The following is a 132186-nucleotide window of genomic DNA, read 5'->3' as shown; positions in this document are numbered from 1 at the left end:
ACTCCATCCCTGTGCTCTGCCTCACCATCCCCACATTGTGCAATTCTCAAACACACAAAACAGTCGCAGGATTGCTTCCATTGTCTTCCAGTTTGGGAATTTCCCACAGAAACAGCAGTATACTGAAAGCGGTGCATAAAGCAATGGGAGATCTGGAGTTTGAATCTGCAATATTAAATATAAATGTGTCTTCCACCTCTTACTTTTTCCATGTTAATTTTGGTGGGAGATTTTATAAGCAATTATAAAGGTTTGAAAATGTGGGACAAAGGGCTTGGCCTTGTTCAGGGTTTTTTTTCAACACAGTAGATGATTCATATTTATAAAAATAAAACCAGAACAATTCAGATGTCCTTTCACTCATCAGGGCTCATTTCAAAGATCCTAATTAGAGCAAACCCAATATACATTGGCCAAGCCAGGCAGGGGGAAAGTTCTTCTAATGAAATCTCACAGTCACATCTGTGTTTTAGATGCATCCTTTGGACGTGCCACCACACATACATCCATGGAGGGTGGACAGCATAAAGCAGGGTCCCCATTTGCTGCTAATGAATACTGGCTGCAGCCTGCAGAGCTCTGATCTGATCTCACCCCACCATCCCCATGAGATCAGCATCTTTTATTGAGTACAATTGAGTGGTCCACATTTATAACACAAGTCTTAGAATCTCTGCTGTCTTTACGATGTGACTTTGAGATGTAGAAATAATCTAATGAACCCGAAGTTATGACTCAGACTTCTAATGAATCCTGGAATGATAAAATCTTCAGTGCAGTGTCGCTGTCGGGCTCACTGTTGGATGGCAGAAGGCACCAGCACCTTGCAGGTCCATGGATCTCTGTTACTGCTCTGTGACGCTATTTGTAAAGTGGCTGCAAGCCCTGCGCTGCTCCCAGCTCTCACGGGCAGAGAAATGATGAAAACGCTTTCTGTAAAAGCTGTCGCTGTAAACAAGCGAGCTGACCGGCCCGGTGGGGCTGGCGGGGTGCGGGATTCTCCGGGGAGCGCGGGGATGCTCCGCGCCGCTGGAAGCGCTCCCGGCCCCGCCGCGGCCCCGGCCCGGGGCAGCCGGGATAATTGCTCCTGAAATACACGTGCCGAGCGCGCAGGGCGACCCGCTGGACAAATAGGATTTTTGCTAAATTAGGACAATTGCCGAGCACGCTCCATCCTCTCGCCGGGGCTCTATACATAGATGAAAGGCACGCCCAGTTGTGCGATCTGTTGCAATGGCACACCTGGTGCTGTCTGCAAGTCTATTCACAACCGCCAGCAGGTGCGACGTGGCCTTTGTGGCCATAAAAGTCCGTCTGGGCCGCCCCTGCTGCGCTCGGGGCGCAGAGGCTGTCACACATTAATGCGCTTGTTTGAAGCTGCTGCGAGCCACCGCCCGGAGCTTGCAGAGGCTTCGGGAGGATCAGAGCGAAACCTGTGCGCACAGGATGGATTTGTGGCTCCTCTCTTGGTGGCTGTGCCGGGAGGGAGGTACCAGGCAGTGCTGCTGCCTGAGCAGGGACAGGGGACGAGAGCAACCTGGTGTCCCTGAGATGGGAGGTGTCCCTGCCCATGGCAGCGCGGTTGGAATCAGATGATCCTTAAGGTCTCTTCCAAGACAGTGATTCTGTGATACAGCAAGCTCCTGTTTCTGCAGCCCCAGGGATGCTGCCCGGTGGCTCTGGCATCAGATACCAATGATTTGCAATCGAGCCTCTTTGGGCTCAGCCTCTTAAAAAAGGGGTTTGCTTGCTTTGCTTTGGGATGCTACATCTACCACAGCACAGCATTAAGGTGGAACTCTGAGACCTCAGGCACAATCCAGACTTGACTTTCATTAAAGGAAGGATGCCGTGGACCTTGAAGTAGGTTTTCAGTGGGAGTTTTCATTCTCACTGGTCATGCGGGATCTAGCTTGATACAAGCAAAAAACGGGATGCTCAAATCCCACCCTGCTGCCAAAGGTACTTCTCAATTTGTCCAATCCTTCAGAGCTACTCTCACATTTTAATTGGCAATGCATTTTTACAAGGACTTAAATGCTCTCGAGATGAATCATGAGGGAAGAGAGGAAGAATTCATAGCAACTAAATGGCCCAGATTTGTGGCGCTTGGAGCTCTCTGGCCTGTCTCAGGACTGGCTTCAGTGCATTTCTCGTAATTGGAAATACAATCAGATCCATATTAAACCCTGCCAACCACGCACTGTATTGCTCTGCTGCTGAAGTGCTCAATATCCTGTACTGGCTTCAGTCTCTAATAAAACATTCAAAAGCAGTGACGTGCAAAGAAACCCCTTTTGGACCCTTGGTTATGAGGAAAATGGGCTGGGAATAGGCAATGTGAGAATGTCTGGCAGATGTCACCATTAACAGTGGCCCTCGTGCCCCAGCCTCGTTAACAGAAACATCCCTGGGCTCCTCCTGTGCCCACCTGTATGTCAGTTTTCAGGGTATTGGATTGATGGGTAGAGCATTCAACAGTGAGAAAAGCATGATTTGATCCTTTTATGACAACAAAATGTTGCTGTGTGTGGGAAGCTCATGGGGTTGAAGACACATATGTGAGAGGCTGACCCCTCCAAATGATGCTGTCCCAGTGTATGTCCATCACTGTGAACACAGCCTGGGTTTAACTCTGTTTCCTGGGACTCGTGGAGAGGGGCTTGGAAAAAAAAAAACAACAAAAAAGGTCAGTTTGTTAATTCCCTGAAGGAATTAAGCCCAGACAATAAGCCCAGAAGGACATCTCACCTGGCCCTAGGTGCCATGGAAACATCTGATGAGCCTTGCCCCAGTGCTTTGGGGTGTCTGGCACAGCACTGGCTCCAGCCCAGCCCTTTCCAAAGCCCTCAGCAGGTGATGTGGGGCACTGATGGTGCTGTGCTCTCTCTGTGGCACAGCCCAGCCACCACCTCCGAAGCCACCCCGGGAGCTGCAGGCAGGACCAGGGCCATGAGAATCGCTCTGCTCCAGCCTGCTGGTCCCCTCCAGCTCTTCTGGTTCTGGGGATGGGGACAGGCTGTGGCTCCAGGGTCACTAATTGGGTTTCCAACGTGTCTGGCCAGGGAGGAGGTTGGTGAATAAAAGGTGCCTCCATCTCCTGCCCAGCGTGTGGGTCCCTCCAGAGTCCTGCCCTGTTTGGTGGGAGGGGGTGTTGGGGGTAACACTTGCTCGTGCAGCAATCGCTAAAATAACTGTTCAAGGCACAATCACACTCTTGAGAGTGCTAGAAACAATTTAAGAAATGTTCTTGGGACGAGCGGCGGGCGCTGTGCAAACAGCTCGCCGGGGTTTGTGCGAGGGGCCCCGCAGGAATGCGCTGCACCGATAACCCACACGCTCCTTTTGTAACCTCCTGCCTTTGCTCCTTCAGGCTCCCCCCGCTCCCACCCTGGCGCTTGGAGGTTCTCCTTTTGCAATAAAATCAGGAAAACAAAACTGGAGTTATCACGAGTCCATGCCACACTTTCTTCAGCACCCCTTTTCTAGTCACTATGAAAGCAAGGGCTTTGGGAGGACTTCAGCACTCCCCGTGGGTCTCCCCAGAGGCAGAACTTGGGTTTTGCTGCTCCAGGATTCCCAGTTTCCAGTTTCAGCAGGCTCTCAGTGGGAGCTCGCTGGCCTGGCTGGGTTTGTGCCACAGCCCGAGTGCTGCTGACCCCGGCGCTGGCGCTGCAGCAGGGATGCAAAGGCTTGAGTTACAGCAATCCATCAGCTGCTCATCCACTTGCCAGCCCCACTGCTCTCCTGCTATCAATCATGTGGGAGCCCCAGCATGGGGTTGCAGCCCGGTTGCTCCTACTACGGCAGCTCAGCAGGGTGTCAGCAGCACAGGGGAGCCCCGAGCCTGCAGGGCTTGGATGCAGCCACAGACCTGGGACCTTCCACATCCACAACAAATCTCCTTGGTCTTTGGGACTGGCACCAGGATCTGTCCTGTCTCTTCCTATCATGGTTGGGGTAGCTGGTGGGGTGGCATCAGGGCAAAGCAGCCAAGGTTACATTCAAGGTTTATGCTTAGTCATGGAGGTGCTTCAGAAAACCCCATTTGCTGGAGTGAGCGACCTTTTGTCTGATATTTATGCAGTGTCTGTAAGGAGCAGGAAGAGGGGTTTGCAACAGGCTGCCAGGAAAAAACGGGAACAGAGTTAGGCTGGTGCAGGCTGTGTATGAAAATTGCACAGCCTCAGGCTGGCCTCCAAAGCAGCCACAACCCTTTACATCCCAGACCAGGTGATTTTGTAAGAGTGGAGACTGTCCCATCTGCAGTGGCAGCATCACGCAGCAGCATCATTTTGGGCTGCCCAGAGCTGGAGCAGGACATGGCCAAGCCAGGTACCAGGTTTGTATCCAATGTTTTCACTGCTGCATCCTCCCAGTCATGCTGCCAGCTTCATTTTTCCAAATGGCTTTGTTTTATCTCTAATGTCTTTGTGCAGGGTAATTTTTTACTGCTATTTTTTCTCTGTTTCATGGCTCTTCCACACAACCTGATCCCAGTCTCTCAGTCATAATCACACCAATATATCACCATAATCAGATCTGATTGCAGGGGCTCTCTGGGAGCCAAGGCACTGAGCAAAGGCTAACAGGCTTATTGATCACAGCAGAGTGACAGCTCTCTCTAGCACAGGATTTAGCTCCTAGGTGGACTCTAATATGTGCATTTGTTTTTTCTCACTGGCAAAAGCAACGTGTAAATATTCTGCTGTTAATGATACAGGTCTTTTCCTGGTTAATAAATGGGGAAACAAAAAGATTGAAGTGAATGTCTTGCCTTCTAAAGCCTCATGACTGATCCTAATGCCCTGTCCTTTTTCTATCAATCAAGGCTGATTGGCAAAGCTTTTTAATTCAAGTCTCTAAGCAGGATGATCAGCATTTACTTAGCTAGTGTTGATTTCCACTTGACCAGGCTGCTCTGGAGAAAGGTATCACCTTATAGTGCAAACCCTCTTACGTGGGATAAAGAAACTGAGAGCACCTCCATCCTCCCCATTAGCGATCCTCCCGAGCAGCTCTGGGCGTGGGGCAGGGGGTCCCCAGGAGCTGGGCAGGCTCCCACAAGGACTGTGGCTCCTAGGACAGAGCACAGGGCACCCCTGTGGCCAGCCCAGCTGTGCTGCTGGCTCGTGGCAGCCCAGCCCCAGCCCTCCCTCCCCAAACCTGGTTCCAGGCACGGTGCGTGGCCTGGGACCGAGTCCCAGAGCTGCTGCAGTGTAAAACAAACCTGGCAGCAGGAGCCTGCAGCCCCTGGCACAGCCCCCCTGGCTATTTTTAGCTGCTTTTCCAGAGAAAAAAGGCTTATGCAACCTGCCTGCAAGTGCAGGGGCTCTGGCTGCTGCTCACCACGGCACCTCCACCTCTTGGATGGGATAGCTGCTCCAGGATGAGTTTAACAATGCTACTGGAGAGGGCAAACCCCTGGAGCTGCAGCACAAGCATCCCACAGGGCTGGACCATGAGCTCTGCCACTTTCTCCCAGAGTTTCTTCTGTCACCTGTACCTGAGCACACACCCAAGGCTGCCTGGCAAGCAGAGAGGGGAGATGGAAACATGAAGTGCAACTAGGATTTAACAAAATGAGTCATTTTTGTGAAGTTGTTTGCTTACAAAACACATTTTTCTGTAAGGTCCTGTTTCTGGATGGGAGAGGGTCGGAACTGAGAGTGGTGGTTTGGCATTGCAGGGCTGGTGCTCCCAGGGCTGGTTTTGTCCCTCTGGCTTCATAAAGCACATCCAGGACCTGCATAGAGCACTGCAGAATTTACACAGAGCATTTACACTTGATGCAAAAAAGAGGAACTTTCTTTTCCTCAGGTACTATTTTTAGATCTTTCATGTGGAATAAGAGTTTGGGTTGTCTCTTCAAGAAAAGTAGAGACTTTTCTTGAGAAGCTGAGCCCCTTGGAGTAGGGGAGTCTGGAGCTAGGCAGGACCACTCTGAATGTTTCAGGAGGCTCAGGACCCATCTCCAGCCAAGACTTCCATGGCATGAAGAAGCCTTCATTGCTTGGGAAAAGCCCACAGGGCTGTTGGGGCAGTAGTCTGATGACTTTTAACGTGCCCTACTACTACAGCATTGCTCCAGCTGTAAATATCCATCCTATTGTAGTTCAAAACAAAAACAAAAATCTTGTCTGCAGGACAGCAATCAAAGGTAGTTTGGGTCATTTCATACCCCCTCTTGTTTTGCCAGCAAACAGCACACACTGCCATGAAACTCCAGACTGAGCCATAGGGGTGGCACAGGGGAGTTAACGGGAGCCATCTGTGCAGGTTAGGAACTGTTTCCTTCCCTTGAACCAGTTTTGGGCCAGCTGGGCCATTCTGAGGTGCAAGGAGGAATGCCACTCTTTGTGCCACCTGGAGATGTCAGATCCCATGCAGCAGCATCTGAAACAGAGCAGTTCAGCAGTCTTCCAGGGCATCATGCAGTGCTCAGCCCTCCCACCAGACATTTGCATGCAGATCATGGGTGCTCGAGATCAAATAAATTCTTCTAAAATTTCAGAAAAGTGAATGCCAGACAGTAAAAATATTAGACACTCGTTCTAAGCCTGTGTGTTCTTTGATATTCCACTGATACAAAACACATTATTAAGCATAGACAGAATGTTGCACTAATGCTACAAAACCAGCCTGAGTTGGAGTACTCAGAAAGCTGCTTATCTGCTCCTTTGGACTAAGAAGACTCAATGCTTTTCAGTTATTAAAAGGGCTGAATTATGTCTCAGTCTAAACTTGGAAGTCAGAGAAGCCACAGACCTCTCCAAGATCTCTGAAGGAAGTAAAGCCCTTTAAACCCCAGCTCAGCTTTTCAGAAAGAGCATTTGACTCCAGGAGGGATCCTTTGTTTGTTTGTTTGTTTGTTCGTTTGTTTGTTTGTTTGTTCGTTTGTTTGTTTGTTTGTTTGTCTCCAGCCAAGCTTATTCTCAAGCAATTTGCATTGACACCCTTTGTGAGCTTGGGCTTTTCCAGAGCTTCAAGGAAGGTCCCATTCCAAAGGATTGTGCCATCCCAGGTGAGAACAGATGGATGTGCAGGGAGGAGCTCAGTGCCAGCCCCATGCTTGCATCCATTTGACTCCCTCCCCTCATCAAGCCACCAAACAGCATGTTAAAAAGCACATTGCTTTCTCCAGAAAATTTGGAGACTGGCAGGCTCAGTCTCCAACCTAATGACCAACATCATGCAGCCCTGTAATCTTAGAGGTCCCTGCATCAAAGGCAGTCCTTCCACTGGCAAGCTGCAAAGGCTTTGTAAATCAAGCGTGTGTTTGTGGAACACCAGCCCTGGGTAACAGCCAAGGTCCTGAAGGTTAAGGGATGATATGGAAATACAGCAGACTCCAAGGATACTGGATATATTTTCTATTTTCAGATGTATGTGCCTGTCCTGGCATGTGTTTTTTGTCATGTGTACAGCATGAGCCCTGTATTTGACACTTTAAATTGAGGAACAAAGGACTGTAACTGTAGAGGGGACTAAATTGAATTGAATTAGTTTGTTTATCCTGCAAATCAACATCTGCTCAGACCTATTTCTTTCAACTCTGAAGTTGTCATAACGGAATATTTTGCCTTCTGCTCAGTCTAATTATAGATGCACAAGCCAAAAGCTCTTAGTTTTGCTCACAGCCATCAGTGGGAGCTTTTCTGCCACACAGCTAAATGAAGGCTCTTTCTCAGGAAGGTGTTTTCCCCTGTGAGTTGTGTGTTGGTACCCATCTAAGGGGCTGTTTTTGCACTTAACTCATTGAAAAGCTTCTTTTCAGCACTGATGAAAACCATTACAGAAGATCCCAAGGGGTCAGGTCTGCTCAAGCAGGGATGGGAGGGAAGTTCTCAGAGGCACACAGCTCTGTCATTGTCACTGCAGTGCACAGGAGATGGACTTGTGCCACAGCACAAACAGAGCACCCCCCACCACTGAAGGCCTCAGAAAGGATCAAACTCCATAAGTATCTGGCACAAAAACCTTTCCTCCATCCTCATATCACCATAGAATCCTAGAATGGTTTGTGTTGGAAGGGACCTTCATGATCATCCAGTTCCAACCCCCCTGCCATGGAGAGGGACACCTTCCACTAGATCAGGCTGCTCCCAGCCCTGTCCCACCTGGCCTTCAACAGTTACAGGAATGTGGCATCCATGGATTTCTTGGCAGCCTGTGCCCATGCCTCACCACTCTCACAGTGAAGAATCTGGCAGGGAGGCTCCTGCAAGGTGGAGGTGCCCAGGCTGGGGCAGCCATGGTGCTGTGAATGTCCCCAGCCCAGCACAGATGTGGCCACAGGTTCAGTGGCATCACCCTGAGGAGCCTCAGTCAGGGGCAGACTTGTCCCCACACCTTTGATGCATCAAGTGTGTGACCTTACCAGCCACGGTCTCACTTCTGATCACCTCAAACTGTATTTAACCTTTTTCTGCCACCTCCTAAAGAAGTCCAGGTGTCCCACACTGTAATAATAGAGAAGTGTGGTTTAATCTTTCAGATTTCATCAATTTTCTTATAAATATGAGGCATCCCCACTTCAAAAGGTCTCTGAAAGCAGAGGGGAATTTTCAGCTGCTCGCTGATGGAAATTACATGGTTTTATTTGCCAAATCAGGGCCAAACCAGGTTGGATGCAAATAAATACAGCTCTGTTGTTTCCAGAGAAGGATCTCTGTTGACTTACCCTACACAGGAAGATAGAATGACTTTTCTTTGCCTTGATTGTTTTGGCACAGCTTCAGGTGCAACAGCTTACTAAGAACTGTCAACACCAAAATCCACATCTGCTATTGAGTAAAATGAGCACTTGCTGCATTTTCAGGCCTTCTGATCACAGACTCTACCAGAAAAAGGGCATAGGGATAGAAATGTGAAGAGAAACCACTCTTCCCTCCCTCCAGAGCTGTACCTGTCTCTGAGCTCCTTACAGGACTTTGTCTGGTCAGGAAAAGGTCTCCAGCATCTGTCAGTGGCTGCTCCCAGTGCAGTCCTGCCCTGAGGCTCCTCAAGATGTTGTCTGCCTGCCTACTGCTGCTGCTGCTTATCAGCAGCCCTGGCTTGAGGCTACCCCAGCAGTGCATGGCCATTATTTCCTCTGTAGAATTGCAGAGGTGGGTAAAACAAGAAGCTTTTGCCAGTGTTTGATATTCCCAGTTGGAGATTGCAATGTAATTAGCTCCCCTATCTGAAGTCATCTTCAGCACAGCAACTGGGCTTCTTTAAGTAAAGCTCATTTAAGAAGAGCATCATTACCAGCACTGGGCCTCACACTTTTAGAGTTTTTCAAAGAGGCTTGAGGTGAAGATTTTCTGCCCTTAAATCAGAGATTTGAGTGCTTTTCTCTCTTTTAGAAATATGGCTTGGAAAGCACAGTTGCCAAAAGCAATCCCAGTGTAGGGTCTTTATTGGCTTACATAGAGGAGGGGTCAGGATGGATGTTTAACTCTCTCCATATGCCTACAGCACCTTCCTTACCTGCTGTCTCTGGATCCTCTATCAGAGTGGTTACCTCAGAGGTTTCATCCCTGGATGTGGTACATTGGACCAGAACTTATGGCAAAAGTTTGATACTGTCATTTAAATATAAAGAAAATATTAAATAAAAAGAAAAATCCCCTGAAAACCAGCCCACCCATTTATACTAGGTAGCCCAATTGCAGGTTCATCCTCCAGAATCCTTGGAAAGGCACAAGACCCTGAGAGCAAATGCAGAGATGGTCCAGATCCTGTAAAATGCAGAATAAGCAGCTGGAGGGCAGTTAGTGCTGGAGTTAGCAGTAGAGCAAATTCTGCCTGGTAAATGGGCACAAGAGACCCAGGACAAAGGGACGTGGCAAACCTCCTTGTTCTTCCAGACACTGGAAATGCCTTTCTCTGACCAGTGCCTGGGTGGTCTGTTCAGTTGGATTTTAAGTTCTAATGAACAAGGATAAAAGGTATGAAGTTGAGCAGGAATGTGCCTGGTGAAATCCTGGCCTATGCCAGAAAATCCACAAGTTTTTTTAGGGCCAGGATTTGACACTCTGCCAGCTGGCCTGTGTCTGTGCTCCTGTGTTAGGAGAGTGGCAGTGGCTGATGTAACTGCTGTGCCCCAAATATCTGCAGGACCTTCTCTGCAAGTGGCAAAGGCTTTCTCCAAGATGAAATCCTGGGGAAACAAAGGTAGCCCTGAATCAGTATCCTCTCCCAGAGGCTGAGCAGGAATTTGGAGCATTTGAATAGTCCATTCCCAAAGAATCTTTTCCAGGTCTGACTGTGATCCTGGTGCATGCTGAGACAGGACTATGTGAATTCGTAATCAGGGCTGTAGAGATGATTTAAGGCCCTATAATATGTATCTCACTATCACATCACAGTGCTTTGAATTGAGGAGCTCCAAGTATTGTATTTTCATGCATATAGCCTGCATCTCAGATAACTCACACCACTGTAAAATAACTGTCCTTTCAAGCAAGTCCTTAGCTAATCTGCAGCCTCAGATAACCCAGGGGTCATCCCAGAGTATCAGTTATGTGTGTGGAACCATGGGGACAGGGTGCCAAGTATCAGTCCCCTCTTTCCTCAGAGCCTCCACCATCCCTCCTGTTCCCACCTCCTTCCCACAAATGCCAGATCTTCTGCAGTCCCCATCTCCCTTCCCATGTGCAGCAGATGTGAGTTGGGACAATAATAATATTTGAGATGCCAACAGCATCTCAAGCTGCTCACAGCTACCTTCTGGTCCAGTTTTGTTTCTACATGTAACTGGTGCTGAGCATGGACCATTCCAGGGGCTCCAAGGGACAGTCAGTGTGGTGGAGCCAGCAACTGCCAGCAGTTCATATAGGGTGGAAAGATGGTTAAAGTCACAAGCTGGACCCTAAAACTGTGCTGAAAACCAAAATAAGTAATCGTTTCTCTATTGCTTGCGTTGCCTTCTCAGCGGTAACTCTGTCCAGATGATCTTCCTCAGTATTTACTTTCTTATTTCCATTCAGAGTGCAGACAGTAAAGCTTTCTTGATGCAAATTTCCACTCCAGCCTAAAGAAGGTTGGCAGAGAAACTGAGCATTTACAGGGATGCTTGCTGCAGCCGGAAGCCTAAAATTAGACTTCTAATGCCACTGCCAGCACCTGAGAGGTGACCTGGTTTTCAGAAGTCGGGGAAAATGTCAAAGCCTGGTCCATGTATGGCTCAATGCTCCATGACAGCAGCTGAGTCTGCAGCTGCTCCAGATCAGCTGCTGAAAGCCTGGTCTGTGGCTGCAGCACAGGAAACCCAACTGCCCTCTCCTTAGGGGACCTGCCTGCAGAGTTGTGTCATCTGTGGCAAATTTATTCACCCACCTCACCTCCTCCTTGCCTCTCACTCACAGAAATGTCTGATCATACCTTTTAAGTTCTGCTGTTGAACAATATGGCACATAGGTCTATTCTGCTGACAAGGTAGTGGCATCATGTATTTGCAAACATCAGCTCATGGGCATTTCCCATGCCCAGGCTATGGGGTCTATTTAAAACCGTAAAATACATATTCCAAATGAGTCAAAAGAATAGGTACCCTGCCCAGCAGCAGTGATGCTGCTGGGTAGGCACAAGGCCAGCCAGCTTTGGCGAGACAGTGACAAATAAAACTTCTTTTACAATGAAACCTGTGTGTGCCTCAACCCCCTTGCACGTGCTGCACCTTGGGGCCTGTGTTTATTTTTGACCAAGGTCATCACACGAATTATATCCTCATTGTAGTGTTTGTTGGAAAGGTCTTTGAAAGCAGATGGGATTGTGAAACACTCCTTTACTACACCTAATGCATTGCAAATAGCAGTGAAAAAACTGACAGCAGGCTGGAATGTTGAGAAAATTGCTTTGCTAAACTAAAGTGTTTAAAATAAACTTTAATGTTATTGATTTTAACCCATGTCGGGAAGCTGAAGCAAGAAACATTCTTTCTAGTGTAAATGAGTTCAGCTTCAAGTCTCTGTAAAATTGAAAAAAGCCACAACACAGGGAGTAAGAATTAATCTGTGAAAAACTGGAGATGTGTGAGCACGTCAGGAGAAAATAAACACAGGCTGGGCATCCCTTAACACTTGCTCTAGTTTTATTATTTTCTTTCACCAAGAAATATGAACATCCTGGCTAATGCTATGTGCTCCAGCTGGATGAGGGATGCAGGCAGCCAAAACCTACTATCCACTGTCCTTTGGGCAGGGAGAGCTCATGTAAAGCTTGTGCCAGGCAGAACCAAAGGGCCATTGCCTGTCCTGGAGTTGAACCAGGATCATTTCAGAAACATGTTTTAGGAGACAACTCATTTGGTTTCCATTACAAAGCCACCTCCATGTCTTTGGAGCTTCTGTAAGTGCCACAGGGAGGTGGTGTTCCATGCTCATCACTGAATCCAAGCTGGCACAGCCATGTTCATCACCAGGGAAGGGGAGTGGGGAAGGGGGGATGCTGAGATGACATGAAATTTTCTATTCACGCTGTGACATGAGAAAGCAGCACTTTCTGGGGCGATGCCCACAAACAGCTGCTAAACCTCTGGCCTTCATCTCCTCCCACCTCATCACCATCTCTCTGGGGATGTGGGAGTTGTCTTTGCACCACTGCAGAGAGGGAGGAACAGTGCCAGTCTCAGTGGGTGGCTGAGGTAAGGAAGTGTGGGGTGAGGGTTAGACTGAGCTGTGCCATGGGTTCCCCAGCCCGGGACAGCCCCAGGGCCCCCCAGCTTCTGCAGCAAACCCAGCGAGGAGGGGGCAGTGCAGGGGAGATTCAAATGGCCTCGGGGAGCAGCCAACGGGCAAATGGGCCAAAATGGACAAAAAATGGGCAAAAGGCTAATTTGCAAATGGCCAAGAAATGGACTGATGGGAAAATGGGCAAGAAGTGGACTGATGGGCAAACAGGTGTGGCAGGTGGCCCAGCAGCTTATCCTGCCCTTTGTCCAGCAGTTTGTAGGACAGTTTGCAGAGGAGATTCACAGTTCACCTGGTAGTTTGAGAAGGGCTCCTCTCTGACCCTCCCAGAGCAGCCAAGAGAGGCAGCAGCAAACAGACTTCTGGTCTGGAAGGATGAGCATGAAGAGCTGCTTTCAGCCCATCCCATTGGCATCCTCAGTGTTATCTAGCACAGGGCAGCTGCCCCAGGGATGCATGGCTGATGGCTGTGCCACACTGGGATGAGAAATGTGCCTGGTGGGCTAGGCTCACTGACCACCAGTCCTGCCAAGCAGAGTGGAGGAGCAGCCAGAGCCATCCCTGGGCACTGGGATACCTGCTGTGCCAGCTCTCTGTGTCCTCTGGATCATCCCTCTTGCCCCATCCTGGCACTGATGGAAGCTGCCAGGGCTTCTCCAGATGCGTCTCTTTCATATATAAGCAGCCAGTCACTTGCCTTCAAGGGTGAGAGTGGCACATATGACACTCTTCCAGGAGCTTTTCTACTTTTCAACCTTCCTCTAATCCCATACCCCCTTTCTGGCTGGGCAAGTTCCATTTCTGCTCAGGGCTTATGTTGTAGCCATCCACCTCCATTTGATGGTGACCCAAGCTAAAACAAAACCTTTAAAGAGCCAAAGAAACTCTATCAAAATGAGAGCTGGGTAATGCAGCCTCCTGTCTAGGCCATGTCGCAGAGCTGGGCTGGGAGTGAGGTCTTTGAGCTGACCTCGCATTTGAGACTTTAATGCCCCATCCTGCCTCGTGTCCCAGTCTCCTTGCAGAGGCCCTGAACTGAGAAGAGGGTCAGATTTGAAAAGGCTGCTTGCTTGCTCCTTTTTCCTGGAAATTTCCCAGCCAGCTGCTGCTGTGGCCTTGTCTTGTTTGGCTCACAAGGTCTGATAGGATCAGAGCCCAAGATAGTACCCAGATAGACCAAAATGACTGGTGTCACCTGCTGCTCACTTGTAGGAACAAACTCTCTAAGCCCTAAAGGTGACAGGTCTGGGAGGTCTTTTTTGGGGTCCCTCTGGCTGCAACACCCTTCTCTACAGAGAGGATGTTGCCAACACATCTTCTATGTCTCTTCTTTCAAAAGAGCAGAGAATAATCCTGCATTTATCTCCAGGCTTTAATAGACATTGTAATGCAAAGCAGCTGCTCAGCCCCTGAGGGATCCGTGCTTTCCTTTTGGCTCAGTCTCAGGATGTGAAAACAAGATAAAACCAAAATCTCCTGATGAAACATCCCTGCTGGACTGAGGAACTGGTGACCCATGATGGGAGTGCAGGACACCCAGCCCCAGCCCCATCTTGGGTTGGGCAGCACAGTGGTGTCATCCCCTGTTGTGACTTGATCTATCTCTGCCATAAGTCCACTTTCCTGCAGCAGCTGAAGCTTTGGTGCTTTGAGTTTTGCACATGCCAATACAACCATGCTGGGTATTAGATCCTACCTCAGGTCTGAGTTTTTAAAAATACATATCAGTGTGCATCATTTCTGAGAGACTGCATCAGCAAAGCCCCTGGTGTTGGATTACAGGGATATTTGAGGGGTTAATAATAACAATATCTCCAATAAACTTGTTTAGGATCATGACTAGTCTGTGGGTGGTCACTGCAGTCAGGGCCCCACGTGACAACATCCCCCCATCCTGTCCCAACCCAGAGTGTGCTTGTGGCTGTGGGACTACCTCCATTTGGAATCAAATTGCCAATTGTGGGCCAAAAATGGCAGAGCAGAGCATAAAAAGAGGGTGTGATTTGGCCCTGGAGATATATTTTTAGACTTTCTATTTTGGACTACTCATCTTTAGCATAACATCTGTTGGATGATTTTATAGCTGTGATTGTTTACTGGTGACCGGCTGCCACTGACACTGCAGGGATTTGATAATAGTAGTTTTTCTGTGTGTCTGTGGATATGTGTTACTAGAAGGCAGTGGGGACGGGTGAATGAGCTGTATTTAAACACCACAGCAAAGGGAATACATTTTTAAGTCAATAGTTTTCTTGCTACTTGTAGGATTGTCTTGTCTGCAAAAGACAAAAGAAGGGATCTTTATACTTATGTTTGCTGTTCAGAGATTACCTTGAATTTGACCCTTCTGCTCAGTTTACTTTGTTGAAGCTGCTGAAATTGTCATGTCCTAATGCCACAGAGTCAATTAATCCCAATTGCACAGTTGCAGCTTTGGCCAGGGACTCCATGGTTTCTGCACGGTCGGTTCCTGTGAAAGCCTTATCTGCCGGGCACATCAGAGAAAGGAGAGTGAGGGGGTTTTAAATTATAAAATTGTGGTTTATTACAACAAAAAGGAGAGATAGAGAAGGAGAAAGGAAGAGAGGGACAGGCAGTTGCCATGAGAGGAGAATCAATCCAGGCAGAATTTCCAGCAAGGCACATTTAGAGGCGGTGTGTAATTGAGATTACATTGATTTTCCTCCATTTACTGTAAGGTAACTGCGAGTGAAACTGTAACAGGAAACTTAGAAATGCTCTTCACAGAAGCTATATTTAGGCAGACACACTGACATGATACCACTGAATAAAATAAACATGCAGGAGACAACCAGTCCTGAGAGACTTTCAGCTCCATCGGCCTGACATGAGCAAGGGGAATGCATTATTCCCAAGCCATCTATGTGACCTTTACAGTAGGAACCTATAGAAGCCAGCAGGCTGCTGGGCACCTTGGGTAAACTGGGAGGCATTTCTTTTAAACACAAGGGGTTTTGCCCTTCCCTGCTAAAATAAAATGCCTGGTAGCTGGTTTGAGCACAGCTCCTCTGGCTGCTGCTCCCTTTTATAACGGGATAACTTATGACTTGTTGTCAACAGAAAGAGCAACAGTTTGTTTGCTGTGCAGGCTGGAAGAGATGAGTTTTCTCAGAAGTCTGGGTGATTTTTGGAATTAGGGGGCAGCTGCTTCTTTAAAGTCCCTGGCATGGTTGCCTGGGTGAAATTAAGCCGTGCGTGAGGTAGAGCTGCCTGATCTCACTGATGCTATCACAGTGCACACAAGGGCCTGATTTTTTGATGGGGCACCCAAAGCTTTATCCAATTGTCTATGCCGAATTCCCTATTGTTCCTTTACCCCTGGCAAGGGACACCATTTGCTAAAAGCATGGCTCCCAAAGTCCCAGGGAAAGAGAGCAACCCTGTGCCCCAAGAGCTCTGATGGATCTGAGATCCTGTTAGGGTCCAGATCAAGCATGGAAAAGTCACTTAACTCCCCTCTAAGAGGAAGGGATGATACTTTCCCTCCTCCCCATCTACACGTGACACATACTATGTAAATATTTAGTATTTGAGCGTACTAACGCTTGCTGGAGCAACACAAGTGAATATCAGATCTGCAAACATTAAATCCAGGAATGCAGCTGAGAATGCTGTTTATTTTTATCAGCTAAGTGCACACCTTCTCCCCTTGGCTGCAAAGATTGCTCTGTGATGGGAAGCGAAAGCATAAAATACCTGAAAAAATTTCAAGTTATTTCTCCTTGCACAGTTTCCACACTGAAGTTACCTTCCACATGCGTCTCAGCTAAATCAACTCTGAATCAATAGTCTGCTTCTGCATCTGGAGGAAAGGTGCAGCAGCAAATCCCACTGCTGATATGGCAGCCCAGTCTCTGTATCCTGCATGTCCACTTTGGCACCAGACCCCTGGCAAGGACATAGGGTGACTGATGCAATAAAGGTAGTGAAATTCAGCAGAAATTAAACCCTAAGGTAAAATGGGCAGAGTGCAAATAGGCTGAATTTCTGATTAGAATCCATTCAGCACAATAGGGCTAGTGGACTACACTAAGAACTTGAGCAATCCAGATTCTGGAACACTGTATTTTATTGAGAAAACAGGAAAGCAGGAATAAATACACTAACTCTCCCTACTGAGCATATCTCCACTTACTGCATAGGAACTACTTATCAGTTGGTGGGGGGAAAGTACAACTATCTACATATTAACTACTTAAACATGAACTACTTCTAATATACACCGAGTCCCTCATCAGGTGTGAGTCCCTACAAGCTCAGCTCTTCCTGTTGGGACTTGTCTCCAGGACTTTACCACAGCATTGTTTCCTTCATCTTTTTCAGTCTCATACACATTATTGCTGGAGGACCTGGCTCATGGCTCCTTTTTTGGAGGAGAAAGCACAGAACTGAGAGCAGGACCTCTGCAGCAGCAGCCCAGAGCAGCCATTGCTGCAAGGTAGCCCAGGGTGTGGGGACCTGCCCCTCTGCTCCAGGTCCCACAGCAGCTGAATCCTCTGCCACTCCTGGCACTTGGCACGCACTTCCATGTGCAGACACGTGTGGTAAGTACATTTTTCTCCCTTTCAAGATTTTTCATAGAGGTGCACAGAGAGAAATGAAAGAGAAAACAATTTCTATTTCTGCTCCTTGTTTTTCCTATGTGGAATGTGTTTAGAGAACTGTTTACCTAGAGTGAGTACTTTATTGGATTCTGGTGAGGATTGTTTGAGCCTGATGGCCAATCCAACCCACCTGTGTCTAGACTCTCGAGAGAGGATCATGAGTTGTGTTAGAGTTAGAGAAAGTAGTATGTAGTTTTAGTATCCTCCTTTTATATAGCATATTAATATATTTTAGCATAGTTATAATAAAGAAATAATTCAGCCTTCTGAATTGAGTCAGACATCGTCATTTTTTCCCATTGGGTTCACCTGCATTAACAATAGACACGTCTCCTTCTCCAGCCTTTCCCCAACCACCTGTGCATACTGGATAGGGCTGTGCACAAGCCAGACCAGATTATGACCACCATGGCCTACAGGACAAGGGACACAAGGGATGAGGAGGAGGAGAAGTGGGGATAGGAGCCTCAGGGAAGTGGGGGCAGGAAGGAGAGGGAGCCAGGCAGCTGGCAGGCACCAAAGCCCTTCCATAGCCACTGCCACAGCTGCTGCCACAGCCACTGTCACAGCCACTGCCACAGCCACAGCCACAGCTGCCATCCTGAGCTGTGCCCAAGAAGCTCCTGCAAGGTGCACTGGGAGGGGAAGCACTCTCCTGGATGCCCGAGTTTGTGCTCTGGCTCTCATCCAGCACAGCCTCCAGCCTGGTACAAGGGACATCATGGGCAGGCCAGCCCTGCCCTTCGTCCCACGCCAGCTCAGCCCCTCACCATGGCCTGGAGCACCCACAGCCCTGACACCCACCAAATGCAGACCCACCACACCACACTGGGCACCCAGGGCTTTCCTCTCAAAGCAGAGTGAAACCTTGTCAAATATAAAACTATATAATGTGCTGCAGGGATGCTTTGCTCCTTGACATCCCCTGCCATGGGATGGGATTGTTTCCCTTGGTGCTGATGTCTGTGCTTGGACCTTTGATACAAGGCCTGAAGTTTGATGTAAGGCCTCAAGTTTGTGACAAAGGCCCCAAGTTTTGGACAAGGGCCCCAAGTTTGATAAAAGGTGTGGTACAAGGGACACAATTTTGGTGCAAGGCCCCAGGTTTTGTACAAGCCTCAGGAGGAGGCAGGGACATCTCTGCCCCTCTCTGGGACAGCGGTGCTGGCTGCGCAGCACCAGACGTGCAATGCAAATGGAAGCCCCCGATGGGGAGCTCACAGACACTGGTGGCACCTGGAGCTCTTTAAACAGGAGGAAGGGTGTGCTCGGGTGGTAGCACCGCCAAGAGATGATGTGATGGGCACGATGCTGTGGGAGGGAATCAGAGCCTGCAGGAGGGGGAGACAGGCAGAAGGAGGTGCGGACACCACACAAGCCGTCGAGTGCCATCTGCTGCTGTCTGGAGATGATGTGAGCTCTGCGAAGGGCACGACACTTAGGGGTCTACCTAATATGGAAGAAAAAGCAGGAATGAGCTCAGTGGTGCTGCATCTGCTCTCCCAAGCTCAGGACGAGGAAGGAAGGGGTCTGGAAATTGTATAGATCCACCAGCTGGCTCAGCACAGTCTCAGTGCAGACAGGAACATCTTTCCCAGTGATATTTTTCTTGCCACCAGAGCTTAATAATGTTTTGAGGTTTTTTTGAGACAGGTGTCTGCTGCCCATTCTCTCCTCACTGCAGAGCCGTGTGGTGGCTTTTCTTGCTGCTGCCTGGCTGGTGGTTGTCTTGGCCCTCCCTGACACCCTGCAGGGCCTTTAGCAGTGCAGAGAATAGAGCATGGCTGGCAAATGGCTTGCAGGAGCACAGGGGGATCTTTATCTCCCCAGATAAGTGGATTATGCCATTTTGGTCCCCATGGAACAAACCCAGATCCATACAGAGTGATTCTGAAGCTGTTTCAGCAGGACAATTTCCCTGCTTGCACAATCCTTCTTTGCCTCCTCTGGATGGATGGAGCTGCTGCACCTGGATGTGACCTACGGGCCACCAAGGGAATCTCAATGGAAAAAAGGGTGTTCCACATACAGGTGCCTTCCCTCCTCCAGCAGCCCACAGCTCCCCAAACCATGTCTTGAATCATGGTAGGGTTTTGCCAGAAGACAGAGGAGACCTTCAGTAGCAGCCAAGCACTGTAAATCCTCTCACCCATGCCTGACTCAAGGAAATGCAACTCTTTACCTTGGCTTCCTTCCTGCTTGACCTTCCCATAAATGCAAAGTGAGGTCCAGTTCTGGTGTCCATGCCTTGACTAGAGGCATGGTGAGCTCTACCCACCATTGCTGGGTTACTTTACTCTCAGGCAATGCTTGAGCTGCAATTTTTGAACAAGTGCTCCAGTGATTTTTTCATTACAGCATTGTGTGAGTTGGCCCCTCCTGTCATTCCCTTAAGAAAGACTGACTCAGGAGGAGAGCAGGTTCATTTGTCAGTGGGGTAACAGCTGCAGTTAAACACAGTTCTCATTCCCACTGTGCAGCTGACCAGCTTGTTCACAGGCCTGACCTGATCACCCAGCCACAATGCCATGGCCCAGTCTGTGCAGTACTTAACACTGAAAATGATGATTTCTGAAATGTGGATGTATCAGAGAAATGATGAGACAGTTTCTGGATGGAAAAAAAATGATGAGACAATTTCTTTGATTTCTTATGCCAGAGCCCACCTTGTACACTGCAAACCCTTTTCTTCCTCATTAAGAGAGAAAGCAAACAGGAAAATTGGGGTTTTTTCCCACCTAGATAGATCTTTGGATGTTGTGAGCTACATCACAGTGTAATTTCCCTGACCCCACCAGCAGCAGGACAGGTCTGGGCAGAATCCTTCCCCAATGCTGGGGATGGGGGATACCAGGGGAGCAGTGCTGGGGTTTGGTATGGGGGATGGAGGGACCAGCACCTGCTGCCTCTGCCAGCAGCACCTGCTCACGTGTGAGTCAACTGTGCGGTGGGAGGCTCTTGAGAGAACATAAGAAGGAAAGCAGATATTTAAGAAATTAGTCACAAACATAATGGCTTAATCAAGAGCCTGTTGGAGGCATTTGGGTTCCATTTCACCAGAGGCTGCTCCAGCCACCTGGGCCAGGATGTGGGGATGAGGGGTCTTGTTCAACAGCGTGGCTGGTTCTTGACATTCCTACATCTCTCCACACTTCATCCTGTGCCAGCAGTGGGGAAAATCCCTCCTGACACATACCTGCCTGTACAACATGTCTGTGAGGCAGCCTAGGAAACTGATCCAGCTGGAAAATAACACAGGGAAGGAGAAAAAACCCCATATTTTCCCCACAACCAACTCTGATCTCTGACATTGTCTTCACCAGACCCCAGTACCCTTCCAGAAGCATGGCCAAGAGGATGGAGCAAGTTTCTGGGAGGGAGGAGTGAGAAGGGATTTTTTGGCTGAAACTCAGCATGGCCAGAGCTAATGAGCTCAGAGAGGCAGGTTGTCACACCATCCAGTACCAAGCTGATACCTGGGTCACCATGCTTACCCATGTGGGCATCACCTTGAGGCCTCCAAAGGCTCCAAAAGAGACAACACAGGGGTGGCCTCCCCTCCCTTGCACTGCCTGATGCTCCTTTAGCTGCTGCTGTTTGTCATAACAGCAGGTCATATTTGTATTTATAATGACAGCCTGGGTACCTTGACAAACCAAGGGAGCAGAGGGATGAGATGCTGAAAAGCATTTGATGTTCATGCTATTCATATTTGGCAACTTCAGTGCAAAATGAACATTAAAGGCAAACATTAAAGGCATGTACTGAACAGGGAAGGAAGAATTATTGCATGAACAAAGAAAATTCAGAGGGAATCATGTGAACATAAGAATTCAGAAGCTGAAAGGAGTTGGATTAATAGCTGTCTACTGCATTTCAAGTTCTGTCTGGAATATATTCTAGTAATAGACTGGAACAGAGGCACACTGCTCTTAGTTAATTTAGTCAAAACATTTCTGCTGAGACATTTTTGCTATAAGAAACTGGAAATTTTACTATAAAAAAGTGCTTCTATATTCTATAAGAGAAACTAGGTTTTTCTGAGGAAAGCCAAAATGTTTCACTGCAGCTAAAACTTCATTTTGTTCAAAAAATATCTCAGCGAGGAAAAGGGCAGGAAGAGATAAGGAGAGGATTTTCTTAGTCTGCTCTAGCCATTAACCACTTTGAGGCTTGATATCTTGATTTCATGACCTCTAATAAAAAGTTAAACTACAGGACGAGTCCCTGCATGATGGAATTATTTTTTTATGTCCCTATAAAATGCTTCAGAAGATGTTTGGCACCATGCAAGAAGTTCTGATAAGAGATCCTGTCAATAAATTCCCAGCTGCATTAAGATGTAAACAAAAAAGACAACTATTACAAAAAAAAAAAAAAAAAAAAAAAAAAGAAAAAAGTAACAATTTATGTTAAGAGCATTCAGAATAATAATAAAAAAAAGTAGTTGGTGTAAACAAAGTTAGAGGTTTGAATTAGATCTCTGGTTAGTCCAACTGCTGCAATCTGGCTCAGAAACTGAAGGCAGAATCTGTCTTTTTCAGTGTACACCTACCATTTGATTATCAGGTCTATGAAAATCTGCTATCAAACTTAAATTGAATTACTTCTCATCTCTTTCCTGAATGTGAACCCTTTGCACAAAGTAAGACTATGTGGCTACATTTTCCTTACAGTAAAACAAAGGGGAACAAGGAGGGGATAAAAGGCACCAGCAAAACCCACTCCTTCTGTTTAAAATTATAGATGTAAGCAAAGAGCCCAGGGACCAGCCCATATTAGGCAAAGTGCACTCTTTTCTTGTAAAAAGTTTGAAGAATTGAAGGTCTGCTCTCCCCACTTAGGACAGTCAGCGCGCTTGTGTAGTGGGAATGAAAACAAGAGGAGATGTGAGGATACGGGAGCGAAAGGAGGGGCTGGCAGCTCCCAGCTGCAGGCACTGAGGGGAGGATGGGGTATGAGGCCTGCACAGAAGGAAATCATGAAGCCACCTGGGCTCCAGCATGGCCCAACTGGGGTCAGCATCACTGCTGCACCCTCTCTGCCACCAAGGGGACCTTGTGGCCAAGGCACCTGCAAGGAGAGCCCCATCCCAGGGGCTTGCTCAGCTTGCCCACCTCTGAGCTGCTGGTGTCAGGGATAGGCCATGCTCAGCCCATGCCTGATGATGCTTTGATCAGACAGACTGCACTCCCAAAGCACTGTCAGACAAGCCCCAGTGAGAGCACTCTGCCTGTGATGACAAAATCAAAGCTTGTTTTAGCTCTGAGAGCCTCACTGTACAGCACAGCACTGGGTAACCTGTGAGGACACGGTGAGTAATCCAACCTGTCTGAAACACCGTGTAACGCTACACCTGGGTCAGGATCCCAGGTATGCTTTCTGCCAGCTCTGCAGCTGAAAATGTGCCTGCTGGTATCTGGTCTCTATCAAGCTTCAGGGATCAGATTGGTTTATGAACCTGCTTATATTAAGAGCAAACAATTTATCACTGCGGATTTTCCACGGAGTTGCCTCACTGTTCCTCTGGTTCCACAGCTACCTGCCCCCGAGAGCTCAAACCTCAACCCGCAGCTTCTGGGAGCTGTGCAGCATGGGGTGACTCTGTGGGTACCTATCCCTCCTTCTGCCCTCAAGGCACAACTCAGATCTGGCATTTTAAACCTTACTTTTTAATTTTTCTGTCATGCAAGGTGCTTTTGATGACAAACATCACACAAAGTTCTGGTGTATAATATGGGTGATAATGGTGCACTCTGTGCTTTACACTATTTCCTTCTTTGCCTGCCATGGATTTTGGTTTGGTTACACCATGATCAATAAGGTGTGTTTTGTTCCAGATAGACTCCACATACCATACCATATGTTTAAAATTGCTGCATCAACAAATCAAAGTAAACAACCTTCTCTCCCCTGTGAGATGATGAAAAACATAAATTATGTAGTCTTTAAACAAATGGTAAAGGGTTTCCTTATTAGGCTTCAGGGTCCTGTGTGTGTATATGCCCATTGTAAAATCCTTGTCATTCCTGGGTCTGTAGGTCTGTATAATGTTCCTCACAGGTTCAATTGAGTGGTCAGCATGCCAGGCTTGGACTGGGGGATTTGACATTGACACACACATCCATGCATATATATATATATTTACTTATATAAACTACAGTAAAAAAGTTAAAATCTCTGCTGTTTCTTTTGCAAAAAATTTTCTTGGTGGTGAAAGCTTGCCTTGCTTTCAGGAGAACTTTTTCTTCCATTTCCCTTCTCTAGCATTTTCTCCATTTCTTGGCTTGCATAGAATTATCTCTTACATTCAACATTTTGCTTTACCAGGTAAGAAAAACACATCATCCCTGGTTGGGGACACAATGCTGTCCTTCCAATCCATGTGAGATCTAGTCCATCTCCATGTCCCTCAGACAATGGACCCAGCCACATCCTCACCCACCTAGCCTGCCACCTTCTCCTGGCCACAGCCACCAAAGCACCTGGAAACCAGGATGGACCTTGGCTGAAAACTGAAAAAGGACACTGAAAACACTGAATAAAATTGTATCAGCAGCTTTGCTCAGTGTCACCATGGCCAGCTGGACTGTGGCAGACATCTGGGTGAGCTTCCCAGGGACAGTGGATGGGAAGAACCCTGAGGTGCTCTGCTCGTAGCCCCAGGTTGGCCATGGCTGTGACCATCACCTACCCAAGAACACCTGCAAGTTACAGCACCAGCCATTCTCTTCATAAATAATTTTGCTTAAGCAAATAGCACCAAGTTCATTTTACTTGTTATGGGAATTATCTTGAATAAGGCAAATATTGAGGTTATCAGAGCGATATGTCTTATCTAAGGCAAATGGCAATTTTTAGGGGGGGTCATCACTGTTGACTTATTAAACATGTTCCTGATGGGATGTCTGGCATGTACTTATCCATAGAAATGCCTCACTTTTTCTGAGTAGCCTTTGAGAACCAAAGCATGTCCTGGTCTCTTGCCCAGCTTCTATTTTCCATGCAATTACCTGTTATCTCAAAGCAAATGAGCAAGAGAGGAGGAGAACCAACAAGAACTCTCCAAACCGAGGTGCTGGACCACACCTGGGCTTCCAAGTATTGCAGCAACACAAATAAGAAGTTGTTGTAGCCAAAAGGACTTGATATCTCACCCTCCTGGCCATTCTCTATCTCCTTTCTACGGAAGCTTTCAGCCCACCATTCTGCTGTGTCTCATTTGAGATGTAGCTGACATTAGAGATAGAAAACCTTTCAAGTTATTTAACTGAGTCAATGAACAGCCATCCCAGGATCAAGCCATGAAACTGCAATCTGAGGATGATCTTTTTCTTTCCCTCTTACTTCTCATGGACTGGCAAGGAACAGTTTATATCTTTGAAACTATAAATAGACTGGAAAACCTAGTACTGCACAGGTAAATCAGCAGCATTAAGGATGTCTTCAGCTACATCAACACCTCAATTTTCATGACTTATTCAGACAAATTGCTTTTTGCAGTAGTTGAGCAGGTTTCCAGCATTGAGGAGCCCACCTGCATCTCCGTGAGAGACCTGGTGACATTAACTCTTTTGGAAAGCAGAAAAAATGAGAAACTAGGACATTAAGGTCAAAATTGCTACTTTCCAATTACTAAGAGTGCTCAGCCTGAGATATTTATGAATGTTCCATGTTTCATAGGACCAAGCAGACTTTGCAGTTTGAACATAAAGACTTTGCACTGCCTCTGAGCATTCAGACATCAGAATATCTGAAGTATCAATGCAGAGCTTGTGCCCTTACATCCCTGCTGAAGCACAGCCAAATCAGTGGATATCTCCCACCTCTCCCCTCACTTCCCACACCTGAGGTGCACCTGTACATGCCTGTTCAGCCAATCCACAAAAGGACAGGAGAGACAAGAGAGCAAAAAGCAAATGATCATTCCTGTCCAGGGGCTTCACCTTGGAAGGCACTCAGGTGCTATAAAGTGTGGTGGCAATGCATCACAGTAAAATAAATGAGTGTCTCATACTGTACACAAGAAAAAAAAAAAAAAAGAAAAAGAGGAATACACCAAAAAAAGTGCATGTGAATAGTTTGCCACATACTTTGTGCAGCTTGCATGAGGGAGGTGCAGGGAAGAGATGATTTCCCCAGCCTGGTGTAGGAACACCCTCCTCAGACCATCTGTTCTCCCTCATCTAACCCACCACCTGCTTCCTTCAGCAGTCACTGAAAGAGCCCCCCTAAGCCCTGTGTGCTCCCCGTGAGCCCCCAGCCCCTCCTGGAGTGCAAAGACTGAGCTGGAGGGAAGTGGCACACAGCACATGAACAGTGCCCACCTCCTCTTACAGCTGGATTCACCTTGTGTCCAGGAGGAAAACAGAGGGAAGTCACCTCTGTCACTGCCACTGAGCAGGGTTTGCCCCTTGCCAAGCCCCCTGTTTGGCTGCCCATCCCCAGGCTGTGGGAGAAACCAGGGACACCAAGTTGTTACCATGCCATAGGAGTATTGGCCATGTGGGAGACATCCCAGCTCCTGAATACAGCCTTGGCCAGATGGAACAGGGGCTTGGTGAAAACAAGTCTTTGAGTTTAGTTAAGGAGATTGTTTTCAATTAAAAATGTATTTTCTAAAGTGATGAGTAATTTGAAGTTGATTTTTGGCTTTGATGTCTCAGCACATACTGCAGTTTACTTCTTTTAATTCCCTGCTCTTTAAGCACATCAAGGTAAGACTATCCACAATTTCTTCCCTGATTTTGGCACTATCAGTCTTTCCTGATGCCACATTATTTTTATCTGATTACTGCAAATCAGATATCCCATGGCAAGGGGGTGGAATAGGATGAACTTTAAGGTCCCTTTCAACAAAAATAATTCTGTTATTCTATGATTCTAATTGTGTTTGTCCCCCTGGAGTATCAGTCCTCACATCCTCACCCTTGGCTTTGAAGCAGAAAGGTTAATTATCTGGAAAAGTGAGAAAAACTTATTTACTGTGAAAAAACAAACAAAGAAACAAAGCAGCTCATGCAAGGAAAGCTAGACATAAGCATTTAAAAATCCTAAATACCTGACATTTTACCTGAGTTGAGATTTTTCTGTCTTGGCTAATTCAATGCAGTTTAACATAACGTTAGGGACCTGACTCCTGTTCCTTTTATCTCACTGAAAAAAAAAAAAAAAAAAAAAAAAAAGAATAAATCCATTCTATTCTGAGGAACGAAAGCATTTTTAAAGGGGCTGGAGGTCACCAGTAGGCGTATCAAATCCAGGCAAATTTACATGGTGTAGGAGTCCCCAGCTTTTGAGCCACAGTGTAGCTATTAAGTGAAGGATCAGGGGTTCATTATATTAATCTGGCACTCGGTACAAGGCAGCAGGTGACTGGGGAGCACGTTTCAAGCAATCACTGTGAGTCAGATTTAACTCAGCTTTCTTCCAGGGCTGCTCACCATTATCTCCCACAGAGACCTTTTTAGGCATCAGGGTCAGGGGAACATGCACCAAAACACTTCCCATAAATAGAAGGATGGAGAGTGAGATGGAGCAGGAGATCGATGCCTGCACACCCACATCCAGCAGGAGCAGGCTGGGCTCTGCAGGAGGATGCCCCTCCATGGACCAGCTGGGCTTCAAAGCCCCATTTCAGCATCTCCTACCCAGGGTGGGAACTGCTGCCCCTCCCTGTCCTCCCATGACTGCTCCTGCTGGAACAGGATCAAGAAGTAGATGCTGTTTACATCTCCACTTCCTCACTCTAAATCTCAGGAGGGTTATGGGGTATATTTTGCTTTCTTGTGCTGTGTTCCTGAGGTGCATCCTACATTTCCTGCTCTTACTTTTGCCTGTGCATGGACTGGATGTGTGGATACTGCCTCAGCTTTACCCCAGCTAAGCTTTTGTATCTGGACTCTACTGTTTATTGCTTAATACATTCCCATATAGTAATTCGCATGCTGAACACAAGGAAGAAAATAAGTGGAAGGGCACTTAAAGTAGATTTAAAGACTTATTACAGCAACCAGCAGTTTTTGCCAGATACTATATAGTCAAAGCACTGAAAAGGATTTTGAAACCTACCATAACCACAGATTTCAGGTTGATTTTTCTGTTATTTCTGTATTCACCATTTTAGCTCAAAATAGTGCTTTTCAGCATGTAGGCCTGTACTAATGCTACTTTGCACATGACCCCAAGCACAAGTGCACAGTTCTCCAGTGGAGATGTGAATTTGCAGTGCTGGAGGCTGGGGGAAATGCTCTCCTGAACGCTCAGGAAGGAGGAGCAGCACCCATGACCCAGCAGTCTGCCACAGAGAAGAGCTGCTAATGGCATTTCTTATCTCTTGGAAAAGCTGCTGCTGATTGTAATTTCCATTTCCACCCATTCCCACCTCCTATTAGGCCATTTTGTCTCCTGCAGCAAAGCAGAATAATACATATCTGTGATACTGGAACACAGCACCTCAGTGGCCAGCAAAGCAAGCCCTGCAGTGCAACTTACTTAGAAAGCTATTGCCATGATTTTGAGATTTTCTGGTACTTTCTTTGCTTCTTCCTCACTCATCCTTCTTCATCACTCTGTTTTTTGCTACCAGGACTGCTGTCATAATTTCTGGTTTCCACCACAGGCAGAGGCACCTGAAGTGACCAGCTCTACCTTGTGTGTGTCTCAGCCTGAGCCAACACCTGCACAGCTTTTGGAGTAGCAACCTGCTCCATCAGGTCACAGTGCTTCCTCCACAGTCATGGGAGGACTTGGAAATAGTGTAACTATTGCTGTGTCCAGTGTTCAGATCTGGGAACAGTCCCAAATCAGGCACAGTACCTCTCCAAAGTGCTTTCTGAGCCATCCCAGCTTGCAGACCCTGCCTTCCCAGGAGGTCCCCAGAGGAAAGCCAAAGGTTTGCATTGCTTGTGCTACAGATCCATGCCTATGTTATTTGGTGGTTAAACCAGATGTGGCAGCTCAGTGGATGGATGGAGTGGTGGGAGCATTAGGGAGAAGCCTTTGGGGTAATGATGACTCTATGGTCACACTTGTCACTTCTGCAGCTCTGGGTGAGCCACAGCTGTGAATCTTGCCATGTGCCATGTTTTCTTTCTCTCCCCCAAGGTGTGTGCAAAAGACAGCTCTCCTGGTGCAGCAGCACTGCTCCTTGCTCTCTTTTCCTGGGGGAGAAGGCTGGCAGATGGGGGTTGGCTGCGGAGCCAGGCTTGGAGCCCCTCAGAGGGCACTGGAGTTTAGATGTCTGTTCCTTCAGCCTGTAGTGAAGGCAGAGCCTGTTTGCAAATCTGGATTTCAGCAGGGCTCAAAAAGTAAAGACATCCTGTCGTTTAAATAGGGCATGTCTGACTTAAATGTTCTCTCAGAAAGGAGTTTAGCTTTTCATCCTTCCTCCATGAGCCAGAAGGCAAGGATCAGTCCCCTCCATTTTCCCTCTATTGTGCAGCCCCCTCTGAAATATCATCAGGCCCTCAGGGATGTTTATTTACACTGGTGACAGCCACATCTTGAACTCCTCACAAAAATAAATTTGCTATGAGTATTATGAGTTAGTTGGGGAATTATTTTCTTTATAGCCCAAAGCCCCACCTCTTTGGTGTCTGCATTGGTTTGATTATGACTGGAAGTCCTAATGTCAAACCTGGGCTTTGAATAGGATCCCATGAAGCATTTGCTTCATTCAGACCCCGAATGTGATGGCAAGTGCCCAACAAGTGAGTCAGTGAGGTTCTGTGAATCTGTTTATCAGACAGCAACAATCATTTGTGGAAATGTCTTTGGTAGCAACAGAAGAGTCTATTTGATGGTAGCACTGACTAATGTAAATGAGGATTAATTAATGTTTTCCTGCAGTGATGTTGGCACTGATAGTGCCTTATTCACGTAATTTAATTTCTATTGACAGGCTGCTAATGGAAATGGATAGCAATGGTTGTCTCTTCCATCAGGCATGCTCTGCCACAAAAATAATTCTCCAAACTGGCAGTTGGACTCATTCATTGCTGAAAATGTGAGGCAGTAAAAGAGGATGATTCAGGAATGTCAAACAAAGCAACTTTCTGTCTAATTCACAGCAGTCATCTCCCAGGTATTTGAACCAGGATAAATTTGGGGGTTCAGGTCTGGTTTGGGCTTAGCTGCCTGTGAAGCCCGGCTTCAATTTAGCCCCAAAACATGGACATGCAGCTTCACAGTGGGAAAGAGCATATTCCAAGTGCGCAGGTGGATGTGCCCACAGTCCCACAGCTCAGGGCACAGGAGAGGAGAGGCTCAGCTCCCAGCACAGGGGCCAGGGAGGAAGGGTCTAGCAGGGTTAATGTGCACCAAGTTGGGTCATCCCCTCCCCCTGGAGAAATCCAAAGCAGTCCCGACAGTGAACAGGGCCCCAGGAAAGCCACTGGTTTTATTCTAAGACAATAACCAGAAACAACTGCTGGTGTTTGGGGATGGTTTGAGTTCAGCAGAAGACTCAGGCTGAGACACCCCTATGGATTGAGAAAAACATTCTTCTGGTTTCCTTCCAGGTTCAATTCCACTATGTCCTCAATTGCTCCCCTCAGTGTTTGAAAGTGCAGTTGAAGAATTGCTGCTCATGAGAAATCATAAATGTTGGAGAGCAGAAAGAAATATTCCAGTGGAAAAATATCTTCCCTCCTAGCTGAGTAAGTAATGTACAAAATCTAATTGTCCTGGGTTAAACCATGACACATAATTTTTTTTTCTCATTTTTATTTAATAACTTTGCACACTGCTTATTTGTTGAACAAAGATATCATTTCCAAGTCTCCTTTTGCCCATGGGATGAACTTCTAAGGGACTGCAATTTCCCCCTGTATTGAGGAAGGTCCACACAACGATGACTGAAAGGTCTCCTGGGAAACTGGGAAATTACCCTTCCATCAGGCCTGACACATGCCATCACCCCTCTCCTTGCAGAACTGAATGGCAGGGAACCATCTTTCAATGCCTCTGTATCTTCAAGCCCCACCAAATGTCTGTCACAGAAGAAATTTTAGCTGTTGAAAGTCTTCCTATGATCACCCTGAAATATTCATGACCACATTTTGCCATACTCTTGCTTACATCACAATCAGTAGAAAAATACTTGGAAATGTGCAATGTGCCTGTTCATAATAAGTGGTAGGGCTGGAAGAAGAGCAGCACAGAGCAACCTGCCATGAGCAGCCTGGAAAGCAGGCACAGCAGCCCCAGGAAGAGCCCCGTGGCCAGCAGCTGCCCCACAATTCTGCCTGTCCCCACATGCAAGGGCCTGCAGCTCTCCCTCTGATCTGATCACCCATTTGCCTGCTCACCATCAGCATTTGCTTAATCCTCATGCCTTCACTGCACTCCATCCTCGTCCTTTCAAAGCAGAGCCATAACCTCTCCCCTCCGGGCATGCTGCTGCTGCTGTCCCCATTCTCTGTCCAAACTGGAGGCTTTAGTTTGATGCCTCTGCTGTGGTCTCATTGCAGCAGGAGTGAGGAGAGTCTGGCACCTTGGAAAATGAGATCTATGCCAGCTCAAATCAAGCATCCAGGGAATACTGAAGCTGTGAGGGGCTGTGATGCCCGAGTGAATCGCAGTGGTACCCTCTACATCAAAGTCTGGGGCTGGGTGAGACCAGCAGAGCTCAGAGCTGTGCCCTGGGGGGTGGCAACAAAGTTGTGGTGGCCCAGCCTGCACGAACCTTCCCAATGCCCTGGTGCTGAAGGCATTGCTGCAGTACAATTTATTTCCCACTGCTTTTTGGGATCTCTCCTTGCTGCTTTGGACAGGGAGGAGCCAGCTGTGGGGATCAGACTCCTTGGCTGCCACTGTGGCACACTCAGATGAGGAGCCAAACTCACTAAGAGTCCCCAGGAGGCCATCCACACCAGGCTGGGATGCAGTGGTGCTCCCCATCCCCTCTCCCACTGATGCCAAAACAAAGATAACTGTGTCAGGAGGTGGGGAGAGGAAACAACTCCCCAGCCCCATGCTTGAGGCACCCCAAAGCAAAGCCCTCTGCATTTAAAACCGAACAGATGTGGAAAGATTTGGGGAAGAGGGACAAGAGCCGTTAAGCAAGGCCAGGGTTGTATGGAAGTATAGTGACCCTCATCAGACAAACTCACATGGTTAGAGAAAACAGGCAAGTTTAGAGTTTTAAAATCCCTTCTTTGGGTTTGGAAAAGAAGGAGCAGTTCCAGTCTAGGTATATCTCAGCACAACTTCTGGAGTTTAATTTTGTTAATTACTCAAGGTAAGTAAAATTTAGGGTTAGCACCTGCACAGAAGGGAGGACTGTTTACAAGGTGATAAGATTAAGGGGAAAAACAGGCAAAAATTACTGCCTAAGGAAGGGAGAAAGGTTAGTTCAAGGTATGACCTGAGGAAAAGTGTTAATAACAGCATGCAGAATCCTCGGCCCTTTGCAGCCAGCAGAGCTATGGAGGCTGGCTCCCAGGCTCACCTTTGTCTCAGAGGTATTTCTCCCCTTTGCCCTCTCTTCCTACAAGCCCCTGCCTGCACAGAGTCCTGAGCATGCCAGTGGTGACCGGACACCTATTGTGCTCCCTAAGGGGCAGAGGGGATGGTGTTTGGACCTGTCCCTCTTCTGAAATGCTCTAATTAGGTGACTGCAGAAAGTGACTTCAGTCCACCTCCTGCTCCCTCCCCGCCTGGGGCAGGGCCCTGAGCAGCAGTCCTGGCCCCTTTTACAGGGAATGCCAAATGAGGAGTGCACACTAGGACTTCTCTTTCCTCTTCCAGCATCCAGCAGCTGCTGCCTGGACTGGGCTCCTCACTGCCAGCAACATCCCAAACCTCAGTGGTGCTCTGGCAGCAGGCACGGGAAACAACAATTCTATCCAGATTGGAGGCACGCAGGGGGTGTAGAAGAGTGGCCAATGCATTCATGTGCTGGACAGAACCTTCAGCTGTGTGCCATGGGATGCTGGATGCTCCATGTGCAATGCTCCCATTCCATGCTCTGGCCATGCCTGCATGTGCTCCTTCTTCATGGCTTTGGCTTTGCTGGGAACCCATTAGTTTATTTTACAGGGCTGCCTGAAAACGGGGGCAGCACCCACAGGACACCACAGCTTGGAGATCTTGTGCTGAGGCTGAGCATTAGCCTGCTCCTGGCTGAGCCGTTCTGGTGCCCAGCAGCACCCCTGTAAAGGTGCTGAAAGCCATCACCCCAACAGAGGCACTGCTCTGGAGGCCAGGCAGCTCTGTGGTGGGCAGAAGATGTTCAGCTGCTGTGTTTCTTCTTATTTGTATCACCAGTATCCTTTGCTGAAGAGCTGACAGCAGCTCTGCAGTAGGTGATGTCCCATTGGGTTGCCCAGAGGCTGGCAGATGCCACATTCCTGGAACTGAAAGGGCTGCACGGACAAGGGGATATGTTTTCTGAAAGTCACTCTTGCACTATTAGGTGGTTCTACATTTTGACAACCATCTTAAAAACCACTCCCAGACATTTGATCCCTGAGAGGCTGAGCACTGAGCTTCAATCTGCAGGTTTTAGGATTTTCTGCTGGGGTACCAATAATTTATTCCCCTGCCCATGTGTTTGCTGCTTGGTGAGTCCATGTACTGACCCCTGTGAACGATCATTTAGCTCATCTGTCAAGGGGATGTGACTCAAGACTCGCTTTTTGCTGGATCCATCGAGAGCACGTAGCAGTGTCTGACAAGCACGCTTGCTGATCTTCTGATAATAACACCATGTCACCCTGCATCTCCAACACTGCCATCCCACACGGGTTTTCTGTATCTGTTTCACTTAGAGAGCACAGTCATTATGTGTGCCACACGTGAAGTTACAACGGCAGCCCAGCATTGTTCAGCTGGCGGTGCTTCAGCTCTGGTTGTAGTCTACTCTGGCTGCCAAAGAGGTAAACAAACAGCCTATTTAATGAGCACCAAATTCTGTCAATGCTGGTAGTTGCTATGGTGAGAATTCCCAGCGCGACGCTGCAGCCCTTGGTCTCTCCAGGCAGAAAAACGTGGGCGTTTCGATTCACAACACTGTTTACCAAGGTAGGTCTGAAATGCACAGAAGGGCAGGGGCGGAGGCTGCTGGCACTGGGAGCCTGCTAAGGAAACTACCAGAAACAAACACTCATGGATGGGAAGATTTAGGAATAATCAGAAAACCAGCTCAGGTCAGCAGCACCGGATTCAGCGCTGGCTGAGCTGCTCAGTTGCTGTTGCATTGGTATTTTTCAGGGCAACCCGGAGCATGCGGAGATCCAGAGCACAAAATCCCTGGCCACAGCAGTCAGCAAAGGCACCAACCAGCAGCTGCGGATGGAGAAATATCTGTGCTTTCAGCCCTCGGGGAAGGCTGTGCAGAAGAGATGAGAAGGCTGATAGCACTTTGCTTGATCTGCCTGCTGCATCCTCGCTGCTCCAGGAAGATTGCAGGCTCCAGGGCTGTCAAGCCGTCAACTTTCACTTGGTTTGACAACAAACTCACTTCACATACATGGTTACACTTAAAGAAAATAAGAGGAAGAAAAAAAGAAAGCTGTTGGAGCAAGCAATGCCCACAGATGCTTCCTAGAAGTAGAACGTTATTTTGCGATCTGGCACCAACATTTTAGCAGCCTATAAAAGGTAAAGTTGGTACTACAGCCAGCCATTTGTACTGTACAAATAAGAGCTGTGAATATATTCTGGAAGTAATGTCAAAGAGGACCAGATGGGAAATGAGCAGCATTCATTCTAATTTAACAAAGACAGCTAACCCAGAATATGCATTAACATGTAGCATTTTTCATCTGCCTCCATTCAGAACAGATTCTCAATATCATTTCCAAGGAAAGGAAATTGAAGGAATACTTACTCCTTGGTGAATTACTGTTCTCTCATAACTGGAGAAGTTTGGCATCCGAAGCTAGGTGTAATGTGTTTTCCCTGGAAATGTATGCAAAGACACAATACACCCACAACCCCCTGCATTCGGGCGTGCAGCCAGCTCTGTGTGTTTTGGTCCATGCTGGATGGATCCAGGGTTTCAGAAGCCTTGGGCACATTGCTGGCCTGCAGAGAGAGGTTTCACAAGGCAGGGCAGGGAGGAGAGGCTGTGCCAGGTGTATGGAGGGTCTGATGCCACAGCTGGAGGGTCTCTCTCCAGCCCAGGTCATTCTGCACATTTCAGTGACAGCAGGTCTGATTCCTCATTTCTTTGCATAAGGACAAATGGCTTGTGGGTGACATATGCTTTAGACACATGCTTTGAGGACTGAACCCAGATTCAAAGGCTAACAAATCCTAGATATAGATTTTAAAAATGCAAGCTCATTTTTGACTCTTCCAGGATGCATTGAGTAGGGTGAGCCTGTTTGAGGGGAGGGATCCCAGGGTACAACATGTTGAAGCTTTCCTTCATGTGTTTAGGAGAACCTCTGATCCTATTTTTAAACAAAGCACTATTTCCATCCCCTCTTTTTTTTTCTTCCTTAAATATTTAGAAGGGACTAACCACAGAAAACAAGCCACATCCTGAACTTATTTTTTCCAGCATAAATTCAATCTTTTTATTCAGAATTGTTCATTACTGGAACCTCTCTCAACTTCCAAGTTCCTTTGTGTAACATTTTTCTTTTTGAAGTCCGGAATTGCCACAGTTCCCCCAAGCCCCCCATCCTGACACATCACAAAGCCAAAGTTCTATGCCATTCCACTCAGAGGAGCTCTGCATTTAAAACATGCCATTAATTTACAATGAACAAATAGGTATCAGCTCTGTTCCACAGCACTCTTCCCTTGCCTGGCAGAAATACATAGACACAACCCATGCTGGCTCCTGGAGCTTTCTGCTTCTCAGCAGTGTGATCTCAATATTTTTGGCATACCCTGGGCCACATTCTGCCCCATGAGCAGCCTGTCCTGATCCAATCCTGGGAAGCCCTGCTGCAGAGCCTCTCTTTTGATAAAAGCAAGCAGAATGAAAGGCTGAAAACCAGCTGAGGTCAGACCAGATCACCACCAAGTTCCTGTCTGACCTTGAAAACCTGATAAAAATGCACAGCTCTGGCTGCAAGTTGACACTGTACACAAAATGCTTTTTGTATGGCTGCAGTACTTGGTTTAATGCATCCCTTCATTCCCTCAGCTTTCTCTACACAGAATTCCATTTGGAGAGACTACATGTAATTCCTGGCCAGTGATCTGCATCTGCACAAATCCTCTTCCTGTCTCTCTCAGTAATACTTATAGTATGCCCATTTGCTATGCAAAGAAGCCACTTTCAGAAGCAGAATAGGATCTCCAACTTCCCAGGCTAAGGTTTGCCCCTCAATCCCAGGGACACTTATGCTGGCTTTGCTTGGTGGCAGACCTTGTGCGCCACAGACAGACCAAATCCAGCAGCAGTCCCTGGCTAAGGTGTGCAGCCAGGACCACGTCATCCCCACAGAATCACCCCAATCTCTGCTCCTGCAGCTCTGGGATGCTGCCCCTGCAGCCCCTGGTACGGGGCCACTACACTGCCACGTGTGTGCTGTGCAGTTTGCTGGCAACAACACAGCAGAGGCTGCTGGAAGTGGTGGCAGCCTGTTTCACTCCCTGCTTCATCACTGCCTGTGTGCTGGGCAGGTGCAAACTTGGTTATGGGTGAGGGAAGCGAGGCTCAGGCTTTGAGGCTCACTTGTTCATAGCTCTGAGAGTTTTATGAGACTGCTGCCGTGTGAGTATTCCAGGGATTGTCACCACCAGGAGCAAATACTGCTGGAAACAAAATCTTAACCTGTAATTATATACAGTGCAGTGCACCAAATCCTCTACAGATCACAACCTTTATTTCCTATGCTTTCAGCCTCTGAAAAGCTAAGGTGCAGGTTGTTCCCTGTTCATTAGGACTGGAATAATGGCTTACAATGGCTCCTGAAATCCCTGGCTAGGGCAAGGGAAGCAGCATGAATTTTATAGGCAAGAAAGACTAATAATCTTTCTCCCTTCCTCTAAAATCCTCCCTCCCCCCTACTCTCCCGGAACAAACACACTTTTTAAAAGGCTTTTAAATAATCTCATGTTCCTTAACAAAATTACAGCAGCAGTTTCCTCCTTTAATAGCACTCTTCTTCTTAGTAATCTTGTTTTAGCTACAGTTTTTGATGGAGAGTGCTGGTAGATTAATCATCTCTCACCCCTCTTGGTTATTTTGCCTGGCTTCAGGAAGAAGGAATTCTGTTTTGGAGCAAAGTTTCCTGTTCAGAAGAGGAAGCTCCATTTATGTGTGCTTTTAACTAGGAGTGATAAAAAATTTTATTTGAATGGTTAATTGGGGCATAAATAGATGAATTGTGAATAGCAATCTGATCCATCCCAGTGGATGAATTGAGCTGTCTTCTGCAAGCTTGAGGTCTGCTCCTGCACATCACCTTATAGAAAGTGCTGGAAGACACTGGCTGAAGGGAACAGACTGACTGAGATCCCAGTGTAAATGCAGACAAGGGCACAAAGTATTTTAGTTTAAGAGCTATGATAAGAACAATCACTTCTTTGACAATCTCAGTCATAAGAGAAGTTTTAAAAATAAGCCTTTTATAAAGTTTATTCTGCAAAACATAAATTGCTGGAGGTGTCAGTGAGAGAAAGAGGATTGCATGAACATGTAATCAGATCAAATTGCACATTTAAGAGCAATTCAGATAAATTCATTAATAACTGGAAAAAATGTTAATAATGGTGTTGATAAGAAAGCTATTGTCATTTTTCCCCTTTCTTTAAATCAGTGTCACTGTGTAAGTGCACTAACAGATCTTTGCATTTTGTGCCTCTCTGCTGCTGAGGCTGGACTGGCAGGATGCTCACACTGGGACACCCCCAGGTCATGTTCAGCAGTGCCAGGTACAGATCTGCATTTCCTTAGGTCTGACTGCTTTACCACAAATTGTCTTACAGCTGTCTCTACATGACAGAGGATGCTAACAAAAAGTGATTCCTCCTCCTCCAGTGCTGGGTAGGTTTTCCAGGTCATCAGAAATAATGAACATTATCAGCTGCTGGGAAAGAGCCTAATATCACTGAGGACTGCATGAACCCTGCTCTACTGACAGTGAGTAGGATGCTTTCAAAGAAGATGGAATCATAATTTTAAATAACTCAAACCATAATCTCCATCTTACTCACATTTAGGTTTAACAAGGTGTGAGCTGGTCAAACCCAGCCACATGGCTAATGTGGAGAAAGGAATACCTTTGTATGAAGAGAAAATTACTATCATATCTCTGTAAATATACCACAGTACTTTGCATCATAGCAATTTATTGCATAGACAGCTGTCTGCTTTCCTCCCTACTCACTAAATATGTGCTTTTCACAGACACAAACATTTTATTGTATCTTCCTGAATTCTGCCACCACCTCTTAGCAGGAAAACATCACCTTCTGGTCAGTGAGAGCTTCTGCTGTGACAAGTGGTCCAGACACAGCAGAGGGATGTCAGACCTCCCTTGTCCCACAACAGGTCATCAAAGATGCCAGTGGCTTAGTCTAAATCTGGATTAGGTTTCAATTAGATAAACTGCTAACTGCATCTTGGGTAATTTCCTGTGATCTTTCCATGGGAATCAGAGATCTGATGTGTTGAGAGTTGTCTAGACCCAGCACATCAGAGTGGTTTTCTTAGCACTGGTCAGGCTAATTCATGGATTAAAGGAGGAAGGGAAAATTCCTTCCATGAATAAAGCACTAGCTATTTTGGTCACGAGTGGCATCAGCTACTTAGAACTCTATTCCTGGAAATGAATGCATGACTGTGCAGGTGGTTTTGGCTTGCTTGAACCTGGATGGATGTTCCAAGAAAAAGAGTTGGTGATCAGAGCTAGCATGGAATGCAAGACAGGAAGAGCATCTCTGTGCCCTGACCTGCTGGATTAATGAAACCAGGATCCACAAGGACTGATGTCAGAAGTGAGCAGGTAAATACAAGCATCAAGTGCTTGGGCAGAGCCATTATAAATGGGGGAAAATACCATTACTCATTAGAATATCACTGGAGGGCTGCTGAAGAGGATAAGGGATCACCTGATGGAATCATACAAACAGCATAAGGAATAAATAAAAAGAGATTAAAATCTTGATACATAATCAAAATGAGGACTATGTTTGACCAAAGAGAGGAACCACTTATATCACGCAAGAGGAATGCAGCTTGGGTGAAAATGACCATGAAACAACATAGTTCACAAGCTATAGGAAAGGAAAAAAGGAAAACAGCAAAATAAATACAATGGACTTCCAGAAACCATATTTCAAAAACCTCACAGTACTGATAATAAGTCTCAGAGAAAAGAGAATTCAGGAAAGTTTGCAGAACCTTAAAGAAACAATGGTAAGGGCATCAATTCAAACAATCCCAGCAGAGCAGGGAAAGCAGCTTTTGTAAGACATAAACTATTTTCTTAAAACATGACCACTTCATTGACCTGCAAAGAAAAAAATGGTTTATTCAGAAAATGGAAAAGAGATTCACTGGCATGGGAATGTAAATGTATAGGCTGAAAATCTAGGGATCAAACAAGAAAAATCAAGATGGAAATATAAATACAACCAACATGTTTGAGAGCACATCAAGAAAATATAAAATACATTATCAGGGACATAAAGGCCTTCTATCAGAAGAACTATCAACAGGGAAGAAAAGCACCCGCCTTCTTCACCATAGCTTTCAGTAAAAAGACCACTTGTACCCAAACGTTTTGCACAGATGGTGCCATGGATGACAGGAGATCCTCTCAGTCTAGAAGAATGAAAGAATAAGCAAAGAATACTTGCCTTGATTACATATAATGTGCTTAGACTGCTTGTTAAATCTATCTCACGGCTCTTAACAGCTCTCTGGGATCCCACAGAGAACCAACAAGGTGTCAGAATACCGCAGAAGTGAGACATAATTCCTTTTTGGAAGATGAGCTTAAGAATATGGCCCAAGCTAACACCATGGGAATTTCCAAATAAAATTGGAATAAAGAAATGTTCTTTAAACATACTGAAAATAATAAGGAATTGAGTAATGGCTAACACAAGTTCATTAGATCACGTAGGTATTTTTCCTGAAAAGATGCTCAATGGATGGCAAACCAAATCAAAGTCAATAACACTGTGCTGTTCCAAGAAAAACAAAAAACAACAACAACAACAACAAAAAAATAAAATTAAAAAAAAAAAAACAGAAGGAAAAAATTATTTAAGCAAGCATCATGTGGTGTGTACAGACAGGAGTGATTTCTGCCTGGTCTGTAATGTGTTCATCTCATCTCATCCAGTGCTGCAAAGATCTCACTGGAAATCTGTGTCCAGTCTGGGGCACTGCATTTTAAGTTAATGGAGGAACCAGGACAGAGATATGACAATAGCACCACACAAATAATGAAGGGTCTAGAAAATATGGTCAACAATCATGTAAAACTCAAAAAATATTTTTTTTGTAGAAAAGGGAGAGGCACAACACTAGTCTTCAAATACATAAAGGATAGCTTCAGAGAGGAAGGGAATTTGCTGAGCTCCACATCCATTGAAAAATGGTCAAGTGGGATCAAAAGGTAGTAATGCAGAAGCATGTATTGTCTGATATTTATCCATTAGAACAGGCTATTACAACTAAGAAATTTCTATCTGAGGATGTATTTTAATCACTTGTAATGCAAGAAAGAGGCACTGTTTTTCCTTCCTTGTGGAATGGGATAAGCTAGACAATCTCTGGATATCCCTTCTGACCTTGCTCTCTGTGATTCATGCACTAGGGAAGCCATGGGCAGGTGTTTCTTTGAGGATGAACCTGAGGAGCAAAGGCTGGGGGTGGGTAGCAGACACAGCACACAGCATGGCTCAGCCAGGGCTTCTCTGATGGGATGTTTTCTGAAAACCCACAATGAAGATAAACCACTAGGAGAGCAAGAACTTCACTTTTTAGGGAGTGGATTGTTTCTCAGAAGTGAGCTGAGCTGGTTTTCTAACTTTTTTTTCCCCCAAATTACCAGTTAACACCTCCACCCTCACCCCAGGTGTTCCCATTTTAAGCAGGGCTCACACACATGTGGTAATGAGTTGGGAGTAACTCTCAAAGTCTGTGTTCAGTGGTTCTCCTTTACTTTATCAATGTTGCTGGCCTTCAATACCCAGAGCTGCACAAACTGTGTCCAACTGTCTTCTTGGGCCAGACTCAGCATATGCTTCTGCTGGCAGAAGACCAGGCCCCAAAAGCAGAAAGCATGCCAGGCTGCAAAGTTAAAACGATAGGAAATCACCTCTTTTCTGCTCTAAAGCCCATGGAGACCAGTGCCAGATCAGAGCTGGGCAGCCACTGAAATAGAAAAGGGTGCTGCCAAGATGTCAGCTCCTTTCCTGGCACAACTTCCATCAGGCATAACTTTACTTTCCTACTAGTAGTCAAGAAGGAAGACAAATATAAGCACTACCTTATGCCTTCTCCACCTGGTCTTCTCCTGGGCTCTACAGGCAGCTCAATCCTAACTAGAGAAACCACTCCCAGGGCTTATACTGGATAATATTTAAAATCAACATATTTGCAGTTTAGATCTGGTTTGTTTCCATGAAGAACAAGCACATGCATGTACACCCTTATTAATGACATTACACAAGACAAACCCAACAGGAGTCTTCAGTCAAAGTCAAGGGACAAGATGTGCCTTTGTCTGCCAAACCCAGAGCAAAACTCAAAATACCTTGCTCCAGTCAAGATACACAAAGAAGAGAAAAATAAAATTCTTCTCTGCTAGTTACCCTCTACCTCTGCCCCTTAGCAGTATTCTCCATCCACATCCTTAACCCTGACACACAAGGCTTCACTTGGAAATGGAAGGAGAGGAATTAATTCTTCACAGCTGGTTCTGTCCTGCAATGCCTTGATCTCAAGGACAGGCAGCTGTAGTTTTTCTGGCCACAAAGGGAGGGTTAACTCCTACCCTGCCAATTTTCAGATGGATAGCATCCAAAGTGATCTTCTTGCCTTTAACTTTCCCAAGTGGAGACATTCTGGCCTGGGTAAGCGAGATGTATATCCATGTCCATATGCATACAGATAAAAGGCATTCCTATACCTCTAAGGCACATGGATAAACCCCACCACTTCCTAGCTGCTGAGATCCTCCAGGGATATTTTATGCAAAAGATTTAATGAGCATACTTCCAAAGGATATACATGCAGGCATAACTTTAGCAAAAGTGCACATCTAGAGCACAAAAGCTAAAATCCTGGCCCAGAGGGCTGGGAAGGAGGGGGTGTGGGATGCTGGGACTCCACCCTGCCCAGGGCTGCTGGTGAGTGCATCCCTCCCCTGCCAGAGGGACCAATGTTCTCCGTCCTGTCCCCTGTGCAGGATGAGTAACTGCTGGCTACATGCTCAAACTCCAGTTAAAGTCAAGCATGAGTTTTCTCAGCCTTATTTCCACCCTTCTGTCATGCACAGCCCCTGGTTCCCACTTGCTACCATCATCAGGAGTTGCCAGAGAAAGAAGGAGCAGCAGCAGGAGGAAGCAAGGGAGCAGCAATGGGAGGATATTTATGTTTTTTTAATCTGGATATTGGCGGCCCTTATTTTGGTGAGGAGGGAGCAAAAGCACAGCACTTCAAAGCTTGTGCTCAGCGTAGGGAAATTTATATCAACTCCCTCTGAGCTGTAGGCAGGTGCCTGCATGCATGGGGCTGCACGGACAGCCCCGTGACCCAGCACAAAGGCACAGGGACCTTTCTCTGGGGAAGGTGAGGGGACAATGACTGCGCAGAGGGGAAGGAAAGGCCTTGGCCTCACCCACTGGAAAAAGGATGGCTGCTGGCACAGGGTGCCAGATGCAGGACGGCCGAGGGAGCGGGCGGGTTGGGTGACAGCAGGCTGGGCTGCAGGTGTGTGTGTAAGAGGAGACACTTGCTTACACTTGGCAGCCTGGAGCAGGCCCGGGAGCGTGCAGCTGATTGGGAATGAGTTATGGAGGCAGCCGCCTGCTCCGAGCGGGGGAAGCCGCTCCTGGAGCTGTCCTGCAGCAGGGGCCCAGAGCCTGGGAAATCTGGAGGAAAAGGGAAAATCCTGCCACTGCACTCCTGGGTGCAGGAGTTTGGTGGCTGTTGGAAGTGACCAAGGCACTCAAAGGCTGCACAGGGCATTTTGCTTTTCATCTCACTGAACTTCATCTCTCTCCGAAAGCTACAAGGAGGCAGCCCTGGTGGGAAGGGAGGGACAGTTCCAGAGGCTGGACTGCCCTCCTCCAGGGCTGGTCACACACGGGTCATCTGATGTATATTCTTCAAGCTGCAAGGGATGTCCCCTCCTAATCGTGCTCAGCATTCACCTCCAGATCTGGCCACTAGGCTTTTTTAAAAGCTCAAAGTTCATTTGCTAAGAAATGTTCTTGTTGCATTACCTGAAAGCCATCACTGTCTGTGCGTAACTGTAATGAAACAGCTTTCCATACCTGAAGGAGAATAGGGAGCACTCAAAAAATAATAACCACAGCAAGAGAACTAAGGAGTTCAGGCTGAAAATGGGGCTGCTGAGATGAATAAAATGAACATTTCCCCAAGCAGAGAGAATGGCCGGAAATAGCTGCACCTTCCCTCTCTGCTCGTGTGAAGTCAGATTACAGTGAGAAAAGGCATTTTAAAATGGCACCAGAGTTTCTGAGTACTGTGGAATATATACAAAGGCAAAACCAAAGCAAAAAAAGAGCACACAGTGTGCTCAAGGTAACAAAGAAATTCTGTGATACAGCAGGTAAGCGAGCTAGGCTCTGTAGAGACTGAGCATATGCTGTAACTACTGGATCATCTTTCTTCTGTATTACATTTGCTTAGCTTGGTGATAAAAATATAAGTCTTCCTCCACAGGCATATTGACCACATAGTGCTGAAGGTAGATTGTGAGGTTTTATGCTTGTTTATCATGATACATGCAAACAAAATACCTGTCTTGCAAAATATTTTGGCTGCCATCCACCACAAAATAATCTTTGGGCAGAAAGCTCGTCTAAGAAACTCTTTCCTTTCAGCCACCAGAAAGAGTAATTAAAAGCTAAAAAGCATTTGTCTGTCCATTTGGAAGTCAGGGAGCAGCTCAGCTGGGCAAAGAACATGGGCTTGGTGGAGTTTCTGATTAACAAAATGTAGCAACTTTAATATGAGACTTCAACCCAGCGTAACAGCCTTCCCCTCAGCTCTCCCCACTTTCCCCCTGCTGCCTTCTAAAGGTGGTTATCCCAGAGGTTATCTTAACCAAAAAAATGCTTGAATGCAGCTATCTTGGGAGGCACAGTTTCAAAGAGAGGACACATAAAATAATTAAAAGCAATATTCACCTCTCCACTTCAGAGAGCTCCTGTTTGAGCTCCAGAGGGATGAGAGGGAAAGTAAGGGATGCTTCCTAGAGAGCAAGTAAGGTGAACCAGGACAGAAGAGGGGTAGGCTCAGGACAGTGGGGAAGCTAGGAAACTGGAGCAGATTGTGGCAAGTGGGAGACGTGGTGGGGAAGGAGAAGCAGGTCTGTAGGTGGGGAAGCAGGAAAGCGAGGGGAGCGGGGCGGACAAGAGGATTTTGGAGAGCGGCTAGCCAGCTGGCACACACATAGCAGCTGCTGCTGTGTCAGCCGAGGAGAGTAGCTGCAGCTGCACGCTGGCCATGAATAGCAGAGGAGCAGCGTGCCGGCTGGCTGCTGGAGGGACGGGGGCAGCGAGGCGCTGAAAAGGCAGGGGGAGGCTCTCTGAAAGCTTTTCTGCACAGGGGAACCTGACAGCCCTTTGATTTCTGAGCTGTTTGTTCTCCAATTGTCCACTCCAGCGGATGATCAGTAAGAAAGAGTTAAACGAGGAGAGGGGGGAGGGAGAGAAACAGTAGGAAAACTTAGGTCCTAAAGGCAGATCTAGGCTTTGATACTGTCTCCATAGCATGCAGTTGTCTGTATGTATAGCTTTCATAGTTGTCAGCGGGGATCAAAATCACAGAGTGCTTAAACTAAAGGAGAAACCTCCGCGCAGTTACCCTCATATTTGCTTGAGCCACCACTGGAGGAGGACATGATCCACCACTTGGCCATCTGTTCTGTGTGCCGCACATGTCACTCTACAAGCCCTCCTGTGTGAGCTCCTACTGTGGGTTCACACACGCTTTGTGCCTCCCCGTGAGGGTGGGTGCGCACACCCCACAGCCACGCGTGGTTCTACACAGCTGCGGGTGCGTGCACCCCACACACTCCTCTGGGGCCACGGGTGTCCCCAGCCTCAGTGCTCCTCTGGAACCACGGTGTATCCACCCCACACACTCTCCACAGCTGTGGCTACGCACACCATGCATGTTCTTTCACTATCACGGGTGATCCTATACTCTGTTCTCCTCCATGGCTGCATCTGCACATACCATGCACCTACATGACTGGAGGCACAGCCAACCATTGCCGTCATCCCTGACTGAGTGTACATTGTTCCTCCGCAGCTGTAGGTGATCCCCTGAGCACTCCTCCACAGCTGTAGGTGATCCCCCCTGAGCACTCCTCCACACCTGTAGGTGATCTCCCCTGAGCACTCCTCCACACCTGTAGGTGATCTCCCCTGAGCACTCCTCCACACCTGTAGGTGATCTCCCCTGAGCACTCCTCCACACCTGTAGGTGATGCCACCCTGAGCACTCCCGCACAGCTATAGGCAATTCCCCCCTAAACTCTCCTGCACAGGAGTACCAATTCCTGCATTATTGAGGTACTCCCACCCTAAGCATTCCCTGGCTGCCTGTGCCCTTCCGTGCCTGTCTGCACACTCCCTGGGCAGTTCCACACGAGCCTGGGCGTACACATCTCCTGCTCCCTCACAAGCAGAGGTGCACCCACCCTACGCCCTCCTCCTCCTCCTCCTCCACGGCCGCACACACCCGTGGCTATTCCTCCAACACCGTGGGCCGGGTGTCCAGCCCACACCCACCAACACGCGGGTGCCCGCATCTCTCATCCCCCGCCACCACCTGGCGGACCCCGCCGCGGTCAGCGCAGGGCGGAGCGAGAGCCGCCCGCCGCCCTTTAAGAGCCGCGGCGGGAGCGGCGCTGGCCCCACCCGCCGGCCGCGGGGCCGGGCCGTCCCCCTCATTAATATGAAGGCGGCGGCCGCGGCGGCGAATGGGTAATGAAGCTGTCACTCCGGCACCTACTTGTTGGGTGTCCGCGGAGCCGAGGCGCACAGAGGGCGAGCGGAGCCCGCGGGAGGGGAGCGGCGGCGGAGCGCTCCGGGCGGCCCCGCCGGCAGCCCATGCCCTGCGCCCCCCGGCGCGCTGCGGGCGGCTCCCCCGCCGCCCATGCCGCGAGCGGCCGCCGGTCCGTGGCCGGTGGGCTCGGCGGGCTCCTCTGAGGCGGCGGCGCGGAGCAGCAGCGGGAGCAGGAGGCATGCGGGGCGCCGGCTGGCCGAGCCGGGTCCCCCGCGCCGCCGCGCTCGGCCTGGCGCTGCTCCTCGCCTCCTGCGTGCAGGTAGGGACGGGGCGCGGGGGGCTGCGCTCCGGCCGCGGGGCGCCGCGGCTGCCTTCTCCCTGCTCCCGCTGCACCTTCCTCATTTCTTACTTGTATTTATAGCGCTGCGTACGTATGTGTATATATGTGTACGCGTATGTGTATTGCCGCGGCGGGGTTAAACCTGCAGCCGGTGAAAGTTGGCGTGGGGAGCCGGGGACCCGCAGCACCGCGCCGCTGGCGCTGCCCCCGGCCGCGGTAGTAACGAGGCTGTCTCCCCTTCGGTTTTTATTTTTAGGTGTCCCGGTCCACGGGCTATTTCGAGCTGCAGCTTAACTCGGTGCGGAATGTAAACGGCGAGTTGTTCAATGGGGAATGCTGCGATGGCATGAAAAGCCCCGAGAACCTGGACTGCTCCCGGGACGAGTGCGACACTTACGTGAAAGTCTGCCTCAAGGAATATCAGGCCAAGATCACCCCGGTCGGACCCTGCAACTACGGATTCGGATCTACCCCCGTTCTCGGTGGAAATATTTTCTATTTGAACAGCAACAAATACTCCCACCAAGGCAGAACTCCCGAGACGGGCAGGATTGTTATTCCCTTCCAGTTCGCGTGGCCGGTAGGTTTTTAATCGCGCTCTCGTTATCACCCCTTTTTTTTTTGTGTGGCGTTCCCCCCGCGCCGGCTCCCGTCGGTGCCGCTCCCGCTCCCCCGTTATTGAGCGGGGCCAGCTGCCGGGCGCTGCCTTGGGCGCGGCCGCCGCTTTCCGGGGCTGCGGGGCACGGCCGGCGGCTCGGGGAGCGCGGGTGGCTGCGCGGCGCGGGCCACCGCAGGCGGTGGGTGCTGCGGGAGCTCTGGGCTGTCTCCGGGTGGTGCCGGGGCCGCGAGAGGCTGAAGGCAGGAGAGAAAAAAAAAAAATAATCGCAATAACGGGGAGAACCTCCCCGCGCCCGCCCGCGCAGCGGAGCCCGACGGCGCGGCCGCGGTTCGGCGGGCTGTGCGCGGGGCCGCGCCCGGCAGGGGGCGCTGGCGGCGGGCGCAGCGCGCGGGCCGGGGCGCGTGCCGCGGCGGGGGCGGGGCGGGGCGCGCGCCGGGGGGTCCCGGCACCTGCGCGGGGCGGGGCGGCCGCGCCCGGGCCGGGCCCGCGGTGCGCCCGGGGCCGCCGAGCCCCGCGGGCCCCGCCGCTCCCAGCCCGGCCCCGCGGGCCCCGGCACCGCCCGCCTGCCGCGGGTCGCTGTGCCCGCCCTCGCGGGACCCCGCGGTCCGCCCCCGCCGTGCCCGGCCTTCCGCTCCGCCGCTCGGGCGGCCGGCGTTTCGCCCCCGCGGTGCGCGGCTGCCTCAGGCCCCGCCGCAGAGCGGTGCGGGCTGGAAGCGGCCTCGGGGCCCGGCTCGGTCAGCCCCGCTGCCCTGCGCCCGGGGTGCTCGGAGCCCCGTCCAGCCTGGCTTTGCACGCCCCCGGGGATGGGGCACCCGCGGGGGCCGCGGGCCAGCGCTCGTCCTTGCCCTTGGAGCCGGGATGCATCTCCTGCTTTTGGGGCTGCGGAGGGAGGAGGGAGGGAAGGCTGGGCTCCCTGCCCGGCTGCAGGCAGGTAGGATCCTGCAGGGAGTTTCACAGCTGTTGCCCTCAGCCCTTCCAAGTGGGCCACGGGGTGGAAGCTGGCAAGTTGCGAGGTGCTGAGGAATGGGGATGGTGCCGTGCCCCGGCTCGGTGGGGAGATGCGTATCGGAAGCCTCGGTACCTGCGGATTGCATTTGGCACCTGGTGACTAACAGATGAAATGGCCCTTGCTGACCTCTCAAACCGCAGCTCGTGGGTTCTCAGTTACTTGGAGAATGCCTGCTAGGAATGGTTAGGGACAAAAATGCTTCATTTGCATTTTTTCAAGCTAAAGGAAGCCAGTCTACATAAATCACTTCACTTTCTGTGCTACTAGAGACCCTCCACCCTCTGATGCTCATGTCCTGCAAATTTAGGACTGACTGAGTTTGCTGCAGTTAAATGTTTAATAATAAAAAAGGTGCCACTGATAAATTTTTCCATGCAGAGGCACTTAAGTTCTGGTTGCCAGGTTGGGGTGTTTTCATGGCCTTTGTTGGTCCTGTGCCCTCTTGAACTTGGAAATGTTCCTGTTAATGGGTATAGTCGATACCATAAACCTAGAGTATTTAGAACTGTGTTCTTAAGTTATAAGATCAAAGAGAAAATCCAGATTCTTTCTCCTCTTTATTGGCCATTTAATACAGACTTGATGAAATCGTAAACTCTTCAGTAGGAGATTTCAGTAACGTTAGCACCTCAAACTTTGTATGTTATCTGCATGAGGAAGTAAAGGCAATTTAACTCATGCTTTTATTTTGCCAGTTTCTAGTATTGCTACTTGAAACACAAGGAGAGTTTGATAATCCTTGCACTGCAGGTCCCTAAGCCCAGCCTTCTTTGAATTTTTCTCAGTTGGAATAAGCACATTCTTACCTTGCAGCTGCCGGATATTGTTCTGTGCTCACCCAGTCTTAAGTAAGGCCTGCTTGACCTGCCTCTTGCAGGTGAATGAATGCAGTGTCTCCAGCCTACATTGCCCTGTCTGCTGCTGTTTCTTGTACCTTTGGCTGCAGCATTTTGAGGGAATTGAAATACTCGTTGTATTTATTTTTTTCACCATTTTTTTCCCCTGCAGCTGTTGCAAAGCGGGCTGTAATTTATTTAAACAGTGCCACAATGCAGTCTAGTGGGTGGTTAGCTCATTTTTGGATGGTTTATTGAATACTCTTCCAGCCCACCCTGGGTGCTAAAAATAAGCTGTGGAGTATTTTTGCTTATAACAGGCTGTGGATACACCTATGGAAAGAAGTTCCTCCTGTATGTTGTAGTTAGATCTTGAACTCTGTGTGTTCAGTTTGTTGATGGGGAGCACAGCATCCTCGTCAGAGCTGTGTAGACTTTGCAAGAAGAGGCTTAATTGTAGTGCCAGTTTATCACAAGGGGTTTTTGAAGTAGATTGAATACCTGGGTTATGTTTCAACTCCCTGGGGTAATTTCAAAATTATTCTCAAATAATATTCTTTCTTGATTCAAGTTTCCAAATGAAAAAAACAACAGTATGGGCATAGTCTTTTCCTATGACATTTATTTTTGCTGTACAACAGTAATGAAGTTACAACAGTTAATGAAGTTTATATGATGGGAAGGAGCAAGAGTAAAGAGCATTGGAAATTGCGTCCTTCAGTTATGAAACAAATTTGCTTTAGTGTTGGTAGTGAGCAAAGGATTTATTTCAGTAGTTCTAGCTTGAATTTTTAAGCTCCATGCTAATCATGAGTGTATGCAGAGTTCTTGGTGAACCTCACCTGAATGGTAACTCACTTAGACCCTAATGCAGTAATGTATAAATTGCTCAGAGTAGGGGAGAGTTTCTTGAAATCTATGTGATACTACAGTGTGTCCCAAGCTATCAGTAGCTTTAAAGCAAGTAATTTCTTGAAAAGTGATTTGCTTTGTTTTACTGATTTTTCCTTTTTAATTTTATGAGGTACAATTTTTCAGTTTGGACAACTCTCTCTTCTGTAAAGCTGCAGTACCAGAGTTCAGAGACTTCCAGTGTTAGAAACAGTGTCAGTTATCCAGCTTATTCCTATTTCCTGTCCTTTTTTTTATATCATTAGTCTGATCTCTGATTTGCAAGAGGGAGCTTGGGATACTGCCAGAAAGTTTTTAAAATTGCTACCTTGGGATACATCATCCACAGAAATCTGGCAGTGGGAGAGGCTGAGGAACAGCTAGAACAATACAGCTGTCTTCTTCACCCACCTTCCTCACATTTTTTTCTTTGCCTCCTGCTGTAAAACTTGAAGCTTAATGCTTGTTTGAGATTGTTAACAAACAAATGATGCAATTAAAATTTATGTGCAACTTTAAAACAAAGAAGACAGAAGAATTCAAGTAGCTTTGAAGTTGATTCTGATCAGTTACAGTTTAGGCTTGTTAGTCTTGAGGTTTTTTTTTTTTTTTCCCCTAGCACAGGGCTGTTTGTTCAGACACTGAAGCTTCACAAATACCTGGCACATTCATATTTATCAGTAGCCATTGGCAAAATCTTAGATTTGGGGTTAATTGAAGGTTGCTTCTGAAGATGGTGTTGTAAAGTTAGTTGTTCCATGGGATGGGTTATGTGGAACCATTTCTTGTACTCCTTTGCAAGATGGCATGAAATGGAGTTGTGTGTGGTTTTTCCCTCCACCCTGTTCTTTCCCTCAGGGAGCTCAGAGTTTTTCCTGTACTGTAAATGTTGGTATGGCATCCATTACTTCAGTTAATTAGTCATATAGAGGAATTGTTCTGACTAGTTGTGGATGCTGAAATCATGTATTACAGTATGCATCATTGGCTCCTCTAGGCCCCTCTGTTTTTGAGATCCTGCTGTGACTGACAGCACACCCATGGGTACTGTATACTCTGAACTCCCCAGGTGAACTTCAGTGTTCAGGGTCTTGGAGATAAGCAGAAATAAGCATTTTCACCTCTACTTTTCCTTGGTGCTTAGCTAGGACTCTGTAACCAATTTGAAGAAGAGGTGGTAGAGGTTCAGGCAGCTCTTGCAAATTGCTTGGATAAAGGGTGCCTTCCCTTTCCCAATTGCAAATTAGGAAACTAATTGATTTTTTAAAAACTTTAATTTTAAGGCACTATCTTGATGTTTTTTCCTATTTAGAGTGTGATTGTAGCACCTTTCTGTAACCTTCTGAAGTAATGCTAACTCTCAGGTAGATAAAAAATGTCAATAATTTTAATGTCCGGGCTGTGTGTCAGTTTCGTATGTGTGCAGTCCACATGTGGATCTCATCCAAATACCTGGAGGGGTTCAGTGTTGATCTGAAACATCCACAGGAGTGTGAGCCATCAAATATGTAAAGCTTGGCTGCAGCAGTAAATGTTAAATTTCTTAGAAAGCAACCTGTCCCCTCCCCTGCCAAAACCTGATCAGGAATACTTGACCTTGCAGCTTTTATTGCTTAATGGGTACAGCACTTTCACATGTCTGGCTAACTATAGGACTCTGCATCAAGCTCTCCCAGTGCTTTTAATTTGAGAGATGAAGGTGGTTAGGGCCCTGCAAGACATCTAGCCTTCAAGCTCATTATCTGGGATACTTGGTGCCTCTGGGGAACTAGATAGCCTGGCTGTAGGAAATGCTATTGTCTATTTTTGTTTGGCTGGTAGACCCACAGTTGGTCTACCTCCTGTCTCAGCACAGCCATCACTGCTCTCTGATCAGGATCTCGAGGCTTTGTAATGAAAATATCCTGGATTAGATTACTCTCTGCTCCCTGATAGAGTAAACATGCATCCTGTCATCTTGGATGACAACCCATGGGGACAGATATGCTTAAATTAGGCGGGTTAAAGTTAGGCCATTTAGCACTGGGAAAAGAGCTTGTGCATGGCTCTACCAGAGGAACAGTAGGTATGTTTTTTCTTATGAAAAAGATTACAATCAGGGGAGAGAACACAGCAAGTTTTACCTGTAATTAGTTGTTCTTTGCTCCATTGAAACTCCTTCTTAAGGAAAGTGCTTGCAAAAGCACAGTTCCAAGCAAGACCCGAGGGCAGGGAATAAGAAGTGAGAGAAGACCTTATGCCAAAATGCAAAATTCACCTGGTCGTGACAGGCTGTGATGTACATGCATTGCGCCTTGTTAGCTCAGGAACTCAGCATGATAAAAATAATGTAGTTGATAGCTGTGTATTGATAAATGTTTAATGTCTTATTTACCAGGAGCCTTTTTTCCCCAGGTGGAAGGCTTTGCTGACTCTACTTGACTTTCCCTCCCCAAACTTAGTGCATGCATACTACCTCTGCCTGGTGGCCTTGTCAGCAGACTCTGGGACTCCCGTGGAGCTGCTATGCCAAAATGTTTCATTTTTTGCCAAAGCACCTGCAGTCTTTGTGCGCATAAGGTCTTCCCCTTGCTTGTTGCAAATCATGAACAAATGCACTGTGAATTGGAAGACGTGGATCCATGTTTCCTCACTTTTAGGGAGGTAGATAATGGAATGTATATGCTTTCACCTGCTCAGTACTGCATTTGCCTTGAAGCCTTTTTGATCAGAGACAAAAGGTTGAGGAAATGGATTATTATAAAAATGATATCCCTTTGCTTTCAAGTGACACAAATGCAAAAGGTAGCTTTCAGGCTTTGTTCTGCTCTTTCTTATAAGAAGATAATGGGATGATGTTTTAGAGAGTGACTTCAGCAATGCTGGGAAGTGACAACTCCAGTTGATTTCAATAGCAGCTGCAGGTGTCACCTCTAAAAAAGAACCAAGGCCTTAATGGTGACCACTTCAGAACCACTCTTTGAAAAAGGGATTTATTATTGGCATGCTGTGTGTGCCAGCAACTATTTGCAGCTTGCCCAGAATAGAAAGTCTAAAGACTTAAGTTTCATGTAACTATAGGAAATCTGTCTTCTAATTTTAAGCAGAAGTGCTCTTTGCGCTCTTAATCTTTCATGCATTCATGTCACTAAATCTAGAATTTCTTATGTCTTTGAAATAAATATGCCTCAAAGGACAGCATTCTGCTAACTCTTTAAAATTTATACCTTGAAGTTCTTGGGGTTTTTTGAATGTCACAGAGATGGTCAGATAGTAAAGAACATTTCTATTTATACTCTTTGAAAGTTTCCTTAAATAAACATGTGTGCTTATTTATTGGAAACACTGAGGCTGAAGTCAAAACTTGCAGACGAAGTCCCTCACCTCCCAGCCACTGACAGTGTGCTTGTACACCTCTTGTCAGCTTTCTAATCTTTGTTCCAGAAGGTGCTCCAGCCAGCCTATCTGTGAAATGCTACACTCCCAGCCACACAGCTGGTGTGGGCATTAAATCTTTGACTGAAAATGGAATAGGTATTAAAGTAGCCAGGATTACTCTTACACGAGAGGATGTGAGGTAGAAGCAGGGCATGTTTGATTCACTGCAGTGCAGTAGAGGCTTTGTAGCAGTGTCTCTGGGCTGTTTAAAGATGTTCCAAATGCTGTTTTGTCAATTAAAAAAAGGTTGCATAGGAAAGGTGTGCTGGAGACATGACCACTTGTAGCTTTAATCTTTTAAACAGTCAGGCTTGAATGTAGTTGGGGTGAAATTGTAATTGGCCTGTGTTGTATCAGACTTGTGATACCTGGCCTAATTAGACTGTGTTCCCGCTATATTTTAGGTGGCTTAAGTGCTCCTGTGAGGCTCAAGTGTGAGTGTAGATGTTGAGGAGATTGGCGTGGCAGAAGCTGCCTTCTGTGTTTGAGGCTACTGCTTGTATTTCTTGTGCAAATGCAGCTTTGGGAACTATTGCAGGTTTACTCTTTTTCAGTACAAAAGCTGCAAAAAATTAAGCGTTTGTCAAGCAATTAATAATGTGGAACTACTACATTTTTTGGATTTAGAAAATATTGGAAATAGTCTTGTGAATTTTTAGTATATTTGTTAATACGTATTTTTGTCACAAAGCTTTTACTGTATGAAAGGAGATTTGAGACAGACGTGTAAGGTAAATTGTGGTTTTATTTTTTAACTTTGAAAATTACTTTTGTCCCCTGTGGGCTAGTGGCTGCTCTGTTGAGCAATGCCATCGAGTCACTTCATGTAGGTGAGATGAATGGAATTCCTCCTTTTTTGTGTAGTCTGACTCTTTTGCTTGTTTTTTCTCTAGGTGTTGCTTTGTGTTGGCTGTGAAATACATGCTATGAGTGTACTTAAAAACCACCCTAAGTTCATAAAGCAGCTATGATCACATTGTATACTTAGTCATCTGCAGGAGCTCTAAGTTACTGTGTGCCAGCAAGCTTCCCTCCCTGCTCTTCTGAAAACAGGCCCAGTGTTTTGTCAACTCTGTGTGGGTCCTGCTTGTGTTGCCTGCTCTGTTTCAGAGCTGTTCAACCTGAAGAGGAGACATCATCAGAAAGTGACCCTACCTTTTCTGCCAGCACACACATTTGCTTTCCCTTGTTTTCCTCTCCAGTTCTAGCTGCAAGAATTCTCTGATCTGGAAAGAGCTTGAGAGCATCAGTTGGGAAGGAGAGTAGCTGCTTCAAGGAGTGAGGAGTGCGGGTATACTGGCAGTGCTTCTGACTCGTTGCTGCTTATCCATTTATTTACCTGAAGGAGAATTGCTGCTGTTCCTTGGCAGTAATTCCACCATTCCCTCCCCATCCTGCACCGTGATAAAACTCTGATGGGCTTTTTGCTAGAAATCTGCTCTGGCTGTGGTTAGTGGCTGTCTAAAAGGGGTCAGTCTCTGGTCAGAGGTGACTGCTGGCAGTCGTGTGCTGTAGCCATCCAGTGCTTTGGAGCTGTTCAGCTCTCACAGGAGCAGGAGGTGGAGGTGTAGCGTGCCCCTGCTCCCAGGGCTGGGCATGAACCAGTGTGGGTAGGTGAGAGCATCTCTGCCTGTTCATGTTGGGCTCCACTGACCTTCTGCCTCCCGTGGGGTGGGGGGGTGCCCTGAGAGCTGCTCCTTCCCCTCTGTGCACCTGGGGGAGACCTGTTGGGAGGAATAGAGCTGAGGAGAGCAGTGGGATGGCTCTGGAGTAGATCACCTCGAGTCAGGGAGGGGTGGCCATCCCTGATGTAAGCAGTCTTTTGGTGCCTTTGCTTACTGAACAGCAAAAAATACCCTGTATAAACGATTGAGTGCTGTCTTTAGCAGTCTGCCATGTGCCCATTGATGCTACAGACAAGCTAGACTAGGACTGAACAGATTAATTTATTTTTTGATTACTCCAGTGCTTTTGCTTTTTTTTAATTTTTTCTGATCTGATGGCCAGACTCTGCTCAAAGATAGTTAATTTTAGAAGTCCAGTGTGTGCAACATAGTAGGCACATTTCGGCATCACCAAAGATTGAAATACCATTCAGCTCTGAGAGAAATGCTTGCTAGCTACCTGAAATGTCTCTACCACTGCTTTTGCTAGAAACAATTTTTCTTGTATTTATATTTGGGGAATTATTTACAGTTATAAAATCTTGTTTAAGAGTTATATCTTATGTTGATTTGTTAAACCATTCCTCAGGGTTTTCTTCATAGTTGTAACCAGCCTTTAATTTGTATATAAAAGAAAAAAATAAAATATGTATTTTATTATTACTGTTTCAGCTGCTAAATAAAATGTAAAAAGCATATTTAACATGAGAATCTTATAACAAGAACACTGAACTGAATCATGTAGTAAGCCTAGATTTTATCTCTGGTTGCAATGACTGTTTGCTCCTCAATAGAAAGCTGCATTAGATGGAAGGGACAAGGCATTTCAAGGCTAAATGACAATCTTAGTCTTACTTGATTAGAGCTTGCAGAGGTTGCTAAGAAACAGCCTAATAGTCCTTGAGTAACCAATTACATGCCCCTGGGACAGATGCACAGGTGCTCATTCTCTGAAGTTTTTTTGGTTTTTTTTTTGGTTTTTTTTTGGTTGGGTTTATTTTTTAAATCTGAGATAAGGCTGGAGTATTAGTACACAAACTGCAATCTGTTTACATCCTGCTTTGGGCTTGAAAGTCCTTATATATCTCTTGCTCTTAGCAGGATGTGTTCTGGTGGGCTTTGTTTAGTATGCTACAATTTTATTATTATAATATTTAAATTATTGTTGCAGCGCCTCTTCTAGTTCCACATAGTCCACTGTGTCTCTAGTCTCTCCAATACTTTCTAGTACTGTGAACCTACCATCTTAAATAACTTTAAGCATATAAGATTCAAACTGGATAAATTTTATGTTTTCAGACTCTTAGGGAATCTTAATACTGATATAGTATCCTTTGGTAGGTAGAAAAATATCCTTACCCCTTCATGGAACTTGGAGAGAATTAGTTTGTGAGCTAAGAGTTAACTAAAGCATCAAATAGGGTTCTTTCCTTTTCTCTTGCTTTTTTTTTTCCCCCTGAATATATATGGTTCTGCTTATAGCATTGCAAAGTTCAACAATCTACTTTGTAAAGACAGAATCTACACTTTTAGTGTAATAGGTCCTGGATTCCAGCTGGAGAACATGAGATCTTATTAGGGAACTTGTTCATACTTGGAAGACTTGATTGACATATGCTTTAAGCAGTAAGTTGAGAAATATTTAAATAGCTTAATTATTGATCTTCAGTTAATCTACTGAAGTAGAAGTTTTTTAGGGTGTGCAATTTTTGGGTACTGTTTAGTGTTCTTCCAACTGACAGGGCAATTTTAACAGCACTTTAACAGCACTGTGCTACTGCTTAATAGTTTTAGTTGCTGTTCCTTTTTTATTTTTTTAATAGTGGTGATTTTGATAGTTCTGACTACAATGGCATGATTTTTCCTTGTATCACAACATGGAATTTCTACTGTAACTGGCTAGATGTAATCAGTAAAGTCTAAAAGTCAGACCATGCTTACTTAGACTTTTAAGGACAGATATATCCACATGCTGCCCCTCAGTAATGACTGTTTTTTGCACCCCACAATGATCCGATAGCACCCCTGTGTTGGTTGTAAGCTGTTGTTTAAACAATATGTTTATATATAGGCCCAGAATATTTTAGTGTTGTGTTTGGCTGCTACCTTTGTAGAAGAGAGTATTTTTCCATGATTCATCCACATGTACTGGTGCTTTCTCCTATCATAAAGTGAGGAAGGGAAGGAAGTAGGGAAAACGAAATGCTTGGACTTGCACAAACGTGTAAGGTGTTGGCTGTCAGATATTTGGTGCTCCTGCAGTGTCTTCTGATGTTTGCTGTTCAGCTGTGATAACTTCAGGGCTGTGTGGAGACTACCAAGCTATAAACCACACATCTCTTGTTCTGGAAGAGATGAAGGTAAAGTGGTTGCCCAAACCCAGCTGGTGGCAGTTCTTCAGAGGTTAATTTCCAGAATCCAGATTCCCTTTATCTAACACTGAGTGTCCTGGACTTGGACTGAGGGCTGTCAGAATGTTAATTGTCACAGGGCTCAGGCAGAAGTACAAACTGTTGTGTATCACCAGAGCTTCTCAAGCTGCTCATATCTACTCCCAGATCACTGCAAATGTAAGGTAAACAAAATAAGCTTTGACTGACAGGAAAGATAGTCTTGGCTTGTGGCAGCTTGCTGTCAGTGATAATTTGTTTGTCCCTAAGCCATTAGGATGGATTTTAAAGATTTGGTACTCTGTGAATCTTCAGCTTGCCAAGTTATCTGGAGAAAGTTGGAACAGTAAGAAGTCAGTGGCAAATGAAGTGCTGAAACTGTAAAGTAGTCACTGGGACATATTTTTGATTTATGGCTCCAGCTTTGGACTTAAAAAATTACTCTGGCTTTTTTTAATGTTGGCCTACTTTCCATGGCTTTGTTGTGTTCTTTATTGATACTCATGCTTATGAGGAAAGCTATAACATTGTAACCCACCAGAGGAGTAACTAGGGGTCAGTAATGAAATAAATTTGAAGACTTGCTGACATAATCTTCCTTTCATAGCTTATAGATCCATGGTAGTGGGATGAGAAGGGGGAAAAAAGAGAAGCATTCTGAATTTACATGCTTAGAGTAAACTTGCAGGGCATGTGCTTACTTTCACAGGCTGCTTCATGTACTTTGCTACTGTTGTTACAAAGCTTTCCTTCCAAAGGTGTGTCCATTTGTGGTTTTTGTCTGACTTGTAATAACATAAAGCTGTATCAGGTCCCCTCCAGTTTACATGAATCTGAAAGAGATGATTGGATGTTGAAGTTTTGATGCTGCTTTGTTGGGATTGATTGTGTCTTGGTTGTTGTATATTCAAATAGCTTGGGATAGTGGGCTATATGTGCTATTTTATCCTGTGTTTCTTTGCTGCTGTAAGCAATTAATTTTTAATAGCAAATAAAACCAGTGTAGTGGTTGATGGTGCAAATGTGATAAAGATTTACTGTAGCCACAAAGCACTGTTCAGAAGAGTTGGTCCTGCTGCTGGGATATGATCAAAGCATTTGTTTCAGGGATGTGTTTATAAATTTAGTTTTTTCACAGCTGAACTCTGGCTCTACCATGTCTGTTTAACTGTGTGCATAATCCCTGTTTAATCCTTTATTCAAGTTCCTTGTGTGTGTTGATCTACATGAAGGAACTTGCACCCACTCTTAGAGTGGTGACTCTTATTTTTCTGCTCAACTTACTCCTGTAAATTTGCAGAGAACTAAAGTAAGGTGTTTTATTTCTGTTTGCTTCCCTGCCAGCCTCTTTAGCATGTGCAGAAGTTTAAAACTGAGCTGCTGGGGGCTGAAATGAAGGACAGCTTAGGTGTGCATTGTCCCTTTCTTTTGGATTAATGACACTTCTGTTACTAGTCATGAGCAGTTCTACACTTTAAGTCTCCTGTGGAAATGTGAAGTTCAAATTAATTGAAACTGTTGTGTGATTCAATGTAGCAATAAAGCAGAGACAGAAACACAATATTTGTTTCTTATCCTGTGGTGATACCTGTGTTCAGAACCAAAGCCATGGGATGAAAAGAATGGATTTTGTTTAGAGTTGCATGAGTTTGAGCCATCAGCTGCTGCCATTGCTGTGGGCTAGTGGAGTCTTTGCTTCATGTCCCCTTTCAGCTGTGGCTGCTGCTGCCCAAGGAGCTGTAGAGGTGACTCAGTTGGGTAGGACTGATGAGGGAATTGAGGAGGACTTAGAAAAACAGTGCCACAATCTCTGCTCCCTTAGGAACAGGGGTTGAATGTGGGCCTCTCCTCTTCCAAAGGCAGTCTAGAGCTCATTAGCTGGAATTGTGGGCATTTGCTTTTGCAAAAACAAAGGGAAAGATTGCAGTGCTATCAACAGCTAACGTTATGCAAAAGGGTTAAAACACTAATCTGTATTACTGGGGTCTTTGCATACATAGAACTTGGGGGCATATCTGGTTTTTTATATATTTGCTTACCTTCTTAGTATGCATATTTCCAATACAAAAGAGAGTGCATGCAGGTGTTCTGTGTTTAGAACAATAATTAAAGTATGTTATTACATAGTTAGTTTAATTCCCTCTTGACTTCAAGTTGAAATTATAATGATGCATGGCTTCAAGTGCCCAGAGGACACTAATATCCATGCCACATGGAGTGCAGAGGGGAGGGGAAGAGCAGTATTAATTACTAGTTCATCTTTGAATTCTAAATATTAGCATAAAACAAGTCTTGCACTAACCGTTAATGGGTCTTCATGGTTGTTACATACACTTCAAAAGAGACAATCTAGCTACACTTTCATTAATGCAACAATAAAGTGTGTGTATAATGGGCTTAATTTATCTTGGACTTCTTCCAAAACTTTAGGAAAAGAGTAGGACGTGGATACTTGGTTAATATCAAGTTTGTCTGAAACAGTTCAAAGGTGGTAGCAAGGCTGAAAGTTTCTGCTTAAATCTAATAGAGTGATGTTCAGATGGTCCCGAAGTGTCTGCCTGGTACTGTACTTGTACATGTCTATTTATCTAAAAGTCTTTTTTTCCTCTGTTCCCTAATTTCATCAATACTTTCCTCTGTTCTTTGCTATTGGATTAACTGGGTGGATTTTTGGAAACTCCAGAAACTGCCAGCTCCAGACGTTGTGGAAAGGACTGGAGTTTATTAGCTCTGAAGTCATGAAAGTATCTTAAGATGTAGCTGGATTATTTTCTGTAACATAATGATTGGGGAAAATGTGTGTTGACATTTAATCCTATGATCCTCTATCTAAACCAGTGGATTCTGATTTTTTCTTTTGTCCACTATAACTGGATGCTAACAAAGAAACATCTACTGGAATTGCTACTCTGATATTGTATATAATTTCTGATTTAATTTCATTTCTAATATCAACAATCAACACCTTTTGTTCTCCCTGAATAGGATGGAAGGCTGTTATTTAAGGTTCAAGCATGTTTTCAGAATTTATGTACGTGGGGTTAATTTCATTGTCCTTTCGGCTGCTTTAGCTCTAGAACTCTCAAAGAGGAAAGTGTAGCTCGGAGATGTTAACTCGGCTCTCCTGTTTGAGAGAGAGGAAGAATACAAACCATGAAACTTTTTTGACAGTTATCAGGTAGGCTACTAGGATGTTGTCTCTTCCTTTTATATGGTTGTAATGTTCTATACCAAATCCTATTGCTCTGGTTGGTAGCTGTTATACTTAAAATAGTGTGTTGGCAATTGGCTGGTTTCTCTACATATTCTTCTACACGTTAGAAGAAATTATCTTGCTAATGCTATTTTATATTCCAGTATGCTTTCAAGAAACCTCACTGGGACAGGCACAGTAGCTCCCATATCAAAAGACACCCAAATATGTGTTAACCCAAATATTTCTTAACTTTTAATCAGACTACACAAAGGTTTAGTGTATATAGATAGATTATCTTGGGTAAATTAGCAGAGGGGAGCTGTGCCTGTAGGAAGGATGACTAATGGTTCTTCTGTAACTGTTCTGTGCTCATCACTAGCTCTTATCAACTACTTGAAACAAAGCAAAGTGATGAGCAGGCTGGTTTAAGACTCTTTTCAGGTGGATTTTACCTTGTGTACATGTCCTTTTTCTCTATGGTGTCGATTTTTCTTTCACAGTGGTCATGTATAAACAACATTGCTTGTTAAGCTGCTGGGACAAGCTCTCCTTTTTTAAGGCTGTTTTCCACATGCCTAAAGCTTTTTATGGGATGTTTGGCATCCCATAACATCCCAAGCTGAGGATCAGCTCCAAGGTGCTTTTGCCATGTTTTTTGTTGCAGGTTGGAATAGAATTGGTGAGCTGGGTTTCCTTTAGCTGGAAGAAAAGCAGTTTCACAGAGTTGTCAAAGGCTATTGAGTTTCTGCAAGTCTTTTCTCAGGACTTATTGGAAACCTGCAAGAGAAGGTCTTATGTGCTTACTGACAAAAACTTTAAATGCATTTTTTTCCTTACTGGAGAGTGTGAAAAAATTCAAATGAAAAACCAGCAGTTGGTTTACCTCTGTATAGGTATGGCTCCAGAAGGCCTGTGATGTCTTAATTCCTGCTTCTCTAGTCCTGCTTGTTTTGGTCTAAAATGTGTTTCCTGAGGTCACTAAGGATTCTGATCAATGCACAAATTCCCAATCTGTGTTGTTGAGGCCTAGGCTGAGCCTGTAGCAGCCATCAGGCACAATGATACTGAGGCACATCCAAATGGCTGAAAGGATGTATCTACTGTTTCCATTTATCAGGAGTACTCCAGGGGTCCATGCAGGGTATCTAGGAGCATCTTTTGGAAATCTAGCTATTAACCTGGTTTGCTCTGAAGAGACTGGTTCTTCCAGTAGCTTGTGTCTGGGATCTCGTGTAATAACAAGGATTCTAGATGTGATTTTAAGTTGTGTTTTATGGAGAGTAGTGTTGCATTTGTGGTGGTTCAGTCAAGTAGGGGAAGTCCTGTAGCAAGTCTGTGAGTGTTTTTTTGCTTTTTATTCCCTTTCATCTTTTAAGTCCTAACATTTTTTTAGCTGTTATTTCCAGACTGTCACAGATGCTCTTGCCTTCACAGCTTCTGTGCCAGTCATGCTAAACTAATCTTTGCCTTTCCTATTCTATTCTTCCCCTAATTCCCCCTGGAGAATAAAGATGATGTTTTGAAAGCTGTTTTGTTTCTTAGACTGGCTCCTGAGTGGCTGAGAGACCCAGATTTTAATGGGGGATGTATTTCTTGCTTACTCTTCAGCTGGTATGGAATGACATGAGTGGCTGGTATGACACTTGGCTTGGTGACACACGTAGATGGTGCAGAATCACTTTCCTTAGTGGAGGAAGGTTAATTAGGAATAGCACTAGCCTTCATCTGTGCCACATGGAAGCCAGTAGGGGTTGGTTTTGACTAGTGTAAATAGAATAGCTAAAGTTTGGAGATGAATTGTGAAATTATTTCAGGGTTTTTTTTTGTGTAAACCTTGGTATACTAATCTTCTCCAAAACAAGTAGTGTTTTTTCTTATAGTTAAACCAGGATTTTTGTCACAAATGTGCTGTTAAATTTTTGTGTGAAAAATTGCTATGAAATCATTAAGCTTTGTATTTCACTTGACACTTGTCAATCTTCTTCTAGTGAAATAAGTGCTTGCTGTATTTGAGCATCTCTGCTGTCTTGCCTTGAATGACAGTATGTTCTGTTTTGTGTCACCTGACTTAATCACTATTAAAAGGCTGTCTGGATTACCTTTTCCTCAGGGGAACTTGCAGAAACTTACAGTCCTCTCTCTAAACCTTTATTCTAAACAATAAAATTTCCCAGTTAGCAGATTTAGCTCAACATTACTTTTTTTGTCTGAATATCATTTGTTGCATTCACTGCAACAAGTACCTGACTGAATAGCATGCATGGGTTGGTGATTTCTGCATTTGTTCTTTTCATGTGACATTTCAGTGTTGCAGAAAGGAGAATCTTGATTAGATTTTTCAATTGTCTTCTTCTGTCATGGTTTTCAAAGAGGAGTTCCGAGATAAAATTACGAATCTGATTTAGCATTGTGCTTTGTTTCTCCTGGCTTCCTTTTGTTCCTCAAACACTGCTTGGTCACAGTTTTCATTTTCCTGGAATAGATGGTAATGGCTCATGCAGGTGTGCAAGATTCCACAGTGTAATTGTCTTATTAATTTCAGCACTGTCTTGTTTTAATAACAGCTATCAGAAAAAGTTAAATACTTGCTTCAGAACCACACCTGTACTGGAACTGGAGTTCAAGGAATGCAAACAAATGTTCATAGGAGGTCAAGGGCAAGAATATAGAAAACTGCTTGTCATTGTCCCTAGCTTTGCTTTCAATCTGAGCACCTCCAGAAAATAGTTGTGGTTTTGGACTTTCCAAAATATTTGTGCCAGTTTGCCCTTGGGACCACAAAACTCTTAAAACCACTTTTCCCTTGGGCCACCTGTGTAGCATTTTGCCCAGTTCTGCCTAAAATGCCATCTTCTCTGGCTTCATTTCTTCTGGCCATGACTCCTTTTAGCTCCCTTTCTTACCTTTTGAGTTCTTGCCAAGACTGTGGAAATAGTTACTCTATTCCTGACCCATCCCCAGGGCCTGTTGCAGCATTTAGGCTTCTGTCACATATTCCTGTTGTATCTTTTCCAGGCTGAGGAGTTTTGGCCAATTCTTTAATTTCTCTCATGGAAATAACTTGATTCTTTGTTCCTGCTTCTTGCATTTCTCCGGACCTTTGATTTCTACAGACCCCTCCTGGAAGATTTTTGTTTTTCTCTAACTTCTCTTCCTATCCAGGATGCTCTTTACAACAGACTTCTAAATATTAAGTAATCAAGACACGGATAAGAGTGGGAGGCAGATCTCTTACTGTGATCAAAGAACTTGTGTTGAGTTTGTGAAGGGAACTTGCTTATCTGGGAGAAGCTGGATGTCTTTAGTGGATTGAAGGAGTAGCTGGTTATGGTTATCAGAAGATCTATTTAGTGAAACCTTGCTTATCAGTACACATTTGCACAGAAGAAAAAGGTCACAGGTGTCATTAACCCAGGGTTGTGATGGGCTCTATGAAAATTAGTTTACATTCAACAAGGTTGGAAGTTAAAATGACATTTGCAATGCTGTACTCCTACTACACAGAATTCAACAAAGAATTCTGAAGGATACCATGGAAAGAGAAACTACTAAGACTAAGAAGTTGTTTAAAGACCACCTAGGATGTCATTGTTCTAGTAACTAGAATAAAGTTACTGGTCATTCATCTAAGATGAAATTGATTATTTTTTCGTAAGCATTAAGCTTGCTTATTCAGTTGGGAAAGAAATAATCTTTCCTCCTTGATTTATTGATTAGTTTTATAAGCCAATATTTTTGTGGAGACTTGTATCACAGAGGAGGTGCCTAGAAATCCCATAGGCAGGAGGCATTTGCAGTAAAATAGAAGTGTTTCAAGAAAACCAACAGCTTATAGCATGGATTAGTATTAAGCATTGATATTCTTGGTTCTTGCTGGAAAATCTCAAGAAAGGCAAGTTATCATGGGAGTAGCTGAATTTTTATTGATTTTTTTTTTTTTTTTTCTGAAAGTATATGGAAAACAGATGATTTCTAAGTCAATCCTATGGTGTTTGCTGAAATTTAAGTTGCCACAGTTGGCGGCTTGGGCTTCATAGTTGGAACTTAATCTCCCTGAACACAGCAGAGATGTGTACATGCTGGAATCAGGGGAAGGGGGATGGATAGGGTGGGGATGAATAGCAGACAGCTATAAAAAGCAGAGGCAAGCATTACTGCTGTTCCCTTGGACTAGCATTGCTGCTATGTGTGTAATGGTGAAAGGCACTGCTTGAAAATGGGGAGGGGCTCTTCTAGGAGCTGAGAGAAGTCAGCAAATAAACTCTTCTTCAGGTGAAATCCTCAGGTGGCTGTTTCCTAGTCACATCTCCTGCAAGTTTTTTAAATGAAAAGCTAATGACTTGCTCCTGGTGCTGCGAAAACTGTTCCTAGGGTGCCTGTTTCCTTTTTCCTCAGGGATGCTGCTGCCCTGGCTGCAGCAGCTGCCTGACAGGTGCTATCAGAGGTCAGGGCCAGTGCTGAACCAAATGTGCCATCTCTGACTTGCCATTTGTCACAAGGTTGACTTGGCTGAGATATGCTTTGAGTTTCTGTCTAGGGTGCTAAGTTACAAGAAAGTTGTGGAGTCTTTATTCCCATGGTTTAGCTTTTCACTTGTAGATGTATCTCCTGAGGGCTCTCACTTTGCTTTTATGTGGTCTGAGGTGACTGTATTAACATCCTGCCTTGAGGAGCTCTAGTCTGTCATGGCATTTTGGGTTTTTGTGAAAATGGGCCTCTGTTTCCTAAAGGCAATAGCTAAAGCTAGTATGTGACTTGAGATGATTTTGAGAACTCCACAGCTGAAATGTTTGCTGTCCCATGACATATAAAAACTACACTGGGAAACTCCTGCTGCATTCTGCCACTGCAGGAGGATCAGAGTATCTTCAGACTTCCACCTGAAGATCTTACTACAAATGTGTTCTCTGGCAAGGTATGTCAGGATTCTGGTGGTTTGATCCCCCTGGAGAGAAGCACACTGCTCGTTTTGTAAAACACTAGGCATTGCCAAATAGGTGTTGTTATATCCCTTTGAGTTCCTCCTTCAAGTTGTTTTATCTTTCAGATGCACGCAGTTGGTTGTTGATTGGATTCTCCACCTAGTTGCTGGGTAATTTTCTTTACCCAAAGTGAGTCTCTACCTGGGTGTTCAAATTTGATATATTAACACCAGGACTGACTCTCATTCACCTGTTGTTTTTATTTGTGCTCTTTTTGCAATGAAATTATCTTAATAGTCTAGATTTCCCTCTGCCACCCCCATATGCACACACACATATACACACTCCTCCAGCTTAGGTTTTGCTTAGTTTGGTGGAGGAGTGGAATGAGTGTTCAGACTCGTGTAGGTGGAGATATCAGCCTGTTGTCTGTTAATCATGGCAAAAAATAGCCCCTCTCACCCCTCCCTGGCTTTGCAGACTTCCTAAAGATTGTCAGGTGGGGCTAATTCACAAAGAGTTCCTCTTGCACAACAGTAGGGCTCCAGAGTTTGTAAACATAATCTTGCTTTTGTGACTGGGCCAAGAAGAGTATAACTTCAGTAATTGCTCTCAAATAGAAAACTTGAACTTGCTCAGCTGCTTTCTGCTATCTGCTGCTGATGTTTGCAGGACTCTAACCCAGCTTTCTACTCCTAACAAAATGGGGTTGTTTGCCCCTGGTTTCCAAAGGGAAGGCTTTTGTTTAGGAGTCACTATGCTCACTCCTTAAATGAAAAATGAAGATGTAGAGGATGGTCATCTTTATGATTTTGGATGGTGGATGGTCTCTGAATTAAACAGACAAGCTTCTTACATGCAAGTGGCTGAAATATTCTTAAAGTTTCAGAAGCCCTCTACCCTGTCCCTGTCCCCAGCCCCCATGGTCCCCTGAAATGGTGATGATTTACTCTTTCAATAATGGTCCCTATTACAACTTTATGATGTCTGTTTCTAAAAGATAAACCTGCAGACTGTCTTGTATTGAACTGTCTTAAACTTGTATTGACTGTGAGGCCTGGATCTTCTCAGAATCTTTCCTTCATTCTTTCCTTATTCACTTTCCCCCTCTGGGTTATTCATGAGGAAGTTGTATGAACTTGCTGCAGAGTTCCTGGGGAAGGAAATGGAATATGCTTGCCTTGAAGTCAGCTTTTTCCATGGCAAGCAGGCTGCCTGGGGGAGGGGGAGAGGTGCTGAAACAAAAAAAGGGGAGGCAAGCCCCAGACCTGTGCTTGTCTGACTTGGCTCAAAGTTTAATATGAAAGCAAGTGTGAGAACTGACTGTGCTGATCAAAACTTAGTGGACTTGGCTGTAAGAAATATTAGTGGTGGCTTGTTCCAGAAGTTACAAAAATTAACCTGCAGTGAGACTAGTGATGTGCTATCCACTGTTTGGACAGTTGAAATGTTTGAGTACAAATGTTTCCTGTGCTTGATTGAGGTTTGAAAAGAAACAGTAATTACTGGGGATGAGACACTGCATTTACTGTGTGACTGTAGAACAGGAAAATAAACTGGGTTTGGGATATGTTTAGGAGCAATACCCTTTTCTACTTCATAGCTGATTCTTAAAACATTTTTCTGTGTAGACAATCCAGTCAGTCCTTTTATTCATGCGAAATCAATAACTTTTTGTCTGTTAGCATAAAAGTCACAATAGAATGTTATCGATGCGGAAAACTTCAAGTATTGATTTCAGCTCAAGCTTCACCTTTGGCATTTTTCAAACTGTGGATTGGAGACTCTTTTAGTTCTCTAACTGCCTGAAAAAGCTGTCATCAGATTGATCATCTCTCTTGGGGTGAAAATTCTGACATGACTGGTTTTCCAGAAAAAAACCCTACCTTTTGAATGTTGATTTGCAGATATCAAGGTGATAGTAACAGTTCATGAAAAGACAGTGCCAAACCAATATTACAGGTCTTGTTTCCCCCCTCCCCAGAAAGGAGGTCTCTGGGATAGTTTGGGGAGCGTTTTGTTTGGTGTAAACAGCGGAATAATGCTTTGAAGTTGCTTGTGTCAACACCAATCCTGAGAAAAAAACACCACTGAGGCAGCATCACCAGGATCAAGAGACTTAATTTGTATCTTTCCAAGCTACTTGGCATATCTGTTTAGTTAACTCCTACGAAGTTGCTCTTGCATAAGCTGTGTTCTGCTGCAGAAGTGCACTGATGCTCTTCTGACTCATAGCCTTTAACATCTTCTGAGTTTTGATTTGATGAGCACAAATGATGATGTTGTGTGTTTAATTCTTTCAAAAAATAAGCCGAATCACCAGAGTCAGTAGAATTTCCAATGCTGTGTGTTCCATAGACCCATCCCCACCTCCTCAAATGTGTGCCATGGTCACTTTAACAATATTTTTTAAATATTTTGCTAGTACTGGTTGAAATGAACAACACATACTACTTCAGAAAGCTTTTTGTATAGATCAGAGCAGACTGGAATATGCATGTCCTGTTGTTCTGTTAGCCTACAGCAAGAGTTATGTACAAGTTAAAGAAGCACGTGTGGTGGTGTGTGTCTGTATTATGTGTCAGGCTCATGATTTTGGGGTATTCTTAGGATACTTGTGTAGTGTTTTTTATTAGATTTATGCATGAACTTGAGCATACTTACATCAACAGTCTCTGTGGAGAACATGTTCCTAAATAACTTTTAAGCAAGTCTGTTCATGTAAAATATACATTAAAAAGCCAAGATACTGCTGGATGATGTGAGGGAGTTAAATATTTGCTGTATAGATAGTCCTTAGGTTCTGGATAAGAGCTAAATTAATGCAAGTTCCATTGCTGTTTTCTGTAAGCACAGTTTAGGAAAGATGTGAGGTGTCAATATCTCTGCTATAGATGAGTTACCTGTAGCTGTTGTCAGTGGATGTGTTGGTTGTTCTGTGTTAAGACTTTCTGTAGAAGAGTGCAGATGTGACTAATGTCAGCTGGTGGTAGAGTTTTCATAAAATGAGTGTGGCCAGTGTGAAGCTGAAAATAGCCTTTAAAATTTATATCCATTAGTGTTATTAAACTTCAGTGTTTACTCTGGTTATTAGATAAGGTTACACTCAAAGTGAGTGAATGTTAAAAATTCCACTAATAAATAATTTTGGTAGTAAAATGTGTTTCTGATAATTGAGCCATAACTGGGAAGCTCTCAGAGCCGCATATTATGAACATACTTAGTAACACAGATGCTTTTTTTAAGTTTTCAGCTGTTGTTTTACAGTGAAGTGCAAAATTCAAAGACGTGTAAGCAGATCTAGTGCAGGACTTGGTACATGTGGTAGTGGGCAAGACTGGGTTTTTTGAGTGAGTGGGGTAAGGATCTTTTAAGAAAAGTTGTCTCTTTTGAGGTGTAGTAGTTGCAATGTGATGATCCATTGCACTACCACAGGGAGAATTCCTCTTTCAAGTTATTGGCCAGCTGGAGATGAAGAAGGGTGACAGGTTGGGTTGGTAAACTTAACTATCTTCTCTAGAGGTAAAATACCCATAAAAATCGGGTTTATGGTTGCATTCTTGGTGTGTCTGTTTGGAGTTGTTAAAGGGTGACTGTGTAACTCGGCAGAGAGCAGAAGTTGCCCAACTGAGAACTGTCCCAGCTGAAACCGACAGTCCAGTAAATACTCATTTGTCTATCAATACTGTGTAATGTCATTTGATTAACATCTCTAATCTCCTGCAAGTGTGACCCCAAGCCTTCCTGAAAGGTTACACTCCAAATGCTTGCTCATGTGTGAACAGCCGAGTGGCAGCCTGGTCACCCATAAAAGTAGACACAGGGAAGTGAAAGGATTTAAAAGCATTTGTCTTGTCTGTGTTGTGTAGGTTCTTTAAACTTACTACAGGTGGGCAGTGGTTCCTGATGGTGACCAGTGGGAGGATGGTTGAATCAAATGCTGGGGACCAGGCCTGTGGGACCTGGGGCTTGCAAAGCCACGAGGAGGCAGCACGAGCTGCATGGGCTCCTCCACATTTTGGAGGAGCAGCTCTGCACCAGTCATAGCTGCTCGTAATGTACTATTAAGTTTTTATAAGATCGTAAAGTAATACTTTCTGCTCCAGAGACTATGCCAACTTAGGCCACGAAGTTTTCTGCCAGAGCTGTGGGATTTCTTGCTTTAAGCATCTTAAAATGCTTATTTATCCTCATTCACACTGTCCAGCATGATCATGCTGGAACAGTGCATTGTATGGCACTCTTTACCTTATCATCCTGAGCACAGATATAAATCTGTTTTCAAATGGTATAATTGGAAGGCATAGATGACTGGTCTGTTTCCTAGGACACCAAGTCCATCTTATATTTTTTGCTGCCTTTTGTGGGCAGTCAGATGCAACAGCTGATTTGCAGTAGGAAAGACCAGCCATTACATAAGTAAATAGATATCTGGAAGCACTTGAGCACTGGTCTATACTTCTTATACAAATCAATGGAACACAGGAAAACTAAAGGATATGTTAGAAGCTGAGTAGTTAAAAGTGGAAGATGTGGATAACTTTGGACCTTGCACTAATTGGCAGAATTCTACCTGGATTAGTTCATAATTTGATACGGAATAAGGAGATAATGCCATTGTCAGATGATGATGTTAGGGCAGTATTATATAGAACTTATTTTTTCAACTATTCAATGTATGGGTGTTTCTTTCAGGTAGCAGGTAGGATTCTGCTGTACTCTGAAAACACTGCCTGCATCCCCTCTTCCTGTCTGCATCCCTAAGTGCTGAGACTGGGGAGTGCAGGGAGTTGGAGGGTGAAGCTACTAAAATGCTCTGGTAATGTTTGTCTTTAAAAATTGGGTGGAGTTGAGCTGTGCTGTTGTACCTCAGAGATAGAGCCCTTTCCTTTCTCAATTGATCTCTCTCATTGTCCATTTCCAAGGGCAGTACAAACCAAGTATGTCTGTCCAGTATGGTCACTGCTGAGCTCCCTTTTCCCTTCCTTTCTTTAGTCTAATCTGATTAGTCACCACTAAACCTGTTTCTGTTTCAGTAATGTAAAATCATCTTCCCCAGTTTATGTCTGAAGCTGAAAACAGAGTAGAAGGACTTATTTTCAAAGGCTGAGTTGTGGTTTGTATGTTAATGTAACTGAGCAGTAGGAAAATAGGCACTCAAGTGCATTTCTGAATAGAATGATCTCTGTTGTAGTCATGGGAGATCTCAAACAGTGAGCCCTTCTGCTTGGGGTGCTGCACTGATCCTATTGTTGCTGCTGTTCTAAAATGGGGAGATTTTACAGTGTTATGATCAACCCTCCATGGTGTGGAGTTGAGGGAGCTATCTCAAAATAAAAACACACGTCTCTTGAAGTAACAGTAAAATAGTCCTAATGACCTGTGAAAGGTGGCTGAATTCTTGTATAATTCTCTTCCAAAGAGGGTCCTTGCAATTTCTTGGCTGAATGTCCCCATACCCATGTGAATTTATAGGTCATTAAGCTGTGAACTGTGCACACATTAGGGCTCAGCTCTGCATGAAGATGTGTATATGAGGACTTCAGGATAGTGGTGCATTAACTCTTTTCTGTTCTTGATGGTTTTTTCCTTGATTTTAAATGTATGTGAGGATCTCAATGTTACTTGTAGCACTTGGAAACTATCAAAGCTGGATGGTTTGACAGCTATTCTAAATAATCTTAAAGCAGTTAAAATTTACCTGTATGCATAACTTTTTTCTAAATAAGTTTAGTATTTGAATATCAACATCTGTCCTACATTTTTTATCATAAACCAAGGAAAATGCCTGAAGCCTTGGTTAATGAAGTAAAGGCCTCATGTTTTTTCTAAATCATTAAGAAACTGTCTGAAATCATGGGTTCTTTCTTTCCTCAGGGAAACGTACAGTGCCAGGTGTTCTTACTGTAATAATTGTTTCTGCTGTGTCTTTTGTAGATCTGTTTTTTTATGCTACCCTTTTATGAGAAAGAAGTCTAAATTTTTGATAGCTACAGGGTGAATTGTGTATTTCTTCTTTAGATATATTTTTCTGTAAAACAGATCTGGTATAGACTTATCTCTCATGTGCTTTCTAATGGATAGCTTGCATTAGGGGAGGTGGTTCAATTTAAATTTTAAATATCCCAGCTGTTTCCCAAGGTTCAGAACCTCATTTCATTTAAACCTTTTTAGGGCTGCTTCTGAAAAGGATTTCTGTGGCTAAGCAAAGCTGAGAATTAGATGTAGTGGAAGGAGAGCAATAATAATTCAGTCTTCAATGCGTGTGTGTGTGTATGGAATGTTTTTGTTTTGCTGGTAGCATGGCTTGTCCCACAGTTTTTAATGCTGTTATATTCCATGCTTTTGAGAAGATGCCTTCAATGGCCTTCACACGACAACAGAGAAGTGAAATTTTCTACTTCTTTCAGTTGGCTTTCTTGTAGCAGTAATATCTGCTTATTTTAAATCAGTTTGTCTGGTTATAACAGTTTTTTTATTACTGTCTAATTGGTGTCTTGTTTTTTTTCAGAGGTCGTTCACGTTAATATTGGAAGCATGGGATTGGGACAATGATACAAAAGCTGGTGAGTATTTATGTAAAGCTTGGAGTTTGTACTTATTCTGTGCTGCATGTATGCAAATTGGGGAGGGGAGAAATTGTATCCTGCTGCAATCAGCCATCCCTCCAGATCAGCTCTAGGCAAAGCTGTTGTCTGAGTGAAGGGCATGTACAAATCCAAGCAGTGAGTGTTGGGTTAGGAGCTCTGAAAAATTATTGCTGTATAGGAAGAAGAATGGTCAGTTGTAAATAAAGGGTGTAATTAACACAACTCTTGATAATTAGCTCTAAAAAACATTTACAAATCATGCTAGACCCTTTATTTTCTTTAAAAAAGGAAGATAATCTGTAGAGCTGCACTTCAAATTCTCCTTAGTCTGCTTGTAGTCGTGCTATGCAATAATTTCCATAATCATTAAAGCAATTAAACAATTCTTGCTCCACACAAGGAAAGTGTACTTCATGTTTTTGTTGGTCTAAATCATGGAATGATCCCTTCTGTTTCTCCTCAAGTATTGGAGCTTACCTTGCATTTTCAGTCTGCAAATGCTAATACTCTGTGTCAAGGCAAGGTTGTTGATCTGAAGTAAAAGCAAGATTATTTTATAAATACTTCAAAATCATATCAAGGTGCTGATTGCCATAATGCTGCCAAACTTGGACTCCAGCTTGAACCTACTCTTTGTAAATGGTTTACAAATATCTCTTAAAATAACCAATGCTTCTGGCTACAAGAAAAAAATTAACCCCAGACTTGCATTGTGGTTATTAATGGACTATTTTATTTTGGTTGGGATCAATGTAGGGGAAGGTAAGTGTCTGGATATTGAGATAGTGAAGAGGTTACATACATCCAAAATCATCATCAGATTCTATATCAGTAATGCTGAGTTTTTAGTTTAACTGCTACCTGAACCCTTCTTCTGTTAGAATTAAGCTTTTCTTGTTTACAGCTGCTTTAGCCTTTTTTTATTGATTATGTTTTCTTTGCACCTCTGATTAGTGTTGCTGCAACCCTTCATTTGAGTTTGTCCACAGCCTTCTTGCATGGCACTTCCTAAAGCTGGGCATCGTACTCAAAATGAGATCTTGTGGGCTGAGCAGAGTAAACCCAAATCTTGAATAAGTTTACATACCCTACGTAGTAACAGATTGGAAGAATCCTCTTCAATGCTTTGTTTAAAATATACTATGTGATGTTAATTAATTTAAATGATTTCCAGCTTGGGAATAATTTATTGAGGGGCAGCTAGTACAGCAAATATTAGAATACTCATGTCATTGTTACAGAGGGCAAATCAACTCATGAGATGTTGTAGAAAGGAGAATATGAAGAGGCAGCCTATCCTGTAAATCATCTGTATGCATTCAAGTGCTGGATTTAATTTTTTAATTAGCTTCTTAACAAATAATAGTATTGTAACTTTCTGTTTATTTCTTAGAATTTGCATAATCCTCTTGCAAATCTGTAGCTTTAAGCCCCAGATATTTCTTTTGAATACACTTGATAAGGGAACAGTCATCTCAGACTTGTGTTGGGTCTTTGTTATGCTTTTTACTTTAACAAGCTCTAACAAATCTCTTTACTTGCATTCTTTTTTCCCTGAACTTCAGGCCAACAGGATGTGTAGAGTGTTTTCTGGAGGCCCAGTGTGCCATCTCCTTAAATTAACAGTTTCTATGAACTGTGGGAGAGTACGTAAGTGTCAGATTACAGTTTAGCTCTATGAAAAACTGCTGATGGAAAGTGAACTTCCCTTTAATTTAGGCTGCCAGAGAGAGGTACTGCAAAGTTGTGTTGCAGCTGAAAGCTTGAAGGCTTGTCAGGTGAATTTAGGAAGGCTTTCTTGGCCTGTAATTTGGCAGAAGACTAGCTAAGTGCTTGTCTTGGTTAAATGTTTCTGTAATCTGTTTCTGATGCTGTGATAGAGATGTGTTGCTTTGCTGTGTTTCAATTTAGATTTGCATATAAAATTCCTAGGAAAAATTCCTTAATGCTGAAGGTTTTTTTTTTTTTTTTTGAGGAATCTTGGCAGTGAGTCTTTCAGTAGGTTTTGCCTTATGAATCTGTTGAGACGAAAAGATGCTTCAATTCAAAGATATATTTGCAAGCACCACTGAACTGCCAAACAGGCACGGATCAGTAAAAATTCACATGTTAGAGAAGAGGAAAGGGAATACAGCAGCTTCTACAGAGAAGAGACAATATCTGGTCCTGGAGGGTGAAGTGAATGTCTGTGAAAAGCGTAACTCCCTGTCAATCCTGAGCGCTGTGCTGATCTGAGGATCAGATTACATGTAGCTTCTGTTGCTACTGTAAGATAGATTAATCAAAGTAATTGCCAGAGTCTGATTATAAACTGATTAATTAGTTCTAGAGTCGGGTTTTGCTTTCCTTTAATGGGGAAATATAATGGGGATGAATAAGGCTGAAAGTTAAATGTGTAGGGTCTGTGTTCCAGCTTGGACTCTGAAGTGGGTATTAAAAACAAAAACAATAGCAACAACAAAAATAAATAACAAAACCCAAACAAAACAACAAGCAAACAAAAAAACCTCCCCTAAAACCTAGAAAGAGAGGCTTTCAGTGAACAACTTGAAGGATCTAGAACATTTGTCATTGTTCCCTCCCTTTGTGTCCAAGCATCCTGCATTCTTCTTGTACTCAGTGAAGGCAGGGGCGACTCGGAGCTGCCCTGTGAAGTGCTATCTCAAAAGCAAGTCTGCCACAGCAAATGTTTCCCCTGTACAAATCCTTAGAGGGTCTTTCACCCCCAGTCGAGCTGCTGGTGTGTTTTTCTCCTCCTGTGTGCAGCAGAGTTGGCTCTGGGGTAAGCTTGTGGCAGTGTAGTGTTACCTCTTGTTTGCTTTGGGAGGGTGGAAGAGGGGGAGAGGAAACTGGCTTAGATACAGAATCACTGCAAAGGGCCTGCTTGCTGTCATCTGTCACAGCAGTTCGTTCCACTTTCCAGGTAAGTCACTTGACTTGGCAGACTTGAGCAGAGCTCTTGGCAATGCCCAGCCCTGCCTTGACAAAGCTAGCCTGGCATCTTCACGTGTTTATAGTAACTTTCCATTTGACTCTGTGTCTACTGCAGGCATGCAGTGGTTGCTTTCCTGCCTCCCATTAATCTGTAGGAGACTCATCTGTCCATAGTGCTCAAAAACATGCTGAAGAGAATGTGCTTCCTGAGATAGGCACCTCCTGCTCCTTTTGGTGTGAAGTTCTTGTGATGTCACTGTGTTCCCTTACAAACAATTGCCAGTGTCACCTTTTGTACAGCCCTGTCGGCTTGTTGGGAACGTCTGACCTCTGCAAAGGGTCAGGATGCTTATGGGCAGTGTTCTTATTTGTATATTGCACAGTTAAATGTGCTTCAGATAAGGCTTTCTCTTCCAAAAATCAGATATTCTGGGAATGTTAATTAAATAATAGCTTTTAGGCATCATCTCCTTTTATGCAAACATCTGTACCACTATCTGCTTTTCTAGAGAGGCTTGTAGAAAATCTGTTAATCAAGGAAATTGCTTGGGGGCTGTTTGTGTGTATGTAAGTTTGAGTCATGAATGATGCTTTTTTTGACCAATAACCAGAGAAATTCAGTTGTGCCTTTACTGAGAGCTAAAAGTAATAAGTGTGAACCCCTAAGGTGAACTTCTATGGCAAAGTCAGATGCAGGGAGCAAACTTGTCTCATCAAAACAGTTAGGTGAGAGAGGCTGAATATCTTCAGACATGTTTTGGTGTTGTGGGGGAGGAAGGAGAAACCTTGACAAACATGTTCCTCCCTGTGTTTACAGATCTCTCTGGAAGATGCACCTTCTACCTAGGATCAGTGTTATATTTGAAGTTAAACAGAACTCTCATGCTTTGCTACTTCAGAATTTAGTATTAGAGATGAAATGGCTTGGAGCTGCTTCTCTCATGCGTTTTGTGGCTCAGGGTAAATTATTTGGCTTGCTTATTTAGGCTGTTAAGCCCTACTTATACTGATACAAGCTTAAGGAAAAACCCTTCAAGACTCTGAATACATTCCTTTTCAGAGGAGCTTGTGAAGATAAAGTCTGAGTGTTCAAGAAGATAAAAAGAGCACTCTTGGGTTATTTCCCCTGTTCTTGACCCCTGATATCAAGAGGTCTGTTCTGCATAGGTATATTTGCAGTAGCTGTAATGCTTGTTCCAGTTAACTGGATCTGATTAATCTCCATTAGCCTGAAGATGCCTGATAAGAATTTTATTATATGAGCCACTCCTTTAATCTCGGGACCTATTCTTCAGTCCATCTGATGCACTTTGAGGAAATGCTTTCACAGCAGTGGCTGCTGCAGCTGTTTATAAGGAGCCTATATTGCTTTTATAGCAGGAAAGCAGCTCTGTAATGTATATTTGCTATTTGTTCAATTTTCCTTGACCATCCAGTGATTCAGCATGTTTGCCTTTATAGTTTTTCAATAGTCAGTGGAGGAAAATGAGATGACTAAAGGATGCTGAGATCTGCCCAGGAAAGTGGTGGTGTCTCCATCCCTGGAGATATTTGGAAGACGTAGATGTGCCACTTGGGGACATGGTTTAGTAGTGGCCTTGGCAGTGCTGGCTTAATTGTTGGACTTTGATAACCTTAAAGGTCTTTTCCAACCTAAATTCTGTGTGGTGACTGGTGTGATAAATATCCTGTGGGTCAAAAATAAAATGCATGCAGCCTTTTCTATCTTGCACATGCAGGATGACAGAGCAGTTTATGCACAGGAATGAGAGTTAAAGAAGATGTATAGGCTTCAATGTGTCTTGGCCAGCCATAAAATATTTTTATGCGATCTAGTCCAAGCAAGCATGACTTACAGCTTATACATGGCAATACCACTTTTAATAATAAAGCAGAGAGATACTGGTTAGTCTTAAAAATTGGAGTATCTTACTTAAAATGGATTATTTATAAGTTCAGTATTTTGTAATTTCAAGAGGAAACATTTTTATAAAAGCAGGCTTGGAAAAAGATGCCAAAAGAGCATGATACTTTGGAGAGCCTGATACTTCTGTAACTATTCTTTTCTTTAATATTGGAGTGGCTGAAAACACTTTGCTATGAGATGCACAGGATTCCTCTAAACTGTCAATAATGTTCTGGTTGAGAAACAGTCACTCCTTGGGTTTTGTTTTCTAAACATATGAGGTATGAGGTTAATGAGTTCTAGAAAGCAACTGGGTAGGTAAAATGCATTTGCTAAAGGTGGTAGCTTAGTATTGCTTGCTGCCAGCTTGGCATGTTCTATATTATTAATAATTTGAACTTCAGGCTTTATCTCACTATCATCTCAGCCTCTTGCTATGTGCAAGTCTTTGGTTATGCATTTCTTTTAACATGTACTTTAGAAAATCTTTATTTAAAGAAAATGGGTGCTGAAGTTCTGAGCTGGCAATGTTATAGCTATTTCATAAATGTGTATGAAATAATTATGTTCAGGTGAAGGTTCTGTACCTTTTTTCATCCTTAAATAGTGTTTGTAGTTACAGAGATGCAACTTGCAGTCACCTAGAAAGCCTGTACAGCAGGTTGGTACCAGATTAGAATGGTGAACCCATTAGAAAACTCTTGCCACTGGGCTTGCTAACTGTCTGCCCTTACCCTTCCCCTACTTTGCTTATTCTCAGTATTTGCTGGAGAAATTGTTTATTTTCATTGTACTGGCTATAATTGTTTCACCTCTTGGTATTGAAGCTTCTATACAAAGAATTACATGGATAAAGATAAAAAATGGGTACTTACGTAAATGAAAATACTTTGTGTTGGCAGTTTCAATAATTTTATAGCCCAGAATCCTTTTGTTCCCTGGGATTTGTAATTCTTTGTGCAGGTTTGGCCTCAGTGAGTGGAACCTGGCAGTAGCAGAGCTGCTGTTTTCCATGGGGACAAGGCAGGATGCTCACAGAGTGTGCTGCAACAGGGATCACAGTTATCAGGAGTTTCACTGGGGATGAGGATAAGGAGAATACAGAACTGAGAATGGCCCTTGACACTCCTGGGTTCACTTGTTTATTTCTACTCAAAATGTTAAGCACTAGCAGTACAGTGTTCTATGGAATGGTTGTTAAAAGTTGTTTCACCTTTATTTTTAGGGTGTATAATAAAATGGAAACAGGCTAGTTATGTATATAATGCAAGCCTCCAGGAGCATTCACTATTGCTCAGTAATTTTGCAGAAAATTGAGTATACTGTGTTTTGCTTTATTTTTAAAATTAAACTCGAAGCAGAGAACTTTATCTCAGCTGTGAAATGATGCAGATCTTGCAATTTTATAAGAACAAAAAGGAGGCAAGAAGAGCCTCAGATCAAGATAAAGCTGCTACTTGTCAGCATGTGGGTGTGGTATGTTTGGCTGCCTTGAAAAATAAGCTATTTCCTATGGATTATGTTCCAGGGTTTTTTAATATTTCCTTTGGGACACTTTTTTAAATTGGCCTTCCTGTAATGAACTTTGCAAGGCAAAGCAAAATTCAGTTATACAGTAGATCTTTATCATCTTAACATTTTCTTGGTTTTCCCTTAACCAGTTGGGTACTTCTGATTGGATTCCATATGTCCTTGTGTGGTATCAAACTTTAACCCCTGTTGAATTTACCTTCCTTTCCAAAAAGGTGAAAACTTGTTGATAGAGCGAGTGGCACATGCTGGCATGATCAACCCAGAAGATCGATGGAAGACCCTACAAATTAATGGTCCTGTTGCCCACTTTGAAGTGCAAATAAGGGTGAAATGTGATGAAAATTACTACAGTGCTCTGTGCAACAAGTTCTGTGGCCCTCGAGATGACTTTGTTGGTCACTACACATGTGATCAAAATGGAAACAAAGCCTGCATGGAAGGTTGGATGGGAGAAGAATGCAAACAAGGTAGTATGTTTTCTTTGTCTTGGATTAGCCCTGGTGTATGTAGAAGAGGTGTAAACTTCACTAGGTATTTCTGTGGTGTCAATGCAGTAGCATATTGATTTTAGGGCTTAGAGGATTTGTCCTTTTAATACAAATATTTAAATAAAACATACTCAGTGAAAAGTGGAGCACCAGATACAGTGTTGCTTCTGGTGTGTGCTGTGGACATACCCAAACAAATCCAGTGTTCATCTTTTACTAATTGACTTTATTCAATGATGGTGCTCCTTCAAAGCAAAATGATGCATTGCATCTGTAAATGTAAGATGTTATTGAAGTGATATCATCACTTACACAGTAGACTTCAATCCTGTAAAAATGCATCCATAACACTGTTTCTACAAATTAAACAGTTTTAAGTGTAATGTGTGCAAAGCTGAAAGCTTTTTGATAGCTCTTAATGGGAATAGAAGTGTAGTCATGTCTTTTCATGTACTACTCAATCAAATCTCTTTGCATTTTACCTTCAGTAATTAGTGGTAAAATTATTTTGCATACTCTTCTTTCTGCTGAGGGCTTTTTAGTTTTGTTTTCTGTTCCTTTTCAGTAAAAAGCTTGTTAATGATGGGGAGGACTGTTTTTTACAGCTTACACTAGGTTATGTGTCACTTAAAGTTTGGTCATTTAAAGTTCGGGATTTCCAGAATAATACCAGTCTTATACCAGATTTTAAAAACAACTGTATTTCATAAAAGTTTGAGTGCTGACACTCCTGCTGCAAAGCTTTTTGGCTGTAATGGTGCTGTGTTCTGTGAAATAAGTGTCTGGAAAGAACAACTGTGGGAACATGGCAGAAGGCAATGTACTTTGCACAGATAACAGACAGGCTAAATGGCAGGAGTCCTGCCTGAAGAGTTCCAGATTGCTGCTGTACCAGTGGATACCTGGCTGCCCAGACTGATGCCCAAATCTTTTTGTGTCTACAGCTGTGTGTAAACAAGGATGTAATTTGCTCCATGGGGGCTGCAGTGTACCTGGGGAATGCAAGTAAGTCTGCATGCTTGAGTATCTTATTTTTTTGGGGGGAAGCACAGATCTCTCAAGTGTCCTCCATGTATATTGCTACTTTTTAATACGTCTATTTTAAAATGGAAAAAATTCTGTACAAGAACATGGATGGAAATGGACTTGAAGTAGATGTCATATGTGTACGAACTGCATATATTCTGAACTGTTTTGTGATGCTATGGTATTTTTGCCTATATATGACTAAACAGCTTTGCTTAATGTAGTTCAAAACTGTGCCTTTATCAAATGAGAAAAATCAATATTTTTATTATGATTATTTTCAAAATATTTAGGAGTTTTAATCTCTATATATTTGTTTCTCTCAAATGGAAAGGGAAAGCTTGCTCTTTGGACTGTTAGATAACGAAATGCTCACACTCCTAGAGCACTCAGTATACATTTTGATCACCAAAATATAGTAAATGTTGCTGTTCCAAGAACAAAAAAGTTTTGGTAATAATAGAGATACAGTACCAACCCCAGCCTAAACATTCTCCCCCAGGTAAATTCTTTTGGTCTCTAAATATGAGAGAATTGAGTGAAATGTTCCCTTAACTTTTTGATGCAGCTTAAGTAGACTGTGATAGTGAGGGCAGTTGATTGTTTTCCTGTAAAGGTTCAGGCATTCAATGTAGTAGGTCAAGGGGAAGTGAGTGTTATTTTTACACTGTTGAAGAGGTGGGACAGGTCCACTTGCAAGTTTGGGATCCTGTGTAAATTGTTGAGTTTATCTGTGGTCAGAGTGGTATGTACCATTGTAAGGGTGGATTCACACGGTGCTTCCTTACTGAGCTGTGCTGAACCTGCTTGATTGGAATGATGTGAAACTGAGCTGTGGCTGCCAGAACCCCTGAGAGCTGACAAATACCACTTTGGGACAAGCTGTGACAGTTTAAGGCAATTTGGCTTCATCCTTCTGACTACTACAGCCTCCACAGAAGTGGCAGAAATGGGGTGCAGATAGTCCAGCTTAGCTGGGTTTAGGCTTAAACTGGGGTTGAGATGCCAGTTCATGAGCTGTGGTAGGTGACATGCAGACAAGTCCCATCTTGCTGCAGATCCTCATGTTTTTAACATTGAGGGATGGCAGATAACAAGGCAAACCTTAAATCATTGCAGCACAGAGTGGTTTTTTCCTGCCCTGAGACTTCCATCAGATGCTGCTGACTTCTTGGAAGGTTTGTTGTGTTGTAGCCCTCTGGTCTGACTGAGGAGTGTAAATTTCAAGTGCAGTGCTTCAGTTTGTATGAGGTTTCACTTCTCAAGCTATATAAAAGATTTTTTTTTTAAGGAGCATGTTAAATGATGGCTTCCTTTTTGTGTAAAAAAGTTGTGATTTTTCTATATCACTAAGTATCTTCCTTGTGATTTCAAGTATTGGGTACTCCTACTGCTGTAGGACATTTCTTGTTACAAATAGAGATGGTGGTTGAGAGCTGGGCCAGTATCATTTCTGCCTGAAGAAGAAACACTCCTTCCCTTGAGCCTTCCAAGAATGCATTTGTTCCCTTTGAGAGCCTGTTTTAATGAATTTTGATTCATCTAAGGGTTTCTAGTGTCCTGTAGGTGTCAAAGTAGCATCCTAGGAGCCTGTGAATATTTGCTTTTTGAATGTAAGAAGTCTTTGACTAAATATGTAAAAGAAACAGATTTAAACAAATACCAAGTAGTACCTTTGGTTGGGGTTTTTTTCTTAGATGGGGGTGGGTGCAAGGGGTTGGTGTGGTTTCTTTTTCAACTTCCATTTCTCTGTGATACCAGCTGTATCTGAGAAGGCAGAAGCTGGAGAGGAAGAGGTAGGTTTCAAGAAGGAAATATAAAATCTTCCAAGCTGAGAGGCTGGGTGCTGTTACCTTTTCAAGGTGGCTGTCAATAGGTGCTTCACATGGCAAAGCCTTTCTTTGCAGCCTGGAGCTGATGGGATCTGGGGTTATAAATCCAGGTGTTCTCTTGCAACCTGTCCAGCTAAACTGAACTCACAAAAATAACCCTGAGTCTGCTGAAGAACTCTGTCCAGGTATCTCACTATTGTGATGAGTGGATTCTCTCACCTGAAAGAAAGTACTGAGGGAAGGAATAGTGGATTGTGTGCAGCTTACCTTGTTTCTTGATGCCTTCCTGCTCAAGTCAGAACTGTGATCAGCAAACTGAAGGAGAACAGTGACTTTCTTTTGTGTGGCCACACTTTGTAATATTGCAGAAAGTTCTTAGCTATCTCTTTAATGGTGATTTGGTAGCTTGAGTATATTCACACACAAGCTTTAATTTGTGCCTTCAAACTGTACTGTCACAGTTATTAGAATATATTGGAAATGTTGCTTTTAGCCAAAATGGATAATAATTTCTGTAGAAAAATGATGCTGACCTAAAAATAGACAAAGCTTACAGACATCACCTTTGTCTTCAGCAGTACAAGGGAAGCTGTTATTTAAAAGAAACTGCTACGTTTGATGCTATTGAATTTTAATCTAGATTCCTTCATCCTGGTTTCTGGACAGCTGCCACTGTATTTTAACAGGTGAAAACAATGTCCTTTTTTAATTCAGACAGAAAATGGAAATGTGAGAAAAAACATGGGTGTGAGGTAGTTGGGAACCAGCTGGTGCTGAAAACTACTTAATTGCCAAAACTTGCAGTGCTGTTAGTAAATAGAAAAGCTGAAAAATGGCTTCCATCTTCAATTTGCTTGAACATGGAGGTAATTTAAACAGAAGCTCCAAGGCTTCAACCAAGGTCTCAAGAAAAGCTCTATCCTCCAGCTTTTATGTTCTAATATAGGTTAGAGCCATTCTCAGATTAAAAGTTTCACTAAAATCAGAAGTAGCTAAATGAGCTCAGATTGTTAATAAAGGCTGTGTCACTGGTTCTGGATGTGCATCATCTCTTGGTCAAGTTCATGCACCCATTTGCTTTGAGAAAGTTACAGTGTTGAGATGTTCCTCCATTTCTTCTGCTGAGTTTCCTTCAAAATGGAAATTAGGTAGGGATGTCTCAAAATGACCTCGTGTAGAAAATGAATTTGTGGTGTAGCTGGGTTCCTGTGATGTGTTTTTGTCATTGTGGAGGCAATTCAGCAAAAAAAAAAAAAAAATTCCTGAATAAAGATAAAAAATACATCCTTGAGGAAAGCAAAAGCAACTTAGCTGAGTCTCTCAGGGATGGAAGAATGCCACCATCCTGAAGAGAAAATAAACCAGTCTTTACCCATAAAGAAAGACAATAAACTTTGGTCTGTAGTGGCAGGCTAGTTGGTCTTTTTTGTAATTGATTTCATCAGGCCAAAGAAGTAGGAGGGATTATCAAAGACACAACATTGCAGAGCCTTGATGCTGGTACTTTTTGTGGTGGTGTTTTGCATCATTTCAAGTACTTTGTTAAATTCCATTAAGCTGTCTAGAGGAGAATGAAGTTTGCTCTAATGGCTCATATCTGGCTTGGGTTCAATGACCTCATGAAATTAGCAGAGTTGAGTGTAAAGAAACTACCAGTGACAGTCTCTTTCCTTGATTAAAACTGCTGACCTGGGTATGTTTGGTACCACTCATAAACTGTCACTAGGCTTAACAGCTCAATCTTTCACTTCCTTGTTATCCAGAGTGGTATGGCTTTGGTTGAGGTCCAGATACGCCTCATCTGGCTTACATTGTCATAGCCCTGACAGGATGATGGTATTTTCAGAAGTCTTTCTACTTTTCCCATTGCTTTTGGATGTTGGTTTCTCATCTAAAGTAAAACAAAAGGAGTTGAATCCCTAATGCTGCTCAGCTTGGGTGCTGGAGCCATGATAAGAGCTAGGTTTTGTCCTGGGAAATGCCAGTTTTACTTTCTGTAGCTGATAAGAAAATTTCTTTAGAGTGTGCAGACTAACTGAAATTAATTCTAAATGGGATCATTAGTAGTACTCTAATGTGAATTCTGTACAATGTGGACAAAGCAAGTGTACTGTTTTTAAAAACTTTTAAAATAAGGTTTGGATGCTTTGAACTGACTTGTTCAAGAGCTATATATGACAATTTTAGTTTTACAGTTTTGGTAATTTTATGTTTGCTTGGTTTTGTTTAAATGTGTACCTTATCTTTGCCCTGTTGAAAAAGTTTTCTCAAGCTTTCTGTCCAGTGCCATGCCTTTTGTAGTCCTCGTATTCCCCTTCAGCAGTCATGCAGTGCCTGCAAGGGCTGTGGGCATCTCCCAAGTGGTTTTGCTCCCTTCATCTGTCACATTATGGGCCACACCCTGCTCCTCAACTGTTATCCATTACTTCCTTTAGAGATGGAGAAAAGCTGGAGCTGCAAAATGAGCTGCAACTACCCAGGAGTATTGGTGGTGTAAAAAGTGTTCTAGAGAGTCTTTGTTAAATCTTAGACATCTCAGAGGCGATCCAGTATCACTGATGTCTCAGTTGAGGTTTTGTCATGGTTGGGTGGATAACATATTTAACATCAATACTGGGGAACTCTGTCTAAAGTTTTGATTTAAAAAAACTCAGCAGCTGGATTCTTGTAAATTCATTCTTGGTTATAAAGTGAGCTGATGAGGTTTTTCAAAACAGATTACTATCGAAAGACTTTAGAGGACTAGCAAAAGGTCATAGAGAACTGAAAGAAAGAAGGAAATAAAACTCCTGCTTCTGAAAACTGGGAGAAAGTAAGAGATGGGGATCTTCCACAGGTGTTTCAGAAAGGAATATTGAGAAATCTCATAGGCTGCTATGAGCAGTAAACTAGAAAAAAAACTTTGAGCAGTGTGCTTAACTGCTTTGACACCTGACCAGTTCAATTCCAGCAATGCTGGACTGCCCATGATCCCTAAGAAGTGTGAGGCTGCTGTTTGGCCCTGCACTTGGTATCAGGACTGGGGCATCTTCTGTCTCTTGTTTGCTGTAAGATGTGCTATCACAGCTTCAGGTCTCAAAGATCTTGTGTAATTCTTACCACTGCTGTCATTAATCATGTTGAGTTCTCTTGCCTGTTGTTACAACCAGTGTGCTTTTTTTTTGCCTTTTTTTTTTTTTTTAAAGTCCTACTGGTGAGTCCTTAGGGAATGTTGGCAAGTGTTTCACAAGTAGTAGACACCTTAAGTTAGACAAAGAATCTCATGTTTTGCTTCTTTATTGGTCAAGGAACTGAGGCATGCTCTGCATGAGTGGGATGGAGGGTATAGAATGTATCCTAAAGGTGGATCTGCATCCAGGAGATGTGAGTGGGTGTGCAGGAAGTAAAAACATGTAGTGCTTGAACTTGTGTCTACAGCAGTGTGGGGAGTGCAGCTGAACTAGAACAGTAGATCAAAGCAGCACAGAGAACTCGGTATCACACTCCAAACACTTCAGGACTTTAAATGTTAGACTCTCTAGTCTGTTCTTGTGGCCTGAATGCCTGTTTGCATCTGGAACACATTGGGTGTGCTCTTGGCATACATTGTCTGATGTTACCTTAGTTTAACCTAAGAGGAATCCAATTCCTTTGTTCCAAAACAGCTCTGTGATGTGAACTAACACACCATCAACAGGAATGATCAGGCAGTTCACGTAAAAAGCATGTTCCTGGTGTGAACTAATGCAAATACAGGCACGCCCTTAGAGCACTTATGTAAGTTAACTGAGCAATGTTTTGGCTAAAAACTTTTGAACCATCCCCTCTTTTAACTTGTTCTCAAAAACTCTGTGTAGCATTGGAATGAGACTGTTAGCTTTCAATAACTTCCTTTATTAGAGGAGAGAAAGGTTGGTATCTTTTGATGTGATAAGAATGCTGGGAGTGAGAGGAAAAGATAAGCTTTCAGGTAATTAAATAATTTGAGCTCATTAATGAGTATGTTTTCCTTTGCTATTCACAAAATTATCTTGCCTATTTTGAAGATAGGAAAGTGGGTAAAGTGTTTCTGTGACGAGTTTTAGTGAATGAGTACTGCTTATTAACATTGAAGCCAGATGCTCAGAATTGTAGGATCTAACAGCTGGACAATATTGCTGCCTGCTGTGCAACAAGTAATCTCCTAAAAGTTTAAACAGACTTTCTTATGGTTATTTTAAGTAAATAACTAATATAAAGCTATTGTTCTGGCCTATGCAACACCATCCTGTTCACGTCACTAGAAAATTTAGTGGTTTTCTATTTAAGTGGGCTATTTCTCCCCCACCCCTGAATGATGCATTTTGCTTCTGCTCTTAATGTTGCTGTTTTGCTTTGTTTTCCTGTATTGAGTGTTGTGGCCCCAGCTTCCACTTGAAACATGATTGGGAGAGATTTCTTCCAAAAAGTCTGCTTATAAAAAGGTGTATGAATACCTCACAGTGATGTTCTCTTCACTCTTTGTATGATGTGCAATACATCAATAAGGTGTAACCTGTGATATTTAAAGGTTCAAACCACACTGCCTACAACCTCCCTAAGATTTTTTAGAATTTATTTTTAGGCCCCATATTCTTGCATTGACTTGGTGGTTTAGGTGTATTTATGCATGAAGTGCTGACAAAGCTCTGTAAGTAGGTGTAGAACAGAATTAATTTAGGTATCCTCTCACTCAGAGCTTTTTTTTTAAGGTTAACCAGCACAGAGTAGTCATTAGATGAGATGTGCAATATGAATTCTCAGCTGAACTTACTGCAAGAAGGATCAGGACTGTCAAATAACCAGGAGAATAAACCATGTATGAAGATAATACAAAAGAGTTTAGTTTAAGCTGACCATCAGGGGCACCTGACTTTCTGCTGTTGGTGGCAGAGGCACCTTTTGGATAAGGAGAAGTTAATCATTTAAGGTGCTGAGGTGCCATGGTTCACAGACCATCAGGATCTGAGTACATCTCTTCACCTTTCCACATCACTTCTATAATTGCCACTGTAGGATTTGACATAGATGTATGGAGTCTGGACAACATTTCCAGCGTCATCTGGTCCCCTCTTTGCTCAAGGAAGTCTAATTAGACTCATCTAAATAGTTCCATCTGATTTGGAGGTGTTCAGTTTCAGTCCAGCTCTTATTAAATAATTATAACAAACTTCCTCAGAGGAAAGCAAAGGCAACTGTCATCTTTTTCTTTAATTATATCTCTTCCAGAATAACAGAATGAAAGCATATTTCTGCAGAAAATCTTTTATTAGACTTGATAAACTTTGTTTTTCTTTGTTTTTTAGGAAAAGTAAAACCCCCAAATGTTCTGTTTCATGGTTTTTCCCCCCCACTTTCCACTGCCTCTGAGTACACATGTAACTGTTACCTGAGTTCAAAGTTTGAATTGTGTGTAGTGATGAGTGCTTTTATACATTCCCCGATGTTAAATTTACTACTTTAAATGGACTTTAAAAGTCCTTTATCCTGAAATTTAGCTATTTGAAGCCCCACTGAGCTGAATTATTGTGGCTTTTTCTGCTTGTCGATGACAGCAATGTTTTTTTTCTGCACAGTTGCAGTTTTTCTAATCTGATGATTGAAGGCTTGGCTAGAATTTTTGCTAATGTTAACTCCAGTCTTTTGTTTGAATTCTCATTTTTCTATTGCCACCAAACTCTCATCTAAGAAAAATGGAAGCTGTAAAGTGTGCCTGAAGAATTACTAGATCTGTTTTCTAAGTTGTTGGTTTTAAGATACCAACCACTGTTCTTCTCTCCCTATTACACTCTGTGTTAGTTGTGATCCAAAGGGATGCTTTAGTTTGGGAGCAGATGCCTGTGCTTCAGGCTTCCATCAGGAAGTTACTAAACTGTAACAATCTATTTATGGTAGCTTTTTTGTACTGCTAATAACCCAGCAAGGGCTAAGATTAAGCCAGGTCTGATTTTGTTTTGCATGTGCTGGATTGTGAAGACAACTTTGAGCTGATGAAGTCAGCAGAGGGGAAGGACAGAGGAAGTAGAATCTTGATTCCAATAAGAATTTTCTTTGTCTGTTGAACAATGAGAATCCTTATAGATTCTCTATATTTGGCTTTCTTATTCTGTCACATGTGAAAAATTTATAATTGCAATTTAGTTGATTCTTGACTGGGATGGGAGGGCAGGGAAGAAGTAACTTCAGCCCACTATTAGCTGCACTGGCTGTTTCCTTTTGACTTTTACACAAGTGGTTGGTACTTGAAAAGTAATGCTGGTTGGAATTTTTTTGGTTTTTTTTTCCTAAATGATGTTAAGTTTGTGTTTGTACTATTTGAGCTTCTCATAGTGAATCATTAATCATTTTCCTCTTTGTCTTTTTTCGTGATATTTGTCATAAATGACATACCCATACCTACATAGAACATACTTATTTCTGGGTTGGTTTACCTTTATTAATCCCATCTTGCTCTCAGGGTGGGCTAAGATCCATATCAGCATTAACTTTTCAGAAGGAAGTGGAATTAATGCTGCTCTAACACCTGTTAATGTAGGATGCGACCAGACTTCCTGTTCAAGAGGAAATCCTAATTTACTCTTCCTTGTAAACTGAAGGGCTGATCAGCTTACCACATAGTAACCTTTTGACTTGTAAACATTGTGTTCTTTTGGACTGCTTTTAGCCTCTAGGAATTATTTCCCTCAGGCTTGGTGGTAACTTCAACAGTAAATTTTGACTGTGTTGAAGATCATGAAAAAGCAGCAACTTTTTTTCTGCTGAAGTAATTTTTAATGTCATCAAGCATACCTACAAACTCAAGTAGGTGCTTAAGATGCCTTCAAGTTCTAGAAGGTGGCTGTATTTTTTTTTGCACTCTTAAGTACTGCTGCAGTGTTAGACAAAGAAACTTGTTATCCATGGGCTATAGAGAATAACTTGAGTTACTTTGATTATTTGCTTTGTGATGCAGACTTTCAGCTCTTGAAAATGCTTGTTGTTATGTGGGTGGGGAGTTGGCTCTGGCTGGGATAGTCATGGTGAATCACTGGCAGTAGTGCCAGGTTTGGCATGGATGAAGATTTGGGTTGGGGCCAGTAAAGTGAGTTGCGATGCTTTTTTTATTATTACCATCCTCTGAAAAGATTTTTCTGTCCTTGAGGAGGAAGGAAGAGATCAAATTTAGCAAGAGCAGTATTTGTTTCCTCTTGCTGCTGCTGCTGCAGCCAAAGAAAGAGGCTTCTAAAATAAAAGTGTTCTCCAGGCTTCTGCCAGCCCTGCTCAGAGGAGCAGTCGAGGCCCCTGGGCTGGGTGCTCAGCTGAGGCTCCCCTTGGAGATCTTGGAGCTTTTCAGGGCAGGAGCTCAAAGTCGTTCTAGAACTTCGTATGAAAAGAATGGTCTTGCAGACATTCTGCATCTAGATTCCTTACTGCCAATGTAAACAGTAAGGATTTAAATTCTGTGCTGCCAGCACAGCTTGTTCTGTTCCTCTGGGGATTGATCCAGCTTACTGAAACAGTGGAAGGGGATTATTTCACAAGGAACCAAGACTCCTCATTTATGCTTCTCTTCCTTGTCTTCTCTCACTGTCCCCCCAAAGACTTAATTTATTTTCTGCTCTTTTATACTATTTAAATCATGTGGCTAATAGAATGGTAGTGTCAAATCTAAAAAATGTAGTTTCATTTCTAATGCTTTTTTTTCCTCTAGGCAATAGGGCTGCACTGTTGTGCATGTGCCCAACTCACTCGGTGTGATCTCTTTGTTGCTAGTATGTTTTCTGAATTCTGTATAAGAAATACACTCTTATCAGGCAGAAAATTTATTTTGTTGGCCCAAAAGAGCAAGCTTACTATTTCTTGGTACTTAAAATATGTGTGAAATATAAATATGTTTTAAAAAATCATTAGCCTATGCCCTTCCCCCCCTCTTTATTAGTTCAGATTTTAATATTTCCCTGTAGCATAAACAGTTGCTTCTTTTAGCAGAGTTCTGATACAGATTAACATAAAGATACTGGTCCCAGAAGAAATCTTGGGGGAAAAATTCAACTCCAAACCAAATGAATTATTAATGGCTTTTATTTCTGTTCTCACTCCTCCTTTCTCCAAAGAGTACTTTTTCCATAGTGCCAGTAGAGAACACTAAGGATATATCAGAATAAATGTTTGAAAAAAGGTTTTCTTGAGAAGCCAAGCCTTGAGAAAATTGTCAAGACTGCTGCATTTCTGGTTGCCCTGGTCTTTTAAGGGTGTAGCACTTCAGAGCAAATTAGTTATTATCTTGAAATCTCTCTTCACAGAAAAACACTGTGGTGATCAATGCAGTAAGCCAGCAGTCTCCTTCTGAAAATCAATTTTGGCTTTCTTGTATCAATCACAAGTTTTGTCCTAGTGTGAGATGATTATGTGAAGATGGGACTTCTTGTGAAAGAACAACTAATTTATGTCCAGTTCTCATAACGTGTAGAGCTTGGTGGTGTTTGTTGCCATTGTGTGTAAGACATTTAAGCAGGATGAGTTCCTGTGAGGATGCTCAACAGGACTAGTTGTGTCCCTTCTAAACAGGATAAAGTTTTGTTATCTGTTGCACATTGAACAGTTGACCTTGTACTTGAGAACGGTAAGTGTAGTGTTGTAAATACATGTAATGCTGATAATGAAGCATCATGTTGCTAACTTTTAACATGTGAACTTACATCTTAGGTGTCATTATGGTTGGCAAGGACAGTTCTGTGATGAGTGTGTCCGCTACCCAGGCTGTGCTCATGGGAGCTGTAATGAACCATGGCAGTGTAATTGTGAAACCAACTGGGGTGGCCTGCTCTGTAACAAAGGTACTTAACATTAATGTACAGGAAAAATAAGTTAAGTTGCATGATTAACTGATAACTCATTAACCCCTTTTTTTTTTTTTTCTGCTAGTGTGCAACTACCCGAGTGTTTCTGTGCCTTAATTCTTATGTGGCAGATGGTGCCTAGGCATCAGAAGTATAGGAAGTTCAAGACAAAAGGCTTGGAATTGTCCTGACTCTTCTAACTCTTGCCATTGTCTCTTGTTCCTTCTTCCCTGTTCTGTGGATAGTTACCAGATCGCAGGCTAGCCACTGGATATGGGGATGATGTGGGTGAAGGATGTTCGAGCCTGAAAGGCATCTGTGTGTCTGACTAGGGACTGAAATGGTGGGGTCTGTGTTCCCTGCTGACTGAGCCTTCTCTCTGTGCAGATCTGAACTACTGTGGGAATCACCACCCGTGCCTGAACGGCGGCACCTGCATGAACACGGAGCCGGATGAGTATCGCTGTGCCTGCCCCGACGGCTACTCGGGCAAGAACTGCGAAATCGGTACTTTGGGATAGTGCATCTCTCCTGGGAGATCTGCAACGGCCCTAGGCACTCCTGCATTTCACTGGGGATATGCTCCAGCTCTCCTTTCTGGGGCCTGAGCCTGGCTGTTCCAAAAATCACCAAAGACAACAGAAATGCTGCACCAGTTTCCCTTTAGATAAGACTGAGGCTATTTCTTCCCTTTGACTTCTCTTCCTTAATCCAAATATGCAGTTGAGCTGTAGTCTCATGAAATAGGTTAGACATGTGGCTTTCCCTGTTGCCTTGCTCCCTGCTGCCCATTTTCTTGTCTTCTGGCTTGCTGGCAAGCATGCATCTTTTCCAAGCTGGGGACTTAGAAAGATGGAAGTGATGGACACTTCAGTTTCTGCTCCAGTGTGGGGCTTTGGCCTATTTTTAGTTGGCTGAATATGTTGACTATCTTTTTTTATCAACTGAAACTTAATAGTTTAATGTGGGTTTTCTAATATATTTGGATTCATAATGAAATGTTAACTACTACGGAAATGTGCTCAAACCATCTTAAAGTCACCCTGAGCAGTCTGAGCAACAAGTGTCTTCTTGTGCCTATTGGCAAAATGGAGAAGAACATTTAAACCACATTTGTGATGAAGTATGGCTTTGACTTGAGCCTAACAGATCTGTGTCTTGAAAAACTGCTTCCTATCTCAGCCACAGTACAAAGATAGCATGTTGCTTTTTTCTATCTGTATATGTTACACAAAGACTGAAATGTTCTGGGGACAGTTTTGATCTCTGGAGACTTTTTGATTATTCTCACTTTGGAGGTAAATGGACAGTGTGCAGTTTCTAGTTCTCTCATATTTAGTGGCTAGTTGGGTGTTCTGTTTCTTTGTCGTGATGCATTGTTAAATCCTTTTTTTGAAATGTGATATTCACGGCTTCTAGCTATGAATTTTGCTGTTCCTTGATAGCTAAAATTTTAGGTGGAAAGAGCCAATTTTTTCCTCACTTCACTGCTTGGCCTTAAGTTCACTAAACTATTAGCAGAAGGTTTTCAGAGTTAATCAGTTATGCAGATCTTTGAACTTCTTAAAGCTCTATGTGGTATTAAAGATACCATCAAAACTTGAATTCTGCTTCAGCTGTAATGCATGGTAATGATGTAAAGTTTAGGCTAAAATGGATGAAATCTTGCCATAGCTTGCCCTGAAAGCTGTGTGGGGGAGTAGCTTGTCTTTTTGGTGAGGAGGCAGTGAAAAAGAGTCATGTACTTACTGAGATCTACAGTGATTTTTAACAGTAGGTTGGTGTGTGAGCTGCTTTAGGTACTGGTACTAAAAAGCTTCCTTGGCTTCTGAGAGGGGAAGTTACCAAAAAAGAAGTTACAAAAAGTTTGTCCCTCCTCAACCTGATGGTTTTTTGCATCCTCTGCCACTGTTACAGCCCTACATGGAGTGACAAGCAGTATCACAGCCTGTAAGCACCTCTCTATTCCCTGCTGTTTGCAAGGAGCAGTGCTAGAATGAAGCTAAACAGACCTTAAACTATTACAACTGTTCAGACCTCTGCATACAGCAGATCTGTTTTTTCTCATTGAATTTAAAAAAAATGCTAGAGTGCTCTGGAGGTGGAAGTGCATGGCTGGAAGCAGAGTGTTAGTGGGGAACTTTGCTGGGGCATTGAAATTGAAGCTGTGCTTAGGTTTTCTAGTCATTAGGTGGGAAGGATGATACATCTTCAGTGAAATCCTGCTTCTTTTTTCTCCTGGAAATCTTAACTCTCTGCAGGTGGGAGAGGAAGGCTCCAAACTTCTGTACTGATATCTGTCCATTGTTATTTCTCTTGGTTACTTTAAACCACAAGTTCTCCTTAACTGGCACTGGAAGAGTATTTAGCAAGAATTTCTTTCCTTCTTTCTCCCCAGCTGAGCATGCTTGTGTATCTAATCCCTGTGCTAATGGTGGAATTTGTCACGAAATTTCGTCAGGCTTCAAGTGTCACTGCCCGTCGGGGTGGAGTGGACCAACATGTGCTATTGGTGGGTATGGGTTTGCTGGTGACTGACCTGCTGGGTTGGAAGGGTGGATGCTTGGTGATAACACACTCTGTGGGTTTGGAATTTGGTGGTAATCTTTTACTTTTCCTGTCTTTTAACAACTGAGCACTGGCTGAGTGAAAAGAGGAGGGTTCTGTGCAGCCCACAGTATTGGCTCAATGCAGTTGAGATCTGTTATCAAAAAGTTATTGGAAACATAGCTGGACCATATCCAAAGAAATGCCCTGTTGCCAAAGCTTGTTTGACAATTCCTGACTAAACCACTCTGAAGCAAAATGCAGAATGCTTTCATTTCGAGAAATATAAATCTGAAGGTCAAAGGTTCTCCCCTTTTTTAATAGTAGAAAAGTAGATATGCACACTTAAATGCTTAAGTGTCAGGTTCAGAGGATAGAGAAGTGGTTGAAATGTATTGTGGGACTGTAATAGGTTTGCATGTTGCCTGTGATTTGGAACACAGGTGGCTTACCTGTTTTCAAACAGTAGCTGTCCTCATAAATAACCCCAAAAACCAAACCAAAAAACCCTGAAAATTACCAACCACAAACCAAAACTGGCTAAATATGTGTCACAATCTAGGGACATGACTTGCAATGAACATGCAAATCATAGGTAGGTTATTAGGTTATCTGATTCTTGTTTGCTTATCTTCTCTGTCACAAAAATGTGAGAAATCCTAAGTAAAAATTAGGTTAGCAATGTTAGTCTGTGCCTAGGCTTGTTTGTACTTTCTCCCCCTTCATCTCAGACTAACTTAGAAGCAGACCCTGTTAACCAAGCTTTAGGCTGTATAATGGAGTCCCCCTTTGCCTTTGCAGATATTGATGAGTGTGCATCAAACCCCTGTGCTCAAGGAGGGACCTGCATTGATGGCATCAATGCATTTGAGTGTATTTGTCCACAACAGTGGATTGGAGCAACTTGCCAGCTTGGTAAGTAATTCTAAAGCTTTGGAGAGCACTGGAGATTATTCCAAAACAATTTATAACTCTGTGTGTTTCTGGCATGGTTTTCATTGTAGAAAATGTGGAATATGTGTGCTGTTACGCTGTTACTGGTATCTTAGCTCCTCTTTAGTAGCTCTCAAAGCCAGAAGTTTCAAGTGGATTTATAACTATTTAAGCCCCAACTTAAGCTTACTTCTTTTAAATGCCCCATAACTTTTCTGTTGCAAAATGCAGCATTGGTGATGGTAACTCCTTCTGATCCATGGTGGCAGAGCAGTGACTAAGCTTGTGGAGGCCAGAGAGGGATTTTCCCTGACTAACAAATTGCCTTTTTGAGTTTTGGCCAAGGGAAGAGTAAGATAACATGCATGTGCTGCTATAGGCAAGTGTGCATTAAAATCCTGTGGTATGTAAATGGTTTTAGTGCCCTACCAGTGTCTAATATGAGCTTCTGATGCTGGGATTGCATGGACACTTTGCTTGGTGGTGTGGTAATCTGTTTCTGGGTTTGTACTTTATTCTATTCTTTATTTTCTCTTCTTTCACAGATGCTAATGAGTGTGAGGGGAAACCCTGTGTTAATGCTTACTCTTGCAAAAATCTCATTGGTGGATATTACTGTGACTGCATTCCAGGATGGACAGGAGTAAATTGTCATATCAGTTAGTATTTCTTTAGTATGTATGTTGACAGTAGGATGCTTTGTTCTATAAAAAAAAATATGATAAGTGATAGTATACATACTTTAGCAATAAAAAAATACCTGTTGTCAGGATTCTTCTAGCAATGTAAATTGAAAATACTGTTCAAAAATTTATTTTGGAAGGTAATTGGTATTAAAGTGATCTTAGAGATACACTTTAATAAATCTCTTGATGCTTATGTGTTTCTGAATGATATATACTAGTTCAATTTAAAATACTTAAGCTAAAATGTTAGATATGAAATTAACTGATACTGATATCTCATTTTTAGTACACTGTAGTAGAAATATAGAATGTCATTTTCTATTGGCTATTTTTTTAAAAATAAGGATCTTTTAAGACATCAAAATCCTTCCTTTCCATTGAAACATCTAGAAAAAACCTTTTTGAAAATAACATGTTCTCTATTTCTATGCTCAACATATACTTTTCAGCTTAGTCTTGCAGTCTAAATTCTAATGCTTTGCATGTTTTATCCATAGATATAAATGACTGTCATGGACAGTGCCAGCATGGAGGGACTTGCAAGGTAACTCTTGTTCATTACATTCCATGTTGAAAGTTCATCTTTGATTATGAGTTTTATAGTTTGCAATTACAGTTTGGTTAAATGAATTCAAGTGTTAAAAATGTAACACTATGCAGACTTTTGCACCCATTTCACAAAAAAAAAGTTCTCTGGTGCTACTGCTGTCCGCAAATCTGAAATACAGAAGTAACTTGAATTTTTGTGTGCAAGTTCTGTCAATAAACAAATCCTCCTACTTCTTTTCTCTGCTCCGCAAAGGATGAAGTGAATGGTTACCACTGCTTGTGCCCTCGTGGTTTCACAGGAAAAAACTGTGAGATAGAAACCAACGAGTGTGAGAGCAATCCCTGCCAGAACGGGGGCCGCTGCAAAGACCTGGTGAATGGATTCACTTGCCTGTGTTCCCAGGGATTCTCGGGAGTCTTCTGCGAGGTGAGGGCAGTGCAGGCATTACTGCAATGCTTGTCATGGGCTGAATTCTTGAAAGAAATATATCTCTGGGTTTAAATGGGAGTAACCCAAGGCTGGAGCGTCACTGCCTGTCGTAGCTGTTACCTGATACTCTGAATAAGCAAATTTGTTGTGCAGTGCTGTCATAGTAGCTGGAACACTTGAATTTGCAGCCTGATAAACTGCAAGTTGTATATAGGTGTTGGCCTTCCTAAGGGTTTTAAAGGCTGCAAGTATTCCTTAAGCTTGAAATGTTTTCTCTTGCAATGTTCAGGACCTGTGTCCTTTTGTTGCACTGGAGTGCTTTAGGTTCTCATCCTAATAACTCTGAGGTACATAATTGAATTACCCTTCAAGTAATCCTACTGCTACTGTAGGAGTAGAATAATTATATATCAATTATTTGTATTATATTTAATGGTGATGATTAACATAATTACTCAAAGCAGGCAGACAGACAAGTATTGGCTCTCAGAACTTTGTCTGAGATAATTTTAGGAACATGGAGTTCTAGTGCTTAAGGACTCAGATCTGAAATATTGAAGTCTTAGTGGTAATTCCTAAAGTATTTCATGGTAAAGAAGATATTCCTCTTTTCTAAGGAGGACATTAGGCTTTTCAGTGTAAAATTATTTTGCATTAAGTATTCCCTTTCTGGCTTTTGCTGATAGTCAAATTCATCTGGATGTTATGCTTAGTATCAACTGGAGGCACTAGGCTAGAATTTTGTTGGATTTGCTCCAGATTTTTCTGTAGAGGATATTGTAATGATCTCTCTTAAACACTGAAGTAATTTTATTCTATGTTATTTGCATCATTAAAGAAGTAGTGCCCTCATTTTATTCAAAATTTAAAAGGACTGCAGTTACAAACCAGTTTAACCAAACTAGTGCAGCACCTAATAGCTCATGAACTGTTTCTGCATGAGGATCATAACTTCAGTGCTCTACTCTAGGCTGATTCATACAATACTGTGTAATTAAAGTTTTAGCAAATGTGCTTGAATAATAGGGGGAGTTGGCTGCTTGCCTTGTGTGCTGCAGGAAATATCTACCATTGATTCCAGATGCTGAAGTACCAGCTACTGAACTTGCATTGGGAAGGGGAAATTTACACTAATGGAAGGAAACAAATGGAGACATCTGATAGAGGAGATCTGAGAATCTTTCTCAGACCATAGCTATTTTTTTATAGCTTGCTTTGAATGTTCTGTGTGAGAGCACGAAATGGTTTGCTAAAAATTTTCTGTTGTGACTGGAATTGTATGTGCTTCTCTGAATTAAATACTTAACACCATTTGTGTTCCTTCTCCTTTGGCTATTTTGGCACTTTTCTCCTATTTGGCTACTGAGCTGCTAAAAATAGGGATCAAAACCCCTATTGGACTTAATTTCATGTCTGTAAAGTTGAAAGCTATCTTTCTCCCAAGAGAGACGTCAAGAACGAAAAACTTGACTAGAGGGGAGAAAAGCTATCCTTAAGAAAAATAAGTTGGAGGAAAGATACTGTGATGTAAAAATATCCCTTTTGAGGCTGCTTTGTGGATTTTTATAGGGCATCACTAATCAGTGATCTTGTGTGTCAGTCTAAAGCAGAAAGCAGCAGAATTGTTTTGCCACAGCAATGTCTATGTTAAACATATTATGAAGGCAAGGTTTAAATTTTGCTGTCTGGATCAGATGGTCAGAGTTGAAAGTTCATCTCCTGTAGCTGTGTAAATTGGTGTGGTGATGGTATTTTTTTAAAAAAAGCTCCTGAGAAGCTGGGTCTAACTAGACCTACTTTGAGCAGGAGGTGGGAAGTAGCTGACCTCTAGAGGTCCCTTCCAAGCTGTATGGTTTTATAATAAATTCTGTGTGTTAATTGAGATGGGAGGAGAATTTGCTCTAGGGGATGGGATTTTGTTCAGGTTCGGTGTATTTTAAGTCACTTTCAGAGACAAAGCTGACAAGTGCACTGGTATTTAACTTGCCTTGTGGCACTTGGTACGTGGGTGTGAAGGACAAAGAAGTGACTTATAATGATCCAGAGAAGTTGCAGTAAGGTGTCTCCTAATGGCTTAAGTAATTATTCACTGAGTTATTGCAAATGTACTTATTCAGCCTCCTCCAAAGGAGTATTTTTTTTTAGCAGTGTCAGAAATTTTTTGTATTAGGATAGACTAAAGTAAGCTGAAGTTTCTCTGTCTTGCAATGGGGAATGCAATATTTATGATTCATAAACCTTAAAACTTGAGGTTCCTTGTACATTAGCTTAGTCTGTGTCTCTGGCAAAGCAGATAATGCTGCTTACTCCTGGGAAATGAAGCAGCTGCTGCTAACTGTGATCTCTCTTACAGATGGATATTGATTTCTGTGAACCTAACCCTTGCCAGAATGGGGCTAAATGTTATGATCTGGGAGGAGATTATTACTGTGCCTGCCCTGATGACTATGATGGAAAAAATTGTTCTCATCTCAAGGACCACTGCAAGAACAATTCTTGTAAAGGTACCTCTGTTGTCCATAAATCTATCTTGATGGTGGTACATTAAAAAAAAAAGCATTTTGGGGAATAGTTTAATGCACAAATGTTTTTATTGTATTCACTTGGACTTCATAAAATAGTGAGGCAGTGAGAGGAACTGCTCCTCATTTATGAAGATCTAGACAGTAACTTATAGCTAACAAAATTGTGATTAGTTTTAATTTTTATAAAACTTCTTTTAAAACTAAGATCTGGTTGGTGATACAGATCATTAGTCTAAAGACCTCACTTCTTTTTCAGTAATAGACAGCTGTACAATAGAAGTCTTCACTAACACTACCCAAGAAGGAATCCGTTTCATTTCGTCCAATGTTTGTGGGCCTCATGGACGGTGTATTAGTCAGCCAGGAGGGAATTTCACTTGTGCCTGTGACCGAGGTTTTACTGGAACATACTGTCATGAAAGTAAGTAGGAGCTTGTAAAAGATTATTCCTTTTGCTCTAAATTTATTTGAAAGTTTATGTTATGAGGCTTTACAACGTAAAATAAAACATTTCGATTTCAGTAAAGTTCCATAAGGTGCTGTTTCAGGTGTGCTGCTTGAAATTGTTTATTCTAGTAACAGTCTCTTTAGTGGTTTATACTTCCTCTGTGATAGAAAACTGGGTTTAGTCCAACTTCAGTGTAAATGTGTCTATATCCACTACGTTTATGTACAATCTTACAAGACACAGATTTTTTTCCAACATGAGAATACAAAGAGGGGACTAGAACTTGTATTGCTGGTCTGGGTGTTTTTAAACCCTTGGATAGTCTTGCCAGGTAAGCATAATGCTCTGGTTTGGCTTGACTTGCTACGTGAGAGAATACAGCCAGAAGCCCTACTAGGCTTGAAAACAGATGTTTGAGCCTTTCTTTTGTATGTACAAATGCAGTAATAACTTTGTGTCTCTAGGAAAAGCAGCACAAGTGTAGACCACTCCTCTGAGTAGGTGAAAACAGCCCTGAGCAATAATTGTTGACTTATTGTTGTAGATATCAATGACTGTCTTGGGAAACCTTGCAAGAATGGTGGGACATGTATCGATGAAGTTGATTCATTTAGATGTTTCTGTTCAAGTGGCTGGGAAGGAGAGCTGTGTGACACAAGTGAGTACTGCTCATTGTTGCAGGGCCAAATGATGCAGCTTTGTTGTAACAGAGATGGTTGGTATATGCTTAATAATGAGGTAGTTTCTCTGTCCTATAATTGAGTCCTGTTTGCAGAAGTATTTTCAGAAATAACTTCAGGTAGCTGCTCTAAAAGCCTCAGCTCCTTTAATAGGAGCGGAATCTGATTCTTTGGTGTAGTTCAGCATTTATTTCAGGAGGAGAAAATTTTTTGTCCTGGGGATACGCAAGAGTGTTGGCCAGGAAGTGAACTAGGCCAGTTCATGGTTAAGACACCTCAGAGGAAACTGCAGTTGTTTCTTTTTCTGCTCTGAATGAAGCCTGTTCCAAAACATGATGGCAAGGACTTGCTGAGACTTATTACAGGACATGCATCAATTAAGATGTGAAATACATTTCTGAGCAGCTTTTGGCAGCTATTGCTGTCAGAAGAGCCTTTTGTGTGGTCTTGATGAAGTTTGTTCTGGAATACTTATCTTCCCCCTAATAAAATGTTTGTCTCAAGTGAAAGGAGCTTTCTCTAAAATCCATAATTGTGTAAATGTGTTTAATGTGTGCACATATGTATGTATGTGGTTAAGCCACCTCTAATAGCTGTAACTGTGTTTTAGAACAAAAAAAGGGAACCTTAACTGTCTCTCTCATCTCCCAGGATGTGCTGTACTGGGGCTCCTTTTCAGGACATTGTGGTCCCTACTAGAAAGTTCTTTCTAAAGTTCAGAATACAGCTGTTTGTAAAAACAAAGTTACTTTGGTGCTTTACTGAGAAACCATACTAAATGGTCCTTCAAAGCTGTCAGAAAGTCATAATTCATGTTGTCCTATATTAAATTAGTGTTTTCCTTGCTTGTATAAAGATAACCTCATAATAATTAGGATTGCTGTCTTCCTAGGTAGTACAAAATGTATTTTCTTTATAAAGAGATTTTTTTTTTCTGTTTTCTCATGACCTTGCCTGGGCTAGATCATCTAATTTGAGTAAGTGGTTTTTTTTTTTAGATTTCAATGACTGTTCTCCTAATCCCTGTCACAACGGTGGCCGATGCATTGATTTGGTAAATGACTTCTATTGTGAATGCAAGAATGACTGGAAAGGCAAAACTTGTCACTCACGTAAGTGTTCCTTGCTTTGATCTTTAGATTACCCAAAGATTTATTTTCTTCTCGTGGGACTGGAGTTCCTGAAATTTAAAATAAAACAATCACGGTGAAAAAATAAGTGCACTTTCATTACCCCTTCCAGTTTCCCAGTCACAAAATGGAACATTTAAAAAATATATTCATTCATGTAGTGAAAGAGTTTCATGAGAGGTGTCCTTAGATTCCATTCTTTGGGTTGTTTATTGTAATACAGCAAGTGGAACAATGTGTTTCTGATACTGGTGCACTTAAATACAGTGTCTCTTTAATTTTGTGATTTAAAAGTACCTGTTTCTAGCATTCAGCAAGATCAATGGAAATTAAAACTGTTTTGTTGGTGTGTGTAGGTGAATACCAATGTGATGCAAACACTTGCAGTAATGGTGGGACATGCTATGATGATGGAGACACATTCCGCTGCTCATGTCCTCCAGAGTGGATAGGAAGTACTTGCAACACTGGTAAGCTTTTAAAATTGTCTACAGATAAAGCCAGAAGAAGCAGAGAAGTGTTTAAATAATTAACTGTTTAGTAAACAGACACACTGTTCTGGCTGGCTAGTTCAAAGTTGTTCAGTTGGGTGGTGACTGAAATTTAAGTGATTTCTTCCACTCACCTGACATGATACTGATTTTTAGGAAGCTATTCTCTGACTTCTTATATTTTCCATAGTTTCTCTAATAAGTAGTTTTAGAAAACTTGGACTTTTCTATTGGTCTTTAGAGGCCCTGTGTAAAGTTTTTCCTGGGAACTTAGTCCCCTGCTTGGCTTGAGGAGTCCCAAGGTTTGTGATCGTGAGATGTATGAACAGGCATACCCAGGACTAAACAAATTAAGAGGTTCTTCCTGGGAGATTTTCAGAGTTAATGCCTTCTGTAGGGAACTACTTGATTTTTTTTTTTTCCACCCTTTGGAGACTGAATGTGTGCATCTTTCTGAAAATGAAACTTCCATTATGATAAGGAAGTTGAATGAAGACAAATTAGTACAGTTTTTCTACTTTTTAGATACATTTGCAGCTTTTAATCAAAACCTGAGCTTTAAATACTAGTATTTTATTGCAAAGAACACCTTATGGCCTGGGTAACTCACTGCCAAAGTATTAATTTAGCAGTACTTGAAAAATGCTTACACAAATGGGACAGAAAAGAGGTAATTCTTTTTTAATAAAATGTCATGGTTCAGCTAAACAATTGAATTGGGATGATGGTGAACATGGGTGAGAGACTGTCATGTGACTGAGTATTTCTGGAGATTTTTGATCTTTTTGTAAGTTTTTTACTGTTAACTTAAATGCTGTTTAGGATTGTGACACTGACATATCCAGATGATAGGTACTCTTTGTTATCTGGGCTAATAGACACTTTTTCTGTTTTCAAAGCTAAAAACAGCAGCTGTATTCTAAACCCTTGCATGAATGGTGGAACGTGTGTTGGCAGTGGGGATTCCTTCTCGTGCATCTGCAAAGAGGGATGGGAAGGACGCACATGCACACAGAGTAAGGCTTTTCTCCTTCCTTCCCTGCATCCCCCTGGGATATTGGGAGTGTCTGGCAGAGAGCTGTTAACTGAAACAAAGCAAGTTTATGGGGTTCATGTACCAAAATATCTGAATCATTCCGAGTGGGAGGTAGGTAAAGAAGACGACACTCGAGTAATGAATGAAGAGTTTGTCGTGCTGCTTTTTGCATCCAGTCCCTGCCAAAATAAGATTCTCAGCCCTCTATAAAAATACAATTTTTGAAATGTGTGCAGAGTAGGAAAAATACTCACTGAAATAATTTTAATAATGAAGAGTATCTGGAAAGGCAGGCAGTAGTGTATAAGCGATTTTCTCTGAGGATAGCAGTTAACTACTTTGGCATACCAAGACAATGAATTGGTTAGGTGGAGTAAAGCCTGCAACTTTGATTTTTATTTTTTCCCCCAAGGTGTGAAATTGGAGTGGGAGGAAAATTCTAAATTTGATTTCTGTTTTTATGCTGCCTACTGTTGATATATATGATAATTGAACTTTTTTGAAAGTGTGGAAGAAAGCATTCAGTTCTCTATATTTCTCTTTACTTATCAAATATAGTGACTTCTGAGCTGTAGTGTTTATATTTTAGAAAATAAACTGTGCCACTATTTACACTAGCCAATATTCTTTTTTCTAGACACCAATGATTGCAACCCTCATCCATGGTAAGTACATGAACTCCAGTTCTATACCTATTGTGAAAATACAAATGAGCACAGTAATACAAATTTATATTACAGATTGGTACTAATTTAACTCTAAAATAATTGAAGCCAGCCTCTGTAAAATATCTTATAACCATTTTTTTGGCTGTGCTATATTCCTTGACATTTCTTGGCACCACCAAAGACCACAAAACAATCTTGAGTTGATTCACATATGAACAAATAAAAGTATTTCAGCGTAGTCTCCATGGTGGAACTGACCAGTAAATTACAGTGATATGAAGTGAATCACATACAATAACATTTGAAGCATTTGTAATTGGATAGAGTAAAAAAAAAAAAGAAATCAAAATCTGTAAGTGTACAGTAAATTATTTTAAATAATATAAAAATGTCCTGTTGGACCAATTACTATGTATAAACATGTTAAAAAAACAAAACTGAATTTTTTGGGGGATAAAATGAAAATATTTTAAATACAGAGGCTGATATTTATCATTGAAGAGGGGAAAAATTTTATATGGATGAAACAACCTACCTTATCTCTCTCAGTTATCCACTCTGATGCTATCATCTGTGCTTCATGTATTCAAAAAAACAACCAAATTTAGAAAACCTTGGCCTTTCTTTGTATTCCTTTGAAAGTGCTGTTCTCCCTTCTTGAATTCTGTGGATGTGCTTCCTCATGCATCTGTAGGATGTTGCTGTTTAACTATTGACTTGCTGAGCAATATTGTTTATCTAGCATTATGCTTTTGATCTTGATAGAAATAAATTGTCCCCCTAAAGAGCAGCAGAAGCTTTAATTAACCAAGCTTTAATTGACCAGTGAAACAATGTAGATGGCTTTTTAACCACACTTTTTTATTTGCAGCTACAACGGAGGGATCTGTGTTGATGGGGTGAACTGGTTCCGATGTGAATGCGCCCCCGGCTTTGCTGGTCCTGACTGCAGAATCAGTAAGTACCTGCATGGGTAAAGACATGGATGGTTGTACCACTCTGCACAAATTGCAAAGAGCACCTGGTGACCCTTTGTACATTAGCTCAACTGAATTCCAAATAATGAAGCAGAAGCCACCTGTTAGCCATGTCCTGATACCTTGTAAATAATAGCAGGTTATGGTCTGTTACTCCATTCATTAAATAGCACTGAAATTAGTTGGCTTAAAGACTTGATTGCTGGATTTTCTTGGATAATTCTGATGTTTCTGGGGTGCTGGCTTCATAGAAGCTTAAATTTTAAATATTTCTCTGTTGATAAACATCTTGTTGGTAAAGATGACATATATCTGAATGTGTTCCACTTAATGTAAGAAACCAAAAATGCACCGAGACATTCCAAATAGAAACAAAAGCATTGAGTGTAGTGCTGGCACATGAGTAACAGTATGATAAAAGTCTTTCAGAGCTAGAAAATAAACCTGTTACACTGCAGTTATTCTGAAGGGTAGAGGCCAAAAAGAAGGAGAAAAACAGACCATAAGAGTATTTTGAAGTGTCTGGGGACAAGCTGGCTGGGGGTGGGGTTTGTTGTTTGGTTGGTTTTTTGGGTTGTTTTGGTTTTGTATTTTTAATGGAATGTTACCATTTTGACTTGCATGAATATATACTTTATTTTTACCTTCTGCTTTGGAAGATCAGACTTTGAATCTTCTGTAGGCTCAAGGCTTCTGGGCTTGGTCCTTCCACTCCATCAGTATGGTGATGTGCTTTCAAGTTGAAACTTCATCCTTATTCTAGCCCAGAGCAAACAAGCCAGCACGTCTGGTTGGAGGGCAGCACTTGTGGAAGCATCAGCTTAGGTGTCTCAGTACAGAGCCAGGCATGGCAGAGCACTGTGTGTTTAGATCCAGATACCCAGAAAAAGATATTGAATTCTCGTTGCTGCTCTTCTTCCCCTTAAGGCTAGGATGTCACAAATACTGTGCTTTTGTAATGGAGCTGCAGACATTTTTTTACTTGTTTGGACTGGTATAGATGGAAGGAGCAGCTCTGAAAAAAATGCCTTTTATGGCTGATACAGAAATAGAGCTAAATCACCTTTTTTCAGCATACAGAGACTGAAGAATCTTAAACCTATATAGTTGTGAAGACAGGAGGGAAGAGTAATTAAACTCTGAAGTTTAGATCTTAGTGCACTTTTGAAGGAAGTTAAAATAGAACCAAAAGCCCTTACGTATCCATTGGATTGTTTTGCATTGCCTACAAGTGTAGCAGTCTCACTACTGCCATTTATCATGTTCATTTTCAAAGTCCTGTACTTTAAAATAAGCTGATATGATGTATTGGACCAGAACTGGTGTTTAAACAGTTTTCTCTGGGGTTGGAAAGGGCATTCATACTCAATGGAAGGAAACATTTCAAAAGATGATTTGAAGAGAGGTTCTCATTGAAAATTAAGCAGGTGGTGCCTGTTGCTCACAATTTGATGAGCTTGTTTCTGTTTCATAAATCAGTATTGGTCACTTCCCTGGGATAACAAGTGACACGTTGCTGTCCATCTGAATGAACCATGCTTTCCTGCCTTTTTCCTTTGGTTTCTGTGGATAAACCTCTGAATCTTTGAAGGCTTTGCTAAAGAGGCTTTTATGCTAAATATTTATGTATTAAATAAATTACTCACAATTTCAAGGTTATTAACATTCATTAAATGTGTGTACAAACTGTCACTCTTCTGCCTTTTGGTCACCTGTATTGCAGCAAGTCACTTCTTTCAGCATGGTTGAGCAAGATCATTGTTCAGCTTTTGCACTCTGATATTCATGAAAACATATGCTTTTATATGAAGCCTAAATGTCCGAGATTAGTGTCAGAACAGGATGTAGGACTTGTTCTGTAGCTGGATGTGGACAGGCATTAACACCTTCAGCTGTCCAACACCTCTGCTCTGTGAGATGAGTCAGCATCTGACTGCTCTTTTGATTACCAGAACTTCAATTAGGGTGCACACTGTCTTTTGCTTTTAAAGAAAGGAGGTACTGTTAGATTACACCTCAGTAAATTATTAATTACAATGTCCTGTGTCCTTGCCACTGAGTATTACCTGTTTTCTATCCAGATATTGATGAGTGCCAGTCTTCTCCTTGTGGGTATGGTGCCACCTGTATAGATGAAATAAATGGATACCGATGCACTTGTCCCCCTGGAAGAATTGGTCCTAGATGCCAAGAAGGTATTCTTATATCTGCTATCAACCTTTACCCAAAACACAGTAGGGCACAATGTCAAACCATGACAAGTGGCTACATTGTCTTTCCGTGTCAAACCATGACACCACTACAAAGTTTATCTACAGTTGCCCAATATGTATGGAGCAGTAGCTAATTATTTAATTTTGTATAGTATTTATTACAGAACTTGAAGAAATGAAGTGTCTGAATGTGCTTTTTGGGTTTTTTTTTGCCTTTAGTGATTGGAATTGGAAAGCCTTGCTGGCTTAAAGGAATGACCTTTCCCCATGGCAGCAGGTGGGAACAGGAGTGCAACAGCTGCCACTGTTTAGATGGACGTATTGACTGCACCAAGGTAGGCATTTTGGCCTATTTTCTTAAATTCCTGTGGCTGAAACAAACTCATGGTTCTTCATGCACCAGTTAGTCTTTGTCTCCTCTAAACTTCCTTTGTTTTGCTTTATTTTTTTTTAAAGTGGCTTCCTGTAAAAGTAGTTATGGATTTTCTTTAATATCATAAGTTACTGTCCTGCTGTCAACCTGCTAGAACAGGCTCTCTAGACCATTTGTTGCAGAAAATATAACATGAGCTGGAATAAAGGATAAATAAATCAGACTGCTGGAGCATTGCAAACACAGTTTTAGAACTCCTAATTTTGTGAAATGTGAGTTCCAAGGGGGAGTATATGTAGGAAGAAAATTTTCACTGGGTATTAACTGCCTTTTTGTATTGTTCTTCACTAGCTTTATGGATTGACAGATTTCAACCTTTGTATATTTTTTGTGGACTAGGTCCTGGTGATTTTGTGACTGAGGAAAAGTAAGACCTAAAAGCAGATTGAACATGTGCCTTAAATTCAACTTATCCATGTTGGTATTAGGTTTCTTCCATGTGCAATGGGACACTTGCACTTTCTTGCTGACAATTGTGCTTTAAGAAATCCCTAATTTCCTAATAGCTGTACAGTACAATGTAGGATCTTAAAGGCTTAAAGGTGGAATTGTGGAGTGTCCTGATTTGGAAGGGATCCCCAGGGATCATCCAAGTCCAGTTCCTGGAATGGAGCTGTGTTTGGAAATTTGCTGCACCCCAGTAATTTGTGGGTACCAGCAAACTGTTACCTTTTGGGAGCATGGTTGGAGTGGTTATATTCTTTCTATATTATAGAAGCCTAGAGGACTAGATTAAAATTAACACTTAAATTTCTGTATAACTCAGTTAAGTGGGACAAATCCATAAACTTCCAAGGAGATATGCCCAGTCAGTGGTTTCTCAGATTATTTTTGCACAGATTTTTACTCTTGTGTCTGTACTAAATGTCCTCATTTCCTGGGAGAGCAGATCCATCTGTTAATAGAACTACAGCAATATCAAAAGACAGATATTTTTCTGTGAATTGCTTATTTGTATTTGATGCATGAGAGCAACTACCTGTAACAGTGCTTTGTTCTTTTTATTTCCTAGGTGTGGTGTGGAAAAAAGCCTTGTCTGTTACACAAATACTGGGATAATTCCAATAACCAGTGTCCCATGGGCCAAGAATGCCAGGAGAAGTATATGAAATGCTTTCAGCCACCGTGCACAGACTGGGGAGAATGTAGTGCCTCTGAACCTCTGCCTATCAATATCAAGTGTCTGCCTAATTCTGGGTACTTGGACAATGACTGTGCTAGAATTACTTTAATTTTTAATGGAGACAAAGTCCCCCAGGTGAGAATGGAATTCTTAATGAAGTGTGGCAATATATGTAGGGATCTATTCTATGTCACAGCATGCAAGAGTAAGGTTTCTAGTATGTCTCCTTGCTATTATAAGCTTGGGAATTTTATTACTAGACTCCTGTTGCTTTTAATTGTCCTTCGTCTAAAGGGTGAAGCAAAATTCAGGTTTGTACTGAATATCCTATCTTCTTGAGTCTTGAAGAACTATTTCCATTTCAAGATGGGCTCAGACTGTACTGACATAATCATGCAATCTCAGTTTTTCGCCCTTCATTCCAAAACCCTGTACTTTACTTTTCTGCCCCTTCTTGCTCCCCTCTTTTCTGCCTTCATCAGTTCTTAGCAACTGAAAGAACTCTGAAGATCCTTAGTTTTGCATGCGGTTTTTTACTTGAACTAAAATAACACAACTTGCTTCTAACAGGGCACTACAACAGAAAATATCTGTTCTGAAATCCGGTATTTACCAGCTACTAGGACTGTTTCTAGGGACAGAACTCTGATAATATTGTGTGATCCATCTTACTCCACAGAGAACGCAGTGGAAGTTGCTATTGTAAGTATGAGACGTGTGTGTATATATATACAAATATGTTTTCTTATTAGTTTTTGCTGGGGAAGAAGTTGTTCAAGCTTGTTTCACTTGAATGCAGGTGGAGCAATCTGTGGCCTAGTCTTGTCTGCAGAGCAATTTTGTGATCTCACAATTTCCTACACTGCCAGAGAGCTGAAACTGCAGGTTTTGTTAATGACAGATAGCTACTACAAGCTCATGATAAATTACTCTAAAGACCAGTTCAGCCCAAATTAGTGAACAGGTGCCTACTTGTTCTGTCAGAAATCTTGGGCTCTTGACCTTCTCAGTAAGGAGATATGGTTACAGGTGGCTGGATTGTTCTTGTGAAGAGGTTTCTGCTGTGCATTTAGTGCATGGCTGCTTCAGGGATGTTCTTTAAACATAAGTACTATGTGAGAAGTGGAAGAAAGGTACAAGTCAAGTAGATGAAAGTAACTGCTGCCCTAATGAACGACTTATTTTAGATCATTTACAGTTCAATCACTCCATGCCTGTGAATAACTTGGTTTTCAACAAAGAGTTAATCTTCATGGTAAATGTTTATCCAGGCAGAAGCTGGACTGTCTGTCTCTGCTAGTACTGTAAAGAGCATGCTGAGCCACAATGCAGGGAGCAAAGTGTTTGGTATAAATAGAGCAGACTGTTATTAGTCCAAGCTTCTATCTAGATAATCCACATGTCTTGAACTGCTCCAAACTAAGTTTAGCTCATCAGTTTAAGTAACATGGAAGTCCCTGTCTATCCTTTGAGGTATATTAAATTAAGAAGTATGTGTGCTACCCACCAAGTCTGACATTGCATCTGCAGTTTGGGTAGAGCCAGCCATGCTGTTGCTGTGGTAAGCTTTTGCAGAACTGTTTGTAGCTACTGTCAGGCAAATTCAGCTGAGTGAACTTAATTAAGATGTTGCTGGATTTAAAAAGTACATTTCCATGGTTAGATGACTGCAATAACTTCTTGCTTTCCCCCTTCACTCCCTTTAGTCCTTTGTCCCACACCGAGATGAACAAGATAACAGCCTCATTCAGAATGCTGCTAATACAATAGTAAATGCCATCACCAAGCGACAGAACAGCACGGTCATGTTGGCAGTAACTGAAGTCAAAGTCGAGACCATCGTTGTTGGGAATTCATCATCAGGTAAGGTTCCAATGCATACCTCCTCTGTGGTGTGTTTTTTGTTCCCCTGCTATCAGACTTCTCTTATCTTTCTTTACATGTTGGAGAAAATGATCCATTGGGTTGTGTTTTTAGTTGCTGTTACTAAGTGAAGAGAAAGCGACTTTGAGATCAAGATTCTGTGCTTGTGTGCTAGTTTAAACTTAACCTCATCCCTAATGTGATATGCCCAGATACTCTTGCCATGGTTTTGGCTCTGACGTTCAGCCCAGCTCTCCAGCCCAAGCACACCTTTCATAAGATCAGTTGTTGTGTGCAGTTCCAATCCTCTCCAATTCTCCTACATTAACCTAAAGCCAGCCTCAGCCCTTGATGCTGCTGCACTGAGGCTGTGAGGAAATGAATATACAGAGAGAGGGAAGGTGTGGTGTGATACCAATCTCTTCTGAAGTGCTCGTGTGCTATTTATTTACCTTAACAAGAGCTAAAGATGTCTAGTTTCTTCCAATGCTTGGCCATGATGTAAAACTTCGCTCCCTTTTTCAACATGTGTTTCTCACTACTGCACAGCTGGCTTGAAATGTAGCATTCGTTCCTCTTTCAGAGCATATGGTGTGATTGGAGACATTTATCTCTGAATGCTGGCTCTCCAAGAGCTGTGCCAAACTGAGCCATTGGAGGTTTTGCATGCCTGTGTTCCTGCCTGGGGGAGGCAGGAGACGGGCTTGTGGAAGACCGCTGGTAGGCTCAAGTTCAACTGAGCCCCAAAGTGAAAATCTTACAATGGTAGGAGGCTCTCCCAACCTTTTTCCTAGGCCTCCTCAACATAATCTTCTGGAAGATCTTCCATCCATAGTCTAAACAATTAGGAGATTGCCTGGTTCCACTTCCCTTGCATTTTCCTTCTAGGAAATGCCTTTCATCTGTTAAAGTCTTGGCAAATGTGCTGCTTCCTCAGCTCTCCTGAAGGAGTGTGCTTACCTTAAACAGCAGTTGTGTAGAAGATAAGGCTTTGAGCTGGGATTTTGGCATGCCTCAGCCTCTGGCTTTTCTGATTGCATATTAAATTCTAGGGCTAAAGGGCTGCAGATTACTTTGCCTCCCAGTCTATAAGATTTAAAGATTCTCCCAAAATAGCAGATTAATTTGGGTTCTCTTGCAAAATGGTTTCCAGACTCCTCATTTTAATGAGTGTTCAATATTGACCACTTGGCCCTTAGTTCTTTAAGTGGAGTTGTTATGAAGCAAACTGTAACCTGGTTTTGGATTTTATTTTATTGCTGCCCCTTAATTGGTTGAGGTGGGTGAAAACCTATCAGAAAGTGTGTTGTAAAACCCTATGTGTTGAGAATCTCAATTCTGTGGGATGCTCAAATGTCTAGGTGGAGCTGATAATTTAGATGCTTCATTGACTTCCTCTAGTTTTAAGAAAAAGTAGTCTGAATTTGGAATCTGTATGCCAAAAATTCTGCATAAAGAACCTGTTACTAAGTGAACTTGGATCCATGGTCATATGATGAAATAATAGATGTGATAGCAGTGAGAATGCAAGCTTCGTATTCTAATCTTGGAGAAGCTGTTATGAAGAGCTCCTTTCTCTTTGAAGTATTTCTCCCATTCATTATTTAATGTCAGGTTGCTTATGAAAAATCAGGAGAGAATAGCAGTTACTCATGTGAATACAATCCTTCCCATAACTGTTAAAATAAAATTTTGATATCCCTTGAGGCCAACCATGTTGGCAGTGTACTCACCTTCCTTTACCAAAAGGAAATGTTTGAGAATGTGTCACAGTCCACATAAGAATGTGCTCAGGAGGCACTTGAATGTTGGAGCAAAGGACTGTGGTGTTGAAATATGGGTTGTTTTTGTATAGTCATTTCCAGGTTATTCTGTAAGCAGATGTCATAAAACTGCTGAGGGAATTTATGTTTGGATCAGGCATTAGAGTGGTGGGTTGACAGCATTTGTCTGCAGAGCTGTTGAACAATCCCCTTGCTCTCTACAAAAACAAAGCACCTCATCTACTGTTGCCCCTTACCATGTGTGAGTTTTTGCTTATCAAGAACAGAAAAAAGCTGTTATTCTCTCCTAGCTGTATAGCTCTTGAGGAAGGGGGGTAGAAGAAATCCAAATATTTGTTTGTTCATTGAGCAGTGAAGACTCTTCTGCCTAGGGCAAATATTCTGGTATTTCATCCTGAGGTAGAACAGGAACTTGCTGAAGAATGCGTTACCAATTTGCTTACGTAGTCCTAACCTGGATGTTTTTGGAGATCATTGTTACATAAATGTCTCTAGAACTAATGGAAAAGGACTGTTCTTTCTGATGATAAATGCAGAAAAAAGTAATATTTTGTACTTGCACTTGTACCACTAAATAATATTTGTGGTGTGCAAGTGCCAGTACTTCTAGAGCAACTTAGGGGCACAGTACTCCATTGTCTACCTCCTGCTAAGGTAAGGTTTTTCTTAGGAGAAAAACCTTGTCCTAGCAGGATTACTCAGGTTTTCTCAGCCAACTTTGTGTAGATGCTACAGAAAGGTGCTATTTACTAAAACCAGTTTGTCTGTTGAAGGGGACAAAAGACCTCAAATAGAGCTTTCCTCCCTCATCATTATTCATGTAAAACTAGTAAAGAGCACTTTCAGATGGACTTGGTGCATTCAGGCAGTTGTACTGTGCTGTGAAGACATCTTATTTCCTTTCTTCTAAAAATGGTTCAGGGGATCACCTGTAGTCAAGCATGGATCCTTCTCTTGCAAATGTCCAGTGCTATATATCTTGTTCTGTTAACACAAGACTTTTTCTTTCCGTTTGCCCTCCAGATTATTTGGTTCCAATTCTTTGTGCGGTATTTAGCATTGTGTGGCTGATCTGTATAATCATCTGCGTGTGGTGGACTCGGAAGAGAAGAAAAGAGAGAGAGAGAAGCCGTCCTCCCAGAGAAGAGGGTGCCAATAACCAGTGGGCACCTTTAAATCCTATAAGAAATCCTATAGACAGATCTTACAGTAACAAAGACATTCGTTATGAATGCAAGAACTTCATATCTCCTCAAAAGAGAACTTGTGATGCAGTGGAGGAGTATGTAGAGTATGAGGAAGAGGAGGATGAAGAGGAGGAAAGAGATGAGGAAATGGACAAATTCCTCTCTCACAAACTCGCAAAGCCTTTGCCGACAAAGGTGTCTGACACATCAGAGAGCAGTCCAGTAAAGAAATCCCATCAAATAGGCAAATTGGACAACAGATCTGTAAAAAATGTGAATGCATCAAACTTTGAAGGCAGTAGAGACTAACCTGTATTTGGGATGTAGGCAGACTGCGCCTGCGCTTGCTGGGGAGGGGAAAAATTGACATCTCCACTTTGCATCAAGGACTAAAAATATCTGGAGTCAAATGTTCATAGTTTCTTTATTTTGCGTAAAAAAAATAAAAATAATAAATAAAATTTATTTTGTTTCTTTAGCCTTGTATAAATTATTCAATGACTGTCAGATGAAAAAAAAATGAGTAATCTTTGATAGTTGCTATTTTTGTAAAGTTTACTTATAATACACTCGCTGTGTGGCAGAGGAGAGGTTGTATTTTCAATATGTGTAAAGTTTATTACAAAAGACTGTACACTGTTTACAGAATGTATTTCTTTTTATTACTTGCTCTAATTTAATGGTGGCTTTAAAACCTCCTGGTTGAGGAAATTGTGTGAACTTTAAACTGCTTTCTTGACTTTGAATCTCTATTAATGGCAGCTCACTGCACTTGTTACGTTAGTAGCTTCTGTAAGATTTTTTCCAAATTTGCCTTACACACTTTGTAATAGGAACAAAGAAAAATTATAGAGATCTTTCAACTGTGGTTTAAAAGTGGCCTTTTTATTTCTGTTGAATTATTTTAGAATTGCAGTATTGAAGCATGTGACAAGTGCCTTGAGATTAAACTTTTTCTATAGCAACTGTCAAAGACTGCCATATCAATATAGTAAAATTGTGAGAACTCTAGGTTCCCCAACTGACACAGTTTATTTTCTAATAGTGAAAGTGCTTTTTTTGTATATATGTACATATTAAATGAATCACTCTGTATATTTGATTTAATAAGTTAAAATATTTTGGTCTTTTTTTTTTTTTTTACATGTCATTCCTTTTAATTTATGTTGCAGAAAAGGAGGTTCTATGGCAGTTTATAAGACTTTTTTTGGTATTATGTCCAGATTAGAAAATGATGTTAATACAATCAATGTTAGGAATCTGTTGGTCATTTGTATTTACATAGGAGCATAACCACTTTCGTGTAAATAGATCCAGAAATGTTTGTTTATCCCCATGTTCGGCCCATCTCAAGAACACTAACGGGTGCATCTACTGTACAGTACCAACATAGAGAGGCATTGTTTTTTCTTTTGTGAATATGTTAATTACATGTGGTATTACTTTTTTTTGCGTTTAAATACAGGCCTAATGAAGGGAACAATATTTTCCTCAGTCTTGTTTCTGTTGTGCTTTATTCATCTTTCGCTCTAAGGGAAAAAGGCTGGCAAGCTCAGAGGATGGGAGTACCTCAGTAGAAATGGTTAAATGTCATGGAAGGCTTATGCTTTTTTTTTTTTTTTTCCAAGGCTTTTATTATTGCTGTTAACTGGGCAGACTATAAGTTTATTTTAATTACTGAAGAAGCATAACACTACATACACCTAGTTACCCTACCACTGAGAGGAACGGATGTCTCAGAGTGTAAACTCTGGCCCACGAACAATGTAAACATGAATGTTTTGAAACCAGTTATTTTATACAGGAATGCAGGATTTGCTTTGCAGGATCATCTGTTTTAGTACATTTTTTTGACATGTTCTTAAAAAAAAAACCTTTCAGAAAAGAAACTATTTATTAAAGCATTTTATAATGATGTTTGTTGTAACTTTTTTACTTGTGCTAAATATTCAAAACTTATTTTGATAACCTGGTTGAGTTAGTTTAGAAAAGGGTACTATCCTTCTCATGTTCCCCAGTATAATCCTGAGTATTTAAACCAAAAACACTTTTTTTCTGCTACTCTTGTAACTTTTTGTACTGTAATGCTGCTGTCTTCCATAATCTAATAAAATGATTCCCTCATTGTGTGTAAGATACTTCAGATTGTTGTTTGCTTTCGAAGCGCTCGCAGCTCGGATGTGAGCAGGCTAAGGAGAGGAGGAGTGAAATCCAGCTTTGATTCCCAGTACTTGCCGTAACCCGAGCGCCGACGCTTCCTGAGCTGTCCCCATGTGCTTTAGGGACACCTGCAGCTCTCCCTGCAGAGCACCAGGGCTGTGTGTAGCTCCCAGCACTTGCACTGGATGGTCCCTGTGGGTCCCATCCAGCTTGGGCTGTTCCGTGTGCTCCACATCTCTGTTCTGCAGTGCTTCTCCTGCTGGCTGCTCGGTGGAGCCTTCTCTGAGCAGAGCTTGGCTTCTGGGGTGAGAAGAAGGCTGGCTGAGCACGCTGGGGCCTGAGGAGGTGTCCTTCCCCAACCGAGTTGGATTTTGAAGCAATACCTTTCTTTACTATGCAGCCATCCAGAGCTTTTACATGCCATGCTCCAATCTCAGTTGAGGTCTATTCCTGTTTTTGTAACAGTTCCTTTGTATACAATATTTTGTGTAGAAAATTATTAATTCCTGTAAGATAATGTGAAATATAAAAGTTGAATTTTTCCTAGTAGCTGTCAGCATCTGAGGCAGAATTGTAGATTTTAGCAGAGGTTTTACTCCAGTTACCATGCAGCTACTTTTTATTGCTTTTTCTTGGAGTATTTGCTTGTCTTCATCGTGACAGAAACAACTCTCAGCTGAGTCAGTCCTCAAAATCTAATTCTTTTATCTTTCTCAAAAGGAGATATAAGAGGTTTATGTATGTTTGGAATAGGTCACTGCTGTTCTATCATGTAGTCATGAGCTGGCTCACTGCTCCCAAAGATGCTAATTTTGCTTTTTCCCAGTACTGAAGTAGCAAGGGGGCACACCAGTGATCATCACCCACTGCTTAAACAAAGGGGCTGATCCTGTGTCCAGTTGTTGTTCCCCTGTGGATTCACAAAACCACCACAGGCAAATGTTCAATTTTGGAGTGTTCTTTCCCTGCCAAAACCAAGAATTATTTGATTCTTCCTTCATGTGATGAGTGGGTTGTGGACACTGAGCTAAGTGAAACAAGATTAATAAGGTTAGGAGGATAAACAAAAAGTAAACTTTCTGATTTGCAGAAATAAACCTTGATGGATTTTTTGCAGATCTTATTCTATGTTGCTCTTAAAATGCTTGTATGTCTCCACATGCCTCATCTCACCTTATTCAGTAGTTTTGTTTCCTCTTGATTTATTTTTACAGGAGATGTTGAACTCTTGCATCTCAGCTCCTTGCTGATGCACATGTGCTAAGCATTATGGTGCTGCCAGAATCCTCTCTGTTACAAGAACTACATAATGAGGCAAACTAATAAATGGACTCTTGTGATTTTTCCAAGCAATGAGTAGTTCTGGGTTAATTTTTCTTCCCTGATGCTCTTTCCGAGACCTGATGTTAACCTGAAACACCTGCTGAGCTCAGGGGTTTTTTTGGCCATTTACTGTTGTCTGGTTTGTTCTCCAGCAGGCCATGTAATTATTCCTCTTCAGATCAGACTGCCTGGACAGCAAGTTAAGGTATCCAGCAAAATAACTCACTCTACCCATACCTTTTCTAGAACAAGCTAAAGGTTGAAAGGCATTTCAGTCATTGCCTTGGAAGCTGCAGAGGACATCAGCTGCAGTTCTAGATGTGAGGAAACTTAGACAAAAGGGATGGGGTTAGCGTGTAACAACAAAATTTCAGAGAAATTTGTGTTAGAGATATGCTATGTGTGACTGAATTGAACTCTCTCATTGTTAGTGAGTGCTGGTGGGTTGTCCCAGTGCTTTGGATGGGGAATAGAGGTTGTCTTTGCTCTTCCTCCATTCTCAAGACTAAGGCTGGTGCTTGTATCAAGCTTAGAATATTGCTCTTGCTGAGCAAAAATTATGTGACTCTATGACTTGCTCTGTAAAGTGCTGCAAAGCAGTCCCTGACTAGCCCTGTGTTCTTATTTCATCACAGGTGGTGAGGTAAAGAATGGGCTTATAAAACAGTAAAGGAGCAGGAGCAAAAGGTCCCCTTGAGAGTGACAGATTACTAAATCCTTCCAAAGTCCATCCTTGTTTCTGTATGACTATGTGGAACTCTTTGCTTTTGCTCTGTATAAATGATGCTCTGTATATTTTTTCAGTGTGACAGGGATTTAGTCTAAGTGCAAAAATTCTTCTTCAACCACTTGATTGCAAACATGTGCTTGCAATCAAAAGTTTACAAATGAATGTCATAGATAATATTCCAAAGTCAGAAGTTTTGGGTTTTTTATGAGAATTATTAAGTTCCATAGTTCATTGGGTCACCTTTTCCCTTGAAAAAGCTAGATTGCATCCATCTAGGAAAATCTGGATGCTTTATACTAATCTCCTTTATATATTATATTTACTATTTCTAGAGCAAGAAGAAACAGACAATGTACAAGTGTGCATTACAAATGAGCTGAACAGAGACCCACCTGTCCTTCTTCAAAGTCAATAATCTGGGATTTTCTGCAGACATCCAGCATGATTTTGTAGAAATCCTTCTCAAAGGATACTTTGCACTGCCTTTATGAAAGGAGTACGTAAATCAACTGCCTTGAGGGACCAATGAGCCAGTCTTTAGAAGCTCAGAAAAAAAGCTCTATTTATTCCTTGGCAACAAAGCTTCTTCAGTTTTTTCTAGATGGGAAAAAAAAACATGGAAAACTTTTGTAATATTGAGGAGTTGTCATGTTTTCAGTCATATTAACATACTTAAGCTATACTACTCTTTATAACCACTGAGACACAAGGAATGAATGTGCTTTGCTGAAGTCAGTATAAGATTTCTTGGTTTCCAGTGGTGGATAAGGCAGAAGGCTCACTTTGCAGGTGTAAATGTGACAATCTGTAAAGATGCAAGACCATTATTAGGGAGACAGGATGTTTTCTGACCTTTGGGTTCCCAATAGAGGCTGTTGCTTTCACATATTCTGGCAAAAAAAAAAAAAAAAAAGAACCAGACATCCAACCAAATGCAAATCCTTCAGCCAGGTTGGGTAGGGAGAGACTTGTTAGCTTGTGGGTCTTTCTCAGCTGCTATCCCATCTTTTCTCCCACCCATCTGAAGGAGGCTGGGGTTGGAGGGGACTTCTCCCTGTGGCAGATTTGCTGTGCTGATGGGCTGTGAAGGGAGGCTGGGCAGGGAGCTGTGGAGCAGGTTTGGAAACTGCTGTGGCAGCGGCCTCCAGAAGGCCCTTTGAAGGCTTGGCCACCTGCCTGCAGGCATAACTCTGGCATAACCCCACCTGTTCATAAATGAAGCCCCACCTGTGGGTGGAAGTTGCTCAGCCAAGAGCTGTACTGGTGCAGATCAAAGGTCCATCTACTGCAGCATCCTCTGTCCTGCAGTGGCCGGTGGAAGATGCTTACAGAAAGTGCAAGACAGCAGCAAATTGCAGCATGAGCCCTTCTCAGATCCATCCAGCTCTTTCAGTCAGCAGTTTAGGGTCATATGTGGTAGGCACCACTTCTCTGTAGCATCATATCATCCTTTTTATGCTGTAGGCCTCCACAACATCGTGTGGCAATGAGTTCCACAACTGTACCATGAACTGTGAGGAAAAGCACTTCATTTTGTTTGTTGTGAACCTGCTCCTCAAAGGTGATGTAAAAACAGCAAGCGGTTGTTCCCTCTCCATCTCCACAACATTTGGGATTTACAGTGCAGACACCACTTTCTCCCTAAGTCCTGGAGTTCAAAGTCACAGCCTTTTTCCACTCGCAGGCCTGCTCCAGGTCTCCAGCTGGTCTTCCTGTATGACTTCTGCGCCCTTCCAAATTCTTCTATGTCCCTTTGGAGTCAGGCTGACCAAACCAAAGAGCATCTAATGTGTGGGCACCCCACAAAGGCCAGCACTGTTTTATACTCTGTTCGGATCCTTTCTTGACCATCCCTGCTGCACTGGTTGCTTTTTGACCCATGTTGGCTTCAAGACTGATGAGGAAGAAGAAGTGGTTGTTCCATGCCTTGGCTCTTGTTAGAGCAAAGCTGTCTGAATCCCAGTGTTCTGAGTGCTGGGATCCCTCGAGAAGCTCACTCTACCATGGCTGTCTGCAAGGAGCAGCACTGGGGTGTGGGGGTCCACAGTGGGCCTGAGCATTGTAATCCTGTTTATTTGGGGAGAGCTTGGAGGGGTTGCATATGCCAATGACAAAAATTCGTGCACACCAGGCAGTTCAGGAACAAGCCCTGCAGCCTTCCCAGCAGCGAGGAGGCTGAAAAGGATGTGGGCAGCAGCGAGTGTGGAAGAAGACTGTTTTGGGGAATGCTGCATCAGTAAGATCTAGAGGTGAGGGTTACATAGGTACCACATTGCACTGGTTCATCCCTGTTGGATTTCTCTGCTGCTGAAGAGCTGTGAAGGTCACAGCTGGCACAGCCTGTCTCCAGAGTGGTGAACCCTGCACTCTTCCAGGTGAAGCCGAAAGGGCCACGGTAATGCTGCACCACCACACGTGAGGTTTGCTGCTGGAGAGGCAGAAGGGAGAAGGAGGAAGGGGTGGGTGGCTGGTGGCCACTGCCCTGTGCCCAGCCCTGGGCAGACACAGCTCAAGCTGTGAGGAGAGCAGCCCAGGAGGCTTCTCCCCACCACTGTCTGTCAGCATCAGCTCTGGTTCATCACTGGGCTGCCTCTTACAAACAGCTTACCCATATCTGACAACTGCTTCAGACAGCTCATTGTTCTAGGAGCAGAAGAAATCTTCTGGCAGGGCTTTTCTAGGTCCTGATACCTGCAAGTGCTGCAAAAGCAGTGCAAAATTACTTTTGTGTATCTAGGAGAGTTTCAAATAAACATGTAGGTGTAGCATCATTTCAAAATAGGGTATGATAGCTGTTGGGGAGGAGGGGGCTGTCTTTCCTTTTGTACCTTTTTTAGCTGTGGGCCCAGGGCCTGACCTCTCCATGGGTTAGAAATTATGGGACAGTTTCTATCTGTTTCTCCTTTTGCCATGTGGCTTATCTGAGTGCTTCCCTCTTTGGTGGTCCCCTCACTGACGTGTGCAGGACTGGGCTCCACTCCAAAATCCTCCATGTGTAACTTAGGAGGAGGTACAAAGGGCTGAGAGAAAGGGCTGTTCAGTGGGGAACCCCCACTCAGCCTGTGCAGGGAATGTGCCAAGCAGCCCTTTTGCTGCCTGAGGTGATATCCCTGACCTGCTCTGCTTTCTGTGGGGCTAAAACTCCCCCAGGCAGGGCTGGGCCCTCCACAGGGCACTGCAGGTTTAACTGTTGCAACATTTTCTCATCCCCACTTCCCAAAAGAAAACAGAAATGGTGAGTGCACCATCTTCTCAATGGCAGATAAAACTGCTGGAGTTGACACTTGGACAAGTTAAAAGGTGAGTGTGGATCAGCAGGCTCTCCTCTCTATTTCTCTTCATTTTTTTTTTTTTTAATTAAATGATAACCAGAAAAAGAAGAGAAAAAATTCAGCGGTGAAGAGCTCTGCTCTCTCAGAAGTGCAGGGGTGCTGCCTGGGTTCCCTGGGCCACTGGGATGTGCCCAGCTGCCACCCTCAGCCTGGTGAGGCTCCCTGGCTTGGTGGCACAGACAGCTCTCACGCCTGGTCCCAAGGCCCCACGGACAGGGCAGGTCCCCAGGGAGGGGGACAGTCTGCTGACATCACTTTCAGAGCAGATCAACCAGTGAGGTTATCTCAAGTGCAGCAATATCCTCTGAAAAAGGGAGGAGGAGAACCCTCTTTGCACCGTGTCACCCTGGATAAAAACCTGTCCATGGGCAGTGGTGGTAGAGCAGAGACCCAGCACCTGTGTGGGACCCCCTGCCCAGGGCAGTGCAGGGAGCACACGGCCGGCATTCTCCAGCCTGGCTGTTTGAATTTTGCTCTATATTTAGTGCCCTAAACGAGTGTTTGATTCGCAGTGTTCCCAAGCACCTGCTGCTTCCATTGACTCTGGTGGTCTATATGGGTCCCAGCAACCCTCGGGGTTAAGCTGCTCTATCTACATGCCTAAATTTGGGTACTGAAGGTTGGGAGCTGCGGGTGCTATATTCTGCTGGGGTTTGTGTTTCTCCTGCTGTGGGGCACGGTGCTAATCTGGGGTTTGTGGGCAATGTGTTTTCAAAACAAGGGTGGCTTTGATTTGCCAGTTTCTGGTCCAGCTCATCTGAGCAATTAATCATTTTTCGGTGCAGAGAGAGATTAAAACTTATAGAAATAAAATCGGAATATGGCTAGCTGCTTCTTCCCAGCAGCAGATGCCTGGCACACACAGTGTGTCTGGTGCAGGACATCCCTCTTGCAGTGGGAGTGTTTCCCAGCTGGGGTGTGTTCCCTGCACACCCAGTGGAGGGGCTGAGCTCTAATGCTGAATGTGACCACCCTGCTGTCAAAACCTGCAGCTGACTGTGACAGCTCAGTGGGGCACTGCCACAAGTGGAGCCAGGGCTGGCCTTTTAAGGAGCCCTGGTCTGGGACTGGGCATAAACACTTTCCTCTTTCATGCTCATTTCCAGGGCAGGTAATTTATGTATCTTGGTAAGAACGGCAACCGTGTCCATGCTTCTGTCCCTTTGTAATATCCTGTTGTTGCTTTCCAGAGAAAAATACCAGCAGACATTCAAGGTTACTTCCTTGGCATGCTCTGTGTGTTTTCAGCCTGATTGTATCTGGATGTTTCCTGCATCTCCCCCGCTCTTGCATCACCAGCTGAGTGCTAACTGTGCATGCTTTGCTGCAGCAGAGCTTTGCTTTCTGACACAGCCCCAGCTGTCTCTCACAAGTTTGCTCCCAGCCACGTCCCCTCCTTCCTCCAGCCCCCACATTGCTCCTCAGACTCTTCTGGGTGCTTGATAGACCTCAAAGCAGTTCTTCTCCAGAGCAGGAGATGATGAGTGACTGTGGCATGGATCAGATGCCCACACAGCTGCTGGAAAGGGCCCTCATTTCTCTTATTGCAAGACAAATGAGGTGTCTCAAAAGTGGCTTTGGAAAGTGATCCTCATGGCATGGCAGGCTCCCAGATGTTGTTCTGGGTCCCTGCAGCAGCTGGACGAGGAGCAGCACCAGGATCCTGGTGCATGCCTTGTTCACTGACCCGGCCCTGCTTGAGAAGAGTGAGTCCAGGTTTGTTGTTCCTCATTGCTCCAGGATGCCTTGACATTCCTTAAGGAGATCAGAGCTCATTCCCATCCCCACTGCCAGGCCTGGGCCGTGGCAGCACGGTCCAGCCCCAGCACGGGTCCTGCATGGCGCGTGATGCTGCAGATGAAAGCTGTTGTTTGTTTACAAGCTCTCCTCAATTAGAACTCATTTGCTGCTCACACACTATATTTAAAAGCTCATGTTTAAATCCGTGCTGCTGATTTAGGAGTGTCTGTTTTATTTTCTTTCCTAGATACATATGATAATTCCTCCACCTGTTAAAAATCTGTTGCTAATATTTGCCTTCAGGTTTCTTTTTTTTTTTTTTTTTTTAGTGCCCTGCCAGGATAGCCAGAGGCCTGCAAGTGTTTATTTAACTCTAGATGTTTACTTCTCATAAACTTCTCTGCCTAAAAATCCACTTGGGATCAGGCAGGAAAAAGCTTTGCTATCATGCTGGATTAGATTAAAATAGACAGAAAGTTTCAGTTTGGGCATTTTGGCAGCTCTGGATCTCTTCAGAGCTACTCTCAGTGAGGCTTTCCAACACACAGCCCCAATGGTATGGAGGGAATAAGTTCATGTCCTGGTGCCACTTTGTGCCCCAGTGTCCTGGCCAGTGCAATGTCCCAGGAGGTGGGGCAGGGCAGGAGCTCTATCCATGGGATGCTTCCCTGAGCACCCTTCATCCTCAGGGAACTGCTCCAAGCAGAGCCACTGCACCATCCCACTGGGGTGTATGTGACCTTTTAGCCTTAATTCCTGCATGAAAAATATGATTTTAAATTTTTTTCCTCAAGGTTATTGCTTTTAAAACTTTCCTGTATTTTTTTTATTCTGTTCATTCTTCATTAATTTTGTTAATTCATTGCAAACTTATCATATAACTGGTGTCTACGTATACCTTTTTTTCAGAATATCAAATCAATCCAATCAGATTCACCCATGGGAGGATGACTTTAGTCTTTTAAGGAAAGTTTTGTCCAGATTGCAAAACCCTTGCTCTAAAAATTATATGGGGTGTGTGCACTTGTTTAAGTGCACCTTTACATGAATGAAGCTCCAGTGTGAGAGCTCCTGAGCCAAATTAGGTTTAAAGTTAGGAAATTCAGGGTATGCCCAGGATGAGAAGACAAACTTCCTCACCATGCAGATGAGCTGGTCCAGCAAGCTTCCAATGAACAGGAGCATTCCCAAGGTTTGGAACCCATGGCTTTGGGTTTCATCAGTCATTTCTTTCAACAAAACCCTGTCCTGTCATGGTATTATTTGTAGAATTATCCCTTTCTATAGCTTTTTGTCCACCTACTGAATTTTTATGATGAATTTTCCAAAGGACTATGGAATGGCATGCTGGGATGCTGAAACAAATGTTCCCATGTTTGTATCTGATTGGGACACACATTTGTTTCCTCCCGGCCACTGAGCCTTCCCTATATTTCATGCTTTAGCCAAAAGCCAAATGCCAACCCCAATTTCCCACTTTTACACTTTGGAAATCAGCAGAATCATTCTGGATTCTCTGCAATGTGCATGAAAAAATTGCTTTTGCTCCTTTCATAATTTTTAGAACAACTCAAATGTCTTCAGGGATTCAGTCAGGAAACATAACCTTGAATAAGATAGAAACAAGAAAGTCAAGTCCTTGTATCTTCCATGCTATTTCCATCTCCAATGTATTTCCTCTCTCAAATTGCTTCTCTCCAGAGTCACACTCTGCCAGAGATAACTAGGTGGCAGTGAGTGAAGAAAGAAACAGCATTGTCTACAGCTTTGAACCATGAATAGCCCTTGGAAAAACAGCAGCAGGGAGAGATACAAGTTCAGGTTGATAAAGCAGGTTGCCAAGTGACTGCAGACTTGCTCCTGTTTCACTGAAGCTGGCGGTGAACTGCCATGGATGTCAATTTATCACTGCTCCCAGCCCATCCTGGTTGCCATCCACCAGCAGCCTGGCAGAGCGTGGCTCTGAGGAGCTCCTTGGGCTGGGTTTGCTGGTGGAGCCTCCTCCTGCTGCAGCTGCTGGGGCCAGGCTGTCAAGGACCCACATGAAGCAGTGTGGGCCAGCTGAGGGTCAGCATTCTGCTGATTCTGCACGCTGCCCTTTGGCTTTGTGCTGCTGGCAGAGTGAGCGCTGATGCACACACGTGTTCACATCGTATTTATGCATATCAGGGCCTCAAATTTGTATGGAAAAGTCCCAGAAATAGCTGCCATATAGCAGTCCACAGTGATGAAGATTGAGGCCCTGCGCTCTTCGCTGATATTGCAACTCATCCTCAGCTCTGGCTCCATCAGGCAAAGCCACCTGGCTGTATTGATCCAAACCGTGGTACAACCCCAGACAGCACCACAGGCTGATCCCATCCAGAGGGGTCACCTCCTCAGCCCCCTACCAGACCCACAACTGTGTCTTCAGCAGGTGAAGGAAGAGAATGAAGCAATTTAAGTACATTATGACAGCTGCCTGCTTCCCTACCACCCTCTTCTGCCTCTTCTTCAAGACATGAAACACTGGGCAGCAAAGCAGCACAGCCACTCACTGCTGTCACTGAGTTCTCAAAACCCTGCACCACGGCAGCCAGTAAAGAGAAACCACTTTATTCCAGTGCCTCCGAGAGGGCTGGATGAATAGCTGAACTGCAGCAGCCTAATGGATTTTGGAGGGGGGTGGGAAGCAGGATGGGACATGCAACAATTTGCAGGGAGGCGTGTGGGGAAATGTTGTTGCAGCGATGAGGAGCGGGAGATGGAGTAACAATGGCTCCAGTTTACATTGACCTGTGCCAGTGCTGTGATCTGCTGCCAAGATCAACCCTGGAGAGAGGAACTTGAAAATAACACGAATAGTGTGGCAAGAGAGATACCCTACAGCATATCCTGCTCCCTCATATTTTGCCTTTGAGTCAGGAGTGAAATATTGGAGCTATTGTGGTGAAGTGAGACTTAAAAATAGAAGGAAAAAATGCCACTTTTTCTTTTTTTTTTTCCTCCAAAGGGACATTGTTTTTGAGTTGTGGTACTTCTAGTTTGAGTTAAGGAGGAAAACACTTCAAGGCATTGAAAGGTCGAGAAATCATGTCACTCATCAGCTGTGCTGTGAGAGCTGCCCCTTATCTCCATCTCCATAGTGATGCTGCTGCTCTGGTTACTCTCCCCAATGGGTTTCACACTGTTTCTGCATTACCCTCCATGCTCGAGATCCCTTCAGAGGAGGCCTGGTTAATACCATGAGTCTCACAAAAAACTAGAGCTCAGGTGGGTTAGCAGCATTTCTGTCTGCACGTTTGTATTATCTGCAGGGAACAGAGAGAGGGCTGGTGCCCGGGACTCCTGCACAGGAGGTGAACCTGAATTCCTGACAAAACCTGGAAAGTCTCTTCTGTCTTGCAAGAGCAGCAGTCTGGAATCAAAGTGGGTTTAGGGAGTTACAAAGTTTGTATTTCTTGCAGGGTTTTACCTCATTAGGATTTTTTTGTTATTTCAGGGATCAGTGGGCTGGTAAAGCTTAGGTCTCTCTGGGTTTTCTAAGAACTGCATTTATATGAATGTGAGATGAAGCAGAGCAACATCAGATCTGGTCACAGCCATGTGAATGCTGTTTATCTACTGCCTTCAGAAACAGCACCCTGTGTAAGGCTCCTGACTGGGTGCTCCAGGATGCTGCCAACACTGGACCTCTTGCAAGTGCCTTTCTGGGAGCACAGAACCCTCCCTCTCAACCTCTGAGCTTCCTTGGGAATGGAGAGGCCAGTCTGGGATGCCAGCAGCACCACTACAACCAGACAGCTGTGGACAGCTTCCAGCCACACTCCCAGGGGTTGTCCCCCCATCCCAGACTTGCTGCTGGCCTTTGATGAGTGACTGCTGCCACATGGGGACAGGGCTGCTCCCCTACAAGGAGAGAGCTGCACTGGTTTGTATAAATATAGCACGTGACATGTATGTCTGAGTTTACCAAATTCGGCCTTTCCCACTGGTAAACTGTGAGAACCAGCAGGGTCATAGTGTTTATGGCCAGAAGGAATTGCTAAATCTGGATTTGCACACATCACTGAGCTCAGTCACTCCAAGCCAGTAGCCTGTTTCACTGAAGCTCATGTTGCTCTGAAGGCAGTGGGAGATGGGGCACCTCCTTCTCTTTGTCCCACAAACTGGTCATCATCCTTGCTCACTCATGTGCTTTCCTTCTGGTTAAAAATCCTTGTCCTTCTCTGCCTTGGCACTGTTGCAGATCCCAGAACAGATGAATATATTCACCTCTTCCAAGCACATGTATCAGGCTGTCTCACAATCCTCTTTGCTGAAATTAAGGAGCTCTGAGCCTCTAAGGTCTGCCTTTCTCCCCTGCCTCTTACATCCATGATGACAGCATATACCCCTGCCAAGCAGCATCAGAAACCTGGTTTTCAAATGATTTCCAAAACTCAGGATGTTTCATCCTTTCCTCAGGCTCTGGAAACAGCCTGTGACCAAATTTTGGGATAAGAGCCTCCTATGGCTGAGATCTTGTGGGCAGCAGGTGCTGGGCAAGCATCTCCAGGGGAGGTGGCCACCCTGGACAAGGAGCTGATGGTTTCTGTGGGATGATGCCCAAGTGCTGGGTTCCTCCAGGAGCTCAGAGGATCCACCTTGCAACGGCTCATTTCTGCAGCAGATTAAATCAGCAAAAGGAAATGAATAAAGAGCAAACAACGGGTTTTAAAAGATTGAAAGAAAAGATAGTTTTTTTATCTATGTGGAACCTAACAAAATACCCATGTGCTGTTCGGCGATGGCATGACGTGATAAATGTGGTGGAAATACAACATGGGGGCAGAGAAACAGCTCAGGGCCCTGTACTGCTCTGGATATGGGTGTTGGCATCTCAGGTGTTATCCCTGACCAGCCAGGACAGGTTTGATGGCAGTGCTGTTTTGAGTCCATGCTGAAAAAAGGGGCATTGACTCAACACTGAAGGTGGAGCAGGCTCTAAGCATTAGTGTAGGGGCTTTTCTAATGCCATTAAAAAGGAAAAGGATAAAAACACCAACAGCACCTGAATACTGGAGGAACAATGTCTCACCATCTAGAATCTGACTATTGTGAACAGTTGTTTCAGTGCTTTTAGGGTCTAAACCTCTGAGAGAAGACTGGGGTGAGAAAGTTCAAGATGTAGGAGTTGACAGCCAGTGCTGCTCGCTGGAGAAAGAGGTCTCCTTTCCATGTATTTCTTAGCTCAACACCAAAAGGAAGCCCCCATGCAGCCTTCATTCTGTGTTCAATTTGGTGTGCAGAATGGGCAGACACCTTCCAGCTCCCCTCCATCCCAAGCAAAACCCAAGTGCTACATCCACCTCACTGTGCCTTTGGCTTTGCCCAGGGTAGAGAAGGCCAGGAACACTGGTGGTTTGCAGGGACAGGGAGAAAAGCCTCCTTGCTCCCTGGCCAGCTAGTGCTTGGCCTGTTATATACTAGGACAGAACAATTAGCAGCTCAGTTCATCTCCCATTTCTGTTCCCTGGACACAATTATTGATCCTCACTGAATTGTCCTTCCTGCTACAGAAAGTCCTGTGTCAATGCAGGTCCTTTGTGAAGTTTTATTCGGTTCACACTTAGGCCATGTCCTGCATTTCTCATCAGAATGCACCTGAAATTCTGAAAATAAACAAACAAAATTTTTAAAAAATGCCCCAACAAATCTTTCCACCCACAATTTGCCAAGAAAAACCCAACCCCAAGGCCATAGTCAATAACTCCAAGGAATTCTGAGGGACCTTGCTCACATTCACCAAACAAATTCCTTCCTGGGAATTATTAGCTTGGTTGGAAGTGTTTTGTTTCCCTCTGTGCGGTGTTGGGTCTCAGGTGACAATTCAAGATTCCTCTGCCTGCAGTGGCTGAACAGTGAAGAACATTTCACCATTTCATCCACCAACCCACAAAATAGTGTCACTGAAAGGGGGCATTGTGTGGGGTCTGTTGGGTTATCAAATCATTCCCCCTTTAAAATAGAAAGTCTTTGCACAGGAATACTCACATTTACCTCGCTGTGAGTCCTTTGGTCTTCAGAAGAAGAAATATTTAATATTTGTTGCTTTCAATCTGGACAGGAGACCAAGAAGCCTTCTTCTGCAAAACTGTTTGGATGCCATAGAGCAGCCCATAGCTTGCAAACATGACAAAATTGTCTTCCTTATGAGTAATAAAAAATAAAAAAAATACATATCTTGGGTAAAGTAGAGAGGTGATTCAGCAAACACCTCAGCAATGGCCTGGGTGGCATTAGTCAGTTCTCATGTCAGAGATGTTGTGTGTAGTCATCTCACAAACCAAGCTCGTGGCAGCAGCTCTGCACCTCTGAATCAGACACAATTTTGAAAGCTCCTGGTGCCAAGTTTCCCAAGTGACCTCAGGGTGGTTTCCCAAATGGGGAGTCAAGTGCAGAGGATTTGGAGCCCACACATCTGGAGTAGGACTGGGACACTGTCCAGCTGTCAAGTCAGGGCTCAAGGGCTCTCTGTGCAGGACAGAAAGGCACAGCAGAAGAGCATGTGTTAAAACCTTACTGCATAAGGCCAGCTTTCAGTGCAGCTTCTTTCTTCTGCCTTCCCCATTCTATCCAGAAGCTGAGTTCTTGATGGAGAGTTAATGAGAACTTCTGAGAGCAGCTTGGCATCTGCCCATACACAGAAACATTCCCAGGCTCGCTCCCTGGGCCTGGGCTCATGTTTGGGTCTGGAGAGAGCTGTGAGGGAGGGATGGCCAGCCTGCCTTTGACCTCAAACATGCCCAGCACCCCAGCTCTGTGCTGCTGATGTGGGCATGGGCATCGCTTTCCACAAACATTGTGGTGTGCAGATGCCATATTCATGGAAAGCCCTCAAATTTTGGAGGTGAAAATGAGAGAACCTGTCTGGCAAGTGTTCCATGGCCCAGCAATTTGGATCCCCTCTAATCTGATCTCCCCTGTGTGCTTGCTCTGGTCCTTCAGCTGTTATCCTCTCTGCAGAGTCTCCTCCCTTCCAATGTGACAGCCTGCAGTGAGGCTTCCCAGTGCCAGTCTGACATTTCTGGGAGTGGGGCTGAAGAAAAGCACCTCTGAATATTCTGCTTTTCAGGAGTTCTTTTCTCCCTGTTGTGTTGTGCCACAAAAATTGATATCCCCTGGGTCACTCTCCAGCAATCTCCTGCTCCCCTTTCTGCCTGCACCTCCCCAGGGATTGCAGCCAGGCTGTCTCCTGACAGAGGTCACCAAGCAGCAGGGTTAATACAGCCACAGACCTGCAGCACAGCCCTCCTGAGCCAGAGCCCAGGCCACAAACAGCCTGTTTGGGGCAGTTTTTGGAGAAATTGGAGAAGGTGTTGACTGCAGCACCCCCCTCACCCAGGGATGCTCACAGGGTCTCTGCACCCTGCTGCCTTCCACTCTTCTCACACATGTCCCCCAAGGAATTCCCTCTGAGATCATATTGGCAGCAACCCACGTGGATATTGACACATTTGCAGCAGGAACAAGAGCCCTGTGTCCTCAGGGTGGATTCCTGTGGCTTTTTAGTTTAAGAATGTCCATGAAGGGGGTGGGTGATGCTTGTTTTTTTCTCTCAGGCTTTCCCATTCCTCCTGGCCCAGAAGTGGCTTCTGCCAGCTCTGCCATTCCTTGTCCTTCTACCTGGCAGCAGAGCTGGTGATGACACATTTCCCAGGTCTGTGAGAGAAATTAGTAAAATTACACAGGATGAGAATTTCCTTTGCTGATGGTGTAGAGGGACACGGATTTATGTGGTTTTGAAACCTATCTGAGTTGGAAATATTGTTTCCAAACCAAAGTATAATTTTCAAAAAAATGTTTGAAATCTCCTTGGAAAGGTACAAGTGGGACTTCAGATGTCAGGAGAACATTTTCCGTCAATACAATCAATGCTCCTTACTCTAGGCTTAGTGTTTTCTGAAGTACACTGCTGTTTATAATAGAATATGCATTAAAATTTAATGAAAAGTTGTTTCAAAAAAAAAAAAAAAACAGAAAAAAGAAAATAAGAAGGCTCTTAGAAAAGGCTGAGATAATATCTTGACCTTGGCAAGAAAGTGCCAGTGTAACTTCCTGCAAAGTCACTTTTGGTTGAAAGCTACATGTTCCCACAGAAAGTTTGAATTTATTTAAGGAATGGCATTTTCTTTTCCTTTATTTTTTTCTTTTTTTTTTATGTTACTGACAGAATAGGACTCAACCTGATTATTTGCAGGCAGCTGTCTAAATAAGCTATGACAAAAATGTCTTCTTGTGACACTGAAGAATGAACAAAAGTATTTTTAGTCACTGAAGTGGACGTACTTAATATCACACATTTTCCCTCTACACTTTTTCCAGTGTATTTCCCAAAGCTGCTGGGCAGCACATGTCTCTGCACAGGAATTTCATCACAGGGTTTTTTCTCTGTCCTGGGCCCACCTGAGCATCCTGCTGCCATATTGTTCTATTCTCATTCTCTCTTTTCTGCCCCAATGTGAGTTGATTGCTTCTTCCCCCTCTTTTGTCAGCCTGATAACCTTTTCAGGATCTCAGCCATTTTTTCACAAAGTATGTATTGGTGCCCACAGGCAAATTTTAAGTCCCTAAATCCCCTCTTAGATGCCTCAGTGGTGCATTGAATCTGGTTCAATAGCCTCTTAAGAAACAGACCCTCCATAAAGAGCCAGGGGACAGTCACATCCCTTTCTTTCCACTGTGGTTTGCCCTCCAGGATGAATAGGAGCATCCCAGCTTGCAGCTGATTATTTTTTTAACACTTGGAGACATCTGCCTGGGAAAGTAACTGCCTCCCTGTGCATCAGATGTAAGTCAGTGGAGGGCAGTTCTCCAGAAAAGATCCTGGGCATGTGTGTGAGAGAAAGAAATTGCAGGGAGGCGCTGATGAAGCCAGGAGAGAGGCCCATGAATGACCTTTTCCAGAGGAGGAGGAGGGGGAGGGCAGTGAAGAAGAGGAGTGGAAGCCAGTTCAGCCACAGCACCCTTTCTCCTCCTGCAGAAAGGAAAGGCAAATGAAGAAGTGAGTGGGGGGAAGCCCTGCATTCATTCCCAAAGATAGGGCAGACTCAAGCCCTGCAATTTTCTCCCCTTCTTTGTGCAAACAGCTTGTCCCTTGCTCACCACGTCCCCCTGTGGCTCAGCCACCATGGCAGGGCTCTGCAGTGGCTTTCCCTGCCCACATGGCTTGTGCTCACACACAATGCCACAAAGGAATTTTATAAAAGCTGGAGCAAGGACGGTGTTTGGCCCTCCAACCCCTGACCCTCCAACAACTTAGTTAATAATTGTGGTTATCAGATTCACTGGCTCAGCAGTGCATCCATCACTGGGCTGACAGGGATTCAATCCCACAAGGGGAGGGACTGTGCAAACAATTCGATCCCGGCCTGGCCAGCCCCCAGCGTGCCTCTGCCCCTAAATCCAAGAACAAACAGAGAGTTTCCAGGGGAAGAGCTGCTGTGATTTATTGTAAAATAAGAGACAAGATGGACCTGTGGATGCTGGCAATGCCTCAGATGCAGGACCAGCCCATGAGAAGCAGCTTAGCTGTTGATGCTCCTTGCAGCACATGGGGAGGAAGGAAAACAAGCAGTGATGCTCCCCTTTCTGTGACAGCCTTTGCCTGCTCCTCTGCAATATGTTACTTGCTTTACAGGTTCAATCCTGCAGCCCAAACCAGCAGCTTGCTCTGCTGAACCTAAGGCTTATTCCTTGCATCTGTACTGTTCCTATGTCCCAGCTCTGTACTAAAGCCTCCTGCCCCATTTGTTTTCAACCCCTGCCCAGGACACTGTGACTCCCTCTCCCCATCCTGACAGTCCTTCCACCCATTTTCAATAGATTATTCTGCAATAAATCACAGCAGTTCTCACATGATGGAAAACTGTTTGTTCTTGGATTTGGGGGAGGTCCATAAAGATGCTGTCAGCCACAGCAGCCACAGGGGTACCAAAGGGAAGAAGATACAATTGGTGCTGTGACTGCAGCAGTCCCAGGTCAGTTTACCCATACTTGGACCCAGCACAAAGATTGCAACTGCTGGCTTGTCCTTGTATTTTTGAATTTCATGGTGAGAAAGGTCTGAGGCAAAGCACTGAAATGCATTTGCTGAGCTCAACAGCTTTTTTTCTAAGAGGCTTGGAAAGATCTGGAAACATTTCCTCTGAAGAGGCAGTGAAGAAACAAGCCTGAACCCAGAGTTTCTAAAGATCAACCTCTCCTTCTGCTCAAATGCCATCAGAAATTCCCACTCCTGTTTCATTTTCTTGCCTCATCCTGTCACACGTGCACGGAGCTGACAGCAGGGAAGCTCTGGGCATATCTCAGAGTGGGAGTTTCCACCTTTACACCCCCTCCAGATGGAAAAGGAAAGGTCCAGATGAAGCACCACCAAACACTGGCTGCCCAGGAGCACCAGGAGACAACTGACCACAAAGTTGGGCATGCATTAACCATCTTGGGTGGCTCTGTTTCGAATAGCAATTATTTCAAATATGGCCAGGGTTAATTAGCTGCTTCTGGTTGCCAGTGCTTGGAACAGGCCACCCTCTGTGACAAGGGCTGAGGACAGAGCAGATCTGGCACTTGCCTTCACTCCTGATCAGAAACTGGGCAGGCAGCACTGGGCAGGATTTGGAGGAGTAGAAAACACTGTGGTGAAGTTTGTGTCTTATCTTGGATTCCTCAAGCAGTCCAAAACTTTGGCTCAGCTTTCTCCAAGATCACTCCCAAGCAGATGATGTGAGCACAGGAGGGCTGGCTGTAGGATAAGGCAACACAGGCAGATCCTGGCTGATGGGTGCTCTCTAAAGTGCACCATACCAAGGCATTTTGATGCTCCCTGGGCAGCTTCATGGGTAGCCAAAACCCCTTTCCCTGGGGTTTGCAACATGACCAGGTCCAGTTTTTCAATGCTGTGCTGCTTGGAGGGAGCAGCTGGCCTCAGATTCGGAGCTGCAATGAAAGCCCAGATTTTCCCCTGCACTTCTCCCTTCTCTCCATGCTCTTATGGGATCCTCAGGGAAGTAGAGCAGGACTGTCAGCACAGGGAGGAGAGCCTGATCCATTTTGGGTAGCGATGCTGCTCTGGAGTCCCTGGTGCCACGCTGGCAGGGTCCCCGAGGACCCGCTGCCTTGGGGAAGCTGCGCGGCAGCGCTGCGTGATAAGAGCAGATAAGAGAGTTCCTGCTCTGATTACTGCATGACCGAACAAGTTTCCTGATCCCATACCTACGCCAGCTGCTCCTTGAGACAATACTGTTATCCCAGGAGGGAATGTGCAGGCAAGCAGGAGCAAAGCAGAGCTGCAAGCCCTGATGCCCCGTGGCAAACAAACATCGCGGTGCCCAG

At 43.6% G+C, this 132186-nt stretch overlaps 1 protein-coding gene across 2 annotated transcripts; it reads left to right on the top strand.

Annotated features, from left to right (window-relative positions):
• Nucleotides 1–45393: 45393 nt before the first annotated feature.
• On the top strand, nt 45394–113680 carry JAG2 (jagged canonical Notch ligand 2). Of its 2 annotated transcripts, XM_021554481.4 has the most exons (26): nt 45394–45753; nt 46031–46354; nt 71230–71284; nt 77894–78148; nt 79114–79174; nt 89710–89840; nt 90231–90350; nt 92242–92355; nt 93192–93305; nt 93869–93982; nt 94507–94553; nt 94812–94985; nt 97342–97492; nt 97770–97934; nt 98506–98619; nt 99640–99753; nt 100128–100241; nt 101162–101278; nt 101936–101963; nt 102838–102923; nt 105025–105138; nt 105376–105491; nt 106602–106847; nt 107283–107414; nt 108419–108575; nt 111383–113680. In XM_021554481.4, the coding sequence occupies exons 1-26, from the start codon at nt 45409–45411 to the stop codon at nt 111853–111855; spliced, it is 3981 nt and encodes a 1326-aa protein (XP_021410156.2). In that variant the 5' UTR covers nt 45394–45408; the 3' UTR covers nt 111856–113680. The 2 variants fall into 2 exon arrangements, with proteins under 2 accessions (XP_021410156.2, XP_085437005.1); XM_085580879.1 differs by lacking the exon at nt 93869–93982.
• Nucleotides 113681–132186: the final 18506 nt, after the last annotated feature.

Source organism: Lonchura striata, chromosome 5 (assembly GCF_050655825.1).
Source record: "Lonchura striata isolate lonStrDom1 chromosome 5, ASM5065582v1, whole genome shotgun sequence".
NCBI classification, from domain to species: Eukaryota; Metazoa; Chordata; class Aves; order Passeriformes; family Estrildidae; genus Lonchura; species Lonchura striata.
The sequence above is the reverse complement of the archived record's forward strand: the minus strand, read 5'-3'. Positions and strand labels throughout refer to the sequence as shown.

Coding starts and splice junctions, on each gene's coding strand:
- JAG2 (XM_021554481.4), top strand. CDS start 45,409: ATGGGTAATGAAGCTGTCACTCCGGCACCTACTTGTTGGGTGTCCGCG. Junction 45,754..46,030: donor TCCTCGCCTCCTGCGTGCAG/GTAGGGACGGGG, acceptor TTTTATTTTTAG/GTGTCCCGGTCCACGGGCTA. Junction 79,175..89,709: donor AGTGTACCTGGGGAATGCAA/GTAAGTCTGCAT, acceptor CTTACATCTTAG/GTGTCATTATGGTTGGCAAG.